This window comes from Salvelinus alpinus, chromosome 16, assembly GCF_045679555.1.
Source record: "Salvelinus alpinus chromosome 16, SLU_Salpinus.1, whole genome shotgun sequence".
Classification (NCBI taxonomy): domain Eukaryota; kingdom Metazoa; phylum Chordata; class Actinopteri; order Salmoniformes; family Salmonidae; genus Salvelinus; species Salvelinus alpinus.
The window spans coordinates 54756554-54900732 of NC_092101.1; the positions used below are offsets into that span (position 1 = coordinate 54756554).

General features: G+C 45.0%; 1 protein-coding gene across 2 annotated transcripts; it reads left to right on the plus strand.

Moving 5' to 3' along the window:
- The first annotated feature begins 5343 nt into the window (after positions 1 to 5343).
- On the plus strand, positions 5344 to 115485 carry LOC139541690 (gamma-aminobutyric acid receptor subunit alpha-5-like). 2 transcript variants are annotated; one of them, XM_071346626.1, is made up of 10 exons: positions 5344 to 5629; positions 8153 to 8237; positions 11875 to 12011; positions 13510 to 13577; positions 14137 to 14357; positions 47351 to 47433; positions 85083 to 85226; positions 104494 to 104646; positions 105594 to 105802; positions 109297 to 115485. In XM_071346626.1, exons 2-10 carry the CDS (start codon positions 8155 to 8157, stop codon positions 109594 to 109596), a joined length of 1398 nt encoding a protein of 465 aa, XP_071202727.1. In that variant the 5' UTR covers positions 5344 to 5629; positions 8153 to 8154; the 3' UTR covers positions 109597 to 115485. The 2 variants fall into 2 exon arrangements, with proteins under 2 accessions (XP_071202727.1, XP_071202726.1); XM_071346625.1 differs by lacking the exon at positions 5344 to 5629 and adding an exon at positions 5645 to 6184.
- The last annotated feature ends 28694 nt before the right edge of the window (positions 115486 to 144179 follow it).

Sequence of the window (144179 nt, forward strand, 5' to 3'; positions counted from 1 at the left end):
TGTTTTACCCCCAACACCACTTTCCATCAATTTGTATAGCAGACCCTCATGCCAAATTGAGTCGAAGGCTTTTTTGAAATCAACAAAGCATGAGAAGACTTTGCCTTTGTTTTGGTTTGTTTGGTTGTCAATTAGGGTGTGTAGGGTGAATACATGGTCTGTTGTACGGTAATTTGGTAAAAAGCCAATTTGACATTTGCTCAGTACATTGTTTTCATTGAGGAAATGTACGAGTCTGCTGTTAATGATAATGCAGAGTATTTTCCCAAGGTTACTGTTGACGCATATTCCACGGTAGTTATTGGGGTCAAATTTGTCTCCACTTTTGTGGATTGGGGTGATCAGTCCTTGGTTCCAAATATTGGGGAAGATGCCAGAGCTAAGGACGATGTTAAAGAGTTTTAGTATAGCCAATTGGAATTTGTTGTCTGTATATTTGATCCTTTCATTAAGGATACCATCAACACCACAGGCCTTTTTGGGTTTGAGGGTTTTTATTTTGTCCTGTAACTCATTCAAGGTAATTGGAGAATCCAATGGGTTCTGGTAGTCTTTAATAGTTGATTCTAGGATTTGTATTTGATCATGTATATGTTTTTGTTCTTTATTCTTTGTTATTGTTATGCTGATGAATGAGGACCCAAAAGCGACGTAATAGTAACAGAGTCTTTATTCCAGTATTAAACAAATAATGATTCTCCTGGATATAATCAATGGTAATCCAAAACAGGAAACTGAAATCCTCTCGTCAATAGAGAGGAACGCCTGGAGACGCGACCACAGACTGCAGGTCGCTTCGGGAAGGCACAGGCCGTAGCTGACATAGACACCTGCTCACACGCAGCATCTGAAGAAGGCAAAGAACACGACAGGGCGAAACAAGGACACAGGAACAGCAAACATCAAACAAGAATCCGACAAGGACAGGAGCGGAAAACAGAGGAAGAAATAGGGACACTAATCAAAGGGCAAAACAGGGGACAGGTGTGAAAGAGTAAATGAGGTCGTAGGGAGAATGAGAAACAGCTGGGAGCAGGAACGGAACGATAGAGAGAGAGAAAGAGAAAGAACCTAATAAGACCAGCAGAGGGAAGCACAGGGACAAGACATGATCAAAGACAAAACATGACAGTTATAGAGCCAAAAAGATTGGAGAAGTGGTTTACCCATACATCTCCATTTTGGATAGATAATTCTTCGTGTTGTTGTTTGTTTAGTGTTTTCCAATTTTCCCAGAATTGGTTAGAGTCTATGGAGTCTTCAATTACATTGAGCTGATTTCTGACGTGCTGTTCCTTCTTTTTCCGTAGTGTATTTCTGTATTGTTTTAGTGATTCGCCATAGTGAAGGCGTAGACTCAGGTTTTCCGGGTCTCTATGTTTTTGGTTGGACAGGTTCCTCAATTTATTTCTTAGATTTTTGCATTCTTTATCAAACCATTTGTCATTGTTGTTCATTTTCTTCGGTTTTCTATTTGAGATTTTTAGATTTGATAGGGAAGCTGAGAGGTCAAATATACTGTTAAGATTTTCTACTGCCAAGTTTACACCTTCACTATTGCAGTGGAACATTTTACCCAGGAAGTTGTCTAAAAGGGATTGAATTTGCTGTTGCCTAATTGTTTTTTGGTAGGTTTCCAAACTGCATTCCTTCCATCTATAGCATTTCTTAATGTTACTCAGTTCCTTTGGCTTTGATGCCTCATGATTGAGTATTGCTCTGTTCAAGTAGACTGTGATTTTGCTGTGGTCTGATAGGGGTGTCAGTGGGCTGACTGTGAACGCTCTGAGAGACTCTGGGTTGAGGTCAGTGATAAAGTAGTCTACAGTGCTACTGCCAAGAGATGAGCTATAGGTGAACCTACCATAGGAGTCCCCTCGAAGCCTACCATTGACTATGTACATACCCAGCGTGCGACAGAGCTGCAGGAGTTGTGACCCGTTTTTGTTGGTTATGTTGTCATAGTTGTGCCTAGGGGGGCATATGGGGGAGGGAATGCTGTCACCTGCAGGCAGGTGTTTGTCCCCCTGTGTGCTGAGGGTGTCAGGTTCTTGTCCAGTTCTGGCATTTAGGTCGCCACAGACTAATACATGTCCCTGGGCCTGGAAATGATTGATTTCCCCCTCCAGGATGGAGAAGCTGTCTTTATTAAAGTATGGGGATTCTAGTGGGGGGATATAGGTAGCACACAGGAGGACATTTTTCTCTGTTAAGATAATTTCCTTTTGAATTTCTAGCCAAATGTAAAATGTTCCTGTTTTGATTAATTTAATGGAGTGAGTTAGGTCTGCTCTATACCAAATTAGCATTCCCCCTGAGTCCCTTCCCTGTTTCACACCTGGTAGTTTGGTGGATGGGACTACCAGCTCTCTGTAACCTAGAGGGCAACCAGTGGGTCCGTCTCCGCTATACCATGTTTCTTGCAGGATGACAATGTCTGCATTACCGATTTCTTTGGTGAAGTCCGTGTTCCTGCTCTTTAGGCCAAAGGCAGATGACCTCAGGCCTTGGATATTCCAGGATGATATAGTGAAGGCTTTTTGTTCCATAAAGTGTCCAATGTTGTTGGCCGTGTGGTTTGGCCTCAGGCCAGTAAGTGTGAGCAGAGCCTGCTGAGCATCTGGTACATGCCGTTGGCTTGGGCGAGTGTAAGAGTGGGGGTTGGGCCTGTTTGCCCGCTCACTACCTGGGCGTATGTGTGACTTCCATGTTGATGCTCTCTTTGCGGGGGTGGGGTGCATGGGGTGGGCAGGAGTGGCATAGGTCTGATCTGAGGGGGCCTAAATGGGGTGTGGGCATGGTTGATGTGGGGGGGTGTTGATTGGTTGGGGTGGGGGTGTGGATGTGTCTGGGGGTGCTGTGGTCTGGATGTAAGTCCTCTTGGCGTGGGTCCTCTATGTGTAGGTCCACGGGGGGGTCCTGCAGGTCTTGGAGGGTGTCTCGCTGGTCTGGGTGGGGTGTCTATTGATCTGTTGCTCCTGTGTGAAGTGTTGGGGCTGCGTTTGAGAGCGATGTCCTTTAGAGTCCGGACAAAGGTGGGCACTGCTGCCTTATAGAGGTGGACCTGGTCATAGAGGCTGTTCAAGTCCAGGGTGGAGTGGTGGGCCAGGAAAACATTTGGTTTTGAGGCACAGTCACGGGAAATGCTTGCGTTTACCCGCTGTATTGTAGCAGGGTGGAAGTCTTTTCGTGGTAGCAGGGTGGAGATAACCACTTGTGCATTGGGGAAAGTAGAAGAAGCTTTTTCAATCACTCCCTTCAGTGCTGTGGCCACCCTTTCCTGCTTTGCTCTCAGGTCGTTTGTGCCTGTGTGTATTATTATGTGGCTAGGTGAGCCTAGTTTGTCCTCAGACAGAAGGTCTAGGGCGCGCTGGGTGTTTGGACACCAGAGTTTAGACACACTGTGTTTGGGAAAAAGTTTTTTTTCTTCTATACATTTCCCATTTGAGTCCATAAGGAGAACAATCTGTGTCTTGTGTTTGTTCTCAGTGGGTGTGGGGGGGTTGTCAGGAGGGCTATCAGGGTGGCTGACAGGGGGGGTGCTCAGGGGGGGTGAGAGCTGCTGGGCTTGGGTTTTTTCTTTTGTCTGTTCTGCTGTGATGTTGACTCTATGGTCAGGGTCTGGTGTGGACTGTTCTGCTGTGGTGTCGAGACTTTTGTCCGGTGCTGAGGTGGGCTGTTCTGCTGGCGTCTCTGTGGGGATGGCCACCTCCCTAGTGGGTTGTTCTCTGTCACATGCCATCCCCCTCAACCTCTCCTCCAGCAGTCTGATCCTCTCCTCCATCCCCCTCTCCCTCTCCTCCAGCAGTCTGATCCTCTCCTCTAGTGCTTTGTTCTGCTCCTGCTTCTGCTCTTTCTCCTGTTGAAGTTGTCTCACCACTGTCCAGAGTGCAGATATGTCTCTCTCCACCTCCAGCTCTCCTGGTCTGGTTAAGGGGTTGTTGTGCTGGACTGTTGTCTGGGTCTGTGCTGACTGGAGTGTAATCACCTGCTGTTCCAGCTCCACCTGCCTTACCTCCAGCTGGGTGAATTTATCCTTCATTTCAATGAGGGAGAAGTGCTCTGTACTGGGAGGTTGACTGTTTGCTGAGGGTTGCTCGTCTGTGGGGTTATATGATGAAGAGGTCTGGTCTGACCCGCTTGGGGTGGGGGTATCTTTATCAAGGGAGAGCTTCTCCTGCTGGGCTAATTCTTTGATTAGGTGAAAGTCCAGCTGAAACTGTTTGGGGTTGCCCTGTACCAATACTGTTCCAGACTTATATAGATTTATGTTAGCTGACTCAGAGTCCTCGTTGTCAAGTATCCTGAGTTTCCACCCCTCGTTAACCCCCCCTCTCTTAACAGAGGGGTAGTGTGCTAATATAGCACTGTGCCATGCCAGGGGATGGTTTGTGTGGAAGATAAGGTTGCTGATGTTCCCATTTTTGTAATAGTCAGCAAAAAGTGTCTCTTGATTTTCCATAAGGAGCTTCATTTTGTGCTCTTTTCTTGCCTTATCATTCTTTACACTCACAGGGTACTGTATTTTAATTACCTCTGAACAGCAGGAGGGAGCTTCTAAGGCCTCTCCATTTGGTTGGGGTAGACTATTCGACCCTCTCTCTCTCTCTCTCTCTCTCTCTCTCTCTCTCTCTCTCTCTCTCTCTCTCTCTCTCTCTCTCTCTCTCTCTCTCTCTCTCTCTCTCTCTCTCTCTCTCTCTCTCTCTCTCTCTCTCTCTCTCTCTCTCTCTCTCTCTCTCTCTCTCTCTCTCTCTCTCTCTCTCTCTCTCTCTCTCTCTCTCTCTCTCTCTCTCTCTCTCTCTCTCTCTCTCTCTCTCTCTCTCTCTCTCTCTCTCTCTCTCTCTCTCTCTCTCTCTCTCTCTCTCTCTCTCTCTCTCTCTCTCTCTCTCTCTCTCTCTCTCTCTCTCAAAGGAAATTGAGTGTCTGTTTTCTGCTATCTGTTTCAGTTGGTCCCGGGAGGGTTCGCAGTCTGTAGTCTTCTAATGTGCCTGAGGGAAGGCATCACCGCTACATAGCAGCACATCCATTACCATGCGTCCTTCCTCCCCAATTAAGGTGCCACCAACCTCCTCTGCACTGTAGGGAATGAACACACATACACACAACACATACACACAACACATACACACAGCTCATTCTTACACATGACACCAATAGCCTAAATATAATTGCCACACATTTGATGACAATGTATTTGAGATAATTAGGCTGATATACCTTGAAGTCAATATAATACAATACATTTGCTTTGGACACACTTTGCTGTGATAGGGGTTTATCTCAACCCACTGTGATTGTATTCACAGGGACACTGGGACACTCAGCTGCTGACGGCAATGTAAAGGATGCCAAGTCAGCGGAATTGTTAGGAAACCCGCTCAATTTGATGCAACCTTTTTTAATCATTGTTTTGGGGCAAATAAACCTGCGCCTAAAATAGACGATCGTCTAGTTTCCCCGTCAACCCTCCAGTCTCTCTCCATTCTCCCACCTGAGTGGTAATGGACGTGTACACGCGTAGGTGATGTCCCTCAACTTTAATTCAAAATATTTTCTACAGTTTTGAGTTAAAAAAGTCTGAGATCAGCGGAGGAACAGCCAACTCTCTCCTACGCACCAGAAGTGTGTGGTAAGCCTATGTAGCTAGCTACGCTCCGTTGGTTGTGCAGCAAAGCGTTGCAGTGCTGCTGTACTGTAGGCTACACCACGGAGATATAGTTGGATGTAGAGGCACCGGAGGAGAAACAAAGTGTCGGTCCGCTAAACGACGGAATAGTCATTACGGGGCGCAGACAGACACGCGTAGTAGCTACGACGGGGGGGACGACTTCACAGGCGTATTGATGGAGGCGTTACACTAGGCTTAAACAGCATCGCAATGTTTGATAACACATGTATTAATTAGAAATATAAAGGAGATAAGATGAGAGAAATGTATCAGGATGCGAAGGGTTTGTTCTATAATGTGAGTTCGTTTGTGAGCCGTAGGAGAGGAGAGGACAATAGAATGCGAGGTCCGTGCAGTAGACTACAGGCCAGCCAGGCAGCCAGGCTAGAATAGATTTCTCAGGAAGAAACTACACTTTCGAGCTGCAGTAGTCTACAGACTGTCAACCTTGCGGGATTTGCTTTCCAGTACACATGGAATACTGTGCTTATCAGTAACGCATCCGCAACGATACAGGTATAGATTAATCTATTATGACATTAATTGAAACGGTATATTTTCTCTCCTCAACTCTCTGTAATTGAATCCATCTTACTTTAATATATTGTAATGCAGTTTCTGAAATGTGAGGGAAATCTCTAAAACGATTCTAACAAAGGCTTTTGAACAATGGTATGACTGCAAATATGTTTTTCATATTTATTAGCCAATTGTCATGTATAATTTCCATAGATTGTATAGTTTTTCATATTTATTAGCCAATTGTCATGTATAATTTCCATAGATTGTATAGTTTTTCATATTTATTAGCCAATTGTCATGTATAATTTCCATAGATTGTATTGTTTTTTCATATTTATTAGCCAATTGTCATGTATAATTTCCATAGATTGACTAACCTACTGTTTGGCAATAGGAGGCACGCTCTAATGACATCATGACAAGCTATAGTGATTTAATTTAACATGCATCCGCCAATGCAGGAGTTTTGATTGGAAGTGCTGTAGCCTACAGCCATAATGTGTGTTACGATGACATGGATTAATAACCCACTACGGAAATACAATGTCAGCATATGGCAGCACTAATAATCTACACCTCAGTGGTAATGCTGCTGCTAATAATATAACAATAAAACATAAAATAATAACAAGAACTAGATGGTAATTTTCCAATAAAGAAACATTGTGACTTGCTTTAGCTCTTATAAGTATTTTTTTGTGGCAGTTGGGATAGGAACGTTGGTTTGGTGTCTCTAGCTTTAACGGTTGAAGAGTTACTGTTGGTGGGCTATTTTATATTAATTTATGCAAACGTCAATAGTTATACTTGATAAAAGTTGAAAGATATTGATGTTAGGATAGCCTGAACATGTGAAAGTTGTTTTCGGTGAATCTAGCTTGAACAGTTCAAGAGTTACTGTTGGCGAGTTATTTTATGCAAATTTAAAGATTCTAAATAATCTTAGACTGAATGTTTTAAAGTTGGTCTTGTAGCTTCATTGACCAAGGAGCAGAAGCATTTGGAATTGTTACGTCTGTATTCCTATGGGTCTCATTTAAACCCATGTTCATTGATGCAAAGTGTTTTGTGTAACTTGGTCAGAAATTCCGTTTGAAAAAGTTTGAGAAATTGTTAATGCGTTTACTAAAACAGCTGTATCGTTAGATTGAGAGCAGATATTTTTGTTCCGATTTCAGATTTAAATAGCAGAAAAATAGATGAACTACACACTAACTTTTTCTCTGACTTGTTGGCAAAGGAGTCCACATTTCAGTTTTTTTTTTTTAAACGTTAGAGGAAAATGTCATTGATGCAGTTGGTGAAACAGCTGTATAATTTGATCGGTATGAGATATTTTTGTTCCAATTTTAGCTTTAAATAGCAGAGAAGTAGAGGAAGATGTCCAACTATCTATCTTGTTGTTTAACTTGTTGGGAATGTGGTCTGAAAGTTGCATTTACAATGAATGGAATGTTGGAAGTCATGATGTAACAAAGGAAGCTTTTACAATGTTGAAGAAATCCCATGAAACTGGATGAGGTTTAATAAGTATAGTAAAAATTGTAATTGTTTAAAAAGTATAAATAGTATTTTTTTTTAATTAAGTTGTATTCAAGCATACTATTCCGGACCGGTCTGCACGCTTTAAAGTTTGAATGGTATTTCTAGCTTAAACGGTGTAAGAGGAGTAACGTTGTAAAGGATAATAACTTTAGTCTGAAATAAAGGGGTCCAATATTTCAAGTGAGGCCTGTGCCACAAGCCACACTAATAAAACCGTGTTTTTGTAACTGTGAAGGCTAAACCATTATTATTTTTTTAGTTAAACGGTTGTCATTTACGCATTCCACTGAATTCATGTTCCAGCTTGTTGTAGGCTGATGATGTCACGACTTTTCATAAAGCACCACGGGATCTGCATGAGTTGTCTTCCCACCGTTCTCCTCCTCTGATATCCTTGGATGTGCTGTGTGTTTTCAGGCATGGGTGACGGGATGCGCTGCGGCGGTGCTATGTCGAACGTCTGGGTCTTCGTCTTGCTAATGAGCGTCACCTGCCGTCTGAGGTAAGCCACTCACGTTCACAGCATATCTTTTCATGTTATGGATATTGGTATATAGAGCTATTTTATTTTATTTTGACGTACTTTAAAGTTATATTCATCTATTTAAATTGGGTAGCCAATGCTGGCCATTTCCCTTCCAGTTAGATTAGATTTTGTATGTAAAGTGTTTCAAATATATCTGTTAAGGTTTCTTGATATTGGTATAAGCCACTGATGCTGTGTAATTTTGTTATGAAATATTTGACAGAATTGGCTAATCTATCCAATACTGCCCTTCTCCCTTCCGCTTTGATTTCATTATTGAGACGTTAAGAAGGGAAGTGTAGCCTATAACTAGTCCTGTCTATAACTAGTCCTGTCCCATATTCTATAACTAGTCCTGTCCCTTATTCTATAACTAGTCCTGTCTATAACTAGTCCTGTCTCTTATTCTATAACTAGTCCTGTCCCTTATTCTATAACTAGTCCTGTCTATAACTAGTCCTGTCCCTTATTCTATAACTAGTCATGTCTCTTATTCTATAACTAGTCCTGTCTCTTATTCTATAACTAGTCCTGCCTCTTATTCTATAACTAGTCCCTTATTCTATAACTAGTCCCTTATTCTATAACTAGTCCCTTATTCTATAACTAGTCCTGTCCCTTATTCTATAACTAGTCCTGTCCCTTATTCTATAACTAGTCCTGTCCCTTATTCTATAACTAGTCCTGTCCCTTATTCTATAACTAGTCCTGTCACATATTCTATAACTAGTCCTGTCACATATTCTATAACTAGTCCTGTCCCATATTCTATAACTAGTACTGTCCCTTATTCTATAGCTATTCCTGTCTCTTATTCTATAACTAGTCCTGTCCCATATTCTATAACTAGTCTTGTCACATATTCTATAACTAGTCCTGTCACATATTCTATAACTAGTCCTGTAAGGGAAGTGTAGCTTATAACTAGTCCTGTCCCTTATTCTATAACTAGTCATGTCTCTTATTCTATAACTAGTCCTGTCCCTTATTCTATAGCTATTCCTGTCTCTTATTCTATAACTAGTCCTCTCTTATTCTATAACTAGTCCTGTCCCATATTCTATAACTAGTCATGTCCCATATTCTATAACTAGTCCTGTCCCATATTCTATAACTAGTCCTGTCCCATATTCTATAGCTATTTCTGTCTCTTATTCTATAACTAGTCCTGTCTCTTATTATATAACTAGTCCTGTCCCATATTCTATAAATAGTCCCTTATTCTATAACTAGTCCCTTATTCTATAACTAGTCCTGTCCCTTATTCTATAACTAGTCCTGTCCCTTATTCTATAACTAGTCCTGTCCCATATTCTATAGCTAGTCCTGTCCCTTATTCTATAACTAGTCCTGTCCCATATTCTATAACTAGTCCTGTCCCTTATTCTATAACTAGTCCTGTCACATATTCTATAACTAGTCCTGTCCCTTATTCTATGAATAGTCCTGTCCCATATTCTATAACTAGTCCTGTCCCTTATTCTATAACTAGTCCTGTCCCTTATTCTATGACTAGTCCTGTCCCATATTCTATAACTAGTCCTGTCACATATTCTATAACTAGTCCTGTCCCATATTCTATAACTAGTCCTGTCCCATATTCTATAACTAGTCCTGTCCCATATTCTATAACTAGTCCTGTCCCTTATTCAATGTAATCAAATTGAGCTGCCTGTCCTAAAGTCATGTAACTGTTCTCTACCCTTCTCAACCCTGTCCTAATGTCATTTAACTGTTCCCTACCCTTCTGATACCTGTCCTAAAGTAATGTAACTGCTCCCTACCCTTCTGAACCCTGTCCTAAAGTCATTTAACTGTTCCCTACCCTTCTGATCCCTGTCCTAAAGTCGTGTAACTGTTCCCTACCCTTCTGATACCTGTCCTAAAGTAATGTAACTGCTCCCTACCCTTCTGAACCCTGTCCTAAAGTCGTGTAACTGTTCCATACCCTTCGGATACCTGTCCTAAAGTTGTGTAACTGTTCCCTACCCTTCTGAACCCTGTCCTAAAGGCGTGTAACTGTTCCCTACCCTTCTGATCCCTGTCCTAAAGGCGTGTAACTGTTCCCTACCCTTCTGATGCCTGTCCTAAAGTTGTGTAACTGTTCCCTACCCTTCTGATACCTGTCCTAAAGGCGTGTAACTGTTCCCTACCCTTCTGATACCTGTCCTAAAGTAATGTAACTGTTCCCTACCCTTCTGATACCTGTCCTAAAGTTATGTAACTGTTCCCTACCCTTCTGATCCCTGTCCTAAAGGCGTGTAACTGTTCCCTACCCTTCTGATCCCTGTCCTAAAGGCGTGTAACTGTTCCCTACCCTTCTGATGCCTGTCCTAAAGTTGTGTAACTGTTCCCTATCCTTTTGATCCCCTGTAGCCTGTTACCCAGTCAACTAACTGTCCTGTTCCCCCTGCAGCCTGGTACCCAGTCAACTAGTCTGTAACCATACTGTCCTGTTCCCCCCTGCAGCCTGGTACCCAGTCAACTAGTCTGTAACTGTCCTGTTCCCCCTGCAGCCTGGTACCCAGTCAACTAGTCTGTAACCATACTGTCCTGTTCCCCCTGCAGCCTGATACCCAGTCAACTAGTCTGTAACCATACTGTCCTGTTCCCCCTGCAGCCTGGTACCCAGTCAACTAGTCTGTAACCTTACTGTCCTGTTCCCCCTGCAGCCTGATACCCAGTCAACTAGTCTGTAACCATACTGTCCTGTTCCCCCTGCAGCCTGGTACCCAGTCAACTAGTCTGTAACCATACTGTCCTGTTCCCCCTGCAGCCTGGTACCCAGTCAACTAGTCTGTAACCATACTGTCCTGTTCCCCCTGCAGCCTGGTACCCAGTCAACTAGTCTGTAACCATACTGTCCTGTTCCCCCTGCAGCCTGGTACCCAGTCAACTAGTCTGTAACCATACTGTCCTGTTCCCCCCTGCAGCCTGGTACCCAGTCAACTAGTCTGTAACCATACTGTCTTGTTCCCCCTGCAGCCTGGTACCCAGTCAACTAGTCTGTAACCATACTGTCCTGTTCCCCCTGCAGCCTGGTACCCAGTCAACTAGTCTGTAACCGTACTGTCCTGTTCCCCCCTGCAGCCTGGTACCCAGTCAACTAGTCTGTAACCGTACTGTCCTGTTCCCCCTGCAGCCTGGTACCCAGTCAACTAGTCTGTAACCATACTGTCCTGTTCCCCCCTGAAGCCTGGTACCCAGTCAACTAGTCTGTAACCATACTGTCCTGTTCCCCCTGCAGCCTGGTACCCAGTCAACTAGTCTGTAACCATACTGTCCTGTTCCCCCTGCAGCCTGGTACCCAGTCAACTAGTCTGTAACCATACTGTCCTGTTCCCCCCTGCAGCCTGGTACCCAGTCAACTAGTCTGTAACCATACTGTCCTGTTCCCCCTGCAGCCTGGTACCCAGTCAACTAGTCTGTAACCATACTGTCCTGTTCCCCCTGCAGCCTGGTACCCAGTCAACTAGTCTGTAACCATACTGTCCTGTTCCCCCTGCAGCCTGGTACCCAGTCAACTAGTCTGTAACCATACTGTCCTGTTCCCCCCTGCAGCCTGGTACCCAGTCAACTAGTCTGTAACCATACTGTCCTGTTCCCCCTGCAGCCTTTCCCAGACCCCAGCAGGAACCCCTTCAGAACCCCTAAAAGAGGCGGAGCTAAATGACAACATCACCATCTTTACCCGAATACTGGACAGACTGCTGGACGGCTATGACAACAGGCTACGTCCTGGACTCGGAGGTAGGGACCCATCCAGACCCTCAATGTCTCCCAAACGGCACCCTATTCAAGCCATAAACGGGCCGTATCTGGTCTATAGTAGTGCACTATATAGGGAATAGGGCTCTGGTCTATAGTAGTGCACTATATAGGGAATAGGGGCCATTTAGGACACACACGTAAAACCTTTACCATGTTGCATACAGTACATACAGTATGGATATGTAAACTGATTGCATACATACCACATGTAAACTGACTCTTTAGAATCATAATTGTTTTATGATATGAAGTAGACAGAACTTCCCTCCAGTACATCCTCTGTATCTATTAGTAAGAGACCATAGATCTTCCCTCCAGTACATCCTCTGTATCTATTAGTAAGAGACCATAGATCTTCCCTCCAGTACATCCTCTGTATCTATTAGTAAGAGACTATAGATCTTCCCTCCAGTACATCCTCTGTATCTATTAGTAAGAGACCATAGATCTTCCCTCCAGTACATCCTCTGTATCTATTAGTAAGAGACCATAGATCTTCTCTCCAGTACATCCTCTGTATCTATTAGTAAGAGACCACAGATCTTCCCTCTAGTACATCCTCTGTATCTATTAGTAAGAGACCACAGATCTTCCCTCCAGTACATCCTCTGTATCTATTAGTAAGAGACCACAGATCTTCCCTCCAGTACATCCTCTGTATCTATTAGTAAGAGACCACAGATCTTTCCTCCAGTACATCCTCTGTATCTATTAGTAAGAGACCACAGATCTTCCCTTTAGTACATCCTCTGTATCTATTAGTAAGAGACCATAGATCTTCCCTTTAGTACATCCTCTGTATCTATTAGTAAGAGACCACAGATCTTCCCTTTAGTACATCCTCTGTATCTATTAGTAAGAGACCATAGATCTTCCCTCCAGTACATCCTCTGTATCTATTAGTAAGAGACCATAGATCTTCCCTCCAGTACATCCTCTGTATCTATTAGTAAGAGACCACAGATCTTTCCTCCAGTACATCCTCTGTATCTATTAGTAAGAGACCATAGATCTTCCCTCCAATACAACATCTGTATCCATTAGTAAGAGACCATAGAGGGGTGATAATGTCTTTGTCAGTCTGCTAGTCCTCTATTATAGAGGGGAATGGGTCTATATTCATAGACTCTGGTAAACACAGGTCTCTGACGAAGAGACTAGTGGGCGACCGACCTAGAGAGAGAGAGAGCTAGAGCGAGAGAGAAAGCAATCACTCCTTTCATAAATACCAGGGTCTTTGTTCTCAAAGGACCAAGGCCAACTTTTCAGATCCTCTTACGGAAATTACATTTAATTATTGAAGGTTCAATGCAGAATTATGTGTCATCCATGTTGTTTGAATAGAAAAAGAGAAAGGTCAGTGAAATAATCCATGTTGTTTGAATAGAAAAAGAGAAAGGTCAGTGAAATAAGGAACATGTACTCGTGCCTCTCTGAGCAACTCACACCCTCTCTGGATGGGATTGATTTTCTACAGAGAAGGTGACGGAGATCAAGACCAACATATTTGTGACCAGCTTCGGTCCCGTTTCTGATACTGAAATGGTAAGGACTTATTCTTGATTAATTCTCATCCTAATAGAAACAGTAACAGCTTCCATATTCTCATGCTACTTATGTATAATTGTATTATTGAATAAAAGTATTTTTTTTGAAAAAAAAAAAAAAAATTGAATAAAAATGTAGCAAAACATTTACTTATTTAATCTATTTTTTAAATTACGATTCGTTTTTTAGTTTTTAAAATTACAATTAGTCGGTATTAATGTCTTTGGGCCGGTTTCCCAGCAACAGATTAAGTCTAGGCCAGAACTAAGAAGCACACTCAATGGAGAATCTCCAATGAACATTCATTTTAGGATTAGCCTTAATAATCTGTGTCTGAGAAACTGCCCCTTACTGTCATGCTGTACATCCAATGATGCCCTCGTAGCGTTCATATACCAACGGAACCCCTGTCTCCTCTTTGACCTCTGACATATACCAACGGAACCCCTGTCTCCTCTTTGACCTCTGACATATACCAACGGAACCCCTGTCTCCTCTTTGACCTCTGACATATACCAACGGAACCCCTGTCTCCTCTTTGACCTCTGACCTCCAGGAGTACACCATTGACGTGTTCTTCAGACAGAGCTGGAAGGACGAACGTCTGCGTTTCCAAGGCCCCATGAAGATGTTACCGTTAAACAACCTCCTGGCGTCTAACATCTGGACCCCAGACACCTTCTTCCTCAACGGGAAGAAATCTATCGCCCACAACATGACCACGCCCAACAAACTTCTCCGACTCAAAGACGACGGGACACTGCTCTACACGATGAGGTCAGTGAGAGCCTCAACAACAGTGTGTTGTGAGCAAAAACATTGTTGACTTGTTTTTTGGTTGTTGTTTTTTTATCTCCCACTGTTGGTTTCAGGTCAATGCTCTTAAAGACAAACAAACAGCCTAAAGACTGGTACAAACAAACAGTCTAAAGACTGGTACAAACAAACAGTCTACAGACTAAAGACTGGGACAAACAAACAAACAGACTAAAGACTGGTACAAACAAACAGTCTACAGACTAAAGACTGGGACAAACAAACAGTCTAAAGACTGGTACAAACAAACAGTCTACAGACTAAAGACTGGTACAAACAAACAAACAGACTAAAGACTGGTACAAACAAACAGTCTACAGACTAAAGACTGGGACAAACAAACAGACTAAAGACTGGTACAAACAAACAGTCTAAAGACTAAAGACTGGTACAAACAAACAGTCTACAGACTAAAGACTGGTACAAACAAACAGTCTACAGACTAAAGACTGGTACAAACAAACAGTCTACAGACTAAAGACTGGGACAAACAAACAAACAGTCTACAGACTAAAGACTGGTACAAACAAACAGTCTAAAGACTAAAGACTGGTACAAACAAACAGTCTACAGACTAAAGACTGGGATAAACAAACAGTCTACAGACTAAAGACTGGGACAAACAAACAAACCGTCTACAGTCTAAAGACTGGTACAAACAAACAGTCTAAAGACTAAAGACTGGTACAAACAAACAGTCTACAGACTAAAGACTGGTACAAACAAACAGTCTACAGACTAAAGACTGGTACAAACAAACAGTCTACAGACTAAAGACTGGGACAAACAAACAGACTAAAGACTGGTACAAACAAACAGTCTACAGACTAAAGACTGGTACAAACAAACAGTCTAAAGACTGGGACAAACAAACAGTCTAAAGACTAAAGACTGGGACAAACAAACACAAACAAACAGTCTACAGACTAAAGACTGGGACAAACAAACAGTCTAAAGACTGGTACAAACAAACAGTCTAAAGACTAAAGACTGGGACAAACAAACAGTCTACAGACTAAAGACTGGGACAAACAAACAGTCTACAGACTAAAGACTGGGACAAACAAACAAACAGACTAAAGACTGGTACAAACAAACAGTCTACAGACTAAAGACTGGTACAAACAAACAGTCTAAAGACTGGGACAAACAAACAAACAGTCTAAAGACTAAAGACTGGGACAAACAAACAGTCTACAGACTAAAGACTGGTACAAACAAACAGTCTAAAGACTAAAGACTGGTACAAACAAACAAACAGACTAAAGACTGGTACAAACAAACAGTCTACAGACTAAAGACTGGGACAAACAAACAGTCTACAGACTAAAGACTGGTACAAACAAGCAAACAGTCTACAGACTAAAGACTGGGACAAACAAACAAACAGTCTAAAGACTAAAGACTGGGACAAACAAACAGTCTAAAGACTAAAGACTGGGACAAACAAACAGTCTAAAGACTAAAGACTGGTACAAACAAACAAACAGACTAAAGACTGGTACAAACAAACAGTCTAAAGACTGGTACAAACAAACAAACAGTCTAAAGACTAAAGACTGGGACAAACAAACAAACAGTCTAAAGACTAAAGACTGGTACAAACAAACAGTCTAAAGACTAAAGACTGGTACAAACAAACAGTCTAAAGACTGGTACAAACAAACAGTCTACAGACTAAAGACTGGGACAAACAAACAAACAGTATAAAGACTATAGACTGAGACAAACAAACAGTCTAAAGACTGGGACAAACAAACAGTCTAAAGACTGGTACAAACAAACAGTTTAACGACTAAAGACTGGTACAAACAAACAGTCTACAGACTAAAGACTGGTACAAACAAACAGTCTAAAGACTGGTACAAACAAACAGTCTACAGACTAAAGACTGGGACAAACAAACAAACAGTATAAAGACTATAGACTGAGACAAACAAACAGTCTAAAGACTGGTACAAACAAACAAACAGTCTAAAGTCTAAAGACTGGTACAAACAAACAAACAGTCTAAAGACTAAAGACTGGTACAAACAAACAGTCTACAGACTAAAGACTGGGACAAACAAACAGTCTAAAGACTGGTACAAACAAACAAACAGTCTAAAGACTAAAGACCGGTACAAACAAACAGTCTATAGACTAAAGACTGGGACAAACAAACAGTCTACAGACTAAAGACTGGGACAAACAAACAGTCTAAAGACTGGGACAAACAAACAAACAGTCTAAAGACTAAAGACTGATACAAACAAACAGTCTACAGACTAAAGACTGGGACAAACAAACAAACAGTCTACAGTCTAAAGACTGGTACAAACAAACAGTCTAAAGACTAAGGACTGGTACAAACAAACAAACAGACTAAAGACTGGTACAAACAAACAGTCTAAAGACTGGGACAAACAAACAGTCTAAAGACTGGGACAAACAAACAGTCTACAGACTAAAGACTGGGACAAACAAACAGTCTAAAGACTGGGACAAACAAACAGTCTACAGACTAAAGACTGGGACAAACAAACAGTCTACAGACTAAAGACTGGTACAAACAAACAGTCTAAAGACTAAAGACTGGGACAAACAAACAGTCTAAAGACTGGGACAAACAAACAGTCTAAAGACTAAAGACTGGTACAAACAAACAGTCTACAGACTAAAGACTGGGACAAACAAACAGTCTACAGACTAAAGACTGGGACAAACAAACAAACAGTCTAAAGACTAAAGACTGGTACAAATAAACACTCTAAAGACTAAAGACTGGGACAAACAAACAGTCTAAAGACTAAAGACTGGTACAAACAAACAGTCTAAAGACTAAAGACTGGGACAAACAAACAGTCTATAGACTAAAGACTGGGACAAACAAACAGTCTACAGACTAAAGACTGGGACAAAGAAACAGTCTACAGACTAAAGACTGGGACAAACAAACAGTCTACAGACTAAAGACTGGGACAAACAAACAGTCTACAGACTAAAGACTGGTACAAACAAACAGTCTACAGACTGGGACAAACAAACAGTCTAAAGACTGGGACAAACAAACAGTCTACAGACTAAAGACTGGGACAAACAAACAGTCTAAAGACTGGGACAAACAAACAGTCTACAGACTAAAGACTGGGACAAACAAACAGTCTACAGACTAAAGACTGGTACAAACAAACAGTCTAAAGACTAAAGACTGGGACAAACAAACAGTCTAAAGACTGGGACAAACAAACAGTCTAAAGACTAAAGACTGGTACAAACAAACAGTCTACAGACTAAAGACTGGGACAAACAAACAGTCTACAGACTAAAGACTGGGACAAACAAACAAACAGTCTAAAGACTAAAGACTGGTACAAATAAACACTCTAAAGACTAAAGACTGGGACAAACAAACAGTCTAAAGACTAAAGACTGGTACAAACAAACAGTCTAAAGACTAAAGACTGGGACAAACAAACAGTCTACAGACTAAAGACTGGGACAAACAAACAGTCTACAGACTAAAGACTGGGACAAACAAACAGTCTACAGACTAAAGACTGGGACAAACAAACAGTCTACAGACTAAAGACTGGGACAAACAAACAGTCTACAGACTAAAGACTGGTACAAACAAACAGTCTACAGACTAAAGACTGGGACAAACAAACAAACAGTCTACAGTCTAAAGACTGGTACAAACAAACAGTCGAAAGACTAAAGACTGGTACAAATAAACAGTCTAAAGACTAAAGACTGGTACAAACAAACAGTCTAAAGACTGGGACAAACAAACAAACAGTCTACAGACTAAAGACTGGGACAAACAAACAAACAGTCTAAAGACTAAAGACTGGGACAAACAAACAGTCTAAAGACTGGGACAAACAAACAAACAGACTAAAGACTGGTACAAACAAACAGTCTACAGACTAAAGACTGGGACAAACAAACAGTCTAAAGACTGGGACAAACAAACAAACAGTCTAAAGACTAAAGACTGGTACAAACAAACAGTCTAAAGACTGGGACAAACAAACAGTCTAAAGACTGGGACAAACAAACAGTCTACAGACTAAAGACTGGTACAAATTAACAGTCTACAGACTAAAGACTGATACAAACAAACAGTCTAAAGACTGGGACAAACAAACAAACAGTCTACAGACTAAAGACTGGTACAAACAAACAAACAGTCTACAGACTAAAGACTGGTACAAATAAACAAACAGTCTACAGTCTAAAGACTGGTACAAACAAACAAACAGTCTACAGACTAAAGACTGGTACAAACAAACAGTCTACAGACTAAAGACTGGTACAAACAAACAGTCTAAAGACTGGGACAAACAAACAGTCTAAAGACTGGGACAAACAAACAGTCTACAGACTAAAGACTGGTACAAATTAACAGTCTACAGACTAAAGACTGATACAAACAAACAGTCTAAAGACTGGGACAAACAAACAAACAGTCTACAGACTAAAGACTGGTACAAACAAACAAACAGTCTACAGACTAAAGACTGGTACAAACAAACAAACAGTCTACAGTCTAAAGACTGGTACAAACAAACAAACAGTCTACAGTCTAAAGACTGGTAAAAACAAACAAACAGTCTACAGACTGGTACAAACAAACAAACAGTCTACAGACTAAAGACTGGTACAAACAAACAGTCTACAGACTAAACACTGGTACAAACAAACAGTCTACAGACTGGTACAAACAAACAGTCTACAGACTAAAGACTGGGACAAACAAACAGTCTACAGACTAAAGACTGGGACAAACAAACAGTCTACAGACTAAAGACTGGGACAAACAAACAGTCTACAGACTAAAGACTGGTACAAACAAACAGTCTACAGACTAAAGACTGGGACAAACAAACAGTCTACAGACTAAAGACTGGGACAAACAAACAGTCTACAGACTAAAGACTGGGACAAACAAACAGTCTACAGACTAAAGACTGGTACAAACAAACAGTCTACAGACTAAAGACTGGGACAAACAAACAAACAGTCTACAGTCTAAAGACTGGTACAAACAAACAGTCGAAAGACTAAAGACTGGTACAAATAAACAGTCTAAAGACTAAAGACTGGGACAAACAAACAAACAGTCTACAGACTAAAGACTGGGACAAACAAACAAACAGTCTAAAGACTAAAGACTGGGACAAACAAACAGTCTAAAGACTGGGACAAACAAACAAACAGACTAAAGACTGGTACAAACAAACAGTCTACAGACTAAAGACTGGGACAAACAAACAGTCTAAAGACTGGGACAAACAAACAAACAGTCTAAAGACTAAAGACTGGTACAAACAAACAGTCTAAAGACTGGGACAAACAAACAGTCTAAAGACTGGGACAAACAAACAGTCTACAGACTAAAGACTGGTACAAATTAACAGTCTACAGACTAAAGACTGATACAAACAAACAGTCTAAAGACTGGGACAAACAAACAAACAGTCTACAGACTAAAGACTGGTACAAACAAACAAACAGTCTACAGACTAAAGACTGGTACAAATAAACAAACAGTCTACAGTCTAAAGACTGGTACAAACAAACAAACAGTCTACAGACTAAAGACTGGTACAAACAAACAAACAGACTAAAGACTGGTACAAACAAACAGTCTACAGACTAAAGACTGGGACAAACAAACAGACTAAAGACTGGTACAAACAAACAGTCTAAAGACTAAAGACTGGTACAAACAAACAGTCTACAGACTAAAGACTGGTACAAACAAACAGTCTACAGACTAAAGACTGGTACAAACAAACAGTCTAAAGACTGGGACAAACAAACAGTCTAAAGACTGGGACAAACAAACAGTCTACAGACTAAAGACTGGTACAAATTAACAGTCTACAGACTAAAGACTGATACAAACAAACAGTCTAAAGACTGGGACAAACAAACAAACAGTCTACAGACTAAAGACTGGTACAAACAAACAAACAGTCTACAGACTAAAGACTGGTACAAACAAACAAACAGTCTACAGTCTAAAGACTGGTACAAACAAACAAACAGTCTACAGTCTAAAGACTGGTAAAAACAAACAAACAGTCTACAGACTGGTACAAACAAACAAACAGTCTACAGACTAAAGACTGGTACAAACAAACAGTCTACAGACTAAAGACTGGTACAAACAAACAGTCTACAGACTGGTACAAACAAACAGTCTACAGACTAAAGACTGGGACAAACAAACAGTCTACAGACTAAAGACTGGGACAAACAAACAGTCTACAGACTAAAGACTGGGACAAACAAACAGTCTACAGACTAAAGACTGGTACAAACAAACAGTCTACAGACTAAAGACTGGGACAAACAAACAGTCTACAGACTAAAGACTGGGACAAACAAACAGTCTACAGACTAAAGACAGGGACAAACAAACAGTCTACAGACTAAAGACTGGTACAAACAAACAGTCTACAGACTAAAGACTGGTTACGGGTGCACAGGGTTGTTTCCATGTTTAATTAGATAACGTGATTCAACGATCGTAAGATAACTTCTCATTACAACTCTCATGAACATAGATGTATGCTCATTCAATGCTAGATCTATATCTGAGTCCTGGTGTATGTTTGAGACCCCGCTCACTATGAGATGATCCCTGTATCAACAATAAACAAACCAAACAATACAAAATAATCAACAATAAACACGAGATTTCTGGTCAGTCGACGCTAGGAGGTCAGCACATGCATCTTTGTGCTTCTTCTACTGTAGAACTAAATGTCGTAGCGTAGCACTCCGTATTATCGGCATATTCAGCATCGTTTAAGAAATATATTACCTTCAACAGTGTTACCTTGTGATCAAGCCATCAATGTTGTGTGATTATTGGTGTCGTCTAAATATTAGCTAAAGGCTTAGCAATTGTTTGACATTTCAGTGGAAATACTATCAGCTTTTTGATAAGCGGTTTAGCGGTTTAGCGGTTTAGCGGTTTAGCGGTTTAGCGGTTTACCGGTTTAGCGGTTTAGCAAAGAAAATGCGTATTTTTGGCATACGGTTCCCAGTTATTGGCCACCTTACTATTTTGTTAAATTACAAGATATATCCTTTTAATTTTGTTTAAAAAAATGAGACACCAACCTCGTATCCAAAGTGTTTACTAGATAGTTGGCTAGCCTTCCGGTAAAAAAATGTGACTTGCCTGTCAACGTTTCGTTGCGTAGCCCGGTGAGCCCTCCCGTGGACTCTTAATAAAGGGTTCTTCACCAACATATTTAGTGTTAATCTCTCATAATTTGTTTTAAAGATTAATTTTATGTTTTAAGAAAGTAAATAACAGTTTAATATTAAAATATAAATGAGTATGAATAATTTACACAAAATAAAACTTGCATTGACATAAACAATGAAAACACAGAGTTGGCCGGTGGCGCTTTTCTCTTCCTTTTCTGTGCTGCAGTTGAGAGAAAAAAGTTGTGTTAGACAGAGCATGTTTCATGAAAACCATTTTCAGTTTTTTGACATCAATACCTCTGGAGGAATCTGCAGGGAGGTGTGTATATCTTTGGAGGAGGTGGACATGCCCTGAAGGCTGGTGCTCTGGACTGTAGAGAGAAAAAAAAGTTTCAACATTGCAGTTTTATAAAACACAAAACAAACAGTATTTTTTTTGTAATTTAACATGTGTTTACCTGTGGAGGTGGCTGTATTCGAATCGCAGGGGGCAGGGACACCAGACGAGGCTGTTTTGGTGGTGTGACCAGGGGAGACGGAGGAGGCAGTTGATACAGAGGAGGCCGTGTTGTTGGGGACAGACAGGGGGGTGGTGTGCATCGTGGTGGTGGTGGACGAAACCAGCCAACGATGGTTTGGAGTAGATGGTGTTTGTAATGGTGGGGTTGACGGGCTGACGATGGTGTGGCCGGCAGAGTAGGCACCTGGCCTTCTTCTGCAGCTGGGGACTTCGACGGTTTTTCCCTCAACCCACTCTCCTCCAAGTGCTTCTCATAAGAAGTGAAGTAGGTGTCCAATCGTTGGACGTGTGACACACTCAGCTCTCCCCCTGTCCAGGGTGTCCGGCCTCCTCATGCTCAGGTTCTTGTGCCTCCTCCTGATCATTTCCCACCACCTCTTCCCCAGTGCTGGGACTGTTTCCCCTTTCGGTGCCCGAAATCTACAATAGAACCGGAATATAAAAGTATCCATCCAGGGTGAACATTTTGTTTTGGCATCACCCTACACATGGCATCACCCTACACATGGCATCACCCTACACATGGCATCACCCTACACATGGCATCACCCTACACATGGCATCACCCTACACATGGCATCACCCTACACATGGCATCACCCTACACATGGCATCACCCTACACATGGCATCACCCTACACATGGCATCACCCTACACATGGCATCACCCTACACATGGCATCACCCTACAAATGGCATCACCCTACACATGGCATCACCCTACACATGGCATCACCCTACACATGGCATCGCCCTACACATGGCATCGCCCTACACATGGCATCGCCCTACACATGGCATCGCCCTACACATGGCATCGCCCTACACATGGCATCGCCCTACACATGGCATCGCCCTACACATGGCATCGCCCTACACATGGCATCACCCTACACATGGCATCACCCTACACATGGCATCACCCTACACATGGCATCACCCTACACATGGCATCACCCTACACATGGCATCACCCTACACATGGCATCACCCTACACATGGCATCACCCTACACATGGCATCACCCTACACATGGCATCACCCTACACATGGCATCACCCTACACATGGCATCACCCTACACATCCTCGTTTACGTAGCACACATTGAGAACAGTCAGTCCTGCATTCTACATACATAAACACATATTCCTGCGTATTTTGTCGGCGTATTTCATCAGCCTCTCTCTGGTGAAGGGGAACCCATGGCTGGCGCAGTACTACACCAGAGAATTTGCATCCTGTGGTGCAAGCAACGTGGGTGGTCGACTGCGACAGCCATGGGTCATCCAGCCGCTCAGCCAGTCCTCCAGGGTCTCCTGAGGGACACCATGTACCTTGGTAGATAAGAAAATAAAACTGTTACTAGCAGATACAATTTACATACACGTGATAATCTCCTAAAAACAAAAGATGCCTGGCAGATAGCCATCCCTGCCCCGCAGTACTCCATGGCATGGAACATGTCCACCTGAATAACCTGACTAACCTTGGCAGCCTAGGCATCCCTGCCTCACAGTCCTCCGTGTCATAGAACATGTGCACCTGACTAACCTTGGCAGCCTGGCAGATAGCCATCCCTGCCTCACAGTCCTCCGTGTCATGGAACATGTCCACCTGACTAACCTTGGCAGCCTGGCAGATAGCCATCCCTGCCTCACAGTCCTCCGTGTCATGGAACATGTCCACCTGACTAACCTTGGCAGCCTGGCAGATAGCCATCCCTGCCCCGCAGTCCTCCGTGGCATGGAACATGTTGTCCTCGTCAACACTCACACCTGTGTTAACGAGAGAATCACTGACATGATGTCAGCTGGTCCTTTTGTGGCAGGGCTGAAATGCAGTGGAAATGTTTTTTGGAGATTCAGTTCATTTGCATGGCAAAGAGCGACTTTGCAATTAATTGCAATTCATCTGATCACTCTTCATAACATTTTGGAGTATATGCAAATTGCCATCATACAATCTGAGGCAGCAGACTGTGAAAATTAATATTTGTGTCATTCTCAAAACTTTTGGCCACGACTATATATTTCAGAGGAAAAAAGTTGGATATTAAATTGTGTGGTCTGTCGCGCCGTCTTACGACATACAGCGTGTCCCACAACGTGTGTATACATCTAACTTTTTTGAAAACTCTCAACTTAACTTACATAAACTGCAATAAAACTCAGCTGTCAGCTAGCTAGAAGGGTGTCTAGTCGCAAAACTTACCGTTATTTTACGGTCCATTTAAATGTTGAACTCGAGGTGATTTAGTCCTCCAACCGCTTAAAAGTGTCCGATGTCGGGAGAAAATTAGCTCGGAGTTCTGCTGTCTATTGAATCGTCATGCTCATTCTACTATAGTACTAAATGTCATAGGAGTTCTAATGTCTATTGAATCGTCATGCTCATTCTACTATAGTACTAAATGTTATAGGAGTTCTAATGTCTATTGAATCGTCATGCTCATTCTACTATAGTACTAAATGTCATAGGAGTTCTAATGTCTATTGAATCGTCATGCTCATTCTACTATAGAACTAAATGTCATAGGAGTTCTAATGTCTATTGAATCGTCATGCTCATTCTACTATAGAACTAAATGTTATAGGATTTCTAATGTCTATTGAATCTTCATGCTCATTCTACTATAGAACTAAATGTCATAGGAGTTCTAATGTCTATTGAATCGTCATGCTCATTCTACTATAGAACTAAATGTTATAGGAGTTCTAATGTCTATTGAATCGTCATGCTCAATCTACTATAGAACTAAATGTTATAGGAGTTCTAATGTCTATTGAATCTTCATGCTCATTCTACTATAGAACTAAATGTCATAGGAGTTCTAATGTCTATTGAATCGTCATGCTCAATCTACTATAGAACTAAATGTTATAGGAGTTCTAATGTCTATTGAATCGTCATGCTCATTCTACTATAGAACTAAATGTTATAGGATTTCTAATGTCTATTGAATCTTCATGCTCATTCTACTATAGAACTAAATGTTATAGGAGTTCTAATGTCTATTGAATCGTCATGCTCATTCTACTATAGAACTAAATGTCATAGGAGTTCTAATGTCTATTGAATCGTCATGCTCATTCTACTATAGAACTAAATGTCATAGGAGTTCTAATGTCTATTGAATCGTCATGCTCAATCTACTATAGAACTAAATGTTATAGGAGTTCTAATGTCTATTGTCTTACTGGTTTGTTATACAGGGTTTGTTAACTTGTTATGTAGCTAGTTACAGTAAATATACGGTACTCTATCTCTACACCATTATTCAGTCATAATACAAAGGTGATATTGTCATGTTTGAGACTCAAACATCAAATAGTACATATAGCAGCCCCTGGAGATTTGACTGTGAGACCCCTGCTGTAGGAATACATCCTATAATACTCCCACACACACACACACACACACACACACACACACACACACACACACACACACACACACACACACACACACACACACACACACACACACACACACACACACACACACACGCACACGCACAGAGACTCCCTTCAGCTCTGGCGGTTCCTCTGTCCCATTCCTCTGACTGTTCCTCTGTCCCATTCCTCTGACGGTTCCTCTGTCCCATTCCTCTGACTGTTCCTCTGTCCCATTCCTCTGACTGTTCCTCTGTCCCATTCCTCTGACGGTTCCTCTGTCCCATTCCTCTGACTGTTCCTCTGTCCCATTCCTCTGACGGGTCCTCTGTCCCATTCCTCTGACGGGTCCTCTGTCCCATTCCTCTGACGGTTCCTCTGTACCATTCCTCTGACGGTTCCTCTGTCCCATTCCTCTGACGGTTCCTCTGTCCCATTCCTCTGACTGTTCCTCTGTCCCATTCCTCTGACTGTTCCTCTGTCCCATTCCTCTGACTGTTCCTCTGTCCCATTCCTCTGACGGTTCCTCTGTCCCATTCCTCTGTCCCATTCCTCTGTCCCATTCCTCCGTCCCATTCCTCTGACGGTTCCTCCGTCCCATTCCTCTGACGGTTCCTCTGTCCCATTCCTCTGTCCCATTCCTCTGTCCCATTCCTCTGTCCCATTCCTCTGTCCCATTCCTCTGACGGTTCCTCTGTCCCATTCCTCTGACTGTTCCTCCGTCCCATTCCTCTGACTGTTCCTCTGTCCCATTCCTCTGACTGTTCCTCTGTCCCATTCCTCTGACTGTTCCTCCGTCCCATTCCTCTGACTGTTCCTCTGTCCCATTCCTCTGACGGTTCCTCTGTCCCATTCCTCTGACCGTTCCTCTGTCCCATTCCTCTGACGGTACCTCTGTCCCATTCCTCTGACGGTTCCTCCGTCCCATTCCTCTGACGGGTCCTCTGTCCCATTCCTCTGTCGGGTCCTCTGTCCCATTCCTCTGACGGTTCCTCTGACGGGTCCTCTGCATGTGGGTCAGATGAATTGGAAAGCGGAGAGGCAGAGGTCTTTGTTTGTCTTGCCTCATTCCTCTGAGGCACGGTGGTGGAGGAAAACAGGCCAAATGGATGTGTCCCAAATGGCACCCTATTCCTATATAGTGCACTACTTTTGACGAGGGTTCATAGGGTATAGTGTGTATAGTATATAATGATTCAGATTTTAAAAACATTCAGATTTTTTAAAAAGAAAAAAAAAGTCAAATATATACTTTCAAAAATTCATGAAAACAAAAAATTGCTTTTTTGGTCTTAATTTAGGGTTAGTGTGCAGTTTGGTTAAAGTTATGGTTAAGGTTAGGGTTAGGTTCAGAGCTGCCTCCAGAACTAGATTCATGACGACAAACGCTAACCTGCTATTGTGTTGAGGCTCTGCATACCCTTGCTGCTAATGACCAGAGAATCCTCTGTTAACATGCCCCTCTTCTTACCCAGACACAGATTGATCTCAGACCAACATCCATTTAAAAACACTTTCTAAACCCAGCCATGGTAAACACTGACAATGTAATCAGCAAAAAAAAAAAAATTGCAGAGAAGGTTGGTTTTGTAATGAGATAATTGAAAGTGGAAGAGCTGAAGAAATGATATAGACACTCCTAAAGGAGACAAAACAGAAAATCCTTGACGTCTTTCAAAGCTGATTCAGTAAACAGTCAATTTAGTGATCTGCTAACAGAGCACCAACATTTTGCTGTTGTTGGCCGTCACACAGCTCTGCACCCACTGCTGGGATTTCAAATCACTTTGGGATAGCCACACCCTAGGGGCTCTATTTACAGCATATGGGCTCTATTTACAGCCTAGGGGCTGTATTTACAGCATAGGGGCTCTATTTACAGCCCAGGGACTCTATTTACAGCCTAGGGGCTCTATTTACAGCATAGGGGCTCTATTTACAGCATAGGGGCTCTATTTACAGCCCAGGGACTCTATTTACAGCCTAGGGGCTCTATTTACAGCATAGGGGCTCTATTTACAGCCTAGGGGCTCTATTCACAGCATAGGGGCTCTATTTACAGCTTAGTGGCTCTATTTACAGCCTAGGGGCTCTATTTACAGCTTAGTGGCTCTATTTACAGCCTAGGGGCTCTATTTACAGCCTAGGGGCTCTATTTACAGCCCAGGGGCTCTATTCACAGCATAGGGGCTCTATTTACAGCATAGGGGCTCTATTCACAGCATAGGGGCTCTACCCATGGCCTAGGTGGTCTATTTACAGCATAGGGGCTCGGTTTACAGCCTAGGGGCTCTATTTACAGCATAGGGGCTCTATTTACAGCCTAGGGGCTCTATTTACGGCCTAGGTGGTCTATTTACAGGCTAGGGGCTCTATTTACAGCCTAGGGGCTCTATTTACAGCCTAGGGGCTCTATTTACAGCCTATGGCTCTATTTACAGCCTAGGGGCTCTATTTACAGCCTAGGGGCTCTATTTACAGCCTGCGGGCTCTATTTACAGCCTGCTTGCTCTATTTACAGCCTAGGGCTCTATTACAGCCTAGGGACTCTATTTACAGCCTAGGGGCTCTATTTACAGCCTGCGGGCTCCATTTACAGCATAGGGGCTCTATTTACAGCCAAGGGGCTCTATTTACAGCCAAGGGGCTCTATTTACAGCCAAGGGGCTCTATTTACAGCCAAGGAGCTCTATTTACAGCCTAGGGGCTCTATTCACAGCCTAGGGGCTCTATTTACAGCCTAGGGGCTCTATTTACAGCCAAGGGGCTCTATTTACAGTCCAGGGGCTCTATTTACAGTCCAGGGGCTCTATTTACAGCCTAGGGGCTCTATTTACAGCCTAGGGGCTCTATTTACAGCCTAGGGCTCTTTACAGCCTAGGGCTCTATTTACAGCCTAGGGCTCTATTTACAGACTAGGGGCTCTATTTACAGCTTAGTGGCTCTATTTACAGCACAGGGGCTCTATTTACAGCACAGGGGCTCTATTTACAGCCTAGGGGCTCTATTTACAGCCTAGGGGCTCTATTCACAGCCTAGGGGCTCTATTTACACCCTAGGGGCTCTATTTACACCTTAGGGGCTCTATTCATAGCCTAGGGGCTCTATTTACAGCCTAGGGGCTCTATTTACAGCCTAGGGCTCTATTTACAGCCTAGGGCTCTATTTACAGACCAGGGGCTCTATTTACAGCTTAGTGGCTCTATTTACAGCACAGGGGCTCTATTCACAGCCTAAGGACTCTATTTACAGCCTAGGGCTCTATTTACAGCCTAGGGCTCTATTTACAGACTAGGGGCTCTATTTACGGCCTAAAACCCCTCCATGTAGGTTACATGTCCATATGTCCATCATTACATATAAAACCCCTTCATGTACAGTAGGCTACATGTCCATATGTCCATCATTACATATAAAACCCCTTCATGTACAGTAGGCTACATGTCCATATGTCCATCATTACATATAAAACCCCTTCATGTACAGTAGGCTACATGTCCATATGTCCATCATTACATATAAAACCCCTTCATGTACAGTAGGCTACATGTCCATATGTCCATCATTACATATAAAACCCCTTCATGTACAGTAGGCTACATGTCCATATGTCCATCATTACATATAAAACCCCTTCATGTACAGTAGGCTACATGTCCATATGTCCATCATTACATATAAAACCCCTTCATGTACAGTAGGCTACATGTCCATATGTCCATCATTACATATAAAACCCCTTCATGTACAGTAGGCTACATGTCCATATGTCCATCATTACATATAAAACCCCTTCATGTACAGTAGGCTACATGTCCATATGTCCATCATTACATATAAAACCCCTTCATGTACAGTAGGCTACATGTCCATATGTCCATCATTACATATAAAACCCCTTCATGTACAGTAGGCTACATGTCCATATGTCCATCATTACATATAAAACCCCTTCATGTACAGTAGGCTACATGTCCATATGTCCATCATTACATATAAAACCCCTTCATGTACAGTAGGCTACATGTCCATATGTCCATCATTACATATAAAACCCCTTCATGTACAGTAGGCTACATGTCCATATGTCCATCATTACATATAAAACCCCTTCATGTACAGTAGGCTACATGTCCATATGTCCATCATTACATATAAAACCCCTCCATGTACAGTAGGCTACATGTCCATATGTCCATCATTACATATAAAACCCCTTCATGTACAGTAGGCTACATGTCCATATGTCCATCATTACATATAAAACCCCTTCATGTACAGTAGGCTACATGTCCATATGTCCATCATTACATATAAAACCCCTTCATGTACAGTAGGCTACATGTCCATATGTCCATCATTACATATAAAACCCCTTCATGTACAGTAGGCTACATGTCCATATGTCCATCATTACATATAAAACCCCTTCATGTACAGTAGGCTACATGTCCATATGTCCATCATTACATATAAAACCCCTTCATGTACAGTAGGCTACATGTCCATATGTCCATCATTACATATAAAACCCCTTCATGTACAGTAGGCTACATGTCCATATGTCCATCATTACATATAAAACCCCTTCATGTACAGTAGGCTACATGTCCATATGTCCATCATTACATATAAAACCCCTTCATGTACAGTAGGTTACATGTCCATATGTCCATCATTACATATAAAACCCCTTCATGTACAGTAGGCTACATGTCCATATGTCCATCATTACATATAAAACCCCTTCATGTACAGTAGGCTACATGTCCATATGTCCATCATTACATATAAAACCCCTTCATGTACAGTAGGCTACATGTCCATATGTCCATCATTACATATAAAACCCCTTCATGTACAGTAGGCTACATGTCCATATGTCCATCATTACATATAAAACCCCTTCATGTACAGTAGGCTACATGTCCATATGTCCATCATTACATATAAAACCCCTTCATGTACAGTAGGCTACATGTCCATATGTCCATCATTACATATAAAACCCCTTCATGTACAGTAGGCTACATGTCCATATGTCCATCATTACATATAAAACCCCTTCATGTACAGTAGGCTACATGTCCATATGTCCATCATTACATATAAAACCCCTTCATGTACAGTAGGCTACATGTCCATATGTCCATCATTACATATAAAACCCCTTCATGTACAGTAGGCTACATGTCCATATGTCCATCATTACATATAAAACCCCTTCATGTACAGTAGGCTACATGTCCATATGTCCATCATTACATATAAAACCCCTTCATGTACAGTAGGCTACATGTCCATATGTCCATCATTACATATAAAACCCCTTCATGTACAGTAGGCTACATGTCCATATGTCCATCATTACATATAAAACCCCTTCATGTACAGTAGGCTACATGTCCATATGTCCATCATTACATATAAAACCCCTTCATGTACAGTAGGCTACATGTCCATATGTCCATCATTACATATAAAACCCCTTCATGTACAGTAGGCTACATGTCCATATGTCCATCATTACATATAAAACCCCTTCATGTACAGTAGGCTACATGTCCATATGTCCATCATTACATATAAAACCCCTTCATGTACAGTAGGCTACATGTCCATATGTCCATCATTACATATAAAACCCCTTCATGTACAGTAGGCTACATGTCCATATGTCCATCATTACATATAAAACCCCTTCATGTACAGTAGGCTACATGTCCATATGTCCATCATTACATATAAAACCCCTTCATGTACAGTAGGCTACATGTCCATATGTCCATCATTACATATAAAACCCCTTCATGTACAGTAGGCTACATGTCCATATGTCCATCATTACATATAAAACCCCTTCATGTACAGTAGGCTACATGTCCATATGTCCATCATTACATATAAAACCCCTTCATGTACAGTAGGCTACATGTCCATATGTCCATCATTACATATAAAACCCCTTCATGTACAGTAGGCTACATGTCCATATGTCCATCATTACATATAAAACCCCTTCATGTACAGTAGGCTACATGTCCATATGTCCATCATTACATATAAAACCCCTTCATGTACAGTAGGCTACATGTCCATATGTCCATCATTACATATAAAACCCCTTCATGTACAGTAGGCTACATGTCCATATGTCCATCATTACATATAAAACCCCTTCATGTACAGTAGGCTACATGTCCATATGTCCATCATTACATATAAAACCCCTTCATGTACAGTAGGCTACATGTCCATATGTCCATCATTACATATAAAACCCCTTCATGTACAGTAGGCTACATGTCCATATGTCCATCATTACATATAAAACCCCTTCATGTACAGTAGGCTACATGTCCATATGTCCATCATTACATATAAAACCCCTTCATGTACAGTAGGCTACATGTCCATATGTCCATCATTACATATAAAACCCCTTCATGTACAGTAGGCTACATGTCCATATGTCCATCATTACATATAAAACCCCTTCATGTACAGTAGGCTACATGTCCATATGTCCATCATTACATATAAAACCCCTTCATGTACAGTAGGCTACATGTCCATATGTCCATCATTACATATAAAACCCCTTCATGTACAGTAGGCTACATGTCCATATGTCCATCATTACATATAAAACCCCTTCATGTACAGTAGGCTACATGTCCATATGTCCATCATTACATATAAAACCCCTTCATGTACAGTAGGCTACATGTCCATATGTCCATCATTACATATAAAACCCCTTCATGTACAGTAGGCTACATGTCCATATGTCCATCATTACATATAAAACCCCTTCATGTACAGTAGGCTACATGTCCATATGTCCATCATTACATATAAAACCCCTTCATGTACAGTAGGCTACATGTCCATATGTCCATCATTACATATAAAACCCCTTCATGTACAGTAGGCTACATGTCCATATGTCCATCATTACATATAAAACCCCTTCATGTACAGTAGGCTACATGTCCATATGTCCATCATTACATATAAAACCCCTTCATGTACAGTAGGCTACATGTCCATATGTCCATCATTACATATAAAACCCCTTCATGTACAGTAGGCTACATGTCCATATGTCCATCATTACATATAAAACCCCTTCATGTACAGTAGGCTACATGTCCATATGTCCATCATTACATATAAAACCCCTTCATGTACAGTAGGCTACATGTCCATATGTCCATCATTACATATAAAACCCCTTCATGTACAGTAGGCTACATGTCCATATGTCCATCATTACATATAAAACCCCTTCATGTACAGTAGGCTACATGTCCATATGTCCATCATTACATATAAAACCCCTTCATGTACAGTAGGCTACATGTCCATATGTCCATCATTACATATAAAACCCCTTCATGTACAGTAGGCTACATGTCCATATGTCCATCATTACATATAAAACCCCTTCATGTACAGTAGGCTACATGTCCATATGTCCATCATTACATATAAAACCCCTTCATGTACAGTAGGCTACATGTCCATATGTCCATCATTACATATAAAACCCCTTCATGTACAGTAGGCTACATGTCCATATGTCCATCATTACATATAAAACCCCTTCATGTACAGTAGGCTACATGTCCATATGTCCATCATTACATATAAAACCCCTTCATGTACAGTAGGCTACATGTCCATATGTCCATCATTACATATAAAACCCCTTCATGTACAGTAGGCTACATGTCCATATGTCCATCATTACATATAAAACCCCTTCATGTACAGTAGGCTACATGTCCATATGTCCATCATTACATATAAAACCCCTTCATGTACAGTAGGCTACATGTCCATATGTCCATCATTACATATAAAACCCCTTCATGTACAGTAGGCTACATGTCCATATGTCCATCATTACATATAAAACCCCTCCATGTACAGTAGGCTACATGTCCATATGTCCATCATTACATATAAAACCCCTCCATGTACAGTAGGCTACATGTCCATATGTCCATCATTACATATAAAACCCCTCCATGTACAGTAGGATACATGTCCATATGTCCATCATTACATATAAAACCCCTCCATGTACAGTAGGCTACATGTCCATATGTCCATCATTACATATAAAACCCCTCCATGTACAGTAGGCTACATGTCCATATGTCCATCATTACATATAAAACCCCTTCATGTACAGTAGGCTACATGTCCATATGTCCATCATTACATATAAAACCCCTTCATGTACAGTAGGCTACATGTCCATATGTCCATCATTACATATAAAACCCCTTCATGTACAGTAGGCTACATGTCCATATGTCCATCATTACATATAAAACCCCTTCATGTACAGTAGGCTACATGTCCATATGTCCATCATTACATATAAAACCCCTCCATGTACAGTAGGCTACATGTCCATATGTCCATCATTACATATAAAACCCCTTCATGTACAGTAGGCTACATGTCCATATGTCCATCATTACATATAAAACCCCTTCATGTACAGTAGGCTACATGTCCATATGTCCATCATTACATATAAAACCCCTTCATGTACAGTAGGCTACATGTCCATATGTCCATCATTACATATAAAACCCCTTCATGTACAGTAGGCTACATGTCCATATGTCCATCATTACATATAAAACCCCTTCATGTACAGTAGGCTACATGTCCATATGTCCATCATTACATATAAAACCCCTTCATGTACAGTAGGCTACATGTCCATATGTCCATCATTACATATAAAACCCCTTCATGTACAGTAGGCTACATGTCCATATGTCCATCATTACATATAAAACCCCTTCATGTACAGTAGGCTACATGTCCATATGTCCATCATTACATATAAAACCCCTTCATGTACAGTAGGCTACATGTCCATATGTCCATCATTACATATAAAACCCCTTCATGTACAGTAGGCTACATGTCCATATGTCCATCATTACATATAAAACCCCTTCATGTACAGTAGGCTACATGTCCATATGTCCATCATTACATATAAAACCCCTTCATGTACAGTAGGCTACATGTCCATATGTCCATCATTACATATAAAACCCCTTCATGTACAGTAGGCTACATGTCCATATGTCCATCATTACATATAAAACCCCTTCATGTACAGTAGGCTACATGTCCATATGTCCATCATTACATATAAAACCCCTTCATGTACAGTAGGCTACATGTCCATATGTCCATCATTACATATAAAACCCCTTCATGTACAGTAGGCTACATGTCCATATGTCCATCATTACATATAAAACCCCTTCATGTACAGTAGGCTACATGTCCATATGTCCATCATTACATATAAAACCCCTTCATGTACAGTAGGCTACATGTCCATATGTCCATCATTACATATAAAACCCCTCCATGTACAGTAGGCTACATGTCCATATGTCCATCATTACATATAAAACCCCTTCATGTACAGTAGGCTACATGTCCATATGTCCATCATTACATATAAAACCCCTTCATGTACAGTAGGCTACATGTCCATATGTCCATCATTACATATAAAACCCCTTCATGTACAGTAGGCTACATGTCCATATGTCCATCATTACATATAAAACCCCTTCATGTACAGTAGGCTACATGTCCATATGTCCATCATTACATATAAAACCCCTTCATGTACAGTAGGCTACATGTCCATATGTCCATCATTACATATAAAACCCCTTCATGTACAGTAGGCTACATGTCCATATGTCCATCATTACATATAAAACCCCTTCATGTACAGTAGGCTACATGTCCATATGTCCATCATTACATATAAAACCCCTTCATGTACAGTAGGCTACATGTCCATATGTCCATCATTACATATAAAACCCCTTCATGTACAGTAGGCTACATGTCCATATGTCCATCATTACATATAAAACCCCTTCATGTACAGTAGGCTACATGTCCATATGTCCATCATTACATATAAAACCCCTCCATGTACAGTAGGCTACATGTCCATATGTCCATCATTACATATAAAACCCCTTCATGTACAGTAGGCTACATGTCCATATGTCCATCATTACATATAAAACCCCTTCATGTACAGTAGGCTACATGTCCATATGTCCATCATTACATATAAAACCCCTTCATGTACAGTAGGCTACATGTCCATATGTCCATCATTACATATAAAACCCCTTCATGTACAGTAGGCTACATGTCCATATGTCCATCATTACATATAAAACCCCTTCATGTACAGTAGGCTACATGTCCATATGTCCATCATTACATATAAAACCCCTTCATGTACAGTAGGCTACATGTCCATATGTCCATCATTACATATAAAACCCCTTCATGTACAGTAGGCTACATGTCCATATGTCCATCATTACATATAAAACCCCTTCATGTACAGTAGGCTACATGTCCATATGTCCATCATTACATATAAAACCCCTTCATGTACAGTAGGCTACATGTCCATATGTCCATCATTACATATAAAACCCCTTCATGTACAGTAGGCTACATGTCCATATGTCCATCATTACATATAAAACCCCTTCATGTACAGTAGGCTACATGTCCATATGTCCATCATTACATATAAAACCCCTTCATGTACAGTAGGCTACATGTCCATATGTCCATCATTACATATAAAACCCCTTCATGTACAGTAGGCTACATGTCCATATGTCCATCATTACATATAAAACCCCTTCATGTACAGTAGGCTACATGTCCATATGTCCATCATTACATATAAAACCCCTTCATGTACAGTAGGCTACATGTCCATATGTCCATCATTACATATAAAACCCCTTCATGTACAGTAGGCTACATGTCCATATGTCCATCATTACATATAAAACCCCTTCATGTACAGTAGGCTACATGTCCATATGTCCATCATTACATATAAAACCCCTTCATGTACAGTAGGCTACATGTCCATATGTCCATCATTACATATAAAACCCCTTCATGTACAGTAGGCTACATGTCCATATGTCCATCATTACATATAAAACCCCTTCATGTACAGTAGGCTACATGTCCATATGTCCATCATTACATATAAAACCCCTTCATGTACAGTAGGCTACATGTCCATATGTCCATCATTACATATAAAACCCCTTCATGTACAGTAGGCTACATGTCCATATGTCCATCATTACATATAAAACCCCTTCATGTACAGTAGGCTACATGTCCATATGTCCATCATTACATATAAAACCCCTTCATGTACAGTAGGCTACATGTCCATATGTCCATCATTACATATAAAACCCCTTCATGTACAGTAGGCTACATGTCCATATGTCCATCATTACATATAAAACCCCTTCATGTACAGTAGGCTACATGTCCATATGTCCATCATTACATATAAAACCCCTTCATGTACAGTAGGCTACATGTCCATATGTCCATCATTACATATAAAACCCCTTCATGTACAGTAGGCTACATGTCCATATGTCCATCATTACATATAAAACCCCTTCATGTACAGTAGGCTACATGTCCATATGTCCATCATTACATATAAAACCCCTTCATGTACAGTAGGCTACATGTCCATATGTCCATCATTACATATAAAACCCCTTCATGTACAGTAGGCTACATGTCCATATGTCCATCATTACATATAAAACCCCTTCATGTACAGTAGGCTACATGTCCATATGTCCATCATTACATATAAAACCCCTTCATGTACAGTAGGCTACATGTCCATATGTCCATCATTACATATAAAACCCCTTCATGTACAGTAGGCTACATGTCCATATGTCCATCATGAAACCAGATATGAGATGTTACTGTTCTTGTATTTAGAACTTATTTTCCTGTGACAATTACTTGTTTTCCGTTTCATATGATTGAAAAGCAAGTCCTCCCGTAGGCTACCCTAGATCTAAAGGCTATAACGATCCCAAGTCTTTGTTTTATACTGTGGATTTTATGATAGCATGCTTCTGACCCCCAAAGCTATTTATAAATATTATTAGTTTAAAAAAATCTAATATCTTGTTTTTCATTTCATTTGATAAAAAAACAACATTGGAATGATTCATCGTCCTGTCTTCACGTCCAGTTCGCATGTAATGCAATTCAGGAGCCATCTGCTATTTCTGGAGAAGTGTGCATGTGACATTTAAGATGGTTCCGTTTATAAAACATATACAGTATAGCAGTGAGCGGATATTCTCTTTTTATATTGGATCTTTGTGCAGCTTCTGTGAAACGTTTTCGATGTGCGTAAACAATCCTCCATTGTCTGCGTTGCGCCTTACTATCATCTGCCCACGGGAAGCAATTTTGGTGGCTGTACTTAGACATAAGCCTGTTCAAAAACAAGTTGTTGTTGTATTTTCGATTAGAATGAATCGCTCTATTTTAAAGCCTTATTATTAATAGTGAATTTAATCTTATTGACAATGTTTGGCAGGTTCAGTGCATTCAGGAAGTATTCCGATCTCTTGAGTTTTCCCACATTTTGTTACGTTACAGCCTTATTCTAAAATATATTAAATTGTTGTTTTTTTACTCATCAATCTACACACAATACCCCATAATGACAAAGCAAAAATAGATTTTTTGAATGTATTTTTTAAACTGAAATATCACATTTACATAAGTATTCAGACTCTTTACTCAGTACTTTGTTGAAGCACCTTTGGCAGCGATTACAGCCTTGAGTCTTCTTGGGTATGACGCTACAATCTTGGCACACCTGTATTTGGGGAGTTTCTCCCAATCTTCTCTGCAGATCCTCTCAAGCTCTGTCAGGTTGGATGGGGAGCGTTGCTGCACATTCTATTTTCAGGTCTTTCCAGAGATGTTCGATCAGGTTCAAGTCCGGGCTCTGGCTGGGCCACTCAAGTACATTCAAAGACTTGTCCCGAAGCCACTCCTGCGTTGTCTTGGCTGTGTGCTTAGGGTCGTTGTCATGTTGGAAGGTGAACCTTCGCCCCAGTCTGAGGTCCTGAGTGCTCTGGAGCAGGTTTTCATCAAGATTCTCTCTGTACTTTGCTCCATTCATCTTTCCCTCTAAAGATCTTTCCTGACTAGTCTCCCAGTCCCTGCCGCTGAAAAACATCCCCACAGCATGATGCTGCCATCACATTGCTTCACCGTAGGGATGGTGCCAGGTTACCTCCAGACGTGACACTTGGCATTCAGGCCAAAGAGTTCAATCTTGGTTTCATCAGACCAGATAATCTTGTTTCTCATGGTCTGAGAGTCTTTAGGTGCCTTTTGGTAAACTCCAAGCAGGCTGTCATGTGCCTTTTACTGAGGAGTGGCTTCCGTCTGGCCACTCTACCATAAAGGCCTGATTGGTGGAGTGCTGCAGAGATGGTTGTCCTTCTGGAAGGTTCTCCCATCTGGAGCTCTGTCAGATTGACCACCAGGTTCTTGGTCACCTCCCTGACCAAGGCCCTTCTCCCCCGAGCTCTAGGAAGTATCATGGTGGTTCCAAACTATTTCCATTTAACAATGATGGAGCCAATTATGTTCTTGGGGGACCTTCAATACTGCAGAAATGTTTTGGTACCCTTCTCCAGATCTGTACCTCGACACAATCCTGTCTTGGGGCTCTACGGACAATTCCTTCGACCTCATGGCTTGGTTTTTGCTCTGACATGCACTGTCAACTGTGGGACCTTATATAGACAGGTGTGTGCCTTTCCAAATCATGTCCAATCAATTGAATTTACCACAGATGGACTCCAATCAAGTTGTAGAAACATCTCAAGGATGATCAATGGAAACAAGATGCACCTGAGCTCCATTTCGAGTCTCATAGCAAAGGGTCTGAATACTTATTTAAATAAGGTATTTAAAAATATATATAATTATACATTTGCAAACATTTCTAAAACCTGTTTTCACTTTGTCATTGTGGGGTATTGTGTTTAGATTGATGAGGAAACACATTTATTTAATCCATTTTAGAATAAGGCTGTAATGTAACAACATGTGGAAAAAGTCAAGAGGTCTGAATACTTTATGAATGAACTGTACATGGCTCAGACATTGCACTTTACAGTAGGCCCCTATATCAGTGTGAATGTTTAACAATATATTCCCTTATTGAAGCCATGCTATTCATTAAAACAATGTGGACTGCAAACATGTTCAACATATTTAACAAAGATGGGATAGGGCTAGATTTGACTATTTTGTTTCTGCAGGCTATTTAACAAACTAGGTTAAATCAAATCAAATCAAATGTATTTATATAGCCCTTCTTACATCAGCTGATATCTCAAAGTGCTGTACAGAAACACAGCCTAAAACCCCTAACAGCAAGCAATGCAGGTGTAGAAGCACGGTGGCTAGGAAAAACTCCCTAGAAAGGCCTAGAGAGGAACCAGGCTATGAGGGGTGGCCAGTCCTCTTCTGGCTTGGAGTTGATGACAATGAAATACATAAAAGACTGTAAATACACAACTTGAAACAACCACATAATTAGCCATGGAGCACGTTCTGATTGGCCAATGAGGGGGTCAAACCTTGACACACTTTCAACTTGTTTATTCATCAAACCCCAGCCCTTTTCGCCCCACTTCCAGCTACTGCGCCCATAATTCTGGTTGTGAAAATAGCAAAAATATTTCTGACACATCCCTGAACCTTAGCACCCATTGCGTTAGGTTTGTTAAAATAGAGCCCTAAGTTTTGCTTCAGAGACAATCCTAAGAGGGAATCGTTGACATGTTTAATTATTGAAAGACTAATCAGTGAGTTACGATGCCTATTTTCTGAAAACAGCAATATTTCTCTGGTTGGGTATCATGCAACTCTGCACCCACTGAAATCACTTGGAATAGCCTGTCCATTGTTTTTCCTTACCAGTGTTCTCTGTCTTTTTACATCATAAGACACATTCTTCCAGTTGTAATGTTCCTGTGTAGTCCACTAGAGGGAGGTGTAGTTCCTGTGTAGTCCACTAGAGGGAGGTGTAGTTCCTGTGTAGTCCACTAGAGGGAGGTGTAGTTCCTATGTCGTCCACCAGAGGGAGGTGTAGTTCCTATGTAGTCCACCAGAAGAAGGTGTAGTTCCTGTGTAGTCCACTAGAGGGAGGTGTAGTTCCTATGTCGTCCACCAGAGGGAGGTGTAGTTCCTATGTAGTCCACCAGAGGAAGGTGTAGTTCCTGTGTAGTCCACCAGAGGAAGGTGTAGTTCCTGTGTAGTCCACCAGAAGAAGGTGTAGTTCCTGTGTAGTCCACCAAAGGGAGGTGTAGTTCCTGTGTAGCCCACCAGAGGGAGATGTAGTTCCTGTGTAGTCCACCAAAGGGAGGTGTAGTTCCTGTGTAGCCCACCAGAGGGAGATGTAGTTCCTGTGTAGTCCACCAGAGGGAGATGTAGTTCCTGTGTAGTCCACCAGAGGAAGGTGTAGTTCCTGTGTAGCCCACCAGAGGAAGGTGTAGTTCCTGTGTAGACCTCCAGAGGTGTAGTTCCTGTGTAGCCCACCAGAGGGTGGTGTAGTTCCTGTGTAGTCCACCAGAGGAAGGTGTAGTTCCCGTGTAGACCTCCAGAGGTGTAGTTCCTGTATAGCCCACCAGAGGGAGGTGTAGTTCCTGTGTAGTCCACCAGAGGAAGGTGTAGTTCCTTTGTAGACCTCCAGAGGTGTAGTTCCTGTGTAGCCCACCAGAGGGAGGTGTAGTTCCTGTGTAGTCCACCAGAGGGAGGTGTAGTTCCTGTGTAGGCCACCAGAGGGAGGTGTAGTTCATGTGTAGTCCACCAGAGGAAGGTGTAGTTCATGTGTAGTCCACTAGAGTGAGGTGTAGTTCATGTGTAGTCCACCAGAGGAAGGTGTAGTTCCCGTGTAGACCTCCAGAGGTGTAGTTCCTGTGTAGTCCACCAGAGGGAGGTGTAGTTCATGTGTAGTCCACCAGAGGGAGGTGTAGTTCATGTGTAGTCCACCAGAGGGAGGTGTAGTTCATGTGTAGTCCACCGGAGGAAGGTGTAGTTCATGTGTAGTCCACCAGAGGAAGGTGTAGTCCCTATGTAGCCCACCAAAGGGAGATGTAGTTCCTGTATAGTCCACCAGAGGGAGGTGTAGTTCCTATGTAGTCCACCAGAGAGAGGTGTAGTCCCTATGTAGTCCACCAGAGGGAGGTGTAGTTCCTGTGTAGGCCACCAGAGGGAGGTGTAGTTCATGTGTAGTCCACCAGAGGGAGGTGTAGTTCATGTGTAGTCCACCGGAGGAAGGTGTAGTTCATGTGTAGTCCACCAGAGGGAGGTGTAGTTCACGTGTAGTCCACCAGAGGAAGGTGTAGTCCCTATGTAGCCCACCAAAGGGAGGTGTAGTTCCTGTGTAGTCCACCAGAGGGAGGTGTAGTTCCTATGTAGTCCACCAGAGGAAGGTGTAGTTCCTGTGTAGTCCACCAGAGGAAGGTGTAGTTCCTGTGTAGTCCACCAGAAGAAGGTGTAGTTCCTGTGTAGTCCACCAAAGGGAGGTGTAGTTCCTGTGTAGCCCACCAGAGGGAGATGTAGTTCCTGTGTAGTCCACCAGAGGGAGGTGTAGTTCATGTGTAGTCCACCAGAGGGAGGTGTAGTTCATGTGTAGTCCACCGGAGGAAGGTGTAGTTCATGTGTAGTCCACCAGAGGAAGGTGTAGTCCCTATGTAGCCCACCAAAGGGAGATGTAGTTCCTGTATAGTCCACCAGAGGGAGGTGTAGTTCCTATGTAGTCCACCAGAGAGAGGTGTAGTCCCTATGTAGTCCACCAGAGGGAGGTGTAGTTCATGTGTAGTCCACTAGAGTGAGGTGTAGTTCATGTGTAGTCCACCAGAGGAAGGTGTAGTTCCCGTGTAGACCTCCAGAGGTGTAGTTCCTGTGTAGTCCACCAGAGGGAGGTGTAGTTCATGTGTAGTCCACCAGAGGGAGGTGTAGTTCATGTGTAGTCCACCGGAGGAAGGTGTAGTTCATGTGTAGTCCACCAGAGGAAGGTGTAGTCCCTATGTAGCCCACCAAAGGGAGATGTAGTTCCTGTATAGTCCACCAGAGGGAGGTGTAGTTCCTATGTAGTCCACCAGAGAGAGGTGTAGTCCCTATGTAGTCCACCAGAGGGAGGTGTAGTTCCTGTGTAGGCCACCAGAGGGAGGTGTAGTTCATGTGTAGTCCACCAGAGGGAGGTGTAGTTCATGTGTAGTCCACCGGAGGAAGGTGTAGTTCATGTGTAGTCCACCAGAGGGAGGTGTAGTTCACGTGTAGTCCACCAGAGGAAGGTGTAGTCCCTATGTAGCCCACCAAAGGGAGGTGTAGTTCCTGTGTAGTCCACCAGAGGGAGGTGTAGTTCCTATGTAGTCCACCAGAGGAAGGTGTAGTTCCTGTGTAGTCCACCAGAGGAAGGTGTAGTTCCTGTGTAGTCCACCAGAAGAAGGTGTAGTTCCTGTGTAGTCCACCAAAGGGAGGTGTAGTTCCTGTGTAGCCCACCAGAGGGAGATGTAGTTCCTGTGTAGTCCACCAAAGGGAGGTGTAGTTCCTGTGTAGCCCACCAGAGGGAGATGTAGTTCCTGTGTAGTCCACCAGAGGGAGATGTAGTTCCTGTGTAGTCCACCAGAGGAAGGTGTAGTTCCTGTGTAGCCCACCAGAGGAAGGTGTAGTTCCTGTGTAGACCTCCAGAGGTGTAGTTCCTGTGTAGCCCACCAGAGGGTGGTGTAGTTCCTGTGTAGTCCACCAGAGGAAGGTGTAGTTCCCGTGTAGACCTCCAGAGGTGTAGTTCCTGTATAGCCCACCAGAGGGAGGTGTAGTTCCTGTGTAGTCCACCAGAGGAAGGTGTAGTTCCTTTGTAGACCTCCAGAGGTGTAGTTCCTGTGTAGCCCACCAGAGGGAGGTGTAGTTCCTGTGTAGTCCACCAGAGGGAGGTGTAGTTCCTGTGTAGGCCACCAGAGGGAGGTGTAGTTCATGTGTAGTCCACCAGAGGAAGGTGTAGTTCATGTGTAGTCCACTAGAGTGAGGTGTAGTTCATGTGTAGTCCACCAGAGGAAGGTGTAGTTCCCGTGTAGACCTCCAGAGGTGTAGTTCCTGTGTAGTCCACCAGAGGGAGGTGTAGTTCATGTGTAGTCCACCAGAGGGAGGTGTAGTTCATGTGTAGTCCACTAGAGTGAGGTGTAGTTCATGTGTAGTCCACCAGAGGAAGGTGTAGTTCCCGTGTAGACCTCCAGAGGTGTAGTTCCTGTGTAGTCCACCAGAGGGAGGTGTAGTTCATGTGTAGTCCACCAGAGGGAGGTGTAGTTCATGTGTAGTCCACCGGAGGAAGGTGTAGTCCCTATGTAGTCCACCAGAGAGAGGTGTAGTCCCTATGTAGTCCACCAGAGGGAGGTGTAGTTCCTGTGTATGCCACCAGAGGGAGGTGTAGTTCATGTGTAGTCCACCAGAGGGAGGTGTAGTTCCTGTGTAGTCCACCAGAGGGAGGTGTAGTTCATGTGTAGTCCACCAGAGGGAGGTGTAGTTCATGTGTAGTCCACCGGAGGAAGGTGTAGTTCATGTGTAGTCCACCAGAGGGAGGTGTAGTTCACGTGTAGTCCACCAGAGGAAGGTGTAGTCCCTATGTAGCCCACCAAAGGGAGGTGTAGTTCCTGTGTAGTCCACCAGAGGGAGGTGTAGTTCCTATGTAGTCCACCAGAGGGAGGTGTAGTCCCTATGTAGTCCACCAGAGGGAGGTGTAGTTCCTGTGTAGGCCACCAGAGGGAGGTGTAGTTCATGTGTAGTCCACTAGAGGGAGGTGTAGTTCCTGTGTAGTCCACTAGAGGGAGGTGTAGTTCCTGTGTAGTCCACTAGAGGGAGGTGTAGTTCATGTGTAGTCCACTAGAGGGAGGTGTAGTTCCTGTGTAGTCCACTAGAGGGAGGTGTAGTTCCTATGTAGTCCACTAGAGGGAGGTGTAGTTCCTGTGTAGTCCACTAGAGGGAGGTGTAGGACAACAGATTGAGGAGGTGTGGCTAGTCTGGCTTCACCTAGATTCTGGAAAGAATGTTTTGATGTGTATTGATAATGAAGGGCACTGTGCGTTTACTGGTTGTTTCTCCTCTATGCCTTTCTCACTCAAACACCCACACACACAGCCACACACACCCTGAGCACCCGCCCCCTTTCCGTTACAACTGTTGTTGTTTTTTGGATTGGAAAATTCAAGAGGTCTCAACCCCATAAGGAAAAAAAATATACGTCTGAAAGAACCAATCAATGCGTCGGCTCAATATCTGAGCAAATACTTCATTTACCAGGTATGTGTTCTTTCCTCTACTGCACATTTCCTGTGAGGATTCTTACTCATATGTTTTACAAAAAGAACTTAGAGTATAACCACAAATGATCAATTTCCGATTACATATTAAGATTTATTGGAACAAAATGTTCATATATGGTCTGAGGAACATTGTTGTATTTGATTGGACCACATTATGAACAGAGACATACCTGTATATATACCAGCTGATGTAGGAGCTGGTAGACTGAATAATGCCAATGCTGATCTTATTGAACCGCTTTAGGAAAGCCAGGTGATGATGATGAACTATCGCCGGTAGATGGCAGTCTAGGATCCCAGTTTTCAGATGGGATACTGTTACACTGTTCTGATACAGCTGGAAAATACACATCACTCTAGGAATGCTGTTCCCATGAGTTCACATGGCATTCCAACTCAAATCCACCTCTGATTATTGAGAGAGCGACAGAGATAGACACGGATAAAGAGAGAAGGGCGTGAGAGTGTAAGTGTACAGGGCCCCATTAAGTCTGTATTTTAGCTAAAAAATAAAAAAAATCCTAAATGTAGTTTTCTCCGTTTTCTGTTTTTCCCATTTGTTTTCATGTTTTTGCTCTCAAAATAACACTTAAAAAAAATAGAAACCAACTAATATGGGATGTTGTAAGTCCACAACAACACTTAAACTACATCAGGAGACCACTTGTGGAGTCTTTATAGGGTTAAAGGGCCTTAAACTACAAAGACTTATCAGGCAATGAAAGTCTCTTTGTTATCTCTAAATATTCTTATTAACAGAAGACGCAAGAAGTCTCCATGACAACCCTCCCTCTCCCTAATGTTCCTCCAACTGTAAATGTTTTGACCTCTTGTTATAGCAAATAATGCAGGATTTTGTTCCTGTGTCTATATAATATCACACATTGTGATCTAAATGGATAAATGTTATCATAAAAAATGTAATAGTGATGATGACGACGATGATGATGATGATGTATTGTAAAATAATCATGATGTTGTTTTGTAACTTCTCCAGGTTAACCATGTCAAAGCATAAATTACTCTTCTGGTTTCGTAGTAACACTGTAATTCCTCTAGTAATACCATGCTCTGACATAGTAATGGAATCATTGGTGTAATGGAGTTGAGCAACTGATGATAATGAGGATTAACTAAAACTTCTTAGGAGGCAGTATTCAGAAGTTTGGATGACTGAGGTGCCCAAAGTAAACTGCCTGTTAATCGGGCCCAGAGGCTAGGATATGCATATACTTGGTAGATTTAGATAGAAAACACTCTAAAGTTTCTAAAACTGTTAAAATAATGTCTGTGAATATAACAGAACTGATTTGGCAGGCAAAACCCTAAGTACAATCTATCCAGGATTTTTGTTGTTGTTGAGGTCGTTGGATTTTCCAATGCTTTTCTATGGAGAAGCCAAATTATTAGGACCCAGATTGCAGTTCCTATGGCTTCCACTAGATGTCAACAGTCTTTAGAAATTGTTAAATGTTTTTTTTGTTGAAAAATGAGTCGTCGTATTCTTTCTAAGTTTCACTCAGGTGGACTCTAGTCTTTTGGTGCGCGTGAATGAGAGCGCGCTCCTCGTTGTTTTTCTCCGGAATTGGAAACAGTTTATTCCGTCTTAAATTTTATTGATTATTTACATTTTAGGGTACCTGAGGTTGGATTAGGAACGTTGTTTGAATTGTTTGGACCAAGTTTACAGGTAACTTATTAGATCCTTTGTAGGCATGTTTGGCGAGTTGGAACTGGTGTATTTCTGAATCAAATGCGCCAAACAAACTGACAATTTTTGGGATATAAAGAAGGACTTTATCGAACAAAACAACCATTCATTGTGTAACTGAGACCTTTGGGATTGCGGAAAGATGAAGATCTTCAAAGGTAAGCAATTTATTTTATCGCTATTTCTGACTTTCGTGATGCATCTGTTTGGTTGGAAAATGTTTTTCATGGGTTTGTATGCGGGGCGCTGTCCTCAGATAATCGCATGGTATGTGTAACGGCAGCCTTCCCTCTCTTCACTAGAAGAGGGGGTGAAACAGGGATCAGACCAACACGCAGCGTAGCCAGTGCTCAACATGTTTAATACGAACGATAAACGTGAACACTTAACAAATACAAAATAATAAATGTGGCAAACCGATACAGTCCTAGCTGGTGCATAGAAAACACAAAGACAGGAAACAGACAAACTAGACACACAACATAGAATGCCCACCCAGCTCACATCCTGACCAACACTAAACAAGCAAAACACATAAGAACTATGGTCAGGACGTGACAGTATGCTTTCGCCGTAAAGCCTTTTTTGAAATCTGATAAAGCGGCTGGATGAACAAGAAGTTAATCTTTAAACCGATGTATAACACTTGTATGTTTTATGAGTGTTTATTATGACTATTTCTGTATATTGAATTTGGCGCTCTGCAATTTCACCGGATGTTGTCGTGGTGGGTCGCTAGCGGAAAGCCTGTGCCAGAAAGGTTAATAATTGTAATGAATCACGATCACAATATAATTTCTAATCTCTGATGTCTCTCCAGGTTAACCATCTCAGCAGAATGCCCCATGCAGTTAGAGGACTTCCCCATGGATGCCCACGCCTGTCCTCTTAAGTTTGGAAGCTGTAAGTTAATAAGACTCTTCAGTAAACACATCTGGCATTACGGATCTGCTATTATCACACACACACACACACACACACACACACACACACACACACACACACACACACACACACACACACACACACACACACACACACACACACACACACACACACACACACACACACACACACACACACACACACACACACACACACACACACACACACACGTGATGCTTCTCCTGTGAGTCTGTACCTCTGTCCCAATGCTGTGAAGGTTCTGTGGAAGGTCATTAGTAAAAACAAAACACTAATGGTCCAAGCCGGCTGCCCTGCGGTACGCCACACTAGAGAGGCTTCCTTAAAGAAAACAATCCGTGTTCTATTAGAAAGGTAACTCTCATGCCTCACGGGTGGCGCAGTGTGCCACCAGAGACTCTGGGTTCGAGCCCAGGCTCTGTCGCAGCCGGACGCACAATTGGCCTAGCGTAGGGATATCCTTGTCTCATCGCGCACTAGCGACTCCTGTGGTGGGCCGGGCGCAGTGCACGCTGACCAGGTCGCCAGGTGTACAGTGTTTCCTCCGACACATTGGTGCGGCTGGCTTCCGGGTTGGATGCGCGCTGTGTTAAGAAGCAGTGCGGCTTGGTTGGGTTGAGTTTCGGAGGACTTATGGCTCTCGACCTTCGTCTCTCCCGAGCCCGTACGGGAGTTGTAGTGATGAGACAAGATGGTAACTACTAACAAATGTGATACCACGAAATTGGGGAGAAAAAGGAGGGGGAAATTCAACAAAAGAAAAAAAGAAAAAAAGAAAGCGAACTCTCAATAAACCATCTGTGTTCTGTTAGATAGGTAACTCTCACTCCATGATGAGGGAGAGGTTGGAAATCAATAACACCTATTTTATTTCAGCAATAGGTTTTGATCAATGACATCAAAAGCTGCATAGAAGTCTAACAGAACAGCTGCCACAATCTTCTTACTATCAATTTCTTTCATCAATCATCAGTCATTTGTGTCAGTGCCGAGCATGTTGAGTGCCCCTCCCTATAAGCATGCAGAAAGTCTGTTGTTAATATGTTTTCTGTAAAATTATATTTTGCATTTGGTCAAACACAATTTTTTCCCAAAAAGTTTATTAAACACCGGTAACAGGCTGATTGGTCGGCTGTTTGAACCACAAAGGTCAACAGAATGACCTTTGACCTCACTCCATCTTCTAGGCTTAAAGATGTGGTAAACAGGAGTCACGATGTATTCTGCTACCAACCTCAGTAATTCACCATCCAGGTAGTCGGGAACCAGGTGGTTTGTCCTTATTTATTAGATGACAATAATATTTTCCACGTCTTCCACACCCACTTGGTGGAACAGAAAACTACAGAGCTTGTCTTTCATGAGTTGGTCTGTTTTACATGAATATGAAGGCTCAGCGTTTGTTGTTTGCATGACATGCCCACGTTTTCTAATCTTGTCAACTTAAAGTGGTTGGGAATATCAAAGGGTTTTGTTACGAACGAGCCATCTGCCTCAATGAAGGATGGAGCTGAATTATCTTTTCTGCCCAAAACATAATTGAATATACTCCAAAGATTTTACTATCATTCTTTATATCATTGATCTTTGCTTCATAATACAGTTTCTTCGTCTTTTTCTTCAGTTTAGTCACATGATTTCTCAATTTACAGTATGTTGGCAAGTCTACTGTGTTGTCAGACTTATTTGCTATTCCCTTTGCCTCATCCCTCTCAGCCATACAGTCTTCCAATTCATCATCTATCCACGGGGGATTTAGCAGTTCTAACAGTCAGTTTCTTAGTGGGTGCATGGCTATCCGTAACTGGAAGAATAGGCTTTAGGTGAGCCAGATGAACCTCTAGCTGTTATACTCCTACAGCATCTAACATGAGAACCTCTCTCAGCCTAACAGGAATACAGTACATGACAACACCTCCTCCATTTGCATGTCTATCTTTCCTATATATTCTATAACCATGTATAGCTACTACTGAATCATCAAAAGGAAAGTGTGTTTCAGAGATGGGAAGAATATGAAGGTTTTCCGATGTTATTAAACCTTGTTTCTCAGGCTACATATGTTAATATGGGCTATTTTAAGTTATTTTCTTGGTTTTGTGCTATTCTGCGAGGCTGATCACAGGTAGACATGTCAGGGACATTTACATTTGAGTCAATGGTACTGAGTGGGCTGTCCACAGTGGGCTTCTTCCTAAGGCAGCCAGTTTCAGTACAAACAGTGGAATTCAATTATATGTGCATATGATTATTGCAGACAACACCCTCGGAGCTAACAGTTAAAGGAACATAAATGAGGTTACTTATTATTGACTATACCCTCAGAGCTAATAGTTAAAGGAACATAAATGGGGTTACTTATTATTGACTATACCCTCAGAGCTAACAGTTAAAGGAACATAAATGGGGTTACTTATAGCAGACAACACCCTCAGAGCTAACAGTTAAAGGAACATAAATGAGGTTACTTATTATTGACTATACCCTCAGAGCTAATAGTTAAAGGAACATAAATGATGTTACTTATTGCAGACAATACCCTCAGAGCTAACAGTTACAGGAACATAGATTAGGTTACTTACATTCCCTGCACTTCTATTTCTCTGGGATGTAATACTGTTACAACCTTGGACAACATTTCCCCCAACGAACCACTGGCCAAATCCCCTCACAATGATCTCAAACTGTGTTTTTAATACACAATTAAATTAAACACAGACTAGCTACCCCGTTCTAATCAGGAAACTCTCAGGTATGTTGTGGTGCACTGCCATTAATTAAAACTGCTTCACGAGAAGCTGGTAAAATTATGTTTGTAGTGTGGTTAGCCACTGGATGGCTCTGAATGCACTGTCAGCATGCAGTCAACCACTTTTGGAGCTAACTAGTGCTCTCAAATTGTGTGCTGATGTTTACAGCAGATGGGGTTTGTATAATAAAGTGGCAAACTTAGCTAGCTAACATACATTTCGAGAAAGCAAGTTGTCTTAAGTGGCTAGCTGGCATTAGCAACATTTGGTGGTCAATGAGACTGAGAGCTAGCTAACCAGCTAGGCTAGCGGACAATGTAACAAAAGTATAATTTCAGATTTACATTTACATTTAAGTCATTTAGCTGACGCTCTTATCCAGAGCGACTTACAATTTGGAAAGTTCATACATATTCATCCTGGTCCCCCCGTGGGGAATGAACCCACAACCCTGGCGTTGCAAGCGCCATGCTCTACCAACTGAGCCACACGGGACCACGTGGCTATGAAGCCATTTAAAAAAATACTCCATCAACAGACTCGGCATTTCAGGAATCACAGTAGCAATTATTTAACAATTTTAAAAACAATACACTGGCTTTCATGTGTTTCAAATGTGAGCTTGTTCAAGAAATTCTTGAGCTTGGTCTGGGAGGTGACCGTGGTGATGTCTGTCTGTCTGTGTGTGTGTGTTCTTCAAATCAAATGTTATTTGTCACATGCGCCGACTTACTTGCAAGCCAAAAAACCAACAATGCAGTTCAAGAAATAGAGTTAAGAAAATATTTACTAAATAAACTAAAGTAAAATATAAAAAGTAACACAATAAAATTACATAACAATAACGAGGCTACATACACGGGGTACCGGAACCGAGTCAATGTGCGGGGATACAGGTTAGTCGAGGTAATTTGTACACGTAAGTTGGGGTAAAGTGACTATGTATAGATAATTAACAGCGAGTAACAGCAGTGTACAAAACAAATGGAGGGGGGTCTATGTAATAGTCCGGTGGCCATTTTATTAATTATTCAGCAGTCTTATTGCTTGGGGGTAGAAGCTGTTGAGGAGCTTTTTGTACCTAGACCTGGCACTCCGGTAACGCTTGACCTGCGGTAGCAGAAAAAACAGTCTATGACTTGGGTGACTGGAGTCTCTGACAATTTTAGGGGCTTTCTTCTGACACCGCCTATTATATAGGTCCTGGATTGCAGGAAGCTTGTCGCCAGTGATGTACTGGGCCGTACACACTATCCTCTGTAGCGACTTACGGTCAGATGTTGAACAGTTGCCATACCAGGTGGTGACTGGACAGGATGCTCTCGATGGTGCAGCTGTAGAACTTTTTGAGGATATGGGGACCCATGCCAAATCTTTTCTCCTGAGGGGGAAAAGGTTTTGTCGTGTCCTCTTCACGACTGTCTTGGTATGTTTGGACCATGATAGTTTGTTGATGAGGTGGACACCAAGGAACTTGAAACTCTCGACCCGCTCCACTACAGCACCATTTATGTTAATGGGGGCCTGTTCGGCCCGCCTTTTCATGTAGTCCACGATCAGCTCCTTTGTCTTGCTCACATTGAGGGAGAGGTTGTTGTCCTGGCACCACACGGCCAGGTCTCTGACCTTCTAGGCTGTCTCGTCGTTGTTGGTGATCAGATTAAATATTCATATTTTCTTAACTCTTGAACTGCACTGTTGGTAAAGGGCTTGTAAGTAAGCATTTCATGGTAAGGTCTTCACTTGTTGTATTCAGCATTTCACGGTAAGGTCTTCACTTGTTGTATTCAGCATTTCACGGTAAGGTCTTCACTTGTTGTATTCAGCATTTCATGGTAAGGTCTTCACTTGTTGTATTCGGCATTTCACGGTAAGGTCTTCACTTGTTTTATTCGGCGCATGTGACAAATAACATTTGATATGTCATGTGACTTTGTAAAGCAACCAATCACTTGCTCCATGCGTTCTCTCTGCTCTCTGTAAGCCAGTTAGTCCTACAGTGCCTTGCAAAAGTATTCATCCCCCTTGGGGTTTTTCCTATTTTGTTGCATTACAACCTGTAATTGTAGTAGATTTTTATTTGGATTTCATGTAACGGACATACATAAAATAGTCCAAATTGGTGAAGTGAAATGAAAAAAACAAACAATGGAAAAGTGGTGCGTGCATATGTATTCACCCCCTTTGCTATGAAGCCAATAAATAAGATCTGGTGCAACCAATTACCTTCAGAAGTCACATAATTAGTTAAATAAAGTCCACCTCTGTGCAATCTAAGTGTCACATGATCTCAGTATATATACACCTGTTCTGAAAGGCCACGGAGTCTGCAACACCACTAAGCAAGGGGCACCACCAAGCAAACAGCACCATGAAGACCAAGGAGCTCTCCAAACAGGTCAGGGACAAGTACAGATCAGGGTTGAGTTATAAAAAAATATCAGAAACTTTGAACATCCCACGGAGCACCATTAAATCCATTGTTAAAAAATTGAAAGAATATGGCACCACAACAAACCTGCCAAAACTCACGGACCAGGAAACAAAAGTCAAAGAGGCAACAAAGAGATCAAAGATAACACTGAAAAAGCTGCAAAGCTCCACAGTGGAGATTGGAATATCTGTCCATAGGACCACTTTAAGCCGTACACTCCACAGAGCTGGGCTTTACGAAGAGTGGCCAGAAGAAAGTTGTTCCTTAAAGAACTTAAAGAACAAAATAAGTGTTTTGGCAAATAAGTGTTTGCCTAAAGGCATGTGGGAGACTCCCCAAACATATGGAAGAAGGTACTCTAATTTAGCTTTTTGGCCATCAAGGAAAATGCTATGTCTAGGGCAAACCCAACACCTCTCATCACTCCGAGAACAACATCCCCACAGTGAAGCATGGTGGTGGCAGCATCATGCTGTGGGGATGTTTTTCATCGGCAGGGACTGGGAAACTGGTCAGAATTTAAGGAATGATGGATGGCGCTAAATACAGGGAAATTCTTGAGGGAAACCTGTCAGTCTTCCAGAGATTTGAGACTGGGACGGAGGCTCACCTTCCAGCAGGACAATGACCCTAAGCATACTGCTAAAGCAACACTCGAGTGGTTCAAGGGGAAACATTTAAATGTCTTGGAATGGCCTAGTCAACGCCCAGACCACAATCCAATTGAGAATCTGTGGTATGACTTAAAGATTTCTTTACACCTTTTGCCTTGAAGAATGTGCAAAAATCCCAGTGGTTAGATGTGCCAAGCTTAGAGAGACATACCCCAAGAGACTTGCAGCTGTAATTGCTGCAAGAGGTGGCTCAACAAAGTATTGACTTTGGGGAGTGAATAATTATGCACGCTCAAGTATTCATTTTTTTGGTCTTATTTCTTGTTTCTTTCACAATAATAATCTTCAAAGTGGTAGGCATGTTGTGTAAATCAAATGATGTAAACCCCCCCCCCCAAAAAAATCAATTTTAATTCCAGTTGTAAAGCAACAAAATAGGAAAAATGCCAAAGGGGATGAATACTTTCGGAAGCCTCTGTACAGCCCAGTAAGTGCTGCTGTAAGTTCAGTGCTGTACAGACTTGAACAAGCTGCATCCCAAAAGGCACACTATCCCCTATATTGTGCCCTATGGGCCCTGGTCAAAAGTCATGCACTATAAAGGGAATAGAGTGCCATTTGGGACATAAACCAAGACTATACAGGGGTATCCTGTCTTGTCAAGGGAGAAATGGCCCATGGTCCATCCCCACATCCCCCCATAGGGCTGTCAGATGAGACTAGCGCTTAGCTAGAGGCTGTCAGAAGAGACTCGCTTGGCTAAAGACTGGCTGAAGAAACTGGCTTGGCTAAAGGCTGTCAGAAGAGACTAGCACTTAGCTAGAGGCTGTCAGAAGAGCCTAGCGCTTGGCTAGAGGCTGTCAGAAGAGACTAGCGCTTGGCTAGAGGCTGTCAGAAGAGCCTAGCGCTTGGCTAGAGGCTGTCAGAGGAGACTAGCACTTGGCTAGAGGCTGTCAGAAGAGCCTAGCGCTTGGCTAGAAGTTGTCAGAAGAGACTAGCACTTAGCTAGAGGCTGTCAGAAGAGCCTAGCGCTTGGCTAGAGGCTGTCAGAGGAGACTAGCGCTTGGCTAGAGGCTGTCAGAGGAGACTAGCGCTTGGCTAGAGGCTGTCAGAAGAGGCTAGCGCTTGGCTAGAGGCTGTCAGAGGAGACTAGCACTTGGCTAGAAGCTGTCAGAAGAGACTAGCGCTTGGCTAGAGGCTGTCAGAGGAGACTAGCGCTTGGCTAGAGGCTGTCAGAAGAGACTAGCACTTGGCTAGAGGCTGTCAGAGGAGACTAGCGCTTGGCTAGAGGCTGTCAGAGGAGACTAGCACTTGGCTAGAGGCTGTCAGAGGAGACTAGCGCTTGGCTAGAGGCTGACAGAAGAGACAGGCGCTTGGCTAGAGGCTGTCAGAGGAGACTAGCGCTTGGCTAGAGGCTGTCAGAGGAGACTAGCACTTGGCTAGAGGCTGTCAGAAGAGACTAGCACTTGGCTAGAGGCTGTCAGTGGAGACTAGCGCTTGGCTAGAGGCTGACAGAAGAGACAGGCGCTTGGCTAGAGGCTGTCAGAGGAGACTAGCGCTTGGCTAGAGGCTGTCAGAGGAGACTAGCACTTGGCTAGAGGCTGACAGAAGAGACTAGCGCTTGGCTAAAGGCTGTCAGAAGAGACTAGCGCTTGGCTAAAGGCTGTCAGAAGAGACTAGCGCTTGGCTAAAGGCTGTCAGAAGAGACTAGCGCTTGGCTAGAGGCTGTCAGAAGAGACTAGCGCTTGGCTAGAGGCTGTCAGAGGAGACTAGCGCTTGGCTAGAGGCTGTCAGAGGAGACTAGCGCTTGGCTAGAGGCTGTCAGAGGAGACTAGCGCTTGGCTAGAGGCTGTCAGAGGAGACTAGCGCTTGGCTAGAGGCTGTCAGAGGAGACTAGCGCTTGGCTAGAGGCTGTCAGAGGAGACTAGCGCTTGGCTAGAGGCTGTCAGAGGAGACTAGCGCTTGGCTAGAGGCTGTCAGAAGAGACTAGCGCTTGGCTAGAGGCTGTCAGAAGAGACTAGCGCTTGGCTAGAGGCTGTCAGAGGAGACTAGCGCTTGGCCTGAGGCTGTCAGAGGAGACTAGCGCTTGGCTAGAGGCTGTCAGAGGAGACTAGCGCTTGGCTAGAGGCTGTCAGAAGAGACTAGCGCTTGGCCAAATAAGTTTTATTTGTCAAACTAAAAGTAGAGGTGTGACTAATGAATAAATTAATTTACTGCAGCCTCCAGTGATCTGTCCCCTGGTTTTAACTTTGTATTCAGCCCACAATCCCTTTGTAGTTCTAGCTACAACTGTAATTTATTGTGATTAATTGATTGATTTAATTTATTAGATAATTAAAAGGCTGGAGACAACAGAGAGAGAGAGAGAGAGAGAGAGAGAGAGGATCATCGGCTTCATTATGTCTCGATCTGGTCTCTCAAGATGTGACTTAAATGGCACCCTATTCCCCCCATCAAAGGTAACGCGCTAAATAGGGAATAGAGTGCCATTTGGTACTTAGCCTCCGTCTCCGACTCCATTAACCCTTAGTTATTCCCTGTAACCTAATGAGCAGCTAATGAACATGACCCAGCTATTGAACATGACCCAGCTAATGAACATGACCCAGCTAATGAACATGACACAGGTAATGAACATGACCCAGCTAATGAACATGGCCCAGCTCAGCACTGCAGCTCAATGCTTCAATGTGAAGGTCTCTCTGAGCTGTCTTAACCTCCTCCTCTAACTGGTGTAGAGACACTGTTAATCACCACCTCCTCCTCTAACTGGTGTAGAGACAGTGTTAATCACCACCTCCTCTAACTGGTGTAGAGACAGTGTTAATCACCACCTCCTCTAACTGGTGTAGAGACAGTGTTAATCACCACCTCCTCTAACTGGTGTAGAGACAGTGTTAATCACCACCACCTCTAACTGGTGTAGAGACAGTGTTAATCACCACCTCCTCTAACTGGTGTAGAGACAGTGTTAATCACCACCTCCTCTAACTGGTGTAGAGACAGTGTTAATCACCACCTCCTCTAACTGGTGTAGAGACAGTGTTAATCACCACCACCTCTAACTGGTGTAGAGACAGTGTTAATCACCACCTCCTCTAACTGGTGTAGAGACAGTGTTAATCACCACCTCCTCTAACTGGTGTAGAGACAGTGTTAATCACCTCCTCCTCCTCTAACTGGTGTAGAGACAGTGTTAATCACCACCTCCTCTAACTGGTGTAGAGACAGTGTTAACCACCACCTCCTCTAACTGGTGTAGAGACAGTGTTAATCACCACCTCCTCTAACTGGTGTAGAGACAGTGTTAATCACCTCCTCCTCCTCTAACTGGTGTAGAGACAGTGTTAATCACCTCCTCTAACTGGTGTAGAGACAGTGTTAATCACCTCCTCCTCTAACTGGTGTAGAGACAGTGTTAATCACCACCTCCTCTAACTGGTGTAGAGACAGTGTTAATCACCACCTCCTCTAACTGGTGTAGAGACAGTGTTAATCACCACCTCCTCTAACTGGTGTAGAGACAGTGTTAATCACCTCCTCCTCTAACTGGTATAGAGACAGTGTTAATCACCTCCACCTCCTCTAACTGGTGTAGAGACAGTGTTAATCACCTCCTCCTCTAACTGGTATAGAGACAGTGTTAATCACCACCTCCTCCTCTAACTGGTGTAGAGACAGTGTTAATCACCTCCTCCTCTAACTGGTGTAGAGACAGTGTTAATCACCACCTCCTCTAACTGGTGTAGAGACAGTGTTAATCACCACCTCCTCTAACTGGTGTAGAGACAGTGTTAATCACCACCACCTCTAACTGGTGTAGAGACAGTGTTAATCACCACCTCCTCTAACTGGTGTAGAGACAGTGTTAATCACCACCTCCTCTAACTGGTGTAGAGACAGTGTTAATCACCACCTCCTCTAACTGGTGTAGAGACAGTGTTAATCACCACCACCTCTAACTGGTGTAGAGACAGTGTTAATCACCACCTCCTCTAACTGGTGTAGAGACAGTGTTAATCACCACCTCCTCTAACTGGTGTAGAGACAGTGTTAATCACCTCCTCCTCCTCTAACTGGTGTAGAGACAGTGTTAATCACCACCTCCTCTAACTGGTGTAGAGACAGTGTTAACCACCACCTCCTCTAACTGGTGTAGAGACAGTGTTAATCACCACCTCCTCTAACTGGTGTAGAGACAGTGTTAATCACCTCCTCCTCCTCTAACTGGTGTAGAGACAGTGTTAATCACCTCCTCTAACTGGTGTAGAGACAGTGTTAATCACCTCCTCCTCTAACTGGTGTAGAGACAGTGTTAATCACCACCTCCTCTAACTGGTGTAGAGACAGTGTTAATCACCACCTCCTCTAACTGGTGTAGAGACAGTGTTAATCACCACCTCCTCTAACTGGTGTAGAGACAGTGTTAATCACCTCCTCCTCTAACTGGTATAGAGACAGTGTTAATCACCTCCACCTCCTCTAACTGGTGTAGAGACAGTGTTAATCACCTCCTCCTCTAACTGGTATAGAGACAGTGTTAATCACCACCTCCTCCTCTAACTGGTGTAGAGACAGTGTTAATCACCTCCTCCTCTAACTGGTGTAGAGACAGTGTTAATCACCACCTCCTCTAACTGGTGTAGAGACAGTGTTAATCACCTCCTCTAACTGGTGTAGAGACAGTGTTAATCACCACCTCCTCCTCTAACTGGTGTAGAGACAGTGTTAATCACCACCTCCTCCTCTAACTGGTGTAGAGACAGTGTTAATCACCACCTCCTCCTCTAACTGGTGTAGAGACAGTGTTAATCACCACTTCCTCCTCTAACTGGTGTAGAGACAGTGTTAATCACCTCCTCTAACTGGTGTAGAGACAGTGTTAATCACCACCTCCTCCTCTAACTGGTGTAGAGACAGTGTTAATCACCACCTCCCCCTCTAACTGGTGTAGAGACAGTGTTAATCACCTCCTCCTCTAACTGGTGTAAAGACAGTGTTAATCACCACCTCCTCCTCTAACTGGTGTAGAGACAGTGTTAATCACCACCTCCTCTAACTGGTGTAGAGACAGTGTTAATCACCACCTCCTCTAACTGGTGTAGAGACAGTGTTAATCACCACCTCCTCTAACTGGTATAGAGACAGTGTTAATCCCCACCTCCTCCTCTAACTGGTGTAGAGACAGTGTTAATCACCACCTCCTCTAACTGGTGTAGAGACAGTGTTAATCACCACCTCCTCTAACTGGTGTAGAGACAGTGTTAATCACCACCTCCTCTAACTGGTGTAGAGAAAGTGTTAATCACCACCTCCTCTAACTGGTGTAGAGACAGTGTTAATCACCTCCTCCTCCTCTAACTGGTGTAGAGACAGTGTTAATCACCTCCTCTAACTGGTGTAGAGACAGTGTTAATCACGACCTCCTCCTCTAACTGGTGTAGAGACAGTGTTAATCACCACCTCCTCTAACTGGTGTAGAGACAGTGTTAATCACCTCCTCTAACTGGTGTAGAGACAGTGTTAATCACCACCTCCTCCTCTAACTGGTGTAGATACAGTGTTAATCACCACCTCCTCCTCTAACTGGTGTAGAGACAGTGTTAATCACCTCCTCCTCCTCTAACTGGTGTAGAGACAGTGTTAATCACCACCTCCTCTAACTGGTGTAGAGACAGTGTTAATCACCACCTCCTCTAACTGGTATAGAGACAGTGTTAATCACCTCCTCCTCCTCTAACTGGTGTAGAGACAGTGTTAATCACCTCCTCCTCTAACTGGTGTAGAGACAGTGTTAATCACCACCTCCTCTAACTGGTGTAGAGACAGTGTTAATCACCTCCTCCTCTAACTGGTGTAGAGACAGTGTTAATCACCACCTCCTCTAACTGGTGTAGAGACAGTGTTAATCACCTCCTCCTCTAACTGGTGTAGAGACAGTGTTAATCACCACCTCTAACTGGTGTAGAGACAGTGTTAATCACCTCCTCTAACTGGTGTGGAGACAGTGTTAATCACCACCTCCTCCTCTAACTGGTGTAGAGACAGTGTTAATCCCCACCTCCTCCTCTAACTGGTGTAGAGACAGTGTTAATCACCTCCTCCTCTAACTGGTGTAGAGACAGTGTTAATCACCACCTCCTCTAACTGGTGTAGAGACAGTGTTAATCACCTCTTCCTCCAACTGGTGTAGAGACAGTGTTAATCACCACCTCCTCTAACTGGTGTAGAGACAGTGTTAATCCCCACCTCCTCCTCTAACTGGTGTAGAGACAGTGTTAATTACCACCTCCTCTAACTGGTGTAGAGACAGTGTTAATCACCACCTCCTCTAACTGGTGTAGAGACAGTGTTAATCACCACCTCCTACTCTAACTGGTGTAGAGACAGTGTTAATCACCTCCTCCTCTAACTGGTGTAGAGACAGTGTTAATCACCACCTCCTCTAACTGGTGTAGAGACAGTGTTAATCACCTCTTCCTCCAACTGGTGTAGAGACAGTGTTAATCACCTCCTCCTCCAACTGGTGTAGAGACAGTGTTAATCACCTCCTCCTCTAACTGGTGTAGAGACAGTGTTAATCCCCACCTCCTCTAACTGGTGTAGAGACAGTGTTAATCCCCACCTCCTCTAACTGGTGTAGAGACAGTGTTAATCACCACCTCCTCTAACTGGTGTAGAGACAGTGTTAATCACCACCTCCTCTAACTGGTATAGAGACAGTGTTAATCCCCACCTCCTCCTCTAACTGGTGTAGAGACAGTGTTAATCACCTCCTCCTCTAACTGGTGTAGAGACAGTGTTAATCACCACCTCCTCTAACTGGTGTAGAGACAGTGTTAATCACCTCCTCCTCCTCTAACTGGTGTAGAGACAGTGTTAATCACCTCCTCCTCTAACTGGTGTAGAGACAGTGTTAATCACCTCCTCTAACTGGTGTAGAGACAGTGTTAATCACCTCCTCCTCTAACTGGTGTAGAGACAGTGTTAATCACCACCTCCTCTAACTGGTGTAGAGACAGTGTTAATCACCACCTCCTCCTCTAACTGGTGTAGAGACAGTGTTAATCACCACCTCCTCTAACTGGTGTAGAGACAGTGTTAATCACCTCCTCCTCTAACTGGTGTAGAGACAGTGTTAATCACCACTTCCTCCTCTAACTGGTGTAGAGACAGTGTTAATCACCACCTCCTCTAACTGGTGTAGAGACAGTGTTAATCACCACCTCCTCTAACTGGTGTAGAGACAGTGTTAATCACCACCTCCTCCTCTAACTGGTGTAGAGACAGTGTTAATCACCACCTCCTCTAACTGGTATAGAGACAGTGTTAATCACCACCTCCTCCTCTAACTGGTGTAGAGACAGTGTTAATCACCACCTCCTCTAACTGGTGTAGAGACAGTGTTAATCCCCACCTCCTCCTCTAACTGGTGTAGAGACAGTGTTAATCACCACCTCCTCTAACTGGTGTAGAGACAGTGTTAATCACCACCTCCTCCTCTAACTGGTGTAGAGACAGTGTTAATCACCACCTCCTCTAACTGGTGTAGAGACAGTGTTAATCACCACCTCCTCTAACTGGTGTAGAGACAGTGTTAATCACCACCTCCTCCTCTAACTGGTGTAGAGACAGTGTTAATCACCACCTCCTCTAACTGGTGTAGAGACAGTGTTAATCACCTCCTCCTCTAACTGGTGTAGAGACAGTGTTAATCACCACCTCCTCTAATTGGTGTAGAGACAGTGTTAATCACCTCCTCCTCCTCTAACTGGTGTAGAGACAGTGTTAATCACCACCTCCTCTAACTGGTGTAGAGACAGTGTTAATCACCACCTCCTCCTCTAACTGGTGTAGAGACAGTGTTAATCACCACCTCCTCTAACTGGTGTAGAGACAGTGTTAATCACCTCCTCCTCCTCTAACTGGTGTAGAGACAGTGTTAATCACCTCCTCCTCTAACTGGTGTAGAGACAGTGTTAATCACCACCTCCTCTAACTGGTGTAGAGACAGTGTTAATCACCTCCTCCTCTAACTGGTGTAGAGACAGTGTTAATCACCACCTCCTCTAACTGGTGTAGAGACAGTGTTAATCACCACCTCCTCTAACTGGTGTAGAGACAGTGTTAATCCCCACCTCCTCCTCTAACTGGTGTAGAGACAGTGTTTATCACCACCTCCTCCTCTAACTGGTGTAGAGACAGTGTTAACCACCTCCTCCTCTAACTGGTGTAGAGACAGTGTTAATCACCACCTCCTCTAACTGGTGGAGATACAGTGTTAATCACCTCCTCCTCCTCTAACTGGTGTAGAGACAGTGTTAATCACCTCCTCCTCCTCTAACTGGTGTAGAGACAGTGTTAATCACCACTTCCTCCTCTAACTGGTGTAGAGACAGTGTTAATCACCACCTCCTCCTCTAACTGGTGTAGAGACAGTGTTAATCACCACTTCCTCCTCTAACTGGTGTAGAGACAGTGTTAATCACCACCTCCTCTAACTGGTGTAGAGACAGTGTTAATCACCACCTCCTCTAACTGGTGTAGAGACAGTGTTAATCACCACCTCCTCTAACTGGTATAGAGACAGTGTTAATCCCCACCTCGTCCTCTAACTGGTGTAGAGACAGTGTTAATCACCACCTCCTCTAACTGGTGTAGAGACAGTGTTAATCACCTCCTCCTCTAACTGGTGTAGAGACAGTGTTAATCACCGCCTCCTCTAATTGGTGTAGAGACAGTGTTAATCACCTCCTCCTCCTCTAACTGGTGTAGAGACAGTGTTAATCCCCACCTCCTCTAACTGGTATAGAGACAGTGTTAATCACCTCCTCCTCTAACTGGTGTAGAGACAATGTTAATCACCACCTCCTCCTCTAACTGGTGTAGAGACAGTGTTAATCACCTCCTCCTCCTCTAACTGGTGTAGAGACAGTGTTAAGCACCACCTCCTCTAAATGGTGTAGAGACAGTGTTAATCCCCACCTCCTCCTCTAACTGGTGTAGATACAGTGTTAATCACCACCTCCTCTAACTGGTGTAGAAACAGTGTTAATCACCACCTCCTCTAACTGGTATAGAGACAGTGTTAATCACCACCTCCTCCTCTAACTGGTGTAGAGACAGTGTTAATCACCACCTCCTCTAACTGGTGTAGAGATAGTGTTAATCACCACCTCCTCATCTAACTGGTGTAGAGACAGTGTTAATCACCACCTCCTCTAACTGGTGTAGAGACAGTGTTAATCACCACCTCCTCTAACTGGTGTAGAGACAGTGTTAATCACCACCTCCTCTAACTGGTGTAGAGACAGTGTTAATCACCTCCTCCTCTAATTGGTGTAGAGACAGTGTTAATCACCACCTCCTCTAACTGGTGTAGAGACAGTGTTAATCACCTCCTCTAACTGGTGTAGAGACAGTGTTAACCGCCTCCTCCTCTAACTGGTATAGAGACAGTGTTAATCACCACCTCCTCCTCTAACTGGTGTAGAGACAGTGTTAATCACCACCTCCTCTAACTGGTGTAGAGACAGTGTTAATCACCACCTCCTCCTCTAACTGGTATAGAGACAGTGTTAATCACCTCCTCCTCTAACTGGTGTAGAGACAGTGTTAATCACCACCTCCTCCTCTAACTGGTATAGAGACAGTGTTAATCACCACCTCCTCCTCTAACTGGTGTAGAGACAGTGTTAATCACCACCTTCTCCTCTAACTGATGTAGAGACAGTGTTAATCACCACCTCCTCCTCTAACTGGTGTAGAGACAGTGTTAATCACCTCCTCCTCCTTTAACTGGTGTAGAGACAGTGTTAATCACCTCCTCTAACTGGTGTAGAGACAGTGTTAATCACCACCTCCTCCTCTAACTGGTGTAGAGACAGTGTTAATCCCCACCTCCTCCTCTAACTGGTGTAGAGACAGTGTTAATCACCACCTCCTCTAACTGGTGTAGAGACAGTGTTAATCACCACCTCCTCTAACTGGTGTAGAGACAGTGTTAATCACCTCCTCCTCCTCTAACTGGTGTAGAGACAGTGTTAATCACCTCCTCCTCTAACTGGTGTAGAGACAGTGTTAATCACCACCTCCTCTAACTGGTGTAGAGACAGTGTTAATCCCCACCTCCTCCTCTAACTGGTGTAGAGACAGTGTTAATCACCACCTCCTCTAACTGGTGTAGAGACAGTGTTAATCACCACCTCCTCTAACTGGTGTAGAGACAGTGTTAATCACCACCTCCTCTAACTGGTGTAGAGACAGTGTTAATCACCACCTCCTCCTCTAACTGGTGTAGAGACAGTGTTAATCACCACCTCCTCTAACTGGTGTAGAGACAGTGTTAATCACCTCCTCCTCTAACTGGTGTAGAGACAGTGTTAATCACCACTTCCTCCTCTAACTGGTGTAGAGACAGTGTTAATCACCACCTCCTCTAACTGGTGTAGAGACAGTGTTAATCACCACCTCCTCTAACTGGTGTAGAGACAGTGTTAATCACCACCTCCTCTAACTGGTATAGAGACAGTGTTAATCCCCACCTCCTCCTCTAACTGGTGTAGAGACAGTGTTAATCACCACCTCCTCTAACTGGTGTAGAGACAGTGTTAATCCCCACCTCCTCCTCTAACTGGTGTAGAGACAGTGTTAATCACCACCTCCTCTAACTGGTGTAGAGACAGTGTTAATCACCTCCTCCTCTAACTGGTGTAGAGACAGTGTTAAGCACCACCTACTCTAATTGGTGTAGAGACAGTGTTAATCACCTCCTCCTCCTCTAACTGGTGTAGAGACAGTGTTAATCACCACCTCCTCTAACTGGTGTAGAGACAGTGTTAATCACCACCTCCTCCTCTAACTGGTGTAGAGACAGTGTTAATCACCACCTCCTCTAACTGGTGTAGAGACAGTGTTAATCACCACCTCCTCTAACTGGTGTAGAGACAGTGTTAATCACCTCCTCCTCCTCTAACTGATGTAGAGACAGTGTTAATCACCTCCTCCTCTAACTGGTGTAGAGACAGTGTTAATCACCACCTCCTCTAACTGGTGTAGAGACAGTGTTAATCACCACCTCCTCTAACTGGTGTAGAGACAGTGTTAATCACCACCTCCTCTAACTGGTGTAGAGACAGTGTTAATCCCCACCTCCTCCTCTAACTGGTGTAGAGACAGTGTTTATCACCACCTCCTCCTCTAACTGGTGTAGAGACAGTGTTAACCACCTCCTCCTCTAACTGGTGTAGAGACAGTGTTAATCACCACCTCCTCTAACTGGTGGAGATACAGTGTTAATCACCTCCTCCTCCTCTAACTGGTGTAGAGACAGTGTTAATCACCTCCTCCTCCTCTAACTGGTGTAGAGACAGTGTTAATCACCACCTCCTCTAACTGGTGTAGAGACAGTGTTAATCACCACCTCCTCTAACTGGTGTAGACACAGTGTTAATCCCCACCTCCTCTAACTGGTGTAGAGACAGTGTTAATCACCACCTCCTCTAACTGGTGTAGAGACAGTGTTAATCACCACCTCCTCTAACTGGTATAGAGACAGTGTTAATCCCCACCTCCTCCTCTAACTGGTGTAGAGACAGTGTTAATCACCTCCTCCTCTAACTGGTGTAGAGACAGTGTTAATCACCACCTCCTCTAACTGGTGTAGAGACAGTGTTAATCACCTCCTCCTCCTCTAACTGGTGTAGAGACAGTGTTAATCACCACCTCCTCCTCTAACTGGTGTAGAGACAGTGTTAATCACCTCCTCCTCCTCTAACTGGTGTAGAGACAGTGTTAATCACCACTTCCTCCTCTAACTGGTGTAGAGACAGTGTTAATCACCACCTCCTCCTCTAACTGGTGTAGAGACAGTGTTAATCACCACTTCCTCCTCTAACTGGTGTAGAGACAGTGTTAATCACCACCTCTTCTAACTGGTGTAGAGACAGTGTTAATCACCACCTCCTCTAACTGGTGTAGAGACAGTGTTAATCACCACCTCCTCTAACTGGTATAGAGACAGTGTTAATCCCCACCTCCTCCTCTAACTGGTGTAGAGACAGTGTTAATCACCACCTCCTCTAACTGGTGTAGAGACAGTGTTAATCACCTCCTCCTCTAACTGGTGTAGAGACAGTGTTAATCACCACCTCCTCTAATTGGTGTAGAGACAGTGTTAATCACCTCCTCTTCCTCTAACTGGTGTAGAGACAGTGTTAATAACCACCTCCTCTAACTGGTATAGAGACAGTGTTAATCACCTCCTCCTCTAACTGGTGTAGAGACAATGTTAATCACCACCTCCTCCTCTAACTGGTGTAGAGACAGTGTTAATCACCTCCTCCTCCTCTAACTGGTGTAGAGACAGTGTTAAGCACCACCTCCTCTAACTGGTGTAGAGACAGTGTTAATCACCACCTCCTCTAACTGGTGTAGAGATAGTGTTAATCACCACCTCCTCCAACTGGTGTAGAGACAGTGTTAATCACCACCTCCTCTAACTGGTGTAGAGACAGTGTTAATCACCTCCTCCTCCTCTAACTGGTGTAGAGACAGTGTTAAGCACCACCTCCTCTAACTGGTGTAGAGACAGTGTTAATCCCCACCTCCTCCTCTAACTGGTGTAGATACAGTGTTAATCACCACCTCCTCTAACTGGTGTAGAAACAGTGTTAATCACCACCTCCTCTAACTGGTATAGAGACAGTGTTAATCACCACCTCCTCCTCTAACTGGTGTAGAGACAGTGTTAATCACCACCTCCTCTAACTGGTGTAGAGATAGTGTTAATCACCACCTCCTCATCTAACTGGTGTAGAGACAGTGTTAATCACCACCTCCTCTAACTGGTGTAGAGACAGTGTTAATCACCACCTCCTCTAACTGGTGTAGGGACAGTGTTAATCACCACCTCCTCTAACTGGTGTAGAGACAGTGTTAATCACCTCCTCCTCTAATTGGTGTAGAGACAGTGTTAATCACCACCTCCTCTAACTGGTGTAGAGACAGTGTTAATCACCTCCTCTAACTGGTGTAGAGACAGTGTTAACCGCCTCCTCCTCTAACTGGTATAGAGACAGTGTTAATCACCACCTCCTCCTCTAACTGGTGTAGAGACAGTGTTAATCACCACCTCCTCTAACTGGTGTAGAGACAGTGTTAATCACCACCTCCTCCTCTAACTGGTATAGAGACAGTGTTAATCACCTCCTCCTCTAACTGGTGTAGAGACAGTGTTAATCACCACCTCCTCCTCTAACTGGTATAGAGACAGTGTTAATCACCACCTCCTCCTCTAACTGGTGTAGAGACAGTGTTAATCACCACCTTCTCCTCTAACTGATGTAGAGATAGTGTTAATCACCACCTCCTCCTCTAACTGGTGTAGAGACAGTGTTAATCACCTCCTCCTCCTTTAACTGGTGTAGAGACAGTGTTAATCACCTCCTCTAACTGGTGTAGAGACAGTGTTAATCACCACCTCCTCCTCTAACTGGTGTAGAGACAGTGTTAATCCCCACCTCCTCCTCTAACTGGTGTAGAGACAGTGTTAATCACCACCTCCTCTAACTGGTGTAGAGACAGTGTTAATCACCACCTCCTCTAACTGGTGTAGAGACAGTGTTAATCACCTCCTCCTCCTCTAACTGGTGTAGAGACAGTGTTAATCACCTCCTCCTCTAACTGGTGTAGAGACAGTGTTAATCACCACCTCCTCTAACTGGTGTAGAGACAGTGTTAATCCCCACCTCCTCCTCTAACTGGTGTAGAGACAGTGTTAATCACCACCTCCTCTAACTGGTGTAGAGACAGTGTTAATCACCACCTCCTCTAACTGGTGTAGAGACAGTGTTAATCACCACCTCCTCTAACTGGTGTAGAGACAGTGTTAATCACCACCTCCTCCTCTAACTGGTGTAGAGACAGTGTTAATCACCACCTCCTCTAACTGGTGTAGAGACAGTGTTAATCACCTCCTCCTCTAACTGGTGTAGAGACAGTGTTAATCACCACTTCCTCCTCTAACTGGTGTAGAGACAGTGTTAATCACCACCTCCTCTAACTGGTGTAGAGACAGTGTTAATCACCACCTCCTCTAACTGGTGTAGAGACAGTGTTAATCACCACCTCCTCTAACTGGTATAGAGACAGTGTTAATCCCCACCTCCTCCTCTAACTGGTGTAGAGACAGTGTTAATCACCACCTCCTCTAACTGGTGTAGAGACAGTGTTAATCCCCACCTCCTCCTCTAACTGGTGTAGAGACAGTGTTAATCACCACCTCCTCTAACTGGTGTAGAGACAGTGTTAATCACCTCCTCCTCTAACTGGTGTAGAGACAGTGTTAAGCACCACCTCCTCTAATTGGTGTAGAGACAGTGTTAATCACCTCCTCCTCCTCTAACTGGTGTAGAGACAGTGTTAATCACCACCTCCTCTAACTGGTGTAGAGACAGTGTTAATCACCACCTCCTCCTCTAACTGGTGTAGAGATAGTGTTAATCACCACCTCCTCTAACTGGTGTAGAGACAGTGTTAATCACCACCTCCTCTAACTGGTGTAGAGACAGTGTTAATCACCTCCTCCTCCTCTAACTGATGTAGAGACAGTGTTAATCACCTCCTCCTCTAACTGGTGTAGAGACAGTGTTAATCACCACCTCCTCTAACTGGTGTAGAGACAGTGTTAATCACCACCTCCTCTAACTGGTGTAGAGACAGTGTTAATCACCACCTCCTCTAACTGGTGTAGAGACAGTGTTAATCCCCACCTCCTCCTCTAACTGGTGTAGAGACAGTGTTTATCACCACCTCCTCCTCTAACTGGTGTAGAGACAGTGTTAACCACCTCCTCCTCTAACTGGTGTAGAGACAGTGTTAATCACCACCTCCTCTAACTGGTGGAGATACAGTGTTAATCACCTCCTCCTCCTCTAACTGGTGTAGAGACAGTGTTAATCACCTCCTCCTCCTCTAACTGGTGTAGAGACAGTGTTAATCACCACCTCCTCTAACTGGTGTAGAGACAGTGTTAATCACCACCTCCTCTAACTGGTGTAGAGACAGTGTTAATCCCCACCTCCTCTAACTGGTGTAGAGACAGTGTTAATCACCACCTCCTCTAACTGGTGTAGAGACAGTGTTAATCACCACCTCCTCTAACTGGTATAGAGACAGTGTTAATCCCCACCTCCTCCTCTAACTGGTGTAGAGACAGTGTTAATCACCTCCTCCTCTAACTGGTGTAGAGACAGTGTTAATCACCACCTCCTCTAACTGGTGTAGAGACAGTGTTAATCACCTCCTCCTCCTCTAACTGGTGTAGAGACAGTGTTAATCACCACCTCCTCCTCTAACTGGTGTAGAGACAGTGTTAATCACCTCCTCCTCCTCTAACTGGTGTAGAGACAGTGTTAATCACCACTTCCTCCTCTAACTGGTGTAGAGACAGTGTTAATCACCACCTCCTCCTCTAACTGGTGTAGAGACAGTGTTAATCACCACTTCCTCCTCTAACTGGTGTAGAGACAGTGTTAATCACCACCTCCTCTAACTGGTGTAGAGACAGTGTTAATCACCACCTCCTCTAACTGGTGTAGAGACAGTGTTAATCACCACCTCCTCTAACTGGTATAGAGACAGTGTTAATCCCCACCTCCTCCTCTAACTGGTGTAGAGACAGTGTTAATCACCACCTCCTCTAACTGGTGTAGAGACAGTGTTAATCACCTCCTCCTCTAACTGGTGTAGAGACAGTGTTAATAACCACCTCCTCTAACTGGTATAGAGACAGTGTTAATCACCTCCTCCTCTAACTGGTGTAGAGACAATGTTAATCACCACCTCCTCCTCTAACTGGTGTAGAGACAGTGTTAATCACCTCCTCCTCCTCTAACTGGTGTAGAGACAGTGTTAAGCACCACCTCCTCTAACTGGTGTAGAGACAGTGTTAATCACCACCTCCTCTAACTGGTGTAGAGATAGTGTTAATCACCACCTCCTCCAACTGGTGTAGAGACAGTGTTAATCACCACCTCCTCTAACTGGTGTAGAAACAGTGTTAATCACCACCTCCTCTAACTGGTATAGAGACAGTGTTAATCACCACCTCCTCCTCTAACTGGTGTAGAGACAGTGTTAATCACCACTTCCTCTAACTGGTGTAGAGACAGTGTTAATCACCACCTCCTCTAACTGGTGTAGAGACAGTGTTAATCACCTCCTCCTCTAACTGGTGTAGAGACAGTGTTAATCACCACCTCCTCTAACTGGTGTAGAGACAGTGTTAATCACCACCTCCTCCTCTAACTGGTGTAGAGACAGTGTTAATCACCACCTCCTCCTCTAACTGGTGTAGAGACAGTGTTAATCACCTCCTCCTCTAACTGGTGTAGAGACAGTGTTAATCACCACCTCCTCTAACTGGTGTAGAGACAGTGTTAATCACCACCTCCTCCTCTAACTGGTGTAGAGACAGTGTTAATCACCACCTCCTCCTCTAACTGGTGTAGAGACAGTGTTAATCACCCCCTCCTCTAACTGGTGTAGAGACAGTGTTAATCACCACCTCCTCCACTAACTGGTGTAGAGACAGTGTTAATCACCTCCTCTAACTGATGTAGAGACAGTGTTAACCGCCTCCTCCTCTAACTGGTATAGAGACAGTGTTAATCACCACCTCCTCCTCTAACTGGTGTAGAGACAGTGTTAATCACCATCTCCTCTAACTGGTGTAGAGACAGTGTTAATCACCTCCTCCTCTAACTGGTGTAGAGACAGTGTTAATCACCACCTCCTCCTCTAACTGGTATAGAGACAGTGTTAATCACCACCTCCTCTAACTGGTGTAGAGACAGTGTTAATCACCACCTCCTCTAACTGGTGTAGAGATAGTGTTAATCACCACCTCCTCCAACTGGTGTAGAGACAGTGTTAATCACCACCTCCTCTAACTGGTGTAGAAACAGTGTTAATCACCACCTCCTCTAACTGGTATAGAGACAGTGTTAATCACCACCTCCTCCTCTAACTGGTGTAGAGACAGTGTTAATCACCACTTCCTCTAACTGGTGTAGAGACAGTGTTAATCACCACCTCCTCTAACTGGTGTAGAGACAGTGTTAATCACCTCCTCCTCTAACTGGTGTAGAGACAGTGTTAATCACCACCTCCTCTAACTGGTGTAGAGACAGTGTTAATCACCACCTCCTCCTCTAACTGGTGTAGAGACAGTGTTAATCACCACCTCCTCCTCTAACTGGTGTAGAGACAGTGTTAATCACCTCCTCCTCTAACTGGTGTAGAGACAGTGTTAATCACCACCTCCTCTAACTGGTGTAGAGACAGTGTTAATCACCACCTCCTCCTCTAACTGGTGTAGAGACAGTGTTAATCACCACCTCCTCCTCTAACTGGTGTAGAGACAGTGTTAATCACCTCCTCCTCTAACTGGTGTAGAGACAGTGTTAATCACCACCTCCTCCACTAACTGGTGTAGAGACAGTGTTAATCACCTCCTCTAACTGATGTAGAGACAGTGTTAACCGCCTCCTCCTCTAACTGGTATAGAGACAGTGTTAATCACCACCTCCTCCTCTAACTGGTGTAGAGACAGTGTTAATCACCATCTCCTCTAACTGGTGTAGAGACAGTGTTAATCACCTCCTCCTCTAACTGGTGTAGAGACAGTGTTAATCACCACCTCCTCCTCTAACTGGTATAGAGACAGTGTTAATCACCACCTCCTCTAACTGGTGTAGAGACAGTGTTAATCACCACCTCCTCTAACTGGTGTAGAGACATTGTTAACCACCACCTCCTCCTCTAACTGGTGTAGAGACAGTGTTAATCACCACCTTCTCCTCTAACTGATGTAGAGACAGTGTTAATCACCACCTCCTCCTCTAACTGGTGTAGAGACAGTGTTAATCACCTCCTCCTCCTCTAACTGGTGTAGAGACAGTGTTAACCACCACCTCCTCCTCTATCTGGTGTAGAGACAGTGTTAACCACCACCTCCTCCTCTAACTGGTGTAGAGACAGTGTTAATCACCTCCTCCTCCTCTAACTGGTGTAGAGACAGTGTTAATCACCACCTCCTCCTCTAACTGGTGTAGAGACAGTGTTAATCACCTCCTCCTCTAACTGGTATAGAGACAGTGTTAATCACCACCTCCTCTAACTGGTGTAGAGACAGTGTTAATCACCTCCTCCTCTAACTGGTATAGAGACAGTGTTAACCACCACCTCCTCCTCTAACTGGTGTAGAGACAGTGTTAATCACCACCACCTCCTCTAACTGGTGTAGAGACAGTGTTAATCACCACCTCCTCCTCTAACTGGTGTAGAGACAGTGTTAATCACCTCCTCCTCTAACTGGTATAGAGACAGTGTTAATCAACACCTCCTCCTCTAACTGGTTTAGAGACAGTGTTAATCACCACCTCCTCCTCTAACTGGTGTAGAGACAGTGTTAATCACCACCTCCTCCTCTAACTGGTGTAGAGACAGTGTTAATCACCACCTCCTCCTCTAACTGGTGTAGAGACAGTGTTAATCACCTCCTCCTCTAACTGGTATAGAGACCGTGTTAATCACCACCACCTCCTCTAACTGGTGTAGAGACAGTGTTAATCACCACCTCCTCTAACTGGTGTAGAGACAGTGTTAATCACCACCTCCTCCTCTAACTGGTGTAGAGACAGTGTTAATCACCACCTCCTCTAACTGGTGTAGAGACAGTGTTAATCACCACCTCCTCCTCTAACTGGTGTAGAGACAGTGTTAATCACCACCTCCTCTAACTGGTGTAGAGACAGTGTTAATCACCACTTCCTCCTCTAACTGGTGTAGAGACAGTGTTAATCACCACCTCCTCCTCTAACTGGTGTAGAGACAGTGTTAATCACCACTTCCTCCTCTAACTGGTGTAGAGACAGTGTTAATCACCACCTCCTCTAACTGGTGTAGAGACAGTGTTAATCACCACCTCCTCTAACTGGTGTAGAGACAGTGTTAATCACCACCTCCTCTAACTGGTGTAGAGACAGTGTTAATCACCACCTCCTCCTCTAACCGGTGTAGAGACGGTGTTAATCACCACCTCCTCTAACTGGTATAGAGACAGTGTTAATCACCACCTCCTCTAACTGGTGTAGAGACAGTGTTAATCACCTCATCCTCCTCTAACTGGTGTAGAGACAGTGTTAATCACCTCCTCTAACTGGTGTAGAGACAGTGTTAATCACCTCCTCCTCTAACTGGTGTAGAGACAGTGTTAATCACCTCCTCCTCCTCTAACTGGTGTAGAGACAGTGTTAATCACCACCTCCTCTAACTGGTGTAGAGACAGTGTTAATCACCACCTCCTCTAACTGGTGTAGAGACAGTGTTAATCACCACCTCCTCTAACTGGTGTAGAGACAGTGTTAATCACCACCTCCTCTAACTGGTGTAGAGACAGTGTTAATCACCACCTCCTCTAACTGGTGTAGAGACAGTGTTAATCCCCACCTCCTCCTCTAACTGGTGTAGAGACAGTGTTAATCACCACCTCCTCCTCTAACTGGTGTAGAGACAGTGTTAACCACCTCCTCCTCTAACTGGTGTAGAGACAGTGTTAATCACCACATCCTCTAACTGGTGGAGATACAGTGTTAATCACCTCCTCCTCCTCTAACTGGTGTAGAGACAGTGTTAATCACCACCTCCTCTAACTGGTGTAGAGACAGTGTTAATCACCACCTCCTCTAACTGGTGTAGAGACAGTGTTAATCACCACCTCCTCTAACTGGTGTAGAGACAGTGTTAATCACCACCTCCTCTAACTGGTGTAGAGACAGTGTTAATCACCACCTCCTCCTCTAACTGGTTTAGAGACAGTGTTAATCACCTCCTCCTCTAACTGGTGTAGAGACAGTGTTAATCACCACCTCCTCTAACTGGTATAGAGACAGTGTTAATCACCCCCTCCTCCTCTAACTGGTGTAGAGACAGTGTTAACCACCTCCTCCTCTAACTGGTGTAGAGACAGTGTTAATCACCTCCACCTCCTCTAACTGGTGTAGAGACAGTGTTAATCACCACCTCCTCCACTAACTGGTGTAGAGACAGTGTTAATCACCTCCTCCTCTAACTGGTGTAGAGACAGTGTTAATCACCTCCTCCTCTAACTGGTGTAGAGACAGTGTTAATCACCACCTCCTCTAACTGGTGTAGAGACAGTGTTAATCCCCACCTCCTCCTCTAACTGGTGTAGAGACAGTGTTAATCACCTCCACCTCCTCTAACTGGTGTAGAGACAGTGTTAATCACCACCTCCTCCACTAACTGGTGTAGAGAGAGTGTTAATCACCTCCTCCTCTAACTGGTGTAGAGACAGTGTTAATCACCACCTCCTCCTCTAACTGGTGTAGAGACAGTGTTAATCACCTCCTCCTCTAACTGGTGTAGAGACAGTGTTAATCCCCACCTCCTCCTCTAACTGGTGTAGAGAGAGTGTTAATCACCTCCTCCTCTAACTGGTGTAGAGACAGTGTTAATCACCACCTCCTCTAACTGGGGTAGAGACAGTGTTAATCACCACCTCCTCTAACTGGTGTAGAGACAGTGTTAATCACCTCCACCTCCTCTAACTGGTGTAGAGACAGTGTTAATCACCTCCTCCTCTAACTGGTGTAGAGACAGTGTTAATCACCACCTCCTCTAACTGGTGTAGAAACAGTGTTAATCACCACCTCCTCCTCCTCTAACTGGTGTAGAGACAGTGTTAATCACCACCTCCTCCTCTAACTGGTGTAGAGACAGTGTTAATCACCACCTCCTCCTCTAACTGGTGTAGAGACAGTGTTAATCACCACCTCCTCCTCTAACTGGTGTAGAGACAGTGTTAATCCCCACCTCCTCCTCTAACTGGTGTAGAGACAGTGTTAATCACCACCTAATCTAACTGGTGTAGAGACAGTGTTAATCCCCACCACCTCCTCTAACTGGTGTAGAGACAGTGTTAATCACCACCTCCTCCTCTAACTGGTGTAGAGACAGTGTTAATCCCCACCACCTCCTCTAACTGGTGTAGAGATAGTGTTAATCACCACCTAATCTAACTGGTGTAGAGACAGTGTTAATCCTCACCACCTCCTCTAACTGGTGTAGAGACAGTGTTAATCACCACCTCCTCCTCTAACTGGTATAGAGACAGTGTTAATCCCCACCTCCTCTAACTGGTGTAGAGACAGTGTTAATCACCACCTCCTCCTCTAACTGGTGTAGAGACAGTGTTAATCCCCACCTCCTCCTCTAACTGGTGTAGAGACAGTGTTAATCACCACATCCTCCTCTAACTGGTATAGAGACAGTGTTAATCACCTCCTCCTCTAACTGGTGTAGAAACAGTGTTAATCACCTCCTCCTCTAACTGGTGTAGAGACAGTGTTAATCACCTCCTCCTCTAACTGGTGTAGAGACAGTGTTAATCACCACCTCCTCCTCTAACTGGTGTAGAGACAGTGTTAATCACCACCTCCAACTCTAACTGGTGTAGAGACTGTGTTAATCACCACCTCCTCCTCTAACTGGTGTAGAGACAGTGTTAATCACCACCTCCTCTAACTGGTGTAGAGACAGTGTTAATCACCTCCTCCTCCTCTAACTGGTGTAGAGACAGTGTTAATCACCTCCTCCTCTAACTGGTATAGAGACAGTGTTAATCACCACCTCCTCTAACTGGTGTAGAGACAGTGTTAATCACCTCCTCCTCCTCTAACTGGTGTAGAGACAGTGTTAATCACCTCCTCCTCCTCTAACTGGTGTAGAGACAGTGTTAACCACCTCCTCCTCTAACTGGTGTAGAGACAGTGTTAACCACCTCCTCCTCTAACTGGTGTAGAGACAGTGTTAATCCCCACCTCCTCCTCTAACTGGTGTAGAGACAGTGTTAACCACCTCCTCCTCTAACTGGTGTAGAGACAGTGTTAATCACCACCTCCTCCTCTAACTGGTGTAGAGACAGTGTTAACCACCTCCACCTCCTCTAACTGGTGTAGAGACAGTGTTAATCACCACCTCCTCCTCTAACTGGTGTAGAGACAGTGTTAATCACCTCCTCCTCTAACTGGTGTAGAGACAGTGTTAATCACCACCTCCTCTAACTGGTGTAGAGACAGTGTTATTCACCACCTCCTCTAACTGGTGTAGAGACAGTGTTAATCACCACTTCCTCCTCTAACTGGTGTAGAGACAGTGTTAATCACCACCTCCTCTAACTGGTGTAGAGACAGTGTTAATCACCACCTCCTCTAACTGGTGTAGAGACAGTGTTAATCACCACCTCCTCTAACTGGTGTAGAGACAGTGTTAATCACCACCTCCTCTAACTGGTGTAGAGACAGTGTTAATCACCACCTCCTCTAACTGGTGTAGAGACAGTGTTAATCACCACCTCCTCCTCTAACTGGTGTAGAGACAGTGTTAATCACCACCTCCTCTAACTGGTGTAGAGACAGTGTTAATCACCACTTCCTCCTCTAACTGGTGTAGAGACAGTGTTAATCACCACCTCCTCTAACTGGTGTAGAGACAGTGTTAATCACCACCTCCTCCTCTAACTGGTGTAGAGACAGTGTTAATCACCACCTCCTCTAACTGGTGTAGAGACAGTGTTAATCACCACCTCCTCTAACTGGTGTAGAGACAGTGTTAATCACCACCTCCTCCTCTAACTGGTATAGAGACAGTGTTAATCACCACCTCCTCTAACTGGTGTAGAGACAGTGTTAATCACCACCTCCTCCTCTAACTGGTGTAGAGACAGTGTTAATCACCTCCTCCTCTAACTGGTGTAGAGACAGTGTTAATCACCACCTCCTCCTCTAACTGGTGTAGAGACAGTGTTAATCACCACCTCCTCCTCTAACTGGTGTAGAGACAGTGTTAATCACCTCCTCCTCTAACTGGTGTAGAGACAGTGTTAATCACCTCCTCCTCTAACTGGTGTAGAGACAGTGTTAATCACCTCCTCCTCTAACTGGTGTAGAGACAGTGTTAATCACCTCCTCCTCTAACTGGTGCAGAGACAGTGTTAATCACCACCTCCTCCTCTAACTGGTGTAGAGACAGTGTTAATCACCACCTCCTCCTCTAACTGGTGTAGAGACAGTGTTAATCACCACCTCCTCCTCTAACTGGTGTAGAGACAGTGTTAACCACCACCTCCTCTAACTGGTGTAGAGACAGTGTTAATCACCTCCTCCTCCTCTAACTGGTGTAGAGACAGTGTTAATCACCACCTCCTCCTCTAACTGGTATAGAGACAGTGTTAATCACCACCTCCTCTAACTGGTATAGAGACAGTGTTAATCACCACCTCCTCCTCCTCTAACTGGTGTAGAGACAGTGTTAATCACCTCCTCTTCCTCTAACTGGTGTAGAGACAGTGTTAATCACCTCCTCCTCCTCTAACTGGTGTAGAGACAGTGTTAATCACCACCTCCTCCTCTAACTGGTGTAGAGACAGTGTTAATCACCACCTCCTCCTCTAACTGGTGTAGAGACAGTGTTAATCACCTCCTCCTCCTCTAACTGGTGTAGAGACAGTGTTAATCACCACCTCCTCTAACTGGTGTAGAGACAGTGTTAATCACCTCTTCCTCCTCTAACTGGTGTAGAGACAGTGTTAATCACCTCCTCCTCCTCTAACTGGTGTAGAGACAGTGTTAATCACCACCTCCTCTAACTGGTATAGAGACAGTGTTAATCACCACCTCCTCCTCCTCTAACTGGTGTAGAGACAGTGTTAATCACCACCAAAGCACCTGAGCATGCGATCAGCACATATACCCTAGTTTCAGAGGAATAACATCTGTGTGTTAACATCAATGAACCGGTGTGTGTGTGTGTGTGTGTGTGTGTGTGTGTGTGTGTGTGTGTGTGTGTGTGTGTGTGTGTGTGTGTGTGTGTGTGTGTGTGTGTGTGTGTGTGTGTGTGTGTGTGTGTGTGTGTGTGTGTGTGTGTGTGTGTGTGTGTGTGTGTGTGTGTGTGTGTGTGTGTGATGGACAGAGGCTTCAGCTCTTGAGGTGGAAAACATGTAACATGTACATACTGGTTAATTATCAGACATGATCACATGATCTCATCCAGATAAATGACCAAAACGCTGAAGGATTTACATTCTACGAAATACAGAGATCACAACAAAAAAAAGCAGTCTTTAATTAGTTTCGGGTAACTCTGATGACTTCAGGGGGATGCTTCCCGAATGGCACCCTATTCCCAGATTCTGGTCAAAAGTAGTGCACTATGTAGGGAGTAGTGTGCTGTTTGGAGCACAGCAAGAAAGAGCAGCAGCAGAATATTACATGGGCAACAATGGATAAAATAATCCCTGATAAGAGGTTCTAATCCATTTTAAGAGGGTTAGGTTGATTTCTAATCTTTGTTAAGAAGAATAGGATTGTTTCTAATCCCTGTTAGGAGGGATAGGTTGATTTCTAATCCCTGTTAAAAGGGATAGGTTGATTTCTAATCCCTGTTAGGAGGGATAGGTTGATTTCTAATCCCTGTGAGAAGGGATAGGTTGATTTCTAATCCCTGTTAGGAGGGATAGGTTGGTTTCATATCTGTCACGGCTGTTGAATGAAGTGGACCAAGGTGCAGCGTGGTCAGCGTACATTTTCTTCTTTATTAGAAATGACGCCGACAAAACAATAAACAATACAAAACAAACCGTGAAGTTTAAGGGCTATGTGCCACAAACAAAGTCAACTTCCCACCAAGACAGGTGGGAAAAAGGGCTACCTAAGTATGGTTCTCAATCAGAGACAACGATAGACAGCTGTCCCTGATTGAGAACCATACCTGGCCAAAACATAGAAATACAAATAATAGAACTAAAGAACATAGAATACCCACCCCAAATCACACCCTGACCAAACCAAATAGAGACATAAAAAGGATCTCTAAGGTCAGGGCGTGACAATATCAATGTTAAGAGGGTTAGGTTGGTTTCTAATCCCTGTTAAAAGGGAAAGGTTGATTTCTAATCTGCGTTAAACGGGATAGGTTGATTTCTAATCCCTGTTAGGAGGAATAGGTTCGTTTTTAATCCTTATTAAAAGGGAAAGGTTGCTAAATAATCCCTGTTAAGAGGGATATGTTGGTTTATAATCCCTGTTAAAAGGGATTTGTTGCTTTATAATCCCTGTTAAGAGGGATTTGTTGCTTTATAATCCCTGTTAAGAGGGATAGGTTGGTTTATAATCCCTGTTATGAGGGATGTGTTGGTTTCTAATCAGTGTGAAGAGGGATATATTGGTTTATAATCCCTGTTATGAGGGATGTGTTGGGTTTCTAATCAGTGTTAAGAGGGTTGGTTGGTATCTACAGTGGGGCAAAAAAGTATTTAGTCAGCCACCAATTGTGCAAGTTCTCCCACTTAAAAAGATGAGAGAGGCCTGTAATTTTCATCATAGGTACACTTCAACTATGACAGACAAAATGAGAAAAAAAATCCAGAAAATCACATTGTAGGATTTTTTATTAATTTATTTGCAAATTATGGTGGAAAATAAGTATTTGGTCACCTACAAACAAGCAAGATTTCTGGCTCTCACAGACCTGTAACTTCTTCTTTAAGAGGCTCCTCTGTCCTCTGTCCAGCAAATGTATTTCTGTTCCAATTCAGCCCTTCTCCTTTGTTTGGAAGCAGCTCCATTCATCCCGGTCGCCGAAGAAGAGGAAGGAGAGGAAGGAGAGCTAGCATTCTAGTAATACTCCCTAGGAGTGCAAACCACCCACCGCTTATATTACTTGCTAATGTACAGTCTCTGGACAATAATGTACAGTCGTGGCCAAAAGTTTTGAGAATTACACAAATTATACTTTACACAAAGTCTGCTGCCTCAGTTTGTATGATGGCAATGTGCATATACTCCAGAATGTTATGAAGAGTGATCAGATGAATTGCAATTAATTGCAAAGTCCCTCTTTGCCATGATAATGAACTGAATCCCCAAAAAATGCATTTCCACTGCATTTCAGCCCTGCCACAAAAGGACCAGCTGACATCATGTCAATGATTATCTCGTTAACTTCTCTGGGATATGTGGGACGCTAACGTCCCACTTGGCCAAAAGCCAGTAAAAATGCAGAGCGCCAAATTCAAATAAATTACTATAAAAATCTAACTTTCATTAAATCACACATGAAAGATACCAAATTAAAGCTACACTTGTTGTGAATCCAGCCAACATGTCAGAATTCAAATAGGCTTTTCGGCGAAAGCAAACTATGCTATTATCTGAGGATAGCAACAGAGTAAACAAAGAGAGATAAGCATATTTCAACCCTGCAGGCGCGACGCAAAACGCAGAAATAAAAATAGAATTCATGCCTTACCTTTGACGAGCTTCTGTTGTTGGCACTCCAATATGTCCCATAAACATCACAGATTCTCCTTTTGTTCGATTAATTCCGTCGATATATATCCAAAATGTCCATTTATTTGGAGCGTTTGATCCAGAAAAACACTGGTTTCAACTTGTGCAACGTGACTACAAAATATCTCAAAAGTTACCTGTAAACTTTGCCAAAACATTTCAAACTATTTTTGTAATACAACTTTAGGTATTTTTTTACGTAAATAATCGATAAAATTGAAGACGGGATGATCTGTGTTCAATACAGGATTAAAACAAACTGTAGCTAGCTTTCTGGTCACTCGCCTCTAACAAACAGTACACTTCAAGTGACCCTCGTTCAAGATGGCCGTACTTCTTCATTACACAAAGGAAAAAACCTCAACCAATTTCTAAAGACTGTTGACATCCAGTGGAAGCGGTAGGAACTGCAAGAAGGTCAATTAGAAATCTGGATTCCCAATGAAAATCCATTGAAAAGAGTGACCTAAAAAAAAAATACTCACAGACATGATTCAAACAGTTTTAGAAACTTCAGAGTGTTTTCTATCCAAACCTACTAATAATATGCATATCTTATCTTCTGGGGATGAGTAGCTGGCAGTTGAATTTGGGTATGCTTTTCATCCAAACGTGAAAATTTTGCCCCCAATCCTAGAGAAATTAACACAGGTATGAGTGTTGATGAAGACAAGGCTGGAGATCACTCTGTCATGCTGATTGAATTTGAATAACAGACTGGAAGCTTCAAAAGGAGGGTGGTGCTTGGAATCATTGTTCTTCCTCTGTCAACCATGGTTACCTGCAAGGAAACACGTGCCGTCATCATTGCTTTGCACAAAAAGGGCTTCACAGGCAAGGATATTGCTGCCATTAAGATTGCACCTAAACCAACCACTTATCGGATCATCAAGAACTTTAAGGAGTGCTGTTCAATTGTTGTGAAGAAGGTTTCAGGGCGCACAAGAAAGTCCAGCAAGTGCCAGGACCGTCTCCTAAAGTTGATTCAGTTCCGGGATCGGGGCACCACCAGTACAGAGCTTGCTCAGGAATGGCAGCAGGCAGGTGTGAGTGCATCTGCACGCACAGGGAGGCGAAGACTTTTGGAGATGGCCTGGTGTCAAGAAGGGCAGCAAAGAAGCCACTTCTCTCCAGGAAAAACATCAGGGACAGACTGATATTCTGCAAAAGGTACAGGGATTGGACTGCTGAGGACTGGGGTAAAGTCATTTTCTCTGATGAATCCCCTTTCCGATTGTTTGGGGCATCCGAAAAAAAGCGAAATTATTGATATATACAGAGAAAACGGCGTATGGTAGTAGGTGCCAGGCGCACCCGTTTGTGTCAAGAACTGCAACGCTGCTGGGTTTTTCACGCTCAAAAGTTTCCCATTTTTATTTTATTTTTTTGAACCTTTATTTAACAAGTCAGTTAAGAACAAATTCAAAAGGCAAAAGTTCTCCTGCGTGGACGGCGGCTGGGATTAAAATAAAAATATAGGACAAAACACACATCACGACAAGAGAGACAACACTACATAAAGAGAGACCTAAGACAACAACATAGCATGGCAGCAACACATGACAACACAGCATGGTAGCAACACAACATGGCAGCAGCACAACATGGTAGCAGCACAAAACATGGTATTAACAGTATTGGACACAGACAACAGAACAAAGGCAAGAAGGTATCAAGAATGGTCCACCACCCAAAGGACATCCAGCCAACTTGACACAACTGTAGGAAGCATTGGAGTCAACATGTGCCAGCATCCCTGTGGAACACTTTCGATAGCTTGTAGAGTCCATGCCCCGACAAATTGAGGAAGTTCTGAGGGAGAAAGTAGGTACACTCATTGTATTTCTACTGCTGTACATATATATGGGTGAACAGGGGGATACAGTGCCTTGCAAAAGTATGAATCTACAACAGGAGACAGGACACGTGGCGGGTATCCTGTTTCCTGTCTTCTGTTGTAGATGCGTATCCTGTTTCCTGTCTTCTGTTGTAGATACGTATCCTGTTTCCTGTCTTCTGTTGTAGATGCGTATCCTGTTTCCTGTCTTCTGTTGTAGATACGTATCCTGTTTCCTGTCTTCTGTTTTAGATACGTATCCTGTTTCCTGTCTTCTGTTGTAGATACGTATCCTGTTTCCTGTCTTCTGTTGTAGATACGTATCCTGTTTCCTGTCTTTTGTTGTAGATAGGTATCCTGTTTCTGTCTTCTGTTGTAGATACGTATCCTGTTTCCTGTCTTCTGTTGTAGATAGGTATCCTGTTTCCTGTCTTCTGTTGTAGATACGTATCCTGTTTCCTGTCTTCTGTTGTAGATAGGTATCCTGTCTTCTGTTGTAGATACGTATCCTGTTTCCTGTCTTCTGTTGTAGATACGTATCCTGTTTCCTGTCTTCTGTCTTCTGTTGTAGACACGTATCCTGTTTCCTGTCTTCTGTTGTAGATAGGTATCCTGTTTCCTGTCTTCTGTTGTAGATAGGTATCCTGTTTCCTGTCTTCTGTTGTAGATACGTATCCTGTATCCTGTCTTCTGTTGTAAATACGTATCCTGTTCCTGTCTTTTGTTGTAGATGCGTATCCTGTTTCCTGTCTTCTGTTGTAGATGCGTATCCTGTTTCCTGTCTTCTGTTGTAGATGCGTATCCTGTTTCCTGTCTTCTGTTGTAGATGCGTATCCTGTTTCCTGTCTTCTGTTGTAGATACGTATCCTGTTTCTGTCTTCTGTTGTAGATGCGTATCCTGTATCCTGTCTTCTGTTGTAGATGCGTATCCTGTTTCCTGTCTTCTGTTGTAGATGCGTATCCTGTTTCCTGTCTTCTGTTGTAGATACGTATCCTGTTTCTGTCTTCTGTTGTAGATGCGTATCCTGTTTCCTGTCTTCTGTTGTAGATACGTATCCTGTTTCTGTCTTCTGTTGTAGATGCGTATCCTGTTTCCTTTCTTCTGTTGTAGATACGTATCCTGTTTCTGTCTTCTGTTGTAGATGCGTATCCTGTTTCCTGTCTTCTGTTGTAGATATGTATCCTGTTTCCTGTCTTTTGTTGTAGATGCGTATCCTGTTTCCTGTCTCCTTTTGTAGATGCGTATCCTGTCTCCTGTTGTAGATGCGTATCCTGTTTCCTGTCTTCTGTTGCAGATGCGTATCCTGTTTCCTGTCTTCTGTTGTAGATAGGTATCCTGTTTCCTGTCTTCTGCTGTAGATGCGTATCCTGTTTCCTGTCTCCTGTTGTAGATGCGTATCCCGTTTCCTGTTTTTTGTTGTAGATGCGTATCCTGTTTCCTGTCTTCTGTTGTAGATGCGTATCCTGTTTCCTGTCTTCTGTTGTAGATGCGTATCCTGTTTCCTGTCTTCTGTTGTAGATGTGTATCCTGTTTCCTGTCTTCTGTTGTAGATGCGTATCCTGTTTCCTGTCTTCTGTTGTAGATGCGTATCCTGTTTCCTGTCTTCTGTTGTAGATGTGTATCCTGTTTCCTGTCTTCTGTTGTAGATGCGTATCCTGTTTCCTGTCTTCTGTTGTAGATGCGTATCCTGTTTCCTGTCTTCTGTTGTAGATGCGTATCCTGTTTCCTGTCTTCTGTTGTAGATGTGTATCCTGTTTCCTGTCTTCTGTTGTAGATGCGTATCCTGTTTCCTGTCTTCTGTTGTAGATGTGTATCCTGTTTCCTGTCTTCTGTTGTAGATGCGTATCCTGTTTCCTGTCTTCTGTTGTAGATGTGTATCCTGTTTCCTGTCTTCTGTTGTAGATGCGTATCCTGTTTCCTGTCTTCTGTTTTAGATACGTATCCTGTTTCCTGTCTTCTGTTGTAGATGTGTATCCTGTTTCCTGTCTTCTGTTGTAGATGTGTATCCTGTTTCCTGTCTTCTGTTGTAGATGTGTATCCTGTTTCCTGTCTTCTGTTGTAGATGCGTATCCTGTTTCCTGTCTTCTGTTGTAGATGTGTATCCTGTTTCCTGTCTTCTGTTGTAAATACGTATCCTGTTTCTGTCTCCTTTTGTAGATGCGTATCCTGTTTCCTGTCTTCTGTTGTAGATGCGTATCCTGTTTCCAGTCTTCTGTTGTAGATGCGTATCCTGTTTCCTGTCTTCTGTTGTAAATACGTATCCTGTTTCTGTCTCCTTTTGTAGATACGTATCCTGTTTCCTGTCTTCTGTTGTAGATGTGTATCCTGTTTCCTGTCTTCTGTTGTAGATGTGTATCCTGTTTCCTGTCTTCTGTTGTAGATGTGTATCCTGTTTCCTGTCTTCTGTTGTAGATGTGTATCCTGTTTCCTGTCTTCTGTTGTAGATGTGTATCCTGTTTCCTGTCTTCTGTTGTAGATGTGTATCCTGTTTCCTGTCTTCTGTTGTAGATGCGTATCCTGTTTCCTGTCTTCTGTTGTAGATAGGTATCCTGTTTCCTGTCTTCTGTTGTAGATGTGTATCCTGTTCCTGTCTTCTGTTGTAGATGCGTATCCTGTTTCCTGTCTTCTGTTGTAGATGTGTATCCTGTTTCCTGTCTTCTGTTGTAGATGTGTATCCTGTTCCTGTCTTCTGTTGTAGATGCGTATCCTGTTTCCTGTCTTCTGTTGTAGATGTGTATCCTGTTTCCTGTCTTCTGTTGTAGATGTGTATCCTGTTTCCAGTCTTCTGTTGTAGATGTGTATCCTGTTTCCTGTCTTCTGTTGTAGATGTGTATCCTGTTCCTGTCTTCTGTTGTAGATGCGTATCCTGTTTCCTGTCTTCTGTTGTAGATGTGTATCCTGTTTCCTGTCTTCTGTTGTAGATGTGTATCCTGTTTCTGTCTTCTGTTGTAGATGCGTATCCTGTTTCCTGTCTTCTGTTGTAGATGCGTATCCTGTTTCTTGTCTCCTTTTGTAGATGTGTATCCTGTTCCTTGTCTCCTTTTGTAGATGCGTATCCTGTTTCCTGTCTTCTGTTGTAGATGTGTATCCTGTTCCTTGTCTCCTTTTGTAGATGCGTATCCTGTTTCTTGTCTCCTGTTGTAGATGTGTATCCTGTTCCTTGTCTCCTTTTGTAGATACGTATCCTGTTTCCTGTCTCCTGTTGTAGATGCGTATCCTGTTTCTTGTCTCCTGTTGTAGATGCGTATCCTGTTTCCTGTCTCCTGTTGTAGATGTGTATCCTGTTCCTTGTCTCCTTTTGTAGATGCGTATCCTGTTTCTTGTCTCCTGTTGTAGATGCGTATCCTGTTTCCTGTCTCCTGTTGTAGATGTGTATCCTGTTTCCTGTCTCCTGTTGTAGATGTGTATCCTGTTCCTTGTCTCCTTTTGTAGATGTGTATCCTGTTCCTTGTCTCCTTTTGTAGATGCGTATCCTGTTTCCTGTCTCCTGTTGTAGATGCGTATCCTGTTTCCTGTCTCTTGTTGTAGATGCGTATCCTGTTTCCTGTCTCCTGTTGTAGATGCGTATCCTGTGTCTGAGGTGGTGTATTCGTGGACCCAGGGAGCAGCCAAGTCAGTGGTGGTGGCAGAGGAGGGGTCACGACTCAACCAGTATCATCTGATAGGACAGACCGCTGGCACTGAGGACATCTATACTAGCAGAGGTACACACACACACACACACACACACACAAGTTAAGTCTGCCATGCATGATGCCATTTTAAACATTTAACCTTGTCTACCATGCATGATGCCATTTTAAACATTTAGTCTTGTCTGCCATGCATGATGCCATTTTAAACATTTAGCCTTGTCTGCCATGCACGATGCCATTTTAAACATTTAGCCTTGTCTACCATGCATGATGCCATTTTAAACATTTAGCCTTGTCTGCCATGCATGATGCCATTTTAAACATTTAACCTTGTCTACCATGCATGATGCCATTTTAAACATTTAGCCTTGTCTGCCATGCATGATGCCATTTTAAACATTTAGTCTTGTCTACCATGTATGATGCCATTTTAAACATTTAGCCTTGTCTGCCATGCATGATGCCATTTTAAACATTTAGCCTTGTCTACCATGCATGATGCCATTTTAAACATTTAGTCTTGTCTGCCATGCACGATGCCATTTTAAACATTTAGCCTTGTCTACCATGCATGATGCCATTTTAAACATTTAGCCTTGTCTGCCATGCATGATGCCATTTTAAACATTTAACCTTGTCTGCCATGCATGATGCCATTTTAAACATTTAGTCTTGTCTACCATGCATGATGCCATTTTAAACATTTAGCCTTGTCTGCCATGCACGATGCCATTTTAAACATTTAGCCTTGTCTACCATGCATGATGCCATTTTAAACATTTAGCCTTGTCTACCATGCATGATGCCATTTTAAACATTTAGCCTTGTCTGCCATGCATGATGCCATTTTAAACATTTAACCTTGTCTACCATGCATGATGCCATTTTAAACAATCATTTAGAAAGCCCATACAGAGTTGCTCTGTCCAGAGGTCATATCTCCTACCATAGAATACTGTGTGCTGCCGCTGCAGGCGACGAGGTGGTTCTCTCTGTCTCCGGTTTATTAAAGGTGTCCAGAAGAACATATCTAGATTGAGACACACGCTGTCAGATACATGTCACACATATCTGGTTGAAACCCTCTTTACTGAGTCAAGAATAGCTCAGTGAAGTGCTCACAGCGGGAGCAGGTACTCATCAAGTCACGGACGCCAAACTGATAAGCTAAGATGATCAGAAGTGATCATGGAACATATTTTACACATCCTACATTAAAAAAAAAAGGAACAGAACTTGGACAGGAAATTATCAATTATTTTTAAATATCAAAGACAGTCAGTGGTTCTTGTGTGTAAAGACAGACACTCCAACATCCAGATAAACTGTAGGATTTCTCCAAGCAAGTAGACGGCTTATTATACTTCCTGCTCAGTGCTGACAGGTACTTTGCTTCAAAAGCCTGAAAACTATAAAACTTAATTGCTGTCATTGTCATGACAAATAGCCTCAGGGTATATCAATCCAACCCCAGGCTGACAATGCCATATTGTAGGACCATAAATGACATGACAAATAGAACCATGCTATAGTGGTACTCACCATACTGTAGTGGTACTCACCATACTGTGGTGGTACTCGCCATACTGTAGTGGTACTCACCATACTGTAGTGGTACTCACCACACTGTAGTGGTACTCACCGTACTGTAGTGGTACTCACCGTACTGTAGTGGTACTCACCATACTGAAGTGGTACTCACCATACTGTAATGGTACTCACCATACTGTAGTGGTACTCACCATACTGTAGTGGCACTCGCCATACTGTGGTGGTACTCACCATACTGTAGTGGTACTCACCATACTGTAGTGGTACTCAACATACTGTAGTGGTTCTCACCGTACTGTAGTGGTACTCACCGTACTGTAGTGGTACTCACCATACTGTGGTGGTACTCACCATACTGTAGTGGTACTCACCATACTGTAGTGGTACTCACCATACTGTAGTGGTTCTCACCGTACTGTAGTGGTACTCACCGTACTGTAGTGGTACTCACCATACTGTAATGGTACTCACCATACCGTAGTGGTACTCACCATACCGTTGTGGTACTCACCATACTATAGTGGTATTCGCCATACTCGAGTGGTACTCACCATACTCTGGTGGTACTCACCATACTATAGTGGTACTCACCATACTCTAGTGGTTCTCACCATACTGTAGTGGTACTCACCATACTATAGTGGTACTCACCATACGGTAGTGGTACTCACCATTCTATAGTGGTACTCAACATACTCTAGTGGTACTCACCGTACTATGGTGGTACTCGCCATACTCTAGTGGTGCTCACCATACTATAGTGGTACTCACCATACGGTAGTGGTACTCACCATTCTATAGTGGTACTCAACATACTCTAGTGGTACTCACCGTACTATGGTGGTACTCGCCATACTCTAGTGGTGCTCACCATACTCTAGTGGTACTCACCATACTCTGGTGGTACTCACCATACTGTAGTGGTACTCACCATTCTATAGTGGTACTCACCATACGGTAGTGGTACTCACCATTCTATAGTGGTACTCAACATACTCTAGTGGTACTCACCGTACTATGGTGGTACTCGCCATACTCTAGTGGTGCTCACCATACTCTAGTGGTACTCACCATACTCTGGTGGTACTCACCATACGGTAGTGGTACTCACCATTCTATAGTGGTACTCAACATACTCTAGTGGTACTCACCGTACTATGGTGGTACTCGCCATACTCTAGTGGTGCTCACCATACTCTAGTGGTACTCACCATACTCTGGTGGTACTCACCATACTGTAGTGGTACTCACCAGTTGACCAGCATAACAGCATTATTATCAGCTTTAAAGGGCAGTTCCCGTAGACACCCCAGTTCCCCGTAGACACGGGGCCCAGTAAGGGACAGGGTATCGGGAAGGAGGCGCTTAAGCACCAGGTCCCACTCACGAAAACGTTTCTAACTTAAAGGATCTTTTTCTGGTTAAATAAAAATGCTTTTACGAGTAACTTTCTCCATTCTCCCTCCATAATCCCTCCATTTTCCCTCTCTCTCCTTTCTCCCTCCATTCTCCCTCCATTCTCCCTACAATCTCTCCCCATTCTCCCTCTCCCTCCATTCTCCCTCCAATCTCTCTCCATTCTCCCTCTCCCTCCATTCTCCCTCCATTCTCCCTCCATTCTCCCTCCAATCTCTCTCCATTCTCCCTCCATTCTCCCTCCAATCTCTCTCCATTCTCCCTCTCCCTCCATTCTCCCTCCATTCTCCCTCCATTCTACCTCCATTCTCCCTCCATTCTCCCTCTCCCTCCATTCTTTCTCCATTCTCCCTCCATTCTCTCTCTATTCTCCCTCCATTCTCCCTCCATTCTCCTTCCCTTATCCCTCTCCCTCTCTCCAATCTCTCTCCATTCTCCCTCTCCCTCCATTCTCCCTCCAATCTCTCTCCATTCTCCCTCTCCCTCCATTCTTTCTCCATTCTCTCTCCATTCTCCCTCCATTCTCCCTCCATTTCCTTCCATTCTCCCTCCATAATTCATCCATAATCCCTCCATTCTCCCGCCATTCTCTCCATTCTCCCTCTCCCTCCGTAATCTCTCCCTCCCTCCATTCACTCTCCATTCTCCTTCCATTCTCCTTCCATTCTCTCTCCATTCTCCCTCCATTCTCTCTCCATTCTCCCTCCATTCTCCCTCCATTCTCCCTCCATTCTCCCTCCATTCTCTCTCCATTCTTCCTCCATTCTCCCTCCATTCTCCCTCCATTCTCTCTCCATTCTTCCTCCATTCTCCCTCCATTCTCCCTCCATTCTCCTTCCATTCTCCTTCCATTCTCCCTCCATAATTCATCCATAATCCCTCCATTCTCCCGCCATTCTCTCCATTCTCCCTCTCCCTCCCTCCATTCTCCTTCCATTCTCCCTCCCTTCTCCCTCCATTCTCTATCCATTCTCTCTCCATTCTCCCTGCATTCTCCCTCCATTCTCCTTCCATTCTCCTTCCATTCTCCCTCCATTATTCATCCATAATCCCTCTATTCTCCCTCCATTCTCGCTCCATTCTCTCTCCATTCTCCCTCCATTCTCCCTCCATTCTCTCTCCATTCTCTCTCCATTCTCTCTCCATTCTCCCTCCATTCTCTCTCCATTCTCCTTCCATTCTCCTTCCATTCTCCCTCCATAATTCATCCATAATCCCTCCATTCTCCCGCCATTCTCTCCATTCTCCCTCTCCCTCCCTAATCTCTCCCTCCCTCCATTCTCCTTCCATTCTCCCTCCATTCTCTATCCATTCTCTCTCCATTCTCCCTCCATTCTCCCTCCATTCTCCATCCATTCTCTCTCCATTCTCCCTCCATTCTCCCTCTATTCTCCCTCTATTCTCCCTCTATTCTCTCTCCATTCTCCCTCTCACTCCATTCTCCATTCATTCTCGCTCCATTCTCTCTCCATTCTTCCATTCTCTCTCCATTCTCCCTCTCCCTCCATTCTCCCTCCATTCTCTCTCATTCTCCTTCCATTCTCTCTCCATTCTCCCTCTTCCTCCATTCTCCCTCCATTCTCCCTGTCCCTCTATTCTCCCTCTATTCTCGCTCCATTCTCCCTCTCACTCCATTCTCCCTTCATTCTCCCTCTCCCTCCATTCTCCCTCCATTCTCTCTCATTCTCCTTCCATTCTCCTTCCATTCTCCCTCCATTCTCTCTCATTCTCCTTCCATTTTCCTTCCATTCTCCTTCCATTCTCCTTCCATTCTCCCCTCATTCTCCCTCCATTCTCCTTCCATTCTCCCTCCATTCTCTCTCCATTCTCCCTCCATTCTCCCTCCATTCTCTCTCCATTCTCCCTCTCCCTCCATTCTCCCTCCATTCTCTCTCCATTCTCCCTCCATTCTTCTTCCATTCTCCTTCCATTCTCCCTCCATAATTCATCCATAATCCCTCCATTCTCCCGCCATTCTCTCCATTCTCCCTCTCCCTCCCTAATCTCTCCCTCCCTCCATTCTCCTTCCATTCTCTCTCCATTCTCCCTCCATTCTCCCTCTATTCTCTCTCCATTCTCCCTCTCCCTCCATTCTTCCTCCATTCTCCCTCTCCTTCTATTCTCCCTCTATTCTCTCTCCATTCTCCCTCTCACTCCATTCTCCCTTCATTCTCCCTCCATTCTCTCTCATACTCCTTCCATTCTCTCTCCATTCTCCCTCCATTCTCCCTCTATTCTCTCTCCATTCTCCCTCTCCCTCCATTCTTCCTCCATTCTCCCTCTCCTTCTATTCTCCCTCTATTCTCTCTCCATTCTCCCTCTCACTCCATTCTCCCTACATTCTCCCTCAATTCTCCCTCCATTCTTCCATTCTCTCTCATACTCCTTCCATTCTCCTTCCATTCTCCCTCCATTCTCTCTCCATTCTCCTTCCATTCTCCCTCCATTCTCCCTCCATTCTCTCTCCATTCTCCCTCTCCCTCCATTCGTCCTCCATTCTCCCTCCATTCTCCCTCTCCCTCTATTCTCCCTCTTCTCTCTCCATTCTCCCTCTCACTCCATTCCCCCTTCATTCTCCCTCCATTCTCCCTCCATTCTCTCTCATTCTCCTTCCATTCTCTCTCCATTCGTCCTCCATTCTCCCTCTATTCTCCCTCTATTCTCCCTCTATTCTCTCTCCATTCTCCCTCTCACTCCATTCTCCCTCTCCCTCCATTCTCCTTCCATTCTCTCTCTATTCTCCCTCTCCCTCCATTCTCCCTCCATTCTCTCTCCATTCTCCCTCCATTCTCCCTCCATTCTCTCTCCATTCTCCTTCTCCCTCCATTCTCCCTCTCCCTCCATTTTCCCTCCATTCTCCTTCCATTCTCTCTCCATTCTCCCTCTCCCTCCATTCTCCCTCCATTCTCTCTCCATTCTCCCTCCATTCTCTCTTCATTCTCCTTCTCCCTCCATTCTCCCTCTCCCTCCATTCTCCCTCCATTCTCCCTCAATTTTCTCTCCATTCTCCCTGCATTCTCCCTCCATTCTCTCTCCATTCTCCCTTCATTCTCCCTTCATTCTCTCTCATTCTCCCTCCATTCTCCCTCTATTCTCCCTCTATTCTCCCTCTATTCTTTCTCCATTCTCCCTCTCACTCCATTCTCCCTTCATTCTCCCTCCATTCTCTCTCCATTCTTCCATTCTCTCTCCATTCTCCCCCTCCCTCCATTCTCCCTCCATTCTCTCTCATTCTCCTTCCATTCTCTCTCCATTCTCCCTCTCCCTCCATTCTTCCTCCATTCTCCCTCCATTCTCCCTCTCCCTCTATTCTCCCTCTATTCTCTCTCCATTCTCCCTCTCACTCCATTCTCCCTTCATTCTCCCTCCATTCTCCCTCCATTCTCTCTCATTCTCCTTCCATTCTCTCTCCATTCGCCCTCCATTCTCCCTCTATTCTCCCTTTATTCTCCCTCTATTCTCTCTCCATTCTCCCTCTCACTCCATTCTCCCTCTCCCTCCATTCTCCTTCCATTCTCTCTCCATTCTCCCTCTCCCTCCATTCTCCCTCCATTCTCTCTCCATTCTCCCTCCATTCTCTCTCCATTCTCCTTCTCCCTCCATTCCCCCTCTCCCTCCATTTTCCCTCCATTCTCCTTCCATTCTCTTTCCATTCTCCCTCTCCCTCCATTCTCCCTCCATTCTCCCTCCATTCTCCCTCCATTCTCCCTCCATTCTCCCTCAATTCTCTCTCCATTCTCCCTGCATTCTCCCTCCATTCTCTCTCCATTCTCCCTCCATTCTCTCTCCATTCGCCCTCCATTCTCCCTCTATTTTCCCTCTATTCTCCCTCTATTCTCTCTCCATTCTCCCTCTCACTCCATTCTCCCTTCATTCTCCCTCCATTCTCTCTCCATTCTTCCATTCTCTCTCCATTCTCCCCCTCCCTCCATTCTCCCTCCATTCTCTCTCATTCTCCTTCCATTCTCTCTCCATTCTCCCTCTCCCTCCATTCTTCCTCCATTCTCCCTCCATTCTCCCTCTCCCTCTATTCTCCCTCTATTCTCTCTCCATTCTCCCTCTCACTCCATTCTCCCTTCATTCTCCCTCCATTCTCCCTCTCACTCCATTCTCCCTTCATTCTCCCTCCATTCTCCCTCCATTCTCTCTCATTCTCCTTCCATTCTCCTTCCATTCTCCCTCCATTCTCTCATTCTCCTTCCATTCTCCTTCCATTCTCCCTCCATTCTCTCTCCATTCTCCCTCCATTCTCCCTCCATTCTCTCTTCATTCTCCCTCCATAATTCATCCATAATCCTTCCATTCTCTCTCATTCTCCTTCCATTCTCCTTCCATCCTCCCTCCATTCTCTCTCAATCTCCTTCCATTCTCCCTCCATTCTCTCTTCATTCTCCCTCCATAATTCATCCATAATCCTTCCATTCTCTCTCATTCTCCTTCCATTCTCCTTCCATCCTCCCTCCATTCTCTCTCATTCTCCTTCCATTCTCTCTCCATTCTCTTTCATTCTCCCTCCATTCTCCCTCCATTCTCTCTCCATTCTCTCTCCATTCTCCCTCCATTCTCCCTCCATTCTCCCTCCATTCTCCTTCCATTCTCCTTCCATTCTCCCTCCATAATTCATCCATAATCCCTCCATTCTCCCGCCATTCTCTCCATCCTCCCTCTTCCTCCCTAATCTCTCCCTCCCTCCATTCTCCTTCCATTCTCCCTCCATTCTCTATCCATTCTCTCTCCATTCTCCCTCCATTCTCCCTCTATTCTCTCTCCATTCTCCCTACATTCTCCCTCAATTCTCCCTCCATTCTTCCATTCTCTCTCCATTCTCCCTCCATTCTTCCATTCTCCCTCCATTCTCTCTCATCCTCCTTCCATTCTCTCTCCATTCTCCCTCTCCCTCCATTCTTCCTCCATTCTCCCTCCATTCTCCCTCTCCCTCTATTCTCCCTCTATTCTCTCTCCATTCTCCCTCTCACTCCATTCTCCTTTCATTCTCCCTCCATTCTCTCTCATTCTCCTTCCATTCTCCTTCCATTCTCCCTCCATTCTCTCTCATTCTCCTTCCATTCTCCCTCCATTCTCCCTCTCCCTCCATTCTCCCTCCATTCTGTCTCCATTCTCCGTCCATTCTCTCTCCATTCTCCCTCTCCCTCCATTCTCCCTCCATTCTCTCTCCATTCTCCTTCCATTCTCCCTCCATTCTCCTTCCATTCTCCCTCCATTCTCCTTCCATTCTCCCTCCATTCTCCCTCCATTCTCCCTCCATTCTCCTTCCATTCTCTCTCCATTCTCTCTCCATTCTCCCTCCATTCTCCCTCCATTCTCTCTCCATTCTCCCTCCATTCTCCTTCCAATCTCCTTCCATTCTCCCTCCATAATCGCTCCATTCTCCCGCCATTCTCTCCATTCTCCCTCTCCCTCCCTAATCTCTCCCTCCCTCCATTCTCCTTCCATTCTCCCTCCATTCTCTATCCATTCTCTCTCCATTCTCCCTCCATTCTCCCTCTATTCTCTCTCCATTCTCCCTACATTCTCCCTCAATTCTCCCTCCATTCTCCACTCCTTCCATTCTCTCCCCTCATTCTCCCTCCATTCTTCCATTCTCCCTCCATTCTCTCTCATTCTCCTTCCATTCTCTCTCCATTCTCCCTCTCCCTCCATTCTTCCTCCATTCTCCCTCCATTCTCCCTCTCCCTCTATTCTCCCTCCATTCTCCCTCTCACTCCATTCTCCCTTCATTCTCCCTTCATTCTCTCTCATTCTCCCTCCATTCTCTCTCATTCTCCTTCCATTCTCCTTCCATTCTCCCTCCATTCTCTCTCATTCTCTCTCCATTCTCCTTCCATTCTCTCTCCATTCTCCCTCTCCTTCCATTCTCCCTCCATTCTCTCTCCATTCTCCCTCTCCCTCCATTCTCTCTCCATTCTCCTTCCATTCTCCCTCCATTCTCCCTCCATTCTCCCTCCATTCTCCCTCCATTCTCCTTCCATTCTCCCATAATCCCTCCATTCTCCCGCCATTCTCTCCATTCTCCTTCTCCCTCCCTAATCTCTCTCTCCCTCCCTCCATTCTCCCTCCATTCTATCTCCATTCTCCTTCTCCCTTCATTCTCCTTCCATTCTCTCTCCATTCTCCTTCCATTCTCCCTCCATTCTCCCTCCATTCTCTCCTCTCTCTCTCCATTCTCTCCTCATTCTCCCTCCATTCTCTCCTCATTCTCCCTCCATTCTCTTCTCCCTCTCCCTCTATTCTCCCTCTATTCTCTCTCCATTCTCCCTCTCACTCCATTCTCCCTTCATTCTCCCTCCATTCTCTCTCATTCTCCTTCCATTCTCCTTCCATTCTCCCTCCATTCTCTCTCATTCTCCTTCCATTCTCCCTCCATTCTCTCTCCATTCTCCTTCTCCCTTCATTCTCCTTCCATTCTCTCTCCATTCTCCTTCCATTCTCCCTCCATTCTCCCTCCATTCTCCCTCCATTCTCTCCTCATTCTCCCTCCATTCTCTCCTCATTCTCTCTCCATTCTCTCCTCATTCTCCCTCCATTCTCTCCTCATTCTCCCTCCATTCTCTCCTCATTCTCCCCCCATTCTCTCCTCATTCTCCCTCCATTCTCTCCTCATTCTCCCTCCATTCTCTCCTCATTCTCTCTCCATTCTCTCCTCATTCTCCCTCCATTCTCTCCTCATTCTCCCTCCATTCTCCCTCCATTCTCTCCTCATTCTCCCTACATTCTCTCCTCATTCTCCCTCCATTCTCTCCTCATTCTCCCTCCATTCTCTCCTCATTCTCCCTCCATTCTCCCTCCATTCTCTCCTCATTCTCCCTACATTCTCTCCTCATTCTCCCTCCATTCTCTCCTCATTCTCTCTCCATTCTCTCCTCATTCTCCCTCCATTCTCTCCTCATTCTCTCTCCATTCTCTCCTCATTCTCTCTCCATTCTCTCTCCATTCTCCCTCCATTCTATCCTCATTCTCCCTCCATTCTCTCCTCATTCTCCCTCCATTCTCTCCTCATTCTCCCTCCATTCTCTCCTCATTCTCCCTCCATTCTCTCCTCATTCTCCCTCCATTCTCTCCTCATTCTCCATCCATTGTCTCCTCATTCTCTCTCCATTCTCTCCTCATTCTCTCTCCATTCTCCTTCTCCCTTCATTCTCCTTCCATTCTCTCTCCATTCTCCTTCCATTCTCCCTCCATTCTCTCCTCATTCTCTCCCATTCTCTCCTCATTCTCCCTCCATTCTCCCTCCATTCTCTCTCCATTCTCTCTCCATTCTCCTTCCATTCTCTCACCTTTCTCCCTCCATTCTCCTTCCATTCTCTCTCCATTCTCCCTCTCCCTCCATTCTCCCTCCATTCTCTCTCCATTCTCCTTCCATTCTCCCTCCATTCTCTCTCCATTCTCCTTTCATTCTCTCTCCATTCTCCTTCCATTCTCCCTCCATTCTCTCTCCATTCTCCCTCCATTTTCTCTCCATTCTCCTTCCATTCTCCCTCCATTCTCCTTCCATTCTCCCATAATCCCTCCATTCTCCCGCCATTCTCTCCATTCTCCTTCTCCCTTCATTCTCCTTCCATTCTCTCTCCATTCTCCTTCCATTCTCTCTCCATTCTCCTTCCATTCTCTCTCCATTCTCCCTCCATTCTCCCTCCATTCTCCCTCCATTCTCCTTCCATTCTCCCATAATCCCTCCATTCTCCCGCCATTCTCTCCATTCTCCCTCTCCCTCCCTAATTTCTCTCTCTCTCCCTCCCTCCATTCTCCCTCCATTCTCTCTCCATTCTCCTTCTCCCTTCATTCTCCTTCCATTCTCTCTCCATTCTCCTTCCATTCTCCCTCCATTCTCCCTCCATTCTCTCCTCATTCTCCCTCCATTCTCTCCTCATTCTCTCTCCATTCTCTCCTCATTCTCCCTCCATTCTCTCCTCATTCTCCCTCCATTCTCTCCTCATTCTCCCTCCATTCTCTCCTCATTCTCTCTCCATTCTCTCCTCATTCTCCCTCCATTCTCTCCTCATTCTCTCTCCATTCTCTCCTCATTCTCCCTCCATTCTCTCCTCATTCTCCCTCCATTCTCTCCTCATTCTCCCTCCATTCTCTCCTCATTCTCCCTCCATTCTCTCCTCATTCTCTCTCCATTCTCTCCTCATTCTCCCTCCATTCTCTCCTCATTCTCCCTCCATTCTCTCCTCATTCTCCCTCCATTCTCTCCTCATTCTCCCTCCATTCTCTCCTCATTCTCCCTCCATTCTCTCCTCATTCTCCCTCCATTCTCTCCTCATTCTCCCTCCATTCTCTCCTCATTCTCCCTCCATTCTCTCCTCATTCTCTCTCCATTCTCTCCTCATTCTCCCTCCATTCTCTCCTCATTCTCCCTCCATTCTCTCCTCATTCTCCCTCCATTCTCTCCTCATTCTCTCTCCATTCTCTCCTCATTCTCCCTCCATTCTCTCCTCATTCTCCCTCCATTCTCCCTCCATTCTCTCCTCATTCTCCCTCCATTCTCTCCTCATTCTCCCTCCATTCTCTCCTCATTCTCTCTCCATTCTCTCCTCATTCTCCCTCCATTCTCTCCTCATTCTCTCTCCATTCTCTCCTCATTCTCTGTCCATTCTCTCCTCATTCTCCCTCCATTCTATCCTCATTCTCCCTCCATTCTCTCCTCATTCTCCCTCCATTCTCTCCTCATTCTCCCTCCATTCTCTCCTCATTCTCCCTCCATTCTCTCCTCATTCTCCCTCCATTCTCTCCTCATTCTCCCTCCATTCTCTCCTCATTCTCTCTCCATTCTCTCCTCATTCTCTCTCCATTCTCCTTCTCCCTTCATTCTCCTTCCATTCTCTCTCCAATCTCCTTCCATTCTCCCTCCATTCTCCCTCCATTCTCCCTCCATTCTCTCCTCATTCTCCCTCCATTCTCTCCTCATTCTCTCTCCATTCTCTCCTCATTCTCCCTCCATTCTCTCCTCATTCTCCCTCCATTCTCTCCTCATTCTCCCTCCATTTTCTCCTCATTCTCCCTCCATTCTCTCCTCATTCTCCCTCCATTCTCTCCTCATTCTCTCTCCATTCTCTCCTCATTCTCCCTCCATTCTTTCCTCATTCTCCCTCCATTCTCCCTCCATTCTCTCCTCATTCTCCCTACATTCTCTCCTCATTCTCCCTCCATTCTCTCCTCATTCTCCCTCCATTCTCTCCTCATTCTCCCTCCATTCTCCCTCCATTCTCTCCTCATTCTCCCTACATTCTCTCCTCATTCTCCCTCCATTCTCTCCTCATTCTCTCTCCATTCTCTCCTCATTCTCCCTCCATTCTCTCCTCATTCTCCCTCCATTCTCTCCTCATTCTCTCTCCATTCTCTCCTCATTCTCCCTCCATTCTCTCCTCATTCTCCCTCCATTCTCTCCTCATTCTCCCTCCATTCTCTCCTCATTCTCCCTCCATTCTCTCCTCATTCTCTCTCCATTCTCTCCTCATTCTCCCTCCATTCTCTCCTCATTCTCCCTCCATTCTCTCCTCATTCTCCCTCCATTCTCTCCTCATTCTCTCTCCATTCTCTCCTCATTCTCCCTCCATTCTCTCCTCATTCTCCCTCCATTCTCCCTCCATTCTCTCCTCATTCTCCCTCCATTCTCTCCTCATTCTCCCTCCATTCTCTCCTCATTCTCTCTCCATTCTCTCCTCATTCTCCCTCCATTCTCTCCTCATTCTCTCTCCATTCTCTCCTCATTCTCTGTCCATTCTCTCCTCATTCTCCCTCCATTCTATCCTCATTCTCCCTCCATTCTCTCCTCATTCTCCCTCCATTCTCTCCTCATTCTCCCTCCATTCTCTCCTCATTCTCCCTCCATTCTCTCCTCATTCTCCCTCCATTCTCTCCTCATTCTCCCTCCATTCTCTCCTCATTCTCTCTCCATTCTCTCCTCATTCTCTCTCCATTCTCCTTCTCCCTTCATTCTCCTTCCATTCTCTCTCCAATCTCCTTCCATTCTCCCTCCATTCTCCCTCCATTCTCCCTCCATTCTCTCCTCATTCTCCCTCCATTCTCTCCTCATTCTCTCTCCATTCTCTCCTCATTCTCCCTCCATTCTCTCCTCATTCTCCCTCCATTCTCTCCTCATTCTCCCTCCATTCTCTCCTCATTCTCCCTCCATTCTCTCCTCATTCTCCCTCCATTCTCTCCTCATTCTCTCTCCATTCTCTCCTCATTCTCCCTCCATTCTCTCCTCATTCTCCCTCCATTCTCCCTCCATTCTCTCCTCATTCTCCCTACATTCTCTCCTCATTCTCCCTCCATTCTCTCCTCATTCTCCCTCCATTCTCTCCTCATTCTCCCTCCATTCTCCCTCCATTCTCTCCTCATTCTCCCTACATTCTCTCCTCATTCTCCCTCCATTCTCTCCTCATTCTCTCTCCATTCTCTCCTCATTCTCCCTCCATTCTCTCCTCATTCTCTCTCCATTCTCTCCTCATTCTCTCTCCATTCTCTCTCCATTCTCCCTCCATTCTATCCTCATTCTCCCTCCATTCTCTCCTCATTCTCCCTCCATTCTCTCCTCATTCTCCCTCCATTCTCTCCTCATTCTCCCTCCATTCTCTCCTCATTCTCCCTCCATTCTCTCCTCATTCTCCCTCCATTCTCTCCTCATTCTCTCTCCATTCTCTCCTCATTCTCTCTCCATTCTCCTTCTCCCTTCATTCTCCTTCCATTCTCTCTCCATTCTCCTTCCATTCTCCCTCCATTCTCTCCTCATTCTCTCTCCATTCTCTCCTCATTCTCCCTCCATTCTCCCTCCATTCTCTCTCCATTCTCTCTCCATTCTCCTTCCATTCTCTCACCTTTCTCCCTCCATTCTCCTTCCATTCTCTCTCCATTCTCCCTCTCCCTCCATTCTCCCTCCATTCTCTCTCCATTCTCCCTCCATTCTCTCTCCATTCTCCTTTCATTCTCTCTCCATTCTCCTTTCATTCTCTCTCCATTCTCCTTCCATTCTCCCTCCATTCTCTCTCCATTCTCCCTCCATTTTCTCTCCATTCTCCTTCCATTCTCCCTCCATTCTCCTTCCATTCTCCCATAATCCCTCCATTCTCCCGCCATTCTCTCCATTCTCCTTCTCCCTTCATTCTCCTTCCATTCTCTCTCCATTCTCCTTCCATTCTCTCTCCATTCTCCTTCCATTCTCTCTCCATTCTCCCTCCATTCTCCCTCCATTCTCCCTCCATTCTCCTTCCATTCTCCCATAATCCCTCCATTCTCCCGCCATTCTCTCCATTCTCCCTCTCCCTCCCTAATTTCTCTCTCTCTCCCTCCCTCCATTCTCCCTCCATTCTCTCTCCATTCTCCTTCTCCCTTCATTCTCCTTCCATTCTCTCTCCATTCTCCTTCCATTCTCCCTCCATTCTCCCTCCATTCTCCCTCCATTCTCTCCTCATTCTCCCTCCATTCTCTCCTCATTCTCTCTCCATTCTCTCCTCATTCTCCCTCCATTCTCTCCTCATTCTCCCTCCATTCTCTCCTCATTCTCCCTCCATTCTCTCCTCATTCTCCCTCCATTCTCTCCTCATTCTCTCTCCATTCTCTCCTCATTCTCCCTCCATTCTCTCCTCATTCTCTCTCCATTCTCTCCTCATTCTCCCTCCATTCTCTCCTCATTCTCCCTCCATTCTCTCCTCATTCTCCCTCCATTCTCTCCTCATTCTCCCTCCATTCTCTCCTCATTCTCTCTCCATTCTCTCCTCATTCTCCCTCCATTCTCTCCTCATTCTCCCTCCATTCTCTCCTCATTCTCCCTCCATTCTCTCCTCATTCTCCCTCCATTCTCTCCTCATTCTCCCTCCATTCTCTCCTCATTCTCCCTCCATTCTCTCCTCATTCTCCCTCCATTCTCTCCTCATTCTCCCTCCATTCTCTCCTCATTCTCCCTCCATTCTCTCCTCATTCTCTCTCCATTCTCTCCTCATTCTCCCTCCATTCTCTCCTCATTCTCCCTCCATTCTCTCCTCATTCTCCCTCCATTCTCTCCTCATTCTCTCTCCATTCTCTCCTCATTCTCCCTCCATTCTCTCCTCATTCTCCCTCCATTCTCCCTCCATTCTCTCCTCATTCTCCCTCCATTCTCTCCTCATTCTCCCTCCATTCTCTCCTCATTCTCTCTCCATTCTCTCCTCATTCTCCCTCCATTCTCTCCTCATTCTCTCTCCATTCTCTCCTCATTCTCTGTCCATTCTCTCCTCATTCTCTCTCCATTCTCTCCTCATTCTCCCTCCATTCTCTCTCCATTCTCCTTCTCCCTTCATTCTCCTTCCATTCTCTCTCCATTCTCCTTCCATTCTCCCTCCATTCTCTCCTCATTCTCTCTCCATTCTCTCCTCATTCTCCCTCCATTCTCTCCTCATTCTCCCTCCATTCTCTCCTCATTCTCCCTCCATTCTCTCCTCATTCTCCCTCCATTCTCTCCTCATTCTCCCTCCATTCTCTCCTCATTCTCCCTCCATTCTCTCCTCATTCTCCCTCCATTCTCTCCTCATTCTCCCTCCATTCTCTCCTCATTCTCTCTCCATTCTCTCCTCATTCTCCCTCCATTCTCTCCTCATTCTCCCTCCATTCTCTCCTCATTCTCCCTCCATTCTCTCCTCATTCTCCCTCCATTCTCTCCTCATTCTCCCTCCATTCTCTCCTCATTCTCCCTCATTCTCTCCTCATTCTCCCTCCATTCTCTCCTCATTCTCCCTCCATTCTCTCCTCATTCTCTCTCCATTCTCTCCTCATTCTCCCTCCATTCTCTCCTCATTCTCTCTCCATTCTCTCCTCATTCTCTCTCCATTCTCTCCTCATTCTCCCTCCATTCTCTCCTCATTCTCCCTCCATTCTCTCCTCATTCTCCCTCCATTCTCTCCTCATTCTCCCTCCATTCTCTCCTCATTCTCCCTCCATTCTCTCCTCATTCTCCCTCCATTCTCTCCTCATTCTCCCTCCATTCTCTCCTCATTCTCCCTCCATTCTCACCTCATTCTCCCTCCATTCTCTCCTCATTCTCCCTCCATTCTCTCTCCATTCACTCCTCATTCTCCCTCCATTCTCTCCTCATTCTCCCTCCATTCTCTCCTCATTCTCCCTCCATTCTCTCCTCATTCTCCCTCCATTCTCTCCTCATTCTCCCTCCATTCTCTCCTCATTCTCCCTCCATTCTCTCCTCATTCTCCCTCCATTCTCTCCTCATTCTCCCTCCATTCTCTCCTCATTCTCCCTCCATTCTCTCCTCATTCTCCCTCCATTCTCTCCTCATTCTCTCTCCATTCTCTCCTCATTCTCCCTCCATTCTCTCCTCATTCTCCCTCCATTCTCTCCTCATTCTCCCTCCATTCTCTCCTCATTCTCCCTCCATTCTCTCCTCATTCTCCCTCCATTCTCTCCTCATTCTCCCTCCATTCTCTCCTCATTCTCCCTCCATTCTCTCCTCATTCTCCCTCCATTCTCTCCTCATTCTCCCTCCATTCTCTCCTCATTCTCCCTCCATTCTCTCCTCATTCTCCCTCCATTCTCTCCTCATTCTCCCTCCATTCTCTCCTCATTCTCCCTCCATTCTCTCCTCATTCTCCCTCATTCTCTCCTCATTCTCCCTCCATTCTCTCCTCATTCTCCCTCCATTCTCTCCTCATTCTCTCTCCATTCTCTCCTCATTCTCCCTCCATTCTCTCCTCATTCTCTCTCCATTCTCTCCTCATTCTCTCTCCATTCTCTCCTCATTCTCCCTCCATTCTCTCCTCATTCTCCCTCCATTCTCTCCTCATTCTCCCTCCATTCTCTCCTCATTCTCCCTCCATTCTCTCCTCATTCTCCCTCCATTCTCTCCTCATTCTCCCTCCATTCTCTCCTCATTCTCCCTCCATTCTCACCTCATTCTCCCTCCATTCTCTCCTCATTCTCCCTCCATTCTCTCCTCATTCTCCCTCCATTCTCTCTCCATTCACTCCTCATTCTCCCTCCATTCTCTCCTCATTCTCCCTCCATTCTCTCCTCATTCTCCCTCCATTCTCTCCTCATTCTCCCTCCATTCTCTCCTCATTCTCCCTCCATTCTCTCTCCATTCACTCCTCATTCTCCCTCCATTCTCTCCTCATTCTCCCTCCATTCTCTCCTCATTCTCCCTCCATTCTCTCTCCATTCACTCCTCATTCTCCCTCCATTCTCTCCTCATTCTCCCTCCATTCTCTCCTCATTCTCTCTCCATTCTCTCCTCATTCTCTCTCCATTCTCTCCTCATTCTCCCTCCATTCTCTCCTCATTCTCCCTCCATTCTCTCCTCATTCTCTCTCCATTCTCTCCTCATTCTCCCTCCATTCTCTCCTCATTCTCCCTCCATTCTCTCCTCATTCTCCCTCCATTCTCTCCTCATTCTCCCTCCATTCTCTCCTCATTCTCCCTCCATTCTCTCCTCATTCTCCCTCCATTCTCTCCTCATTCTCCCTCCATTCTCACCTCATTCTCCCTCCATTCTCTCCTCATTCTCCCTCCATTCTCTCCTCATTCTCCCTCCATTCTCTCTCCATTCACTCCTCATTCTCCCTCCATTCTCTCCTCATTCTCCCTCCATTCTCTCCTCATTCTCCCTCCATTCTCTCCTCATTTTCCCTCATTCTCTCCTCATTCTCCCTCCATTCTCTCTCCATTCACTCCTCATTCTCCCTCCATTCTCTCCTCATTCTCCCTCCATTCTCTCCTCATTCTCTCTCCCACCGTAATCTCTCCATTCTCCTTCCATTTTCCCTCCATGCTCTCTCATTGTTGTCCATTCTCCCGCTCCCTCTCCCTCCATTCTCCCTCCATTCTCACCTCATTCTCCCTCCATTCTCTCCTCATTCTCCCTCCATTCTCTCCTCATTCTCCCTCCATTCTCTCTCCATTCACTCCTCATTCTCCCTCCATTCTCTCCTCATTCTCCCTCCATTCTCTCCTCATTCTCCCTCCATTCTCTCCTCATTCTCCCTCCATTCTCTCTCCATTCACTCCTCATTCTCCCTCCATTCTCTCCTCATTCTCCCTCCATTCTCTCCTCATTCTCTCTCCCACCGTAATCTCTCCATTCTCCTTCCATTTTCCCTCCATGCTCTCTCATTGTTGTCCATTCTCCCGCTCCCTCTCCCTCCATTCTCCCTCCATTCTCACCTCATTCTCCCTCCATTCTCTCCTCATTCTCCCTCCATTCTCTCCTCATTCTCCCTCCATTCTCTCTCCATTCACTCCTCATTCTCCCTCCATTCTCTCCTCATTCTCCCTCCATTCTCTCCTCATTCTCCCTCCATTCTCTCCTCATTCTCCCTCCATTCTCTCCTCATTCTCCCTCCATTCTCTCTCCATTCACTCCTCATTCTCCCTCCATTCTCTCCTCATTCTCCCTCCATTCTCTCCTCATTCTCTCTCCCACCGTAATCTCTCCATTCTCCTTCCATTTTCCCTCCATGCTCTCTCATTGTTGTCCATTCTCCCGCTCCCTCTCCCTCCATTCTCCCTCCATTCTCACCTCATTCTCCCTCCATTCTCTCCTCATTCTCCCTCCATTCTCTCCTCATTCTCCCTCCATTCTCTCTCCATTCACTCCTCATTCTCCCTCCATTCTCTCCTCATTCTCCCTCCATTCTCTCCTCATTCTCCCTCCATTCTCTCCTCATTCTCCCTCCATTCTCTCCTCATTCTCCCTCCATTCTCTCTCCATTCACTCCTCATTCTCCCTCCATTCTCTCCTCATTCTCCCTCCATTCTCTCCTCATTCTCCCTCCATTCTCTCTCCATTCTCTCCTCATTCTCTCTCCCACCGTAATCTCTCCATTCTCCTTCCATTTTCCCTCCATGCTCTCTCATTGTTGTCCATTCTCCCGCTCCCTCTCCCTCCATTCTCCCTCCATTCTCACCTCATTCTCCCTCCATTCTCTCCTCATTCTCTCCTCATTCTCCCTCCATTCTCTCTCCATTCACTCCTCATTCTCCCTCCATTCTCTCCTCATTCTCCCTCCATTCTCTCCTCATTCTCCCTCCATTCTCTCCTCATTCTCCCTCCATTCTCTCCTCATTCTCCCTCCATTCTCTCTCCATTCACTCCTCATTCTCCCTCCATTCTCTCCTCATTCTCCCTCCATTCTCTCCTCATTCTCTCTCCCACCGTAATCTCTCCATTCTCCTTCCATTTTCCCTCCATGCTCTCTCATTGTTGTCCATTCTCCCGCTCCCTCTCCCTCCATTTCCCCTCCATTCTCCCTCTATTTCCCTCCATAATCCTTACATTCTCCCTCCATTCTCCTTCTCCCTCCATTCTCCCCCCAATCTCCCTACATTCTCCCTCCCTGTGTCCGTCTGTCTGTGGCCCCTGCAGGTCAGTACACAGTGATGATGTGTCACTTCTATCTGAAGAGGAAGATTGGCTATTTCGTCATCCAGACCTACATGCCCTGCTTCATGACCGTCATCCTCTCCCAGGTGTCCTTCTGGCTCAACCGCGAGTCTGTCCCCGCCAGGACTGTCTTCGGTCAGTAGTTTGACAGTTTTCTGAAGGCAAAAACGAAATGAAATTCCCATGAGCACCACAATGCATTTTCCACAATGCTTTTTCACCCAATGCTCTACTGAGGTTTTCTAGCATACAGTTTTGATCTACTGCACTAGTTACGTTGGTGTGTTGTACTTCCAACAATGTGTTGGCAAGTTGCTTGTGATTCAAACCTTCCCCAAACAACCTAATTCATACTCTTAGTGGAGGTGCTCCGACACTAATGTGAGTTGTACCACATACAAGGTTTTTTAATTGCATTCTTCCCACCCCACACTAAGACATTACCCCATTCCACTACCTTTTCAATCTTGTTTTTATCATATGAAGGAAAGCTTTGCTTTTATACTGACAGTACTATCAGGCTTGATTGAGTGAGCTGTTTTGTATTGTGGTAATGTGGTACCTGTTTGTCCTTTAATCCCGTTATTTTAATAATACATGTTCAGGCTGAATCACAACCGGCCGTGATTGGGAGTCTCATAGGGCGGCGCACAATTGGCCCAGCGTCGTCCGGGTTTGGCCGGTGTTGGCCGTCATTGTAAATAAGAATTTGTTCTTAACTGACTTGCCTAGTTAAATAAAGGTTAAATTAAAATTAAATTAAAATAATAATAATTGTAAAAATATTTTTTTTTATTTTTTTTTATTAAATACATTTTTTTAATTGAATTGTTTTCATTTTTCATGACATCTTTTTTGGTCAGTAGCTGCCCAACATTTCTGTTTCTATTTGTCTGTTTCTTCCTGTTTCTCTCTGTTTTTCTAAGTGTCTCCCATCTCTCTGCGTTGCATACGCCACCTTGGGCCAGAGAGTTACGGAAACAATGGGAAAAGATCTCCTCGCGGACAGAGAAAATGCTTGAAACCAGCCTTGGTTTCTTCTTCTCTGCATTATGTTTCTCCTTCATCATCTCTCTTCATAGGTGTGACCACCGTGCTGACCATGACCACTCTTAGCATCAGTGCCCGTAACTCTCTGCCCAAGGTGGCGTATGCCACAGCCATGGACTGGTTCATAGCAGTCTGTTATGCCTTCGTCTTCTCTGCTCTCATCGAGTTCGCTACCGTCAACTACTTCACCAAGAGGAGCTGGGCCTGGGATGGGAAGAAAGCCATGGAGGACACACGCAAGGTGTGTGTGTATTTGTGTGTGTGTGTGTGTGTGTGTGTGTGTTGTGGGTGTGTTGGATGTGTGTGTGTGTGTGTGTGTGTGTGTGTGTGTGTGTGTGTGTGTGTGTGTGTGTGTGTGTGTGTGTGTGTGTGTGTGTGTGGGTGTGTGGGTGTGTTGGGTGTGTTTGTCTGTGACTGTGCGTGTGTGCATGCGTGAGTGATTGTGTGTATGACTCAATAGGTACACAGCTCAACCTGCCAGTCTCCAGGCTCTGCCGGTCTCCAGGCTCTGGCAGTCTCCAGGCTCTGCCAGGGTCCAGGCTCTGCCAGTCTCCAGGCTCTGCCAGTCTCCAGGCTCTGCCAGTCTCCAGGCTCTGCCAGTCTCCAGGCTCTGCTAGGGTCCAGGCCCTGCCAGGGTCCAGGCCCTGCCAGGGTCCAGACCCTGCCAGGGTCCAGGCTCTGCCAATCTCTAGGCTTTGCCAGTCTCCAGGCTCTGCCAGTCTCCATGCTCTGCCAGTCTCCAGGCTCTGCAGTCTCCAGGCTCTGCCAGGGTCCATGCTCTGCCAGGGTCCAGGCTCTGCCAGTCTCCAGGCTCTGCCAGTCTCCAGGCTCTACCAAGGTCCAGGCTCTGCTAGGGTCCAGGCTCTGCCAGTCTCCAGGCTCTGCCAGTCTCCAGGCTTTGCCAGTCTCCAGGCTCTGCTAGGGTCCAGGCCCTGCCAGGGTCCAGGCTCTGCCAATCTCCAGGCTCTGCCAGTCTCCAGGCTCTGCCAGGGTCCAGGCTCTGCCAGTCTCCAGGCTCTGCTAGGGTCCAGGCTCTGCCAGTCTCCAGTCTCTGCCAGTCTCCAGGCTCTGCCAGTCTCCAGGCTCTGCAAGGGTCCGGGCTCTGCCAGGTTCCAGGCTCTGCCAGTCTCCAGGCTCTGCCAGTCTCCAGGCTCTGCAGGGTCCAGTCTCTGCCAGTCTCCAGGCTCTGCCAGTCTCCAGGCTCTGCAGGGTCCAGGCTCTGCCAGTCTCCAGGCTCTGCAGGGTCCAGGCTCTGCCAGTCTCCAGGCTCTGCCAGTCTCCAGGCTCTGCCAGGGTCCAGGCTCTGCTAGGGTCCAGGCTCTGCTAGTCTCCAGGCTCTGCCAGGGTCCAGGCTCTGCCAGGGTCCAGGCTCTGCCAGTCTCCAGACTCTGCTAGGGTCCAGGCTCTGCCAGGGTCCAGGCTCTGCCAGTCTCCAGACTCTGCCAGTCTCCAGACTCTGCCAGTCTCCAGGCTCTGCCAGTCTCCAGGCTCTGCCAGGGTCCAGGCTCTGCCAGTTTCCAGACTCTGCTAGGGTCCAGGCTCTGCCAGTCTCCAGGCTCTACCAAGGTCCAGACTCTGCTAGGGTCCAGGCTCTGCCAGACATAAGATACACATACACACACAGTCTTGGACTAGGTTATTGGTTGGAACTTAATACAATGACAACAGGTCCCTAGCGGACCAACACAATAGGACACGTGTTACACAAGATGGACATTTAAAGAGAGAGAGGAAGGCAACACTTGTATACATTTGTAAACTACGCTTAGTTTAGCCCTAACACCTTGCCCCAAACTGCCACTCTTATGGGTAAGAAGTATTATAATGCATGTATTTACGTGTTGAAGGTCTTCGTTGAGTATCTCTGTTGGGTATCTTCGGATGGTCTGGTCTTTCGTCTTCAGGTGTAAGTCTCTGATTGTCCACAAGATGTCGCGATGTCGTTTCTCTTAGTTGTCTGTTTCCTTGCACTCGTTCCCCAGCGTGGGAATGGAAGCTGTATAGATAACTGATGATTCACCTTGTTAGATACTCCAACATAGCCTTAATTGTTCAGAGGTTTCATGTGTCTTCAACCTTGTGTTGCGTTTGGGGGTAGTGACTACTCGTGGACCTCAGCTGCAGCGCTTTGTCCTCTAGTCTGATATGTAAATTCTTAACTCACATGTTTTATACCCTAGGGTAGAAAGGGGGAGTTTCTGTCTTCATGACACGCTCTCTGGGTTCCCTGGAGCGTAGCTAGTTACGAGACAAGGAATCACCGTTTACTACGGTCTCATTAGACAACTAAAATCACAGGCTCATCGTCACAAGAAACATTCTCTTTGATCTGGATATTTTCTACACAACGTGAAGAATAAAAAAAAAAATCATATGTACATTATAACGTCCTCATTTAACTTTTAATAACATCATAAAATAGACATTACATTTTCATATTCCATCCATCATTATGCCCATCATTTGGCTGATCAAATCTATTGTCCTAAAGTCCATTTAATGCATGTTACAGTTCTAAGGTAGACTCTCCATACGGCACACACAGACATTCCAATCCCTAACACTAAAGGAAAAAAGGATTAGTCTGCTGCCTTAACATCTACGATGGGCGTAAAGGTGTCATAACCCCCCTCCGTACCTCTCCCACTCTGCGGGAGGTAGAGATATCTCTGTAGAGCTGATCCTCACAGGCCAGTCATGACACTATTGATCCCTTTACTAGGTGGTAGAGATATCTCTGTAGAGCTGATCCTCGCAGGCCAGTCATGACACTATTGATACCTTTACTAGTTCCGCTGTACTACTGTTGATACTATTGATCCCCTGATGTTTACTAGGTGGTAGAGATATCTCTGTAGAGCTGATCCTCACAGGCCAGTCATGACACTATTGATACCTTTACTAGGTGGTAGAGATATCTCTGTAGAGCTGATCCTCACAGGCCAGTCATGACACTATTGATCCCTTTACTAGGTGGTAGAGATATCTCTGTAGAGGTGATCCTCGCAGGCCAGTCATGACACTATTGATACCTTTACTAGGTGGTAGAGATATCTCTGTAGAGCTGATCCTCAGAGGCCAGTCATGACACTATTGATACCTTTACTAGGTGGTAGAGATATCTCTGTAGAGCTGATCCTCGCATGCCAGTCATGACATTATTGATACCTTTACTAGGTGGTAGAGATATCTCTGTAGAGCTGATCCTCGCAGGCCAGTCATGACACAATTGATCCCTTTACTAGGAGGTAGAGATATCTCTGTAGAGCTGATCCTCACAAGCCAGTCATGGCACTATTGATACCTTTACTAGGAGGTAGAGATATCTCTGTAGAGCTGATCCTCACAAGCCAGTCATGACACTATTGATACCTTTACTAGGAGGTAGAGATATCTCTGTAGAGCTGATCCTCACAGGCCAGTCATGACACTATTGATACCTTTACTAGTTCCGCTGTACTACTGTTGATACTATTGATCCCCTGATGTTGTTTACAGCCAATCATCTTTTAATAAATTGCTTCCAATGTTTTCACTGAAGACCCAACGTCAGTCTAGAATGCCTATTTATTTTTCTTCCTTTACTACTGTTACTATAGTCTTTAGCTTACTACGGGAAAGTTGTATTCAGTGCCAAGATGTTTCCTCATTTCAGTTGAATCCAATCTTATCAATGTGAATTTAGAATGAAATACTGAAACAATGTTTTCCTTTTGTTGTTCTTCTCCTGGCCAGAAAAACCCCATGACTCTGTCCAAGCAGCCTAACAACACCTGTTCAGCCGGGGTCAACTACACTCCCAACCTGACTAAGGACAACGCCGTCTCCACCATCTCCAACAGCGCAGACATCCAGCTGAAACTGGCTGAGGTCAAGACCCCCGACCCCAAAAAGACTTACAACAGCGTCAGCAAGATCGACAAGATGTCCCGTATAGTGTTTCCTGTTCTGTTTGGGACATTCAACCTGGTTTACTGGGCTACGTACCTCAACAGGGAACCAGTGATCAAAGGAGCTGTGAACCCCTATACATAGAAGGAGAAGACCAGGGAAGTGGTCTTAAAGGTCCCCTGTTACCTATGGAGTGCATTACGTTTGATCAGAGCACATAAGGTTAAGGTTTAGAGTTAAGGTTAGGGTTAAGGTTAGGGTTTGAGTTAGGGTTAAGGTCAGGGGTAGGGTTTTAAGGTTAAGGTTAGGGTTAAGGTTAGGGTTAGGGTTAAGGTTAGGGTTAGGGGCTCTGGTTACAAGTAGGGCATTTTATTATATATAGGGAATAGGGTGCCATTTGTGGCATTGAGGCTCCTGTCTCACCTCACCCACCCCACTACACTATACCACTACACTATACCACTACACTATACCACTACACTATACCACTACACTATACCACTACACTACACTATACCACTACACTATACCACTACACTATACCACTACACTACACCACTACACTATACCACTACACTATACCACTACACTATACCACTATACCACTACACTATACCACTACACTATACCACTACACTACACCACTACACTATACCACTACGACCACTACACTATACCACTACACTATACCACTACACTATACCACTACACTATACCACTATACCACTACACTATACCACTACACTACCCCACTACACTATACCACTACACTATACCACTACACTATACCACTACACTATACCACTACACTATACCACTACACTACACCACTACACTATACCACTACACCACTACACTATACCACTACACTATACCACTACACTATACCACTACACTATACCACTACACTATACCACTACACTATACCACTACACTACACCACTACACTATACCACTACACTATACCACTACACTACACCACTACACTATACCACTACACTATACCACTACACTACACCACTACACTATACCACTACACTACACCACTACACTATACCACTACACTATACCACTACACTATACCACTACACTACACCACTACACTACACCACTACACTATACCACTACACTATACCACTACACTATACCACTACACTATACCACTACACTACACCACTACACTATACCACTACAGACATACTGTTGCATAAACTGGACCCACATACTGCTATCCTATCAAACACAATGCCAAGCAATTCATCCCTTGTTCTAATCATCATGGTTTACTAGGAGAGATTCTCTTAATCCCTTATTCTAATCATCATGGTTTACTAGGAGAGATTCTCTTAATCCCTTATTCTAAACATCATGGTTTACTAGGAGAGATTCTCTTAATCCCTTATTCATCATGGTTTACTAGGAGAGTTATGCTCTTAATCCCTTATTCTAATCATCATGGTTTACTAGGAGAGATTCTCTTAATCCCTTATTCTAATCATCATGGTTCCCTAGGAGAGTTATGCTCTTAATCCCTTATTCTAATCATCATGGTTTACTAGGAGAGATTCTCTTAATCCCTTATTCTAATCATCATCGTTTACTAGGAGAGATTATCTTAATCCCTTATTCTAATCATCGTGGTTTACTAGGAGAGTTATGCGCTTAATCCCTTGTTCTAATCATAATGGTTTACTAGGAGATATTCTCTTAATCCCTTATTCTAATCATCATCGTTTACTAGGAGAGATTATCTTAATCCCTTATTCTAATCATCGTGGTTTACTAGGAGAGTTATGCTCTTAATCCCTTGTTCTAATCATAATGGTTTACTAGGAGATATTCTCTTAGTCCATTATTCTAATCATCATGGTTTACTAGGAGAGATTCTCTTAATCCCTTATTCATCATGGTTTACTAGGAGAGTTATGCTCTTAATCCCTTATTCTAATCATCATGGTTTACTAGGAGAGATTCTCTTAATCCCTTATTCATCATGGTTTACTAGGAGAGTTATGCTCTTATTGTTTTCATCTCAACACAAACTATAATATGAGAGCTATAATATGAGCTATAATATGGATATAGCCATAGAAATAGAATTTCTAGAAAGGGTTTAGAGCCTCTAACCCTGGCAATTTGACTGGTTAAACGTATGGGTACTTTCCATTCGTTTGACCTGGTATTGCGATGCAATCCCAATCTACAGATATTATTTCTATGGGAATAGTATTGCCATGTTTGCCTTGACTCGTTCTACTGTATGATAATACAGCTTCTACTTTCATAAACGTATCTTTCCTTTTTGCTCCTCCATGTTTCTAGAACTCCAGATAGTCATCACCGATGATTCGTTTCTGCCACAAACGCTGCATCCCAAATAGTACCCTATTCTCTATTAAAGTGCACTACTTTTGACCAGCACCCAAAGGGCTCTGGGCCCTATACGGAACAGGGTACCATTTGGGACAGGTAAACTCTGACCGGGAACATTTGGCATTTACATAATTTTCTCACACAGGTCCAGATGCGTTCTGTTGCTAAAAGGACAGCGAGGCCAAATGCTATGCAAAACAATGTCTCTACTCTATGACTACTGTATTAACACTATATGAATACTGTATTAATACTATATGACTACTGTATTAACACTATATGAATACTGTATTAATACTATATGACTACTGTATTAACACTATATGAATACTGTATTAATACTATATGACTACTGTATTAACACTATATGACTACTGTATTAATACTATATGACTACTGTATTAATACTCTATGACTACTGTATTAATACTCTATGACCACTGTATTAATACTCCCGTGACTACTGTATTAACACTATATGAACACTGTATTAATACTATATGACTACTGTATTAATACTATATGACTACTGTATTAATACTATATGACTACTGTATTAATACTATATGACTATTGTATTAATACTATATGACTACTGTATTAATACTATATGACTACTGTATTAATACTCTATGACTATTGTATTAATACTCTATGACCACTGTGTTAATACTCTATGACCACTGTATTAATACTATGTGACTACTGTATTAATATTCTATGACTACTGTATTAATACTTCCCAACCCCTGTATTAATACGCTATGCCCGTGGTATTAATGTTATATGATCACTGTATTGATACTCTATGACCACTGTATTAATACTCTGTGTCCCCGGTATTAATACTATATGACTACTGTATCAGTACTTTACAACTTCTGTATTAATGCTCTATGCATACTGTATTAGTACTATATGACCGCTGTATTAATACTCTATGCGTGCTGCATTAATACTATATGGTTGCTGTATTAATACTATACGACTACTGTATTGGTACACTATATCCACTGTAGTAATACTCCACAACTGCTGTATTAATACTATATGACTACCGTATTGATACTCTATGTCCACTGTAGTAATACTCCACAACTGCTGTATTAATACTATATGCACACTGCATAAATGCGATATGAGTACTGTATTAATACTCCACGGCCGCTCTATTAATACTATATGCCCGCTGTATCAATACTCTACGACATCTGTATTGATACTCTATGCCCACTGTATTAATACTCCCGTGACTGCTGTATTAATACTATATGACTACTGCGTTAATACTCTATGGCTACTGTATTAATACTATATGACTACTGCGTTAATACTCTATGGCTACTGTATTAATACTATATGGCTACTGTATTAATACTATATGACTACTGTGTTAATACTTTATGACTACTGTGTTAATACTTTATGGCTACTGTATTAATACTATATGACTACTGTATTAATACTGTATGACTACTGTATTAATACTTTATGAATACAGTAATACTATATGACTACTGTATTAATTTTTTACTACTACTATGATGCCTGATTTTATCTTTGAAAATCTTGGGTTGCGTCTCAAGATGTCACTCTATTATCTAAATGGTGCACTACTATTGACCAGAGCCCTGTGGACCTTGGTCAAACATAATGCACTGTATAGGGAATAGGGTGCCATTTTGGGACGCACCTTGCTTTGTACAAAAATGGGCTGAAAGCTGTTTAAGCCGTGGCTCAAGCACATGGCTCTCCACTTAGCTTGTTAGAAGAAGAAGATAATAGCCATGATCAATGTGTTGCCTTCGGACTGGTAATTCGTCACGAATGCAGTGACATTTCTTGCAATTACTTTTTGAGAAGCCAGTGTTACAATGTTCGGCCATTTATTGTTGTTTAACTAAATAGCCATTTTTCTGTTGAAAGAAGAACTGGAATTTGAGCTGTGAAGTGATAGTTAACAGCTTTATGCTTGTCGATCAGTCCCTGCAGGATTCCGCAGTTCTGCGATCTGAAATTGGACAAAATCATCGCATATTGCCATGCAAAATGTCAGAAATCAAAATCAAGTATTTTTGCCCCCAAATAACACAAAAAAATCCCTGTGAAATCCTGAAGGGACTGGTAGATGCTCTGTGAAAGACATTTGTATGTGATATAACCTGCTTCTTTTAGCCAGGCCAGGCTCTATTCAATTACTACGGTTAGCTTGGATTTGCACAATACTGGTAACTTTCACCAAATTCCCATTTTTTTTCAGAAATCCCGGTTGGAGGATTCCTGATTCCCTGCTGATTCTAGGAATCTTCCAAATCAAATCAAATCAAATGGTATTTGTCACATGCTTCGTAAAAACAACAGGTGTAGACTGACAGTGAAATAGCTCCCTGACGGGTCCTTTAGAATAATGCAGAGAGAAAATTGAAAAGTAATAGAAAGATAATACATTAAAAATGAGTAACAACTTGGCAATGCACAGGGTACCAGTACAGAGTTGATGTACAGGGGTATGAGTTAACAACATGGCTATATACACAGGGTACCAGTACAGAATTGATGTACAAGGGTATGAGTTAACAACATTGCTATATACACAGGGTACCAGTACAGAGTTGATGTACAGGGGTATGAGGTAATAACATGGTTATATACACAGGGTACCAGTACTGAGTAGATGTGCAGGGTATGAGGTGATAACATGGCTATATACACAGGGTACCAGTACTGAGTTGATGTACAGGGGTATGAGGTAATAACATGGTTATATACACAGGGTACCAGTACTGAGTTGATGTGCAGGGTATGAGGTAATAACATGGTTATATACACAGGGTACCAGTACTGAGTAGATGTACAGGGGTATGAGGTAACAACATGGCTGTATACACAGGGTACCAGTACAGAGTTGATGTGCAGGGGTATGAGGTAACAACATGGCTGTATACACAGGGTACCAGTACTGAGTCAATGATAACATGCCTATATACACAGGGTACCAGTACTGAGCAGATGTTCAGGAAATGTACAGCAAATGTGATGAGTCAACGAAGTTAGTGCAAAAAGGGGTCAATGCAGATAGTCTGGGTAGCTATTTGGTTAACTATTTAGCGGTCAACTGTGATTTCTGGAAAAATGCAGGGAATTTGGTGAAAGATGAATTTACCAACCCTAGCTTGGATGAACTACTACATGCAGACACAGTAACACGGAGTTACAGCTTCGGTGACTGAAGAGAGACTGCTTTCCAAGTAGAACTCTACTTTCTATATAGTGCTCTGCTTTTGACCAGAGCATGTCGGGAATAAGGAGTCCTGGTCCCATACGGCTCTGGTCAAAGGTATTGCTCTGTGTAGGGAATAAGGAGTATTTGGGACGTACACAGAGAGATTAGTTGAATAGCTCAACGCTTAGCAGCTCTAACAGAATGCTTTTTTACATACTGTATTTATGCTCTTTCAGGCTTCTGGATATTTGTTTTGTTCCTTCCTATGTGCATTAATGATGATGATGATGATGATGATACAAATCTTCTTAATGAACAAATAGTTTTTTATGCTTTTGGAGTAAAAATGTCTGAATCTTTCTCCTCACAGTTTTTAGGTAAGTATCTGTACTGGAGAGACAGAGTAGTTCTGTAGCTAAATAAAACGGATAAATCTCTTTTTCACCTTTTTTTAGTTATTTTATATGAATCGGCTCTATTTAAAGGACACGAAGGTGATATAAAATCATCATTGAATAACCAACATTAGAAATGCACAGTCTTTCTCGATAATACGAAACACTGCTTCATCAAAGTGCTTTGAAAGGGTCGAAGAGAGCATGGGAGTATGTTCTGTTTTCTACATCACAACGGCTTCTTACTTTACTTTCATAATATGTTCCATTTAAAGCAGTAATTTGGATCAGTTTATTGTTGTCAATGGTCTCCGCAGCTCTCTTGCCGAACCTCTAGCATGCAAAATAAAAAATACCATGACAACACACCACAGTGTGTGAATAGAGAGAATGGGTTTGGAAATTATCAAAGTTCTACATAAAGTTCTAGAAGAAATCAAGGTTCTAGATGCTCTGACCAGAGTTCTATAGTTCTATACAGGACACCTCAAGTAGAATCATTCTCTATAGTTCTATAGTTCTATACAGGACACCTCAAGTAGATTCATTCTCTATAGTTATATGGTTCTATACAGGACACCTCAAGTAGATTCATTCTCTATAGTTCTATACAGGACACCTCAAGTAGAATCATTCTCTATAGTTCTATGGTTCTATACAGGACACCTCAAGTAGAATCATTCTCTATAGATCTACTGTTTATACAGGACACCTCAAGTAGAATCATTCTCTATAGTTCTATAGTTCTATACAGGACACCTCAAGTAGAATCATTCTCTATAGTTCTATACAGGACACCTCAAGTAGAATCATTCTCTATAGATCTACTGTTTATACAGGACACCTCAAGTAGAATAATTCTCTATAGTTCTATAGTTCTATACAGGACACCTCAAGTAGAATCATTCTCTATAGTTCTATAGTTCTATACAGGACACCTCAAGTAGATTCATTCTCTATAGATCTAATGTTTATACAGGACACCTCAAGTAGAATCATTCTCTATAGATCTACTGTTTATACAGGACACCTCAAGTAGAATCATTCTCTATAGATCTACTGTTTATACAGGACACCTCAAGTAGAATCATTCTCTATAGATCTACTGTTTATACAGGACACCTCAAGTAGAATCATTCTCTATAGTTCTATGGTTCTATACAGGACACCTCAAGTAGAATCATTCTCTATAGTTCTACTGTTTATACAGGACACCTCAAGTAGAATCATTCTCTATAGTTCTATAGTTCTATACAGGACACCTCAAGTAGAATCCTTCTCTATAGTTCTACTGTTTATACAGGACACCTCAAGTAGATTTCATTCTCTATAGATCTACTGTTTATACAGGACACCTCAAGTAGAATCATTCTCTATAGATCTATAGTTCTATACAGGACACCTCAAGTAGAATCATTCTCTATAGATCTATAGTTCTATACAGGACACCTCAAGTAGAATCATTCTCTATAGTTCTATGGTTCTATACAGGACACCTCAAGTAGAATCATTCTCTATAGTTCTACTGTTTATACAGGACACCTCAAGTAGATTTCATTCTCTATAGATCTACTGTTTATACAGGACACCTCAAGTAGATTCATTCTCTATAGTTCTATAGTTCTATACAGGACACCTCAAGTAGAATCATTCTCTATAGTTCTATGGTTCTATACAGGACACCTCAAGTAGAATCATTCTCTATAGTTCTACTGTTTATACAGGACACCTCAAGTAGAATCATTCTCTATAGTTCTATGGTTCTATACAGGACACCTCAAGTAGAATCATTCTCTATAGTTCTATACAGGACACCTCAAGTAGAATCATTCTCTATAGTTCTATGGTTCTATACAGGACACCGCAAGTAGAATCATTCTCTATAGTTCTATAGTTCTATACAGGACACCTCAAGTAGAATCATTCTCTATAGTTCTATAGTTCTATACAGGACACCTCAAGTAGAATCATTCTCTATAGTTCTATAGTTCTATACAGGACTCCTCAAGTAGTATCATTCTCTATAGTTCTATAGTTCTATACAGGACACCTCAAGTAGAATCATTCTCTATAGATCTACTGTTTATACAGGACACCTCAAGTAGAATCATTCTCTATAGTTCTATACAGGACACCTCAAGTAGAATCATTCTCTATAGATCTACTGTTTATACAGGACACCTCAAGTAGAATCATTCTCTATAGTTCTATAGTTCTATACAGGACACCTCAAGTAGAATCATTCTCTATAGTTCTATGGTTCTATACAGGACACCTCAAGTAGAATCATTCTCTATAGTTCTATAGTTCTATACAGGACACCTCAAGTATAATCATTCTCTATAGATCTACTGTTTATACAGGACACCTCAAGTAGAATCATTCTCTATAGTTCTATAGTTCTATACAGGACACCTCAAGTAGAATCATTCTCTATAGGTTTATAGTTCTATACAGGACACCTCAAGTAGAATCATTCTCTATAGTTCTATGGTTCTATACAGGACACCTCAAGTCAAATAATTTTCTATAGATCTACTGTTTAATTAAAAAAAATATTTATTTAACCTTTATTTAACCAGGTAGGCAAGTTGAGAACAGGTTCTCATTTACAATTTCATTTACAAAGGCTATACAATATAGCAAGTAAAACACTGGAATGGTAGATTTGCAGTTGAAGAATGTGCAAAGCAGAAATATAAGAAATTGTGGATTATAATGGTTTATACAGGACACTTCAAGTCAAATCATTATCCAAGAGTAAGGAGCACCTGAATGTAGGATTACGTTTCAAATGATTTCTGTAAGAACAGCTGGACGTTAATGCAGAACTACCCCACCATGTCTGGACCTTAAAGCAGAACTACCCCACCATGTCTGGACCTTAATGCAGAACTACCCCACCATGTCTGGCCCTTAAAGCAGAACTACCCCACCATGTCTGGACCTTAAAGCAGAACTACCCCACCATGTCTGGACCTTAAAGCAGAACTACCCCACCATGTCTGGACCTTAAAGCAGAACTACCCCACCATGTCTGGACCTTAATGCAGAACTACCCCACCATGTCTGGACCTTAAAGCAGAACTACCCCACCATGTCTGGACCTTAAAGCAGAACTACCCCACCATGTCTGGACCTTAAAGCAGAACTACCCCACCATGTCTGGACCTTAAAGCAGAACTACCCCACCATGTCTGGACCTTAAAGCAGAACTACCCCACCATGTCTGGACCTTAAAGCAGAACTACCCCACCATGTCTGGACCTTAAAGCAGAACTACCCCACCATGTCTGGACCTTAATGCAGAACTACCCCACCATGTCTGGACCTTAAAGCAGAACTACCCCACCATGTCTGGACCTTAAAGCAGAACTACCCCACCATGTCTGGACCTTAATGCAGAACTACCCCATCATGTCTGGACCTTAAAGAAGAACTACCCCACCATGTAAAAACATGCCTGATGTCTCTGTACTTTGTTAACCTACAACATTTATTAAGCAAATAATTTTTTTTTTCTGCTACTACTTATGGTGCTTGCAATGCCAGGGTTGTCGGTTCAATTCCCAAAGGCCACAGATACATAACATCTATGCACGCATGACTGTAAGTCTCTTTGTTTAAATTTAATATATTACAATAATATTTTTCTCTTCACCCTGAAGGGATTTGTCTGTGTTTCTAGTCTAGTCTAGAGGTTAACTGATCATTTCATGGTATGACTGTTATCACAGATAAAGTATCATATACATCGTGTGGGTATGACATATAAACATGTTGACAACAGTCAAGGTAATATCCCCGTGAACAACCCATTGGTGTCTTTACTGAAACTTGATGTGAGAACATGGATCAAGCTGTATTAAAGCTGGAATGAGAACAGGGATCAAGCTGTATTAAAGCTGGGCTGAGAACATGGATCAAGGTGTATTAAAGCTGGGCTGAAAACATGGATCAAGCTGTATTAAAGCTGGGCTGAGAACATGGATCATGCTGTATTAAAGCTGGGCTGAGAACATGGATCATGCTGTATTAAAGCTGGAATGAGAACATGGATCAAGCTGTATTAAAGCTGGGCTGAGAAAATGGATCAAGCTGTATTAAAGCTGGGCTGAGAACATGGATCAAGCTGTATTAAAGCTGGGCTGAGAACATGGATCAAGCTGTATTAAAGCTGGGCTGAGAACATGGATCAAGCTGTATTAAAGCTGGAATGAGAACATGGATCAAGCTGTATTAAAGCTGGGCTGAGAAAATGGATCAAGCTGTATTAAAGCTGGAATGAGAACATGGATCAAGCTGTATTAAAGCTGGGCTGAGAAAATGGATCAAACTGTATTAAAGCTGGGCTGAGAAAATGGATCAAGCTGTATTAAAAATGGGCTGAGAACATGGATCATGCTGTATTAAAGCTGGGCTGAGAACATGGATCAAGCTGTATGGATCAAGCTGTATTAAAGCTGGAATGAGAACAGGGATCAAGCTGTATTAAAGCTGGGCTGAGAACATGGATCAAGGTGTATTAAAGCTGGGCTGAAAACATGGATCAAGCTGTATTAAAGCTGGGCTGAGAACATGGATCATGCTGTATTAAAGCTGGGCTGAGAACATGGATCATGCTGTATTAAAGCTGGAATGAGAACATGGATCAAGCTGTATTAAAGCTGGGCTGAGAAAATGGATCAAGCTGTATTAAAGCTGGGCTGAGAACATGGATCAAGCTGTATTAAAGCTGGGCTGAGAACATGGATCAAGCTGTATTAAAGCTGGGCTGAGAACATGGATCAAGCTGTATTAAAGCTGGAATGAGAACATGGATCAAGCTGTATTAAAGCTGGGCTGAGAACATGGATCAAGCTGTATTAAAGCTGGAATGAGAACATGGATCAAGCTGTATTAAAGCTGGGCTGAGAAAATGGATCAAACTGTATTAAAGCTGGGCTGAGAAAATGGATCAAGCTGTATTAAAAATGGGCTGAGAACATGGATCATGCTGTATTAAAGCTGGGCTGAGAACATGGATCAAGCTGTATTAAAGCTGGGATGAGAACATGGATCAAGCTGTATTAAAGCTGGGCTGAGAACATGGATCATGCTGTATTAAAGCTGGGCTGAGAACATGGATCAAGCTGTATTAAAGCTGGGCTGAGAACATGGATCAAACTGTATTAAAGCTGGGCTGAGAACATGGATCAAGCTGTATTAAAGCTGGGCTGAGAACATGGATCAAGCTGTATTAAAGCTGGGCTGAGAACATGGATCAAGCTGTATTAAAGCTGGGCTGAGAACATGGATCAAGCTGTATTAAAGCTGGAATGAGAACATGGATCAAGCTGTATTAAAGCTGGGCTGAGAACATGGATCAAGCTGTATTAAAGCTGGGCTGAGAACATGGATCAAGCTGTATTAAAGCTGGAATGAGAACATGGATCAAGCTGTATTAAAGCTGGGCTGAGAAAATGGATCAAACTGTATTAAAGCTGGGCTGAGAAAATGGATCAAGCTGTATTAAAAATGGGCTGAGAACATGGATCATGCTGTATTAAAGCTGGGCTGAGAACATGGATCAAGCTGTATTAAAGCTGGGATGAGAACATGGATCAAGCTGTATTAAAGCTGGGCTGAGAACATGGATCATGCTGTATTAAAGCTGGGCTGAGAACATGGATCAAGCTGTATTAAAGCTGGGCTGAGAACATGGATCAAACTGTATTAAAGCTGGGCTGAGAACATGGATCAAGCTGTATTAAAGCTGGGCTGAGAACATGGATCAAGCTGTATTAAAGCTGGGCTGAGAACATGGATCAAGCTGTATTAAAGCTGGGCTGAGAACATGGATCAAGCTGTATTAAAGCTGGAATGAGAACATGGATCAAGCTGTATTAAAGCTGGGCTGAGAACATGGATCAAGCTGTATTAAAGCTGGGCTGAGAACATGGATTAAGCCACTAGGATGGGGGGACTGTGACTGAATCTACTAGGATGGGGGGCTGTGACTGAATCTACTAGGATGGGGGACTGTGACTGAATCTACTAGGAATGGGGGCTGTGACTGAATCTACTAGGATGGGGGAGCTGTGACTGAATCTACTAGGGTGGGGACTGTGACTGAATCTACTAGGATGGGGGGGCTGTGACTGAATCTCCCAGGATGGGGAGGCTATGACTGAATCTACTAGGATGGGGGGGCTGTGACTGAATCTACTAGGATGGGGAGACTGTGACTGAATCTACTAGGATGGGGGGGCTGTGACTGAATCTACTAGGATGGGACTGTGACTGAATCTACTAGGATGGGGGGGGCTGTGACTGAATCTACTAGGATGGGGAGCTGTGACTGAATCTACTAGGATGGGGGACTGTGACTGAATCTACTAGGATACGGGGCTGTGACTGAATCTACTAGGATGGGGGGGCTTTGACTGAATCTACTAGGATGGGGGGGGCTGTGACTGAATCTACTAGGATGGGGAGCTGTGACTGAATCTACTAGGATGGGGGGCTGTGACTGAATCTACTAGGATGGGGGGGCTGTGACTGAATCTACTAGGATGGTGAGACTGTGACTGAATCTACTAGGATGGGGAGACTGTGACTGAATCTACTAGGATGGGGGACTGTGACTGAATCTACTAGGATGGTGAGACTGTGACTGAATCTACTAGGATGGTGAGACTGTGACTGAATCTACTAGGATGGGGACTGTGACTGAATCTACTAAGATGGGGGGGATGTGACTGAATCTACTAGGATGGGGGGCTGTGACTGAATCTACTAGGATGGGGGGGCTCTGACTGAATCTACTAGGATGGGGGGGCTGTGACTGAATCTACTGGGATGGGGGGGCTCTGACTGAATCTACTAGGATGGGGGGGCTGTGACTGAATCTACTAAGATGGGGGGGGTGTGACTGAATCTACTAGGATGGGGGGGGTGTGACTGAATCTACTAGGATGGGGGGGCTGTGACTGAATCTACTAGGATGGGGGGCTGTGACTGAATCTACTAGGATGGGGGACTGTGACTGAATCTACAAGGATGGGGGGGCTGTGACTGAATCTACTAGAATGTTAAATATGACTGAATCTACTAGGATGGGGGGGCTGTGACTGAATCTACTAGGATGGGGGGGCTGTGACTGAATATACTAGGATGGGGGGGCTGTGACTGAATCTACTAGGATGGGGGAGCTGTGACTGAATCTACTAGGATGGGGGGCTGTGACTGAATCTACTAGGATGGGGGGGCTGTGACTGAATCTACTAGGATGGGGGGGGCTGTGACTGAATCTACTAGGATGGGGGGGCTGTGACTGAATCTACTAGGATGGGGGGGCTGTGACTGAATCTACTAGGATGGGTACTGTGACTGAATCTACTAAGATGGGGGGGATGTGACTGAATCTACTAGGATGGGGGGCTGTGACTGAATCTACTAGGATGGGGGGGCTGTGACTGAATCTACTAGGATGGGGGGGCTGTGACTGAATCTGCTAGGATGGGGACTGTGACTAAATCTACTAGAATGGGGGCTGTGACTGAATCTACTAGGATGGGGAGACTGTGACTGAATCTACTAGGATGGGGGGGCTGTGACTGAATCTACTAGGATGGGGGGGCTGTGACTGAATCTACTAGGATGGGGGGGCTGTGACTGAATCTACTAGGATGGGGGGACTGTGACTGAATCTACTAGGATGGTGAGACTGTGACTGAATCTACTAGGATGGTGAGACTGTGACTGAATCTACTAGGATGGGGAGACTGTGACTGAATCTACTAGGATGGGGGGGCTGTGACTGAATCTACTAGGATGGGGGGGCTGTGACTGAATCTACTAGGATGGGGGGCTGTGACTGAATCTACTAGGATGGGGGGACTGTGACTGAATCTACTAGGATGGGGGGGACTGTGACTGAATCTATTAGGATGGGAGCTGTGACTGAATCTACTAGGATGGGGGGGCTGTGACTGAATCTACTAGGATGGGGGGACTGTGACTGAATCTACTAGGATGGTGAGACTGTGACTGAATCTACTAGGATGGTGAGACTGTGACTGAATCTACTAGGATGGGGGGGCTGTGACTGAATCTACTAGGATGGGGGGGGCTGTGACTGAATCTACTAGGATGGGGGGCTGTGACTGAATCTACTAGGATGGGGGGGCTGTGACTGAATCTACTAGGATGAGGAGACTGTGACTGAATCTACTAGGATGGGTGTGGGCTGTGACTGAATCTACTAGGATGGGGGGACTGTGACTTAATCTACTAGGATGGGGGGGCTGTGACTGAATCTATTAGGATGGGGGGGCTGTGACTGAATCTACTAGGATGGTGAGACTGTGACTGAATCTACTAGGATGAGGAGACTGTGACTGAATCTACTAGGATGGGGGGGCTGTGACTGAATCTATTAGGATGGGGGGGGTGTGACTGAATCTACTAGGATGGGGGGACTGTGACTGAATCTACTAGGATGGGGGGGCTGTGACTGAATCTATTAGGATGGGGGGGCTGTGACTGAATCTACTAGGATGGGGGGACTGTGACTGAATCTACTAGGATGGGGGGGCTGTGACTGAATCTACTAGGATGGGGGGGCTGTGACTGAATCTACTAGGATGGGGGGGACTGTGACTGAATCTACTAGGATGGGGGACTGTGACTGAATCTACTAGGATGGGGGAGCTGTGACTGAATCTACTAGGATGGGGACTGTGACTGAATCTACTAGGATGGGGAGACTGTGACTGAATCTACTATGATGGGGGGGCTGTGACTGAATCTACTAGGATGGTGAGACTGTGACTGAATCTACTAGATTGGGGGGGGGCTGTGACTGAATCTACTAGGATGGGGGGGGCTGTGACTGAATCTACTAGGATGGGGGGGCTGTGACTGAATCTACTAGGATGGGGGGGCTGTGACTGAATCTACTAGGATGGGGGGGCTGTGACTGAATCTACTAGGATGGGGGGACTGTGACTGAATCTACTAGGATGGTGAGACTGTGACTGAATCTACTAGGATGGTGAGACTGTGACTGAATCTACTAGGATGGGGAGACTGTGACTGAATCTACTAGGATGGGGGGGCTGTGACTGAATCTACTAGGATGGGGGGGCTGTGACTGAATCTACTAGGATGGGGGGGGCTGTGACTGAATCTACTAGGATGGGGGGCTGTGACTGAATCTACTAGGATGGGGAGCTGTGACTGAATCTACTAGGATGGGGAGACTGTGACTGAATCTACTAGGATGGGGGGCTGTGACTGAATCTACTAGGATGGGGGGGCTGTGAATGAATCTACTAGGATGGGGGGGCTGTGACTGAATATACTAAGATGGGGGGGCTGTGACTGAATCTACTAGGATGGGGGGCTGTGACTGAATATACTAAGATGGGGGGGATGTGACTGAATCTACTAGGATGGGGGGCTGTGACTGAATCTACTAGGATGGGGGGGCTGTGACTGAATCTACTAGGATGGGGGGCTGTGACTGAATCTACTAGGATGAGGAGACTGTGACTGAATCTACTAGGATGGGGGGGCTGTGACTGAATCTACTAGGATGGGGGGACTGTGACTTAATCTACTAGGATGGGGGGGCTGTGACTGAATCTATTAGGATGGGGGGGCTGTGACTGAATCTACTAGGATGGTGAGACTGTGACTGAATCTACTAGGATGAGGAGACTGTGACTGAATCTACTAGGATGGGGGGCTGTGACTGAATCCATTAGGATGGGGGGGCTGTGACTGAATCTACTAGGATGGGGGGACTGTGACTGAATCTACTAGGATGGGGGGGCTGTGACTGAATCTATTAGGATGGGGGGGCTGTGACTGAATCTACTAGGATGGGGGGACTGTGACTGAATCTACTAGGATGGGGGGGCTGTGACTGAATCTACTAGGATGGGGGGGCTGTGACTGAATCTACTAGGATGGGGGGGACTGTGACTGAATCTACTAGGACGGGGGACTGTGACTGAATCTACTAGGATGGGGGAGCTGTGACTGAATCTACTAGGATGGGGACTGTGACTGAATCTACTAGGATGGGGAGACTGTGACTGAATCTACTATGATGGGGGGGCTGTGACTGAATCTACTAGGATGGTGAGACTGTGACTGAATCTACTAGATTGGGGGGGGGCTGTGACTGAATCTACTAGGATGGGGGGGCTGTGACTGAATCTACTAGGATGGGGGGGCTGTGACTCAATCTACTAGGATGGGGGGCTGTGACTGAATCTACTAGGATGGGGGGGCTGTGACTGAATCTACTAGGATGGGGGGCTGTGACTGAATCTACTAGGATGAGGAGACTGTGACTGAATCTACTAGGATGGGGGGGGCTGTGACTGAATCTACTAGGATGGGGGGACTGTGACTTAATCTACTAGGATGGGGGGGGCTGTGACTGAATCTATTAGGATGGGGGGGCTGTGACTGAATCTACTAGGATGGTGAGACTGTGACTGAATCTACTAGGATGAGGAGACTGTGACTGAATCTACTAGGATGGGGGGCTGTGACTGAATCCATTAGGATGGGGGGGCTGTGACTGAATCTACTAGGATGGGGGGACTGTGACTGAATCTACTAGGATGGGGGGGCTGTGACTGAATCTATTAGGATGGGGGGGCTGTGACTGAATCTACTAGGATGGGGGGACTGTGACTGAATCTACTAGGATGGGGGGGCTGTGACTGAATCTACTAGGATGGGGGGGCTGTGACTGAATCTACTAGGATGGGGGGGACTGTGACTGAATCTACTAGGATGGGGGACTGTGACTGAATCTACTAGGATGGGGGAGCTGTGACTGAATCTACTAGGATGGGGACTGTGACTGAATCTACTAGGATGGGGAGACTGTGACTGAATCTACTATGATGGGGGGGCTGTGACTGAATCTACTAGGATGGTGAGACTGTGACTGAATCTACTAGATTGGGGGGGGGCTGTGACTGAATCTACTAGGATGGGGGGGGCTGTGACTGAATCTACTAGGATGGGGGGGCTGTGACTCAATCTACTAGGATGGGGGGGCTGTGACTGAATCTACTAGGATGGGGGGCTGTGACTGAATCTACTAGGATGGGGGGGCTGTGACTGAATCTGCTAGGATGGGGGGGCTGTGACTGAATCAGCTAGGATGGGGGGGCTGTGACTCAATCTGCTTGGATGGGGGGGCTGTGACTGAATCTACTAGAATGGGCTGGGGGCTGTGACTGAATCTACTAGGATGGGGGGATGTGACTGAATCTACTAGGATAGGGGGCTGTGACTGAATCTGCTAGGATGTGGGGGCTGTGACTGAATCTACTAGGATGGGGGGGCGGTGACTGAATCTACTAGGATGGGGGGGCGGTGACTGAATCTACTAGAATGGTAAATGTGACTGAATCTACTAGGATGGGGGGGCTGTGACTGAATCTACTAGAATGGTAAATGTCGACTGAATCTACTAGGATGGGGGGGCTGTGACTGAATCTACTAGGATGGGGGGGGCTGTGACTGAATCTACTAGGATGGGGGGGCTGTGACTGAATCTACTAGGATGGGGGGGCTGTGACTGAATCTACTAGGATGGGGGGGGGCTGTGACTGAATCTACTAGGATGGGGGACTGTGAGTGAATCTACTAGGATGGGGGACTGTGACTGAATCTACTAGGATGGGGGGGATGTGACTGAATCTACTAGGATGGGGGGGATGTGACTGAATCTACTAGGATGGGGGACTGTGACTGAATCTACTAGGATGGTGGGCTGTGACTGAATCTACTAGGATGGTGGGCTGTGACTGAATCTACTAGGATGGGGGGGATGTGACTGAATCTACTAGGATGGGGGGGCTGTGACTGAATCTGCTAGGATGGGGGGGCTGTGACTGAATCTACTAGGATGGGGGACTGTGACTGAATCTACTAGGATGGGGGACTGTGACTGAATCTACTAGGATGGGGGACTGTGACTGAATCTACTAGGATGGGGGGGCTGTGACTGAATCTGCTAGGATGGGGGGGCTGTGACTGAATCTACTAGGATGGGGGACTGTGACTGAATCTACTAGGATGGGGGACTGTGACTGAATCTACTAGGATGGGGGACTGTGACTGAATCTACTAGGATGGGGGACTGTGACTGAATCTACTGGGATGGGGGGCTCTGACTGAATCTACTAGGATGGGGGACTGTGACTGAATCTACTAGGATGGGGGGGCTGTGACTGAATCTACTAGGATGGGGGGCTGTGACTGAATCTACTAGGATGGGGGGCTGTGACTGAATCTACTAGGATGGGGGGGCTGTGACTGAATCTACTAGGATGGGGGACTGTGACTGAATCTACTAGGATGGGGAGACTGTGACTGAATCTACTAGGATGGGGGGCTGTGACTGAATCTACTAGGATGGGGGAGCTGTGACTGAATCTACTAGGATGGGGGGACTGTGACTGAATCTACTAGGATGGGGGACTGTGACTGAATCTACTAGGATGGGGGGGGGGGCTGTGACTGAATCTACTAGGATGGGGGGACTGTGACTGAATCTACTAGGATGGGGGGGGGGCTGTGACTGAATCTACTAGGATGGGGGGACTGTGACTGAATCTGCTAGGATGGGGGACTGTGACTGAATCTACTAGGATGGGGGGGGGGCTGTGACTGAATCTATTAGGATGGGGGGACTGTGACTGAATCTACTAGGATGGGGGGGGGGGGGCTGTGACTGAATCTACTAGGATGGGGGGACTGTGACTGAATCTACTAGGATGGCGGGACTGTGACTGAATCTACTAGGATGGGAGACTGTGACTGAATCTACTAGAATGGGGGGGCTGTGACTTAATCTACTAGGATGGGGAGCTGTGACTGAATCTACTAGGATGGGGAGACTGTGACTGAATCTACTAGGATGGGGGGGCTGTGACTTAATCTACTAGGATGGAGGGGCTGTGACTGAATCTACTAGCCTGGGGGGACTGTGACTGAATCTACTAGAATGGGGGGGCTGTGACTTAATCTACTAGGATGGGGAGCTGTGACTGAATCTACTAGGATGGGGAGACTGTGACTGAATCTACTAAGATGGGGGGCTGTGACTGAATCTACTAGGATGGGGGGACTGTGACTGAATCTACTAGGATGGGGGACTGTGACTGAATCTACTAGGATGGGGAGCTGTGACTGAATCTACTAGGATGGGGGACTGTGACTGAATCTACTAGGATGGGGGAACTGTGACTGAATCTACTAGGATGGGAGCTGTGACTGAATCTACTAGGATGGGGGGGCTGTGACTGAATCTACTAGGATGGGGGAGCTGTGACTGAATCTACTAGGATGGGGGGGCTGTGACTGAATCTACTAGGATGGGGGGACTGTGACTGAATCTACTAGGATGGGGGACTGTGACTGAATCTTCTAGGATGGGGGACTGTGACTGAATCTACTAGGATGGGGGGGGCTGTGACTGAATCTACTAGGATGGGGGGGCTGTGACTGAATCTACTAGGATGGGGGGCTGTGACTGAATCTACTAGGATGGGGGGGCTGTGACTGAATCTACTAGGATGGGGGGACTGTGACTGAATCTACTAGGATGGGGGAGCTGTGACTGAATCTACTAGGATGGGGGGGCTGTGACTGAATCTACTAGAATGGGGAGACTGTGACTGAATCTACTAGGATGGGGGGCTGTGACTGAATCTACTAGGATGGGGGGGCTGTGACTGAATCTACTAGGATGGGGGGCTGTGACTGAATCTACTAGGATGGGGGAGCTGTGACTGAATCTACTAGGATGTGGGGACTGTGACTGAATCTACTAGGATGGGGAGACTGTGACTGAATCTACTAGGATGGGGGGGGCTGTGACTGAATCTACTAGGATGGGGGAGGGGGCTGTGACTGAATCTACTGGGATGGGGGGGGGGCTGTGACTGAATCTACTAGGATGGGGAAACTGTGACTGAATCTACTAGGATGGGGGAGACTGTGACTGAATCTACTAGGATGGGGAGACTGTGACTGAATCTACTAGGATGGGGGGACTGTGACTGAATCTACTAGGATGGGGGGGCTGTGACTGAATCTACTAGGATGGGGGAGCTGTGACTGAATCTACTAGGATGGGGGAGCTGTGACTGAATCTACTAGGATGTGGGGACTGTGACTGAATCTACTAGGATGGGGAGACTGTGACTGAATCTACTAGGATGGGGGGGGCTGTGACTGAATCTACTAGGATGGGGGGGGGGGGCTGTGACTGAATCTACTAGGATGGGGGGGGGGGCTGTGACTGAATCTACTAGGATGGGGGGGCTGTGACTGAATCTACTAGGATGGGGGGCTGTGACTGAATCTACTAGGATGGGGGGACTGTGACTTAATCTACTAGGATGGGGGGGCTGTGACTGAATCTATTAGGATGGGGGGGCTGTGACTGAATCTACTAGGATGGTGAGACTGTGACTGAATCTACTAGGATGAGGAGACTGTGACTGAATCTACTAGGATGGGGGGCTGTGACTGAATCCATTAGGATGGGGGGGCTGTGACTGAATCTACTAGGATGGGGGGACTGTGACTGAATCTACTAGGATGGGGGGGCTGTGACTGAATCTATTAGGATGGGGGGGCTGTGACTGAATCTACTAGGATGGGGGGACTGTGACTGAATCTACTAGGATGGGGGGGCTGTGACTGAATCTACTAGGATGGGGGGGCTGTGACTGAATCTACTAGGATGGGGGGGACTGTGACTGAATCTACTAGGATGGGGGACTGTGACTGAATCTACTAGGATGGGGGAGCTGTGACTGAATCTACTAGGATGGGGACTGTGACTGAATCTACTAGGATGGGGAGACTGTGACTGAATCTACTATGATGGGGGGGCTGTGACTGAATCTACTAGGATGGTGAGACTGTGACTGAATCTACTAGATTGGGGGGGGGGCTGTGACTGAATCTACTAGGATGGGGGGGGCTGTGACTGAATCTACTAGGATGGGGGGGCTGTGACTCAATCTACTAGGATGGGGGGGCTGTGACTGAATCTACTAGGATGGGGGGCTGTGACTGAATCTACTAGGATGGGGGGGCTGTGACTGAATCTGCTAGGATGGGGGGGCTGTGACTGAATCAGCTAGGATGGGGGGGCTGTGACTCAATCTGCTTGGATGGGGGGGCTGTGACTGAATCTACTAGAATGGGGGGGGGGCTGTGACTGAATCTACTAGGATGGGGGGATGTGACTGAATCTACTAGGATAGGGGGCTGTGACTGAATCTGATAGGATGTGGGGGCTGTGACTGAATCTACTAGGATGGGGGGGCGGTGACTGAATCTACTAGGATGGGGGGGCGGTGACTGAATCTACTAGAATGGTAAATGTGACTGAATCTACTAGGATGGGGGGGCTGTGACTGAATCTACTAGAATGGTAAATGTGACTGAATCTACTAGGATGGGGGGGCTGTGACTGAATCTACTAGGATGGGGGGGGCTGTGACTGAATCTACTAGGATGGGGGGGCTGTGACTGAATCTACTAGGATGGGGGGGCTGTGACTGAATCTACTAGGATGGGGGGGGGCTGTGACTGAATCTACTAGGATGGGGGACTGTGAGTGAATCTACTAGGATGGGGGACTGTGACTGAATCTACTAGGATGGGGGGGATGTGACTGAATCTACTAGGATGGGGGGGATGTGACTGAATCTACTAGGATGGGGGACTGTGACTGAATCTACTAGGATGGTGGGCTGTGACTGAATCTACTAGGATGGTGGGCTGTGACTGAATCTACTAGGATGGGGGGGATGTGACTGAATCTACTAGGATGGGGGGGCTGTGACTGAATCTGCTAGGATGGGGGGGCTGTGACTGAATCTACTAGGATGGGGGACTGTGACTGAATCTACTAGGATGGGGGACTGTGACTGAATCTACTAGGATGGGGGACTGTGACTGAATCTACTAGGATGGGGGGGCTGTGACTGAATCTGCTAGGATGGGGGGGCTGTGACTGAATCTACTAGGATGGGGGACTGTGACTGAATCTACTAGGATGGGGGACTGTGACTGAATCTACTAGGATGGTGAGACTGTGACTGAATCTACTAGATTGGGGGGGGGGCTGTGACTGAATCTACTAGGATGGGGGGGGCTGTGACTGAATCTACTAGGATGGGGGGGCTGTGACTCAATCTACTAGGATGGGGGGGCTGTGACTGAATCTACTAGGATGGGGGGCTGTGACTGAATCTACTAGGATGGGGGGGCTGTGACTGAATCTGCTAGGATGGGGGGGCTGTGACTGAATCAGCTAGGATGGGGGGGCTGTGACTCAATCTGCTTGGATGGGGGGGCTGTGACTGAATCTACTAGAATGGGGGGGGGGCTGTGACTGAATCTACTAGGATAGGGGGCTGTGACTGAATCTGATAGGATGTGGGGGCTGTGACTGAATCTACTAGGATGGGGGGGCGGTGACTGAATCTACTAGGATGGGGGGGCGGTGACTGAATCTACTAGAATGGTAAATGTGACTGAATCTACTAGGATGGGGGGGCTGTGACTGAATCTACTAGAATGGTAAATGTGACTGAATCTACTAGGATGGGGGGGCTGTGACTGAATCTACTAGGATGGGGGGGGCTGTGACTGAATCTACTAGGATGGGGGGGGGGCTGTGACTGAATCTACTAGGATAGGGGGCTGTGACTGAATCTGATAGGATGTGGGGGCTGTGACTGAATCTACTAGGATGGGGGGGCGGTGACTGAATCTACTAGGATGGGGGGGCGGTGACTGAATCTACTAGAATGGTAAATGTGACTGAATCTACTAGGATGGGGGGGCTGTGACTGAATCTACTAGAATGGTAAATGTGACTGAATCTACTAGGATGGGGGGGCTGTGACTGAATCTACTAGGATGGGGGGGGCTGTGACTGAATCTACTAGGATGGGGGGGCTGTGACTGAATCTACTAGGATGGGGGGGCTGTGACTGAATCTACTAGGATGGGGGGGGGCTGTGACTGAATCTACTAGGATGGGGGACTGTGAGTGAATCTACTAGGATGGGGGACTGTGACTGAATCTACTAGGATGGGGGGGATGTGACTGAATCTACTAGGATGGGGGGGATGTGACTGAATCTACTAGGATGGGGGACTGTGACTGAATCTACTAGGATGGTGGGCTGTGACTGAATCTACTAGGATGGTGGGCTGTGACTGAATCTACTAGGATGGGGGGGATGTGACTGAATCTACTAGGATGGGGGGGCTGTGACTGAATCTGCTAGGATGGGGGGGCTGTGACTGAATCTACTAGGATGGGGGACTGTGACTGAATCTACTAGGATGGGGGACTGTGACTGAATCTACTAGGATGGGGGACTGTGACTGAATCTACTAGGATGGGGGGGCTGTGACTGAATCTGCTAGGATGGGGGGGCTGTGACTGAATCTACTAGGATGGGGGACTGTGACTGAATCTACTAGGATGGGGGACTGTGACTGAATCTACTAGGATGGGGGACTGTGACTGAATCTACTAGGATGGGGGACTGTGACTGAATCTACTGGGATGGGGGGCTCTGACTGAATCTACTAGGATGGGGGACTGTGACTGAATCTACTAGGATGGGGGGGCTGTGACTGAATCTACTAGGATGGGGGGCTGTGACTGAATCTACTAGGATGGGGGGCTGTGACTGAATCTACTAGGATGGGGGGGCTGTGACTGAATCTACTAGGATGGGGGACTGTGACTGAATCTACTAGGATGGGGAGACTGTGACTGAATCTACTAGGATGGGGGGCTGTGACTGAATCTACTAGGATGGGGGAGCTGTGACTGAATCTACTAGGATGGGGGGACTGTGACTGAATCTACTAGGATGGGGGACTGTGACTGAATCTACTAGGATGGGGGGGGGGGGGGCTGTGACTGAATCTACTAGGATGGGGGGACTGTGACTGAATCTACTAGGATGGGGGGGGGGGGCTGTGACTGAATCTACTAGGATGGGGGGACTGTGACTGAATCTGCTAGGATGGGGGACTGTGACTGAATCTACTAGGATGGGGGGGGGGCTGTGACTGAATCTATTAGGATGGGGGGACTGTGACTGAATCTACTAGGATGGGGGGGGGGGGCTGTGACTGAATCTACTAGGATGGGGGGACTGTGACTGAATCTACTAGGATGGCGGGACTGTGACTGAATCTACTAGGATGGGAGACTGTGACTGAATCTACTAGAATGGGGGGGCTGTGACTTAATCTACTAGGATGGGGAGCTGTGACTGAATCTACTAGGATGGGGAGACTGTGACTGAATCTACTAGGATGGGGGGGCTGTGACTTAATCTACTAGGATGGAGGGGCTGTGACTGAATCTACTAGCCTGGGGGGACTGTGACTGAATCTACTAGAATGGGGGGGCTGTGACTTAATCTACTAGGATGGGGAGCTGTGACTGAATCTACTAGGATGGGGAGACTGTGACTGAATCTACTAAGATGGGGGGCTGTGACTGAATCTACTAGGATGGGGGGACTGTGACTGAATCTACTAGGATGGGGGACTGTGACTGAATCTACTAGGATGGGGAGCTGTGACTGAATCTACTAGGATGGGGGACTGTGACTGAATCTACTAGGATGGGGGGACTGTGACTGAATCTACTAGGATGGGAGCTGTGACTGAATCTACTAGGATGGGGGGGCTGTGACTGAATCTACTAGGATGGGGGAGCTGTGACTGAATCTACTAGGATGGGGGGGCTGTGACTGAATCTACTAGGATGGGGGGACTGTGACTGAATCTACTAGGATGGGGGACTGTGACTGAATCTTCTAGGATGGGGGACTGTGACTGAATCTACTAGGATGGGGGGGGCTGTGACTGAATCTACTAGGATGGGGGGGCTGTGACTGAATCTACTAGGATGGGGGGCTGTGACTGAATCTACTAGGATGGGGGGGCTGTGACTGAATCTACTAGGATGGGGGGGACTGTGACTGAATCTACTAGGATGGGGGAGCTGTGACTGAATCTACTAGGATGGGGGGGCTGTGACTGAATCTACTAGAATGGGGAGACTGTGACTGAATCTACTAGGATGGGGGGCTGTGACTGAATCTACTAGGATGGGGGGGCTGTGACTGAATCTACTAGGATGGGGGGCTGTGACTGAATCTACTAGGATGGGGGAGCTGTGACTGAATCTACTAGGATGTGGGGACTGTGACTGAATCTACTAGGATGGGGAGACTGTGACTGAATCTACTAGGATGGGGGGGGCTGTGACTGAATCTACTAGGATGGGGGAGGGGGCTGTGACTGAATCTACTGGGATGGGGGGGGGGCTGTGACTGAATCTACTAGGATGGGGAAACTGTGACTGAATCTACTAGGATGGGGGAGACTGTGACTGAATCTACTAGGATGGGGAGACTGTGACTGAATCTACTAGGATGGGGGGACTGTGACTGAATCTACTAGGATGGGGGGGCTGTGACTGAATCTACTAGGATGGGGGAGCTATGACTGAATCTACTAGGATGGGGGAGCTGTGACTGAATCTACTAGGATGTGGGGACTGTGACTGAATCTACTAGGATGGGGAGACTGTGACTGAATCTACTAGGATGGGGGGGGCTGTGACTGAATCTACTAGGATGGGGGGGGGGGGCTGTGACTGAATCTACTAGGATGGGGGGGGGGGCTGTGACTGAATCTACTAGGATGGGGGGGCTGTGACTGAATCTACTAGGATGGGGGGCTGTGACTGAATCTACTAGGATGGGGGGGCTGTGACTGAATCTACTAGGATGGGGGACTGTGACTGAATCTACTAGGATGGGGGGACTGTGACTGAATCTACTAGGATGGGGGGACTGTGACTGAATCTACTAGAATGGGGGGGCTGTGACTGAATCTACTAGGATGGGGGAGCTGTGACTGAATCTACTAGGATGGGGGGGCTGTGACTGAATCTACTAGGATGGGTGGACTGTGACTGAATCTACTAGGATGGGGAGACTGTGACTGAATCTACTAGGATGGGGGGGGCTGTGACTGAATCTACTAGGATGGGGGGGGGGGCTGTGACTGAATCTACTAGGATGGGGGGGGCTGTGACTGAATCTACTAGGATGGGGGGGGGGGGCTGTGACTGAATCTACTAGGATGGGGGGGGCTGTGACTGAATCTACTAGAATGGGGGGGCTGTGACTGAATCTACTAGGATGGGGGGCTGTGACTGAATCTACTAGGATGGGGGGGCTGTGACTGAATCTACTAGGATGGGGGACTGTGACTGAATCTACTAGGATGGGGGGACTGTGACTGAATCTACTAGGATGGGGGGACTGTGACTGAATCTACTAGAATGGGGGGGCTGTGACTGAATCTACTAGGATGGGGGAGCTGTGACTGAATCTACTAGGATGGGGGGGGGCTGTGACTGAATCTACTAGGATGGGTGGACTGTGACTGAATCTACTAGGATGGGGAGCTGTGACTGAATCTACTAGGATGGGGGAGCTGTGACTGAATCTACTAGGATGGGGGGGCTGTGACTGAATCTACTAGGATGGGGGGGCTGTGACTCAATCTACTAGGATGGGGGGGGCTGTGACTGAATCTACTAGAATGGGGGGACTGTGACTGAATCTACTAGGATGGGGGGGCTGTGACTGAATCTACTAGGATGGTGAAACTGTGACTGAATCTACTAGGATGGGGGGACTGTGACTGAATCTACTAGGATGGGGGGACTGTGACTGAATCTACTAGGATGGGGGGGCTGTGACTGAATCTACTAGGATGGGGGGGCTGTGACTGAATCTACTAGGATGGGGGGACTGTGACTGAATCTACTAGGATGGGGGGGCTGTGACTGAATCTGCTAGGATGGGGGGACTGTGACTGAATCTACTAGGATGGGGGGCTGTGACTGAATCTACTAGGATGGGGGACTGTGACTGAATCTACTAGGATGGGGGGACTGTGACTGAATCTACTAGGATGGGGGGGCTGTGACTGAATCTACTAGGATGGGGGGACTGTGACTGAATCTACTAGGATGGGGGACTGTGACTGAATCTACTAGGATGGGGGGACTGTGACTGAATCTACTAGGAAGGGGGGGGGGGCTGTGACTGAATCTACTAGGGTGGGGAGACTGGTACTGAATCTACTAGGATGGGGGAGCTGTGACTGAATCTACTAGGATGGGGGACTGTGACTGAATCTACTAGGATGGGGGCGCTGTGACTGAATCTACTAGGATGGGGGACTGTGACTGAATCTACTAGGATGGTGGGCTGTGACTGAATCTACTAGGATGGGGGGGCTGTGACTGAATCTACTAGGATGGGGGGGGCTGTGTCTGAATCTACTAGGATGGGGAGACTGTGACTGAATCTACTAGGATGGGGGGGGGGGGGGGGGGCGGTGACTGAATCTACTGGGATGGGGGAGCTGTGACTGAATCTACTAGGATGGGGGGGGGGCTGTGACTGAATCTACTAGGATGGGGGGGCTGTGACTCAATCTACTAGGATGGGGAGCTGTGACTGAATCTACTAGGATGGGGGGGCTGTGACTGAATCTACTAGGATGGGGGGACTGTGACTGAATCTACTAGGATGGGGGGGGGTGGGGCGGTGACTGAATCTACTAGGATGGGGGGGCTGTGACTGAATCTACTAGGATGGGGGGGCTGTGACTGAATCTGCTAGGATGGGGAGCTGTGACTGAATCTACTAGGATGGGGGGGGCTGTGACTGAATCTACTAGGATGGGGGGATGTGACTGAATCTGCTACGGTTTCTCTAACGAAACCGTCAGGAGGCTGTCTGTCTGTCTGCCTGAGGTTGCCATGGAGAAGAAGAGCATCTTCCTGATTAATACCTATAAACACATAACCCAGTTGGCCGTTGGCCAGAGATTCAGTTAGTACAGTCACCCCCCCCCCCCCCCCCACCGTTCTCCTTCTCCCTCTCCCTCCATCCACCCATCCATCCTTTGGCTCTCTGGTACATCTGGCTCATCTGTTTGTAAAGGATTTTTCTCCACTTAAGTTGCTTTACCCATTCAGCAGCTTAATGTCCGTACTCACTCTGCTAAAATTGAAGCTGTCGCTGATGGCGCTGATTACAGCAATCACAGTTTATAGTTACTGTACTACCCTGAAAAGCTGAGAGAGAGACAGGGAGAGTTAGAGTGTGTGAGAAAAAAAAAGAGAGAGAGAGAGACAGGGAGAGTTAGAGTGTGTGAGAAAAAAAAAGAGAGAGAGAGAGAGAGAGAGAGAGAGAGAGAGAGAGAGAGAGAGAGAGAGAGAGAGAGAGAGAGAGAGAGAGAGAGAGAGAGAGAGAGAGAGAGAGAGAGAGAGAGAGACTGCTTCTCTCATTTCTCCACCCACGTAATAATCACTCCTACCAGAGAATGTGTGTTCAGAATGTTCTCCAAACTTCCACTGGGAGGTTTTGTAATAGTCTCATCTGGTATCTTTACCACCCTGTACCTTCCGGCGTAGGCCTGTGGTTCGGTTGTGGCCCATATTTTAATACATCGGGATGTATTTACGGCTGGCGCTAAGCAAGTGTCAAATGCAGGTGAGTCTGCAATTCCGCTATGCAAAAACTGTCTCAGACATGTCCAGCCCCAATGCCAGGTGAGACAATTAACCTGTCCATCATCAGGGGTGGCATTGGGAGGGGTGGCATTTACCTGTGGTGCTAAAGATCGCATGTTCGAATCCAACGAGATGTTTGTTTTAAGCCTATCTCCAACCTTAACCCTTCGGAGTTAATGCCTAAACTTGGATGTTTGAGAAACATATATGGACGTCTAATTTTGACGTGAGACTGTGAGAGCAGTCTATTACCCACCCCGCAGGTAGAGCGTGTGATATGCTGGCCCTGGTCAGCTGACTGAGTTCCCTGGTAAACTGGTCAGGTGTGATATGCTGGCCCTGGTCAGCTGACTGAGTTCCCTGGTAAACTGGTCAGGTGTGATATGCTGGCCCTGGTCAGCTGACTGAGTTCCCTGGTAAACTGGTCAGGTGTGATATGCTGGCCCTGGTCAGCTGACTGAGTTCCCTGGTAAACTGGTCAGGTGTGATATGCTGGCCCTGGTCAGCTGACTGAGTTCCCTGGTAAACTGGTCAGGTGTGATATGCTGGCCCTGGTCAGCTGACTGAGTTCCCTGGTAAACTGGTCAGGTGTGATATGCTGGCCCTGGTCAGCTGACTGAGTTCCTGGTAAACTGGTCAGGTGTGATATGCTGGCCCTGGTCAGCTGACTGAGTTCCCTGGTAAACTGGTCAGGTGTGATATGCTGGCCCTGGTCAGCTGACTGAGTTCTGGTCAGCTGACTGAGTTCCCTGGTAAACTGGTCAGGTGTGATATGCTGGCCCTGGTCAGCTGACTGAGTTCCCTGGTAAACTGGTCAGGTGTGATATGCTGGCCCTGGTCAGCTGACTGAGTTCCCTGGTAAACTGGTCAGGTGTGATATGCTGGCCCTGGTCAGCTGACTGAGTTCCCTGGTAAACTGGTCAAGTGTGATATGCTGGCCCTGGTCAGCTGACTGAGTTCCCTGGTAAACTGGTCAGGTGTGATATGCTGGCCCTGGTCAGCTGACTGAGTTCCCTGGTAAACTGGTCAGGTGTGATATGCTGGCCCTGGTCAGCTGACTGAGTTCCCTGGTAAACTGGTCAGGTGTGATATGCTGGCCCTGGTCAGCTGACTGAGTTCCCTGGTAAACTGGTCAGGTGTGATATGCTGGCCCTGGTCAGCTGACTGAGTTCCCTGGTAAACTGGTCAGGTGTGATATGCTGGCCCTGGTCAGCTGACTGAGTTCCCTGGTAAACTGGTCAGGCTGAGGCAGGGATGGTACCCTACCTCATCAGTAAAACGCTACAAATGTTGTGTATTTCCCAGAGCCGGAGATATGACGGAGAGTAAGACAGGGGAACCTATCTCAACATGACAGAGAGTAAGACAGGGGAACCTATTTCAACATGACGGAGAGTAAGACAGGGGAACCGATTTTAACATGACGGAGAGTAAGACAGGGGAACCTATTTCAACATGACGGAGAGTAAGACAGGGGAACCTATTTCAACATGACGGAGAGTAAGACAGGGGAACCTATTTCAACATGACGGAGAGTAAGACAGGGGAACCTATTTCAACATGACGGAGAGTAAGACAGGGGAACCTATTTCAACATGACGGAGAGTAAGACAGGGGAATCTATTTCAACATGACGGAGAGTAAGACAGGGGAACCTATTTCAACATGACGGAGAGTAAGACAGGGGAATCTATTTCAACATGATAGAGAGTAAGACAGGGGAACCTATTTCAACATGACGGAGAGTAAGACAGGGGAACCTATTTCAACATGACGGAGAGTAAGACAGGGGAATCTATTTCAACATGACGGAGAGTAAGACAGGGGAATCTATTTCAACATGACGGAGAGTAAGACAGGGGAACCTATCTCAACATGACAGAGAGTAAGACAGGGGAATCTATTTCAACATGACGGAGAGTAAGACAGGGGAACCTATTTCAACATGACGGAGAGTAAGACAGGGGAATCTATTTCAACATGACTGAGAGTAAGACAGGGGAACCTATCTCAACATGACAGAGAGTAAGACAGGGGAATCTATTTCAACATGACGGAGAGTAAGACAGGGGAACCTATCTCAACATGACAGAGAGTAAGACAGGGGAACCTATCTCAACATGACGGAGAGTAAGACAGGGGAACCTATCTCAACATGACAGAGAGTAAGACAGGGAAACCGATTTCAACATGACGGAGAGTAAGACAGGGGAACCGATTTCAACATGACGGAGAGTAAGACAGGGGAACCGATTTCAACATGACGGAGAGTAAGACAGGGGAACCTATCTCAACATGACAGAGAGTAAGACAGGGAAACCGATTTCAACATGACGGAGAGTAAGACAGGGGAACCTATTTCAACATGACAGAGAGTAAGACAGGGGAACCTATCTCAACATGACAGAGAGTAAGACAGGGAAACCGATTTCAACATGACGGAGAGTAAGACAGGGGAACCTATCTCAACATGACAGAGAGTAAGACAGGGGAACCTATTTCAACATGACGGAGAGTAAGACAGGGGAACCTATTTCAACATGACAGAGAGTAAGACAGGGGAACCTATTTCAACATGACAGAGAGTAAGACAGGGGAACCGATTTAAACATGACGGAGAGTAAGACAGGGGAACCGATTTCAACATGACGGAGAGTAAGACAGGGGAACCGATTTCAACATGACGGAGAGTAAGACAGGGAAACCTATTTCAACATGACGGAGAGTAAGACAGGGGAACCGATTTCAACATGACGGAGAGTAAGACAGGGAAACCTATTTCAACATGACGGAGAGTAAGACAGGGGAACCTATTTCAACATGACAGAGAGTAAGACAGGGGAACCTATTTCAACATGACGGAGAGTAAGACAGGGGAACCGATTTCAACATGACAGAGAGTAAGACAGGGGAACCTATTTCAACATGACGGAGAGTAAGACAGGGGAACCTATTTCAACATGACGGAGAGTAAGACAGGGGAACCGATTTAAACATGACGGAGAGTAAGACAGGGGAACCGATTTCAACATGACGGAGAGTAAGACAGGGGAACCGATTTCAACATGACAGAGAGTAAGACAGGGGAACCTATTTCAACATGACAGAGAGTAAGACAGGGGAACCGATTTAAACATGACGGAGAGTAAGACAGGGGAACCGATTTCAACATGACGGAGAGTAAGACAGGGGAACCGATTTCAACATGACAGAGAGTAAGACAGGGGAACCTATTTCAACATGACAGAGAGTAAGACAGGGGAACCGATTTAAACATGACGGAGAGTAAGACAGGGGAACCGATTTCAACATGACGGAGAGTAAGACAGGGGAACCGATTTCAACATGACGGAGAGTAAGACAGGGAAACCTATTTCAACATGACGGAGAGTAAGACAGGGGAACCTATTTCAACATGACGGAGAGTAAGACAGGGGAACCTATTTCAAAACAAAAACGTGACTCTTCTACAGACACAGACAAATAATATTTTCATCACCAGGAATGGTAAAGGTCGAAACCGATCTGTTAAAATCAATAAATGAAAAACTGGGTATACTTGAATTAGTCAGTAAGGATATAAAAGAGTTGAAGGCCTCGAGATGAGTGATGAAAAATCTGCGACATTGGAGAAAGACAAACAAGCTAAAAGGGACAGTCAGTACGATAGAAACGGACTTTAATGAACTTAAAAAGGAGAACATTATTCTGAGAGAAGCCTTACTTGACATACAGACTAGATCCATGAGAGAGAATCTGGTACTTACAGATGTCCAAGAGAAAGAAGGAGAAGTTCCTGAATCATTAGTTCCTCCTTACAGCGCTTCAGATTCCACCGAAGCTATCGACAAAATCCAACTCGAACGTGTACACTGCTTCAGACAGAGGCCAGAGGTATGAACGCCCAATCATTGCCAAATTTGCTTTCTTTAAAGATAATAATGGTTAAATGCCTGGGTAAAAGACTTGCTGCCACAAAAATAGGCATGAATGACCAGTTCCTGAAGGAAATTGCAGAACGGCGTAAAGTTCTGTATCCAATTTTCAAGGAAAATAGATTGAAAGGGAAATGCGTAGCTCTAACCAGTTGTACAGAGACACAAAGACTACTCCATGTCTATTAAAAAAATCTAAAAGTTCTCATAGATGAGGCAAATAACGAACAAAAAATATAGCTTTTCTATCTTCAAATATAACTAATTGGAACACAAAAGCACTAATTCAACATGGTGAAGATAAAAACTCAGTCAACAGAAGGCACAGTATGTGTGGATGGTGTGTGTTTTTATGTTTGTTATGTTTGGGAAAGTGTGGCGTTGAGTGAGAAAGGAAACGGTTGCATATCCCAGAACCAATGTATTGCTGTGAGCAGGGGTTGTGAGAGAGCTTTCAATGTTGTTCAGATGAGGGATATACATTTTATAATGAATTATACGTCTTATTTATTTATGGTCCTATTATGATGGAACGGTCCCCAACCCTATACCCTAGACACCCAACTGAACAACCCATACACTAAGGAGAAGTCCCCATCTGTTTAATGGGCCTGCTGTGAGCTGCCTATACGCAGCCAAAACAGGAAGATAAATGTGGTCAGAGACCTACTAGAGCAGCACCGCCCCCTCAAGGTTCTGAGCCTGCCTGGCAGGGTTGGTCCTGCTAAGCCAAAGCCCCCTGAAGGGAGAGCATACTACACAAGGAAATTCTCAAAGCTGATAATGAGAACCTTGACAACCTTGTACCTAGCCAGTGGGGATTCCGGTAGGGGTGCCCCCACTCAGGCAGTGGCAGTGCTGGCAACACTAGCTGCAGTAACCCATGGGGAGGGGGGTGGGGTGCCCCCACCCTGGCAGTGGCAGTGCTGGCAACACTAGCTGCAGTAACCCATGGGGAGGGGGGTGGGGTGCCCCCACCCTGGCAGTGGCAGTGCTGGCAACACTAGCTGCAGTAACCCATGGGGAGGGGGGGTGGGGTGCCCCCACCCTGGCAGTGGCAGTGCTGGCAACACTAGCTGCAGTAACCCATGGGGAGGGGGGTGGGGTGCCCCCACCCAGGCAGTGGCAGGGGTGGCAACACTAGCTGCAGTAACCCATGGGGAGGGGGGTGGGGTGCCCCCACCCAGGCAGTGGCAGGGGTGGCAACACTAGCTGCAGTAACCCATGGGGAGGGGGGTGGGGTGCCCCCACCCAGGCAGTGGCAGTGCTGGCAAGACTAGCTGCAGTAACCCATGGGGAGGGGGTTGGGGTGCCCCCACTCAGGCAGTGACAGGGCTGGCAACACTAGCTGCAGTAACCCATGGGGAGGGGGGTGGGGTGCCCCCACTCAGGCAGTGGCAGGGGTGGCAACACTAGCTGCAGTAACCCATGGGGAGGGGGGTGGGGTGCCCCCACCGAGAACAAGCCCCCATTAACATCGACAGGGCTGTAGTGGAGTGGGTCGAGAGTTTCAAAATCCTTGGTGTCCACATCACCAATGAACTATCATGGTCCAAACATACTAAGACAGTTATGAAGAGGACACGACAAAACCTTTTCCACCTCAAGAGACTGAAAATATTTACATTTGGCATGGGTCCCCAGATCCTCAGAAGGTTCTACAGTTGCACCATCGAGTTGCATCTCTGCCTGGTTTGGCAACCGCTCGGCATCTGACCGTAAGGCGCTACAGAGGGTAGTGCAGACTGCCCAGTACATCACTGTGGCCAAGCTTCCAAGCTTCCTGCCATCCAGGACCTACCAAAAAGCTCCTCAACAGCTTCTATTCCCAAGCCATAAGACTGCAGAACAATTCATAAAATCGCCACCGGACAATTTACATTGACTGACCCCCCTCCCTTTTGTACACTGCTGCTACTCGCTGTTTGTTTGTTACCTATGCCTAGTCACGTAGCCCCCACCTACATGTACAGATTACCTCAACTAGCCTGTACCCCTGCAAACTGACTCGGTACCGGTACCCCCTGTATATAGCCTCCACATTGACTCTGTACCGGTACCCCTGTATATAGCCTCCACATTGACTCTGTACCGGTACCCCCTGTATATAGCCTCCA

Excerpts from the sequence above, each read along its gene's own strand:
- LOC139541690 (XM_071346626.1), top strand. The coding sequence starts at position 8,155 with ATGGGTGACGGGATGCGCTGCGGCGGTGCTATGTCGAACGTCTGGGTC. Across the intron at positions 13,578-14,136 it reads CCGTTTCTGATACTGAAATG|GAGTACACCATTGACGTGTT; the intron begins GTAAGGACTTAT and ends TCTGACCTCCAG. Across the intron at positions 47,434-85,082 it reads TCCTCTTAAGTTTGGAAGCT|ATGCGTATCCTGTGTCTGAG; the intron begins GTAAGTTAATAA and ends CTCCTGTTGTAG.